The sequence below is a fragment of the Melospiza melodia genome, chromosome 3 (genome assembly GCF_035770615.1).
Source record: "Melospiza melodia melodia isolate bMelMel2 chromosome 3, bMelMel2.pri, whole genome shotgun sequence".
Lineage (NCBI taxonomy): Eukaryota > Metazoa > Chordata > Aves > Passeriformes > Passerellidae > Melospiza > Melospiza melodia.
The window spans coordinates 340,264-462,159 of record NC_086196.1 but is presented as its reverse complement, the minus strand read 5'-3'; the positions used below and the strand labels follow the sequence as shown (position 1 = coordinate 462,159).

The following is a 121,896-nucleotide window of genomic DNA, read 5'->3' as shown; positions in this document are numbered from 1 at the left end:
TAAGTGGACACTGAAGGAATTGGGTAGGGATGTCCCCACAGGGGAAGTACCTGGAAACAACCACACTACGGAACTCTTCCTTATTAGTACCTTATTTTACTGATGTTGGAGTCAAAATACTGGGCTGGGTGCAGCACTGATGTTAGATGCACTTGCTCTGTAGGAAATTTACCTTCCTTTCTCTGTAATTTTTTTCACAGCAGAAATGGTGAGAAACCTATAATAGACAATTTTGAATTAGTGAGGCTCACACCCTGTGAACATTTAGGATTATTCATAACTTCGTAATTTCGGGTAAGCCTTTGTAACATCAAAGGCCCTTTTACTAATACTAGGAGTCAAGTTTCCTATAATTACATGGAGTTTATGTTTGATGTATGACCTACTTGTCCACAACAATTTAGTTCACAATATAAATTTGTTTGTGAAGTAATTGGAAATGAAACCCACAATTTGGACTAATTATTTTTCTTCCTTAAAAAAAAGGAAACAAACAACAACAGAACCCCACACCACCACACTCAGAACAGCATGTAGACAGTACAGTCCCATGTTAGAATACTTCAGTAAATTCATGCTTTGTAAAAAACAACAAAATAACTCAGTTGAAACTGTCTATTGCCTGCTGTATTTTTTCCCCACAAAATCTAACCCTACTCCATTTTCTTCTTTGGGACTCTCCTACTTGGTTTTGATAACTCCAAGGACTAAGGATTATTTCACTATAATCCTCTATTTGATCATACATTTCTATAAAAGTAACCTGTGCAAATTTGCCTCTTTGTTTGAAGCTTTGCAGATTATGTTTTCAAATAACTCTCTGCAACCACAGAGGGTCTTGTGACTTCTTAAAAAATAACCACTTCTAATATTGCAGAAAGACTCATTTTTTCAAGTGGAAGTTTCTTTCTGTGGTGTTCTTGAATACTGAGCATCAACTTCTTACGTACTGTGAGGGTGGCATCCTGGATGAAGTGTGCAGTGGTGACAGTGTTCATAGGGTAAGGGAAAGTCACACAGCTGTGTCAGGGTGCACTTACAGTCCAGATAAAAGATCTCATGAGAGCAGTAGAAAACCTCACCCTTGAGCAGCAGCTGCCTGAGTTTGCTACGAGTTCAATGTGACAGCATTCAAGAGCTGGTGCACATGGATCAGGAGGAATTCAGAAAGACTTGTAAAGCTGCAAGAAAGGGTGGAAAGGGTTTTTTTTTCACCAGGCAGGGGGTGAGTAGTGGTGACACAATCCCTAGTACTGGGGAGCCTGCCAGCAGTCTCAGCAGTCTCAGCAGAGGCCTCTGCACAAACTGAACTTTGTGGTCATGATGGGGTGACCCCAGCCAGCTGCCAGCTCAGGGTTAGAACCAGAAGAGAAAAAGCATGAAAAGCTGTGGGTTAAGACAGTGATGTTTTAGAGGATGAGGGAAAGAGGAACAAAAAATCCCCCCAAACATACAGACAATCATTCACCACCTCTGACAACAAGACTGCTGATGTTCAGTCAGTATCTGAGCAATGGTCACTTTGGAAATACTATGCCCTGAGTTTTTATGGGCATAGTCTTTAGTTTTTATACATCACTGTGCCACGAGTGATGTAATGTGCCATGGAACATCACTTTGGTCGATTCAAGTCAGCTGTACAACCTCTTCCCCTGCCCCGGGCTCTTCCCCACCTCCAGCTTATTTGCTGGGTGGTGTGGAGTGAGACCCTGAGGAGGCCTTAACAGTGTGCAGACACCATTCAGCAGCAGCTAAAACAGTTTACGATCAACCCTGTTTGGCTCCGAACGCGGAGCACACACCCGCAGGCACAGCCCACAGCTCCTGTGGGGAGGTCTCCGCTAGAACAGACCCAGGCTCCTCCCGGCCGTGGTGTGGCACGAAAGCAGGAGGCGACAGCCCGGTGTTGACACAGAAGAGATTGGGCATAAGAAAGGCCCGTGAAACCGGCCGGTTGTGCAGACCTGGACCTTGGGGCTCGGGACCCGAAGGGACCCATGCCTGGGCTCCCAGGCCCGACTGTACGGCCGGCAGCGGCCAAGACGGGGGCGCAGCGGACCCCGGGACACCCTCCCGCCATTGCCACCGTCGGGACCGAGCGGCTGGATCCTGCGCTTGGATCGCACCCACGCCATGCAGTGCTACGGGCTTGGGGAGCAGTGACCTGGGAGCTGTTCGGCGGAGGATCGGGGGGGATGGCTGACGCCGTAGGAACGAGCGGTGCCCAGGTGGCAAAGAGTGCCAGTGGCACCTTGGCCTGTATCAGGAACAGTGTGGACAGCACGACCAGGGCAGTGGTGCTCCCTCTGTGCAATGGTGAGGCCGCACGTCCAGTGCTGTGATCAGTTTCTGGACCCCTCAGTTTAAAAAGAATATTGATGTGCTGGAGCGTGTCCAGAGAAGGGGAACAGGGCTCTAGAAAACTTGTCTTAGCCTCAGTCTTAGGAACGGCTGAGGAGTTGGGGTTGTTTAGTCTCGAGGAGGGTCGGGGGGACCTCACTGCTCTCTACAGCTGCCTGAAAGGTTTTGGGGGTCGGTCTCTTCTGCCTTGCCTACTGTTGACAGGACTAGCGGGAATGCCCCTAAAGTGATAGAGAAGACGTTCAGATTAGACATTAGAAAAATCTTTCCCACCGCGAGGGCTGTCAAGGGCTGGAATGGATTTGCCAGGGCGGTGGTGGAGTCACCATGCCTGGAAGCGTTCAGGAGGCCCCCGAATGCAGCGCTGGGCGATCCCACGCAGGCGGCGCTGTGACGGGCGGGCGGCGGTAGCGCGCCTGCGCCGGCGGGAGCGCGGCCGCTTCCTGCGCGGGCCGGCATGGCGGCAGCGTTCCTCATGGAGATCAGGCGGGCGACACAGAGCGCGCTGCTGGTTGTCCGGTAGTGCGGGGCGCTGCCGCCCGCCGCCGCTCGGGCCGTGCGGGGCAGCCGGGGGGCGCGGCGGGTCTGGCTTTCGGCGTCCTTAGCCTTCAGCGCGGGGACCGGCTTGCCTGCGGGCGCCTCCCCCTGCTTGTTCGGCTCGGCACTACTGTGCAAATAAATTTTTCCTGAGAACGGTGCATTGTTTCTCTCGGCCGCTCCTCGTTCACCACGTGGATCTCGGGGCGCGACTCGGGCTGCGGGGGAGCTGCGGGCCGGCCTGTGTAAAGCAGCAGCGCACCTCGACAGCTCCTTCCCGAGGCATACCCGTTGCTTTTCCTCCGCAGCGCGGCGGCGGAGATCCCCAGCGCGCCGGTGGAGGTGTCGGTGTGCGCGGATTCCCTGGAAGTGAGGAGCGGCGGGAGCTGCGATGCGGCGGCGCTGCCGGCAGGGGTCAGCCTGGCGCCGTCCTCGTGCCGCGGGCTCCGGCGCCTGCGCGGGGACGGGCTGCACCTGCGCGTGCGCCTGCGCGGCCCGCCGCCCGCCGCCGGTGAGGGCGGGCAGGGGCCGTGGCGGGCCGGGCAGGGCCGGGCCGGGGCAGGCGATGCGAAACGGAGGGAGGGCGACCCGGGACATGGGAGGTTTAACTGAGAGAGGCTGGGAAGTGTGGATTCTGTAGGGCAGACACCTTCTGGAATTGTCAGCTTTAGAAATTGAAAGTGCAGAAATGACGCAATGAAAGGGAACCGCGGTGTGTTTGGGATCTGCTCTCAGTTCTCCCCTCCTGTGCTTCCCCATAGTACTTCAAAGTGATTTTCTTTCTCTCCTATTCCGCATTTGGTAGCGGAAAATCGTAGAATCATAAAATGCTAAGGGGTTGGAACGGCATTTAAAAATCATCTAGTCGTAAGTCCCCGCTGCCATTGTCAGGGATATATCCCACTATATCAGACTGCTCAAGGACTTCCCCAAGCAGGCTTTGAACACTGCCACGGTTGGGGCATCCTCAGCCTCCCTGGGCAGCATGTGCCAGTGTCTCACCACTCTCACTGTAAAGAATTTCTTCCTAATATCTAACCGAAATTCTCTTTCTTTAAATTTGTACCCTCCCCATCCTGTCGGTAGTGGAGTAATCTGATCCATCCGGGCAACCACTACGCTTGTCCATCCTTAACCCCTTAATCATAAAGGGTTTGTGTTGGGACTCATTATTCTCACAGCTGAGGTCAGAGGTTAATGTCACAGGTAACATCTGCAAAGTTACCTTTACTTCCATGATGCTAATTCAGGTCTAGGATGTGTTTGCAATAAATAGAACGCATGAGAGTACAGCTGTTGCTTTCTTTCATCCTGGCATCCAAGCTCAATATGTTTAGATTTATTTCATACGATGTGACACAGAAAGATATATTAAATAACACAAAATTGCCATTCTGAGCTTTTAAAGTAGAAAAGGATGATAAAATACGTAATATACAGTAGTGCAGCACCAGAAACACATTGGAATACTCTGTTGGTATGCTGAGATGGCATCTGTACATTAATCTGTAATTATGCCTGTGCTTTGACAACTCAGTTGGACTAAAATTACTTAATGTGTCCTATTAGCAAGACATGTTTCAAAAGACCAATGATGCACTTTTAAAAATCAACCTTGGAAAGTCATGCTAGTGCAAAATTAGTATGTGAATGAGGTAATCAACATGTATATTGGATAATCTTAGTTACCCTTTGATGTTTTATATTATTATGCAAAATAGTTGAAATTCTGGAACATTTTAAAGTACTTTTCTCTTTGGTTGTATCCTAAATTTCAAATACTGAATGTCAGTGCTGAGAGTGAACTTTGATTCTTAATTTTGAGAAAGTAGCTGATGCAAAGCATATTCATACCTACAGCTAGACTTAAAGTTTTACTTTTCTTCCACTTAATGTTGCCAGATAATTTAGGGAGACTTTTATAACTTTTTTTTTTTACTTTGGAGAAGTTGTTTGAGCTGCCTTTTGTGAGACTCTTTTTGCTTTCCTGGCCTGCAGAGGCCGTTGCTCACTATCTTTTCCTGGAGTGGCTCCACAGTGGTTGGTTTCTTACCTGCCTGCAAATGTAAAAACTAGTGTCTGACCCTGCTCCCCATCCTGACTATTTGTGTAACATATCCCCTCATATTGCAGATACACTGATTGTCAGAAATATCATTACAAAAGAGTGGCATTGAATTTTGATTTTTATAATCTCTGCAATTATATCAATATTTCAGTTTCCCTTCTAAAGAAGATTTGCACCTTGAAAATAATTATTCACATATACAGTTCCTACTTAGTAATACGGGGCATGAGGTGGAGATGACAAGTTTTTCCTAAATCTAAATACTTGCTTTTAAAAAAATTAGGGTTGTGTTTAAAATGTCAGCCTTTGTCTGTTAGATTTATCCTTTTTGGTTTGAGGTATTTGGCAAGATTTTTTTGTACGAGTTACTGAAAATTTTACATTATTTTGAAGATTAATATATTTCCTTCCATCTATAGATGCGGTTTTTTCTTTGAGGGAAAGCCTGAAACCCAACAAGAATTACATCTTTTACTGTCAGTCCTGTGGTGACATCATTGTGAGCGACCGGTGAGTACTGCAGTGTCTTGTATTTATAGCAATAAATGCCACTGTGATTGGTATTCATGTTATTTTGTGTACTTTGAGACAGCTAAAAGTTATTTATTTTGAAACTGGTAGACAAGAACACATTTGAAGCACTGCAGATGACAAAAAGCAAAATTACCTGAAGCAGTTTTTAGCTGTTTATTCATTTGCTCCTTGATTTTTTTCTTTCTCTGTATTTCAGGTATCCTTTTCAGTTCTTTTCAGTCTTTTATGCATTTCCTTCAGTCATCATGCTGTAATTATAAAGTGGTTGCTCAGAATGGGGATATTGACCACAGCTTCCTATTATCTTTTAAGCAAAGCCTGCCTCCACATAGTTCAGGGATGCTAAATTTGGGAAACAGGAGCTGTGTCTTAGCTCTGTGACTCGTCCTTATCTCTGTTCCTTAAAAAGTCTGCAGAGTGAATGAGAATTTTAATAAAACGGTGCTGCATTGTCTAGCTCTTCTGATGAACAATTTTGAGGGCTTCAGCTGAATATATGAGAATTGTTAGAGGTGTATTTACAGCCTTCTATGATCTGTGTGGCTCCTAATACTCAAAACAGTAATACAACTATGTCCCATTCTCTAAATTTGTTACTTTCTTGTCATAGGTATAGATTTATGGCTAGCTGAATGTAACTGAATGATGATTTCTTAACTTTCTCTTCTGAAATGTCTCATCAGAAAGTCTAGTAATAACTCTTATTTTGATACATTTGTAAAGTAGTGAAACTTCTAATTTGTATTCAGTAACATTTTCTTTCAAAACATGTTGCCCGTTTATATTTGCATCTCTGAGTGGGAATTTTCCTGAATTTCAGCACATCAAATTCATATCCATGTAGTTTAAATCTTTTGGTTCTGCATCCTGTAATGTGACACGAGCAGAATTTTTGAGAAAGGAAAAAGAATGCATGTTCACACCTTCTTACTTGGCATTTCTCCTTAGAGGAAGCCTCTGAATCCCTTGAATGTTGCTACTAAAAACCCTAAGACACGAGTAGAAAAGTGGAGCTGCCAGTGTATCCAACACATTCTGTTCCAGCATTTCCAAAAGGAAGAGAGTAGCATAGTCAGAACTTCTAGCTGCAGAATTCACGTGTTCCTCTCTGCAGGAAGAATTAAGTGTGACAGTGACTGCAAAGGTGGAAGGATTGAAGGGAAATTGCAGAACTGTGTGAAAGAGAGCATATTAAAGTCTGAATTACTAGGCAGGGGTCTGTAATAAGAAACACCTGACATCTAGAAAATCATACCTTTAAGAAGAAATAAATGGGGTAGTGTAGATAAGGCTGTGGAGAAGACATAAGATTGTTCCAATATCTAGAAAGTTGCTGCAAAGAGGGTGGCGGTAATCTTCAGTTGAAGCACGAGGAATCTAGGTTAAAATGAAAGGAAAAAACACAAACCAACAAACCACCCCAAACCTATTCTAAAGCTTTTTTTTTTTTTTTGCTGTTAGAGACTGCATAGGAAGTCTTCCTTTTAAAGGTTAAATTAAGAAATGTACTAGGAATGGGTTAAATGTAAGTAATCCTTTCTTGGTGCACAAAAATTTACTCTGTGTATTTTCTGAAATCCTCTGCCTCAGTCTGTTTCCTTCCATAAATCTGATAGCTCTTCAGAGGGTTATGCTCTTTCATTCTTTTCCATTGCCCTCACATTACACACATTAGAGAAAATTATTAGATTTTTTTTCTTCCATCATGCAAGAGCTGCAAAGATTTAGGGATACTTTCGTTTTTCTTTCTCTCCTTCTAGTTGGGCTAAGTGTACCTCATATATAAAATAAGTCTTTTAGATTTTATTTCTGTCATGAAGAAATTCTTAAAGGCTTGTGGTGTGTGGATGCCAGGTGCCCACCAAAGCTGCTCTATCCCTTCCCTCATCAGCTGGACAGGAGAGACTGAATGTAACAAATAATAATTGGTACTGCACAAATATTCCATGGAAAAACTCATGGCAGGGGGAATCTAATTTCACTTTTCCCACATAAATAGTGTTAAGCCTGACAGTTAACTGACAAGTTGGGCTGTCCCAAGATTTTTTAGCAGGTAAATAATGGAAACTGCAGTTGAAGAAATGCAGTTGTTTTTCTCTGATAAAACTGAACAGTTATTATATGTTTAAAAGTCTGAAGTCCATTTTACTTCCAGTTTTCACTATTTTCAGTAGACAGAATGGTATTACTGGGTATTAGTTAATAATGGCATTTGGGTTTACTTTTCTTCATCCAGTCTTACAGGGGTCTCTATGGTCAAATATTTACCTTAGACTGGAAGATCATCTAAGAGTTATATCCTTATGGCAGGGCTCTTATAGACTGGTTCTCAACTTCAAACTTTTTAAAAATAAGTTAATTAACTACTTTTCTGGTTGGAATCTGGGAACTGTCTACAGCAGGAGATTCAGCCTGGCTAGATTACACTTTCAGGAGAAAGCTACTCCTAAAGGTACCAATCTAAGAATTGTTTGTTACTCTCTGACTGTGAATGCAGCCTGGGTGGGTATTTTCAAGTACAAACTCAGCTGTTATTAGGAGCAAGTTTGGAGAGATAAGTCACCCTGTTTTCTAGGATTTATCATCTTTGTTAGTAGCCTCAAGTTGTTTCGTTTGTTTTTTTTTAGGAAGGCTCTGTTTTTATGAGTTTTACATTTTTCCAGTTCTGGTAACCCAGGATATGGCTTCCCACCCATGAGTGGCAAAAGCCTAAAATACAGTGGAAATGGTTTATTTTCTGTGTAGCTCAGAGTTAGGAGGAGTTTGTTTAGGAAATTCCTACTGGTTGGAAAAACTGCTTTTGTTGGAAAAGAAGTGAAAATCTTTATGCTGTAGACTGTGAGAGTAAAGAAACATTGATTTAATGAAAGAGGAGAGCATGAGTCTGCAGCTTAAGGTAATGTCTTTTTTTTCCCCTGTAAGAACATCACTGAGCTTTTTGTTACTTTTGTATAAAAAGCAATACAAAGACTTTTTTTTGCAGTGTGAGTCCAGGCACCGGAACTAATTGTAAAGGCTGATGAAGAATCAATCAGACCAACATCAGAACTAAACTGTCACTTTGGCAGGACTGAGTAGTCTCTCAAACAATATATAAGACCACAGAAAATGAAGACAAACATGGGCAGTGCTGAGAGGTGATCTTACTTAGTTTTGGTAAAGCTGCATCAGAGGATCAGTTATTCCAACTTTCATCTGCAGGTGGAGCAGGCAGAGTTTAAAATTTATTGTGTATCTAGATAAAAAGGATTTTTAAAAATAAAACATTTTTCTTTCACCCACAGAACAATTTAAAAGGGCCAAGAAGCTACAGTGGGAAGAAATGACATCTTCAGAAAATGTTAGTCTGGGAACTGCAGGAAAGGGAGGATGTCTAACTTTTGGCTTAGCAGCTGTGTTTTTATTTGCAAATTAGCACCATAAGCAAAGTTGTATTTGCAAGTTTTAAGTAAGGAGTAGAATCAAGAAACTCTGGTGAAGATTTCGAGCGACAGCTTAAGAAATAGGGTAACCATTCAAGGAGAGCAGAAAATGCAAATCCAATACAACTGATAATGAAATCAAAGTATTTTTCCAGAGACAGTATCCTTGGTCCTTACAGCTACCCAGTAGAAAGGGATTTGCCTTTTTTGTATATGACTTCTGAAAGTCAGATCTGACTATCTGAACCTAAATTAAGATTGAATTATCCTTTGTTTGTTGTTTAGTTTGTTTGGGTTTTTTTATTGAAGATGCACTGTGGTATTTTTTTCAGGTTTTAGCTTTTTCAAGTCTGGTATATGAGACAATATGCTGAATCTTGCTGTGGCATGAGTCTTTTTCTATTGGTTTTACAGCAACATTTGATGCAAGGGAACTGTACAAGAAGTAATAATAAATGTAGTTGCAAATGCTCATTGTCATATTTTTCATGACTGGGTAGAACTGCTTTATTTTTGCATGTGATTCATTTCAAGAGAGGACTGTGTCAAATTCTGCCTTTAAATCATTGAAGATTCACCCTTGGGAAATGCTTCATCACAGATTTGGCAGGAAAATCAGCCTTTGCTTTCTCAGAATTCACCCAAAGAAAGTGCCTTTGTCTGGAAGAAGAGCCAAGCACTTCCTTTTGAGAAAATGCCATACTTCCCCCACTGTTTGTTGGAAGCCTAAACTCTCTTTAAGTGTCTTAGAAGTGAAATATAATATAACTATTTGTCTTCTCTTCCCTCTAAGGAAATTTCTCAGAGTTCTTCCTCTACCAAGTGAAAACTGGAGTGATTTAGTTGAAGATTGGTGTTGTCACCCTGACCCCTTTGCCAAAAGAACTTTGCACCCTCAGCATGGTGACTGTTTTGTTGGAGACACTTTTCTTCTGTTGAATTCAAGAAATGAATCACATGTGCCTGAATCTCCCGTGTGCTGCTCAGATGTTGCACACTGTGTTTCACAGAGTGACTCCGACTTGGTAAAGTGTTTTCTTCAAATAGTTCTTAGGTGAAGTTATTTGGACTTTTTCACTGTAAAGTACTTTTTAAAACTAGTTTATTTAATTTGTATGTATTACAGAACTGTTCTGAAGGTCATAGGGAGTTCTTGACGTTCAACTCTACAGAAGCCAGAAAATATTCCAGGCTATGTTTTACATTTTCTAAAGCTCACACCACACTCTTGATACTGACCTCATTATGCAAGTAGAACTTAGTACTAGAAACAGAAGCTACTTAATTATGTAGTTCTAAACCCAAATATTTTCCCCCAAAATTATCATCAGAATTCAGTAAATTAATAACTGTGATGGGTTAGGTGTTTGTTAAAGGGTAGTGGAGCAAAGAATGAGGTGGAAATTGAATTGGAATTGTTTTGTTTTTTTCTTACACTGTGAGTTGAGGCATAATCCTGACTATGATTAAAGAGAAGTGGTATTTTTTTTCTCTCTTTTTTTTTATCTTTAGAAAGAGTTGGAAATATCAGAATGTGTGCTTTGCATTTAGATGTGGCTGACTTAGGTTCTTAAAGGACAATAAGGAAATTGAGTTTGTTTGCTCTGTCTAGTGAAAGGAACCTGCCATCCTATATTATAGCTCTTCATGTTGATGTTTCTGAGGTGTTCCAGGGTAAGATAGATTCATCAACCAAGTCTGTAGGAAGAAGGCTGTCATTTGGCTTAGACACATCAAAATTTGATGTTGCCCATCACCATTTGTTGGTGTTTATGTTTCAGTGGTGGGATTAAACCCATGAAGAAAGACAGTTCAGTGCTTTACTTTTGGACATCTAGCACCTGTATGAAAGTTCAAGCAATGATCTTTTTTCTTCTGCCAGAAGAATGTCCAGAAACTCAGGTTCACCAAAACCTACATTTCCATAAAGCCTTTTCTGTTAATCTACTGCTTTTCTGCATTTGTCCTGACAAAGGTTGGGCCTACACATGCTGTATTTTCTCACAATTTGAAGTATTAAACTGTCTACACTGCTGGCTTGGCAATTTATGTCTGTAAAAATTGATGGCTTATTCTGTAGAGATTTCCAGCATAAAACATTTAATCTCTTAAGAACCAGACTCCCTGATTTCTACCTGCTGCTTATAGTGATATGTATTATCCCCAGAAAGAGTCACCAGGATTCTTGCAGTTCAGTAGCTGCTGTTGGGGTGCTCCAAGCAACCCCTCTACATGGGGAGCAGTTCTGTCCTGTGGTTCTATCTGCAAGGCTTGCAGCTTGCTCCCTTTGGTTTCTTGTTCCATTGTTCTTTGAAGAACAGAATATGCAGAGAGGAAAATAAGGACTGATATGCTGGAAAGGTATCAGCATGGCAGATGCAGATTAATTTGGCTCAACTCTGTGACAATGGAGTTATTTCTTCTAAGTTTCCTTAAGAAGGAGGTGGAGCAGATGATACCAAATTTCCAAGAGGACACGCTTTCTGCCAGTGCTTGCCAAAATGAATTCTCACATTTCAGTAGTCTTAAAAGTAATCTTAGAACACCAGGAATAAATATGGGAAGAGGCAGTGCTCATGGAGTTCATATTGCACACTTCTTGATCAAAGAGAATGTTTGTGAGTAAAGGATTGATTTAGAAGCAGAAACATAATAAAAGGATGTGGAACAAAGATTTTATTGAAATGTTGGTTGAACCAGGATAACAGCAGAACTTTTGAGTGAGGGAGGAGGCTGTTTTATGTCAGGGGCATACAGTAGCAGTTTAGTGTGATGAATTTTCGTGTTTGCTTCCTTATACTTGCATCGAAGTTGAGAATTTGTTCCTTGTTTGTATCCAATCCCTTTTTCTACATCTTTCACACTTGCAATGAATTCTCATTTCTGTGTTTGCTTATTTCCAGCATCACTCAGTTGCCAAGCAAATGAGCACAACTGTTAGATCCAGCAGAAGCTAGACTAATAAGGAAAAAAACCCTCATACTGGAGAAGAAAATTCTTCCATAATATGAGTAATAGAAAGTTACAGGCAAGACAGATTGCTATTGGCATAAATGTTCTCATTTTAGAGAATATTGTTGCAGTCTGCCCCAGTATGAAAGTTCGTTTTTAATTGCATTGCAGTTCTTTGGAAAGTGTTTGCCTATGACCAAAATAGTAGCAGGAATGTACCAGAGATGCTTAAACAATCTTTTCCAGACTCCAGTGGGACCAAGACAGCATCCATCCATTGCAAACATATTTTTCACATCTATTAGTCTTCCAGTGTAACATAGTTCTTAAATGTCACATGGTTTTGCAGCATCTTAATAGTATCTCTCGGGGAAAATATCTTTCCTGACACCATATCAGGGATCCTTAGGAATAGGAACAGAAGCTATTAGGCTTGTGATCCACCTGCATCTGCAGATTGCCAGCAGCTGCAAGTTGTCAAACAGATAAATTGTTTTAATTAGTTGAGCTAAAACTATCCCTTTTTCCATTGAAGCATGATACACGGAGTTAGTGGCTTTTAGGCACAGTTCTCAGTCAGCACCTGTAACTACAGTCACAAAAAAAATACTCAAATTGTAGCTTTCAAGGAAGTAGTGTGTATTCTGTGCTTGTACTGTGCAGTATTTGTACCAGTCTGAAACACTGGCTTACACAAAACCATGTCTGTTTGTCCTTGCTTTTCACACTGAGCAAATGATTTCACTGCATATGTTTGAGAGGACTAGCAAGGTAGGAATTGGGAAAGGGAATAACTGCATATATATGAGTCAGATTCTTTTCCTGATCTCCATAACAAGGAGACTGCACTTCCAACATAGTCAGCTCTCAGGTTGTTAGTTTGATTCTCTGTTTTTGACCATCATTAAGGTTATATATATGTGTACTGCTTTCAGATCAGAGCTCTAGTTACTACACCCAGGTTAATAAGCCCACACTGGGTTTATAAGCCCACACTGGAACCAGTTCTGAAGTTTAGACTTTGGATTAAAGTAAGAATTGTGCTTGCTTGTTTGATGTATTGAATTTCAATATTAACACTGTAATTAGTAGGAGTCTAATAGGGTAGATTTCATCTGGAGCTGAGATCTTCTCCACAGGGCCTTAATAGATGCATAAAGCTAAGGCAAATATTCAGTGATGTTCTGGAGAGTGTAGAGACTCCTAGATATTTTTATCCACATTTTTTGTTTTTAATAGACCCTTGATGACATTGCTTGCTCTGAATTTGTGAAGACCTTTTGAACTTGTTTATACTTTTAATATGAAAAATGCTTTCCTATAGTTAGTACTAAACTGTATTATGCATCGTGTGACAAATGCCTTCCTGTTTTTTTGATACAAACAGGGTTGGAATTTCATAGCATGAGCTATGAGGGAATATGTTTCGGGTTTTTTTCTGTTCAGCTTTTCCTAAACATTTTTGATTTTAGGTATCTCAATGGTACCCCTCAGTTTTCTGTCTTCCATATGTTTTCCTGCTACATGTATTTTCATGTTACATATGGAAACCGTTTTGCACTTCTGACAGTTATTCTTTGTCAATACCTTTTCTGTATTAGTTTGAATAGAGGGAGAAGGGTTGTTCAAGAACAGAATCCACTGCACCTTTCTGGCATATCATGCTGTCTTGTGTATTTCTCCTGTTTCCTAGTAACTCAAAATAATCTGCAGACATTTTCTGCTCTCTGCTGAACATTGAGTTGGTATTCAACTCCTATAAAACTGTCCACAGTGAACTGTTAGTAGAACTTGTTACTGAATAATGGTAGTCACATTGCAGCATACTATTTTATGTATATATTAGGGAGTACTTAATTTCTGGTGCATTATTTTGCCCTTAGCACAATCAAATTTAGCTTATCATTTTATCATCAAGTCACTCAATATTACAAGATTCTCCTGTTAGCCATTACAGATTGTGCTGTGTGGATATATTGCTAGATTTTAAAATTAGTATGAAACATGCAAGCAAGTCCAAGTGTAGAAAGCTGAAGTTGTTAAGGCAAATATGTGTGCATGTAAACATAAAGAGGACAGAAACAAGTAAAGAGTTTCCTGTCTGCTCTGTAAATTATGCTAAACTGCGCATTCCGTTTTCAGAATATCTGAGTGATGTTTAAATGATTATTATTTTTTGTCCTACAGAAGTCAAAAGAAAATACCAGAGTAATTTGTAAGCGCTGCAAGACAATGCTGGGAGAAACAGTTTCATCAGGTATGAGATGTCCAAACAGAACTAGACTTGACTGCATCAACCATTGAGCACTGGAGGTTAGAAACACTGAAGGAAAATAGTTTGTCAGTAAGGTGCTATGTTAATTCCTGTGTGTTTGTCTCATTCCTTTCTGGAACAGATGAAGTTGTTGCTTCCAGTGTTAGACCTTGAAAATTACTTTCAGCAGGAATTTTGGTTATCCTTGTTTCTGTGGCATATTTGGCTAATTCCAAATCTTTGGAAGGCTCAATGAATGATTCCAGTTTACTAGGAATCCCAGTGAAAGTGGAGATTTGAGAAATTACAGGTTGCTTGTTTTCCTGTCAGTTCTACAGAATGAGTGAAAGGTAATTCAGAACTTGACCAACACAGCTAGAAGCTGAAGATTGCTAAAAGTCAGCCTGGTTTTGTCGGGAGGAAGTCTATTCAAAGAAGCAGGTTATGCCTCACCCTCATCCGATGATGAGCTGATGAGATTATCGGTTTAAAAGATGTAATTATATTGGATCAGCAGGGTTTACTTAAAGTGTTGTAAAGAAGAGTGTCTGGTTGTTTTTAAAATTCAGCTATTCTTGGCAGAGAAGCAATGATAAGACTGTTATTAGCAGGATTCATTCTTTCATCCTCGCTCTCTTCCACTGCATCAGTCAGTGTGAGCCTGCCTCAGTTCAGAGATCTGGTGAATATAAAAATGTCTCAGAAAATCCAAAGTCTGTTTAAGAAATGCCATAAGGTGAGACAGGACCGAAGATCTTCTATGTCTTCTGTTACAGAATGTTCTGATTGTCCTGTACAGGGATCTGAACAATACAGGCTTTAATGAAACCAAATTTAAGGTACAATGTTTGAAAGCCCTCAAAGCAAGATGTGACTTTGGGAAAGGAGTGCTGGGAAAAGAGCATGAATAACAAGGTCATGAGTAATAGATCAGTGGGAGTGGGGAAAGGCAAACACTATCAATGTGCAGGGATTTGGTATGCACTCTGCACATGGCTGAAGTTAGATAGGATTTCCATTGTTTTGGCCATGTTTCTTCAGTAGTACAGGAGATTTTGGTAGAGTTCAGAGCACAAAAGAGATGGATGATGTAAGTCTAGGCAGAACCATCTCTGTGAAAGGAGACTAGAGAGCAAACTTAGACTGGCATGCTTTGGTGCTTCCTCATGAGCAGGTATCAGTGTTTTGAAGATAAAGCAGGATTAGAGTGCTGTAGCTGTGGAGACCAGGTTCAGCCTTGAGATTCCCCCATGGGCTATTCCTTCCCCCAACTCTCCACATTTTTTCTTGGGAAATCACAGCTTCTATCCCTCTGCAAGCAAACATCTGAATTCCCAATCCCCTTGTAGCAGTAGCACAAATTCCTTACTCAGGGTAATGGCTGAGGAGCTAGAGAGACTGAACTGTCTTTTCCTGTCTCCAAGAACTCACACAGCATGGAGCAGACTTAATTGAATTTTGAGGTAAAATACAACTTCCTAACACTGAAGATAATTTAGAAAGTGTAGTATTTACCTGGAGAAGGGGTTACCAAGCCTTTGGAGGGTTTAAAACAGATTAAAGTGTCCTTCTGAAATATTTGCTTTCATCAAGTTTTAATGATATGTGTGGACAGAGATCAGATAAAACCCTTCCATCTTTAAAACTTGTGGACCAAATTAATCTTCCAGTTGTTCACATCTTGAGACTTAGTAGAATGAATTTATGACTCAACCTGTTTTGCTGGCCCTCTGGTTAGGCTGTATTTGCAGCACAGACCCAGATCTTCGATGTGATCATCTTTGACCTGCTTTCATGGATGGAGGTTAAATTATCTCCTCAAACACTTCCATTTAGTGTGAAAAGCTGTCTTAGTGGAGCTTTTGGTGGACAGTTACATTGAAATTCAGAATGTATGCAGTGTTAACATTGAGTGAATATGATTTTCGGAAAGAAGTTCCATTCTGCTCTTTGAGCAAAGAAGGAAATTATTCCCCTGTGTGAGCTGTTATTAAAACTGTCTCTAGTGATTCACTGCAGCATTACTAAGCAGCAGAGGGTACTAAAATACTTATGTAAGCTATGCTGATCTCAGTGCTTTAGGAAAGTTCTTTCAATTCATCTTTTGGGTTTGGCTTGAGCTCTTGCTTGCTTGGTTTCAAGATGATTGTTCCCAGCATTAAACAAAGATCAATATGAATGAGAAATAGCTGATCTTGTAATTAGCTTGGAGCAGTTTTCTTCAGGCAATGTAGGTTTTTTTGTTATGGTTGCTTACATACTCCTACAAACCCAAGCAAAATATAATTGTCTGCTGCACCTCTTAATTGACTACTAAACAAATACTTGACTAGTGTAGTGATATGGTGACGTACAGTCTAATCTTACTAAGTTGGTTATTCTGTTATAGTTGAAAAATACTTTTTTCATTTTAGGTACTATTAAATATTATGTCACTGAGGTGGTTATTCAATCAGCTGAGGGAGGTTTCAGTCCAACACCAAGGTAACAAAATAATCACATAATTTGCTCAAGTATATGTTTTAGAAGGGATTCCAGAAATGCTCTGATGTTGTCGTTTCTTGAATAATTGCATATAATAACAGAGTGCAATTTTATATAATCATCACAGAATTAAGTATTGTAAAGGCAAAGTAGACTGGACTCACTCATGTGCAGTTTTGTTTGCTCATCTTTGAGTGTGATGCAGGAGATTGTGTGTAATTTGTCACAGTGTCTCACTATTGAGGTGATATGCCAAAATAAAATACTTTTTTATTTTGAACTCTTTAAGTTTGCACAATGTCTGGTGACTTATTATGGAAACAGAAGTCTATTTCATGTAAAGGTAAATTAAGTAAAGTTTGAAATGTTTAATTTGAAGCAAGACTTTTGAATTTTCAAGTAATTCAGTTTGAATTTAAGACTAAGATGAAACAGAACTTGATCTAGCTACCTGGTATCATGTACAATGGTTTAATCACAGTTCTTTCTTTTTGGGAATTGTATTTGAAACATATGCATAATTCTGAATTTTGTGTTCATATGTGTAAAATGTAATGGGGAAAATCTTCAAATCTTCTATTCAACCTTTGACAGTTGGTGTCAGCCAAAATAAAGGGTGTAAAGCAATTTAGAATCCTGATCTATTAAAAAAAATTCCTGTTGTAGGAAATAAAAAGTTCTCTGGTTTTGAGTGAGAGGAAGATAAAAAAGCCCCATCTTTCAGTAAAATGTGATTGTAAGATGTAGTGGGATTGAAGTATGAGTTACTGCTCATTTACCTGGAGTGCATAAGTATGAATGACTGTGGTTGCTATGAAAGCATATAATAATGTGGTTAATTCTTAAACAGGTCTCAGTTTGTACAGAGCATTGTTGCTCAGTGTCTTTTGGAATTATCCTCTGCAAAAAGCACATTTAGATTCACCATAAAAGGAGATAATGGAAAAACCTATATTCTGGTAAGTTTTTAAATCTTCATCTTGGTAAAGAAGATTAACCTATGTATCCCAGTTCCTAAAATGTATTATTTATGGTGTTCATTATTGTATGTTTAAAAAATTACTAAATTCCAGTTCTTGAAGTGGTTCTGAGGTACATCTGTTCAAGTAAGAATATCCACAAGTTTTTTCTCTAATTAGATGTGCACATATAAATTTTATTGATACAGTAATGAAAGTACTACAGATGCACCATAAGTAACACAGAAATAATACTATTTTGTATCCAGAAAATATGGAAAGCTTAAGTTTTAATTTTTTAATCTATATTTCACCTTCTTGCTCCAGCACTACTTCTCTTTAATCACCAGAAGAGAATCAAATTGTATAGCATCTTTCACAAGCTTTGTCTCAAGTCAGCAGGGACCATTAGTGTAGTCAGTACATTGCATTGCAAAGTGAAGTGAAGACAAAAATAAAATTGCTTATTATGCTTAATGTTCTAATGCTGTTAAACTTGGTTAAGCTTGATATTTAGATAGTGACAGCTAGATTCCTCAAACTTTTAAGATGGATAAGAGTTAACTTAATACTGTATACTTGTTATAACCAGAGATGTTTCCTTTTATGTCCAAACTAAATATGGGTATAGAATTGGTATTTTTGCAGTTTATAGAAATAATTCATAGACACAAAGAAATACATGATTAGAGATTCCTGCCCTGGATAAACTTATAAATGCACTTTCTTGAGGCGATGTAATTATATAAACTGTTGTATATATGCATTGTCCAAGTTCTATGATCTTGGATCATCCAGATGCTGAGGCAAGTGTATATCTGTTGCCTTTAAATAAATTTTAATGCCAAGACAACATTTGTACAACCACTGAGAAATATCTGTCCTGTGATGATAAAATGAAGGTTTCATAAGCATACCTATAATTATATATATTCTAATTGAGGAGTCATCAAAAATCATTGGGATTTTTCCCTTGTAGCTTATCTGTTCCCAAGTTGTGTAAAATTCTGGTGCTTAAGTCTAGTCGTTTATATACAGCAGACTGATTATTTTTTAACAGAAAAATCACTTTATTTAGTAGATTGCCATTACTTTTAGCTCTGAGCTGCATTTTTGCCAATGTATTGACTAGAGGAGTAGGCTGAATTAGATAGGGACTGGCTTCTGATTGGCATATTTTCCTTTATATTGGTGAGTTTTTAGTTTTTTGCAGGTGTTTTTAGTATTTAACATCAGAAAGTCCTTACTCCTGTCCAGGGTGAGGTTCTCACTCCTGTATACACACCAACAGCTGTTCTGGAGTCATGGGTTAAGTCTTAGGACTCAGAGGCCTTGTGGACACAAGTATAATGTAAGCTCTGTTTATATTAATGATTGTCAATAGCTCAACAGTGAAACCTGGGTGCTTGAGGCTGTGAGCACACAGCCAAGTTACACAAGTAGTCTCAGCACTGATGCATCATGAACCAGCTGTCCCACTTGTTTATTTTGAGTATGAGCCAAAGATTCTAGTTCACAGTGTTTGTGCTTACCTACATGAATACACACAGCTGAAACTGTGTGTGTGATAATTATGGTTAAGGTTTCTCACAAGTATTTTTAATTTTTTTAAACCACAAATAGTATGTATACTTATTTTCCTCATTTCCTCTGGATGTATCACTTAACACTACCAATTATGTTATTCACACATACCATAATATGGGTTTCCATTTTTTAAGTTAAACATATTCTGTTGTTTAAGCTATACACTACTTAGGATGTTGGGTTTTCTTTTTTTCATTTTTAAAGGATGTCAATTAAAGTTTCTTTGTTTCAGGGAAAAAAAGTGGTACATACAGGTATCCTTATTTGTCCTGTATCTCTGCTGTCTTCACATTTGTGAATCACTTGTCTCCTCTTTTTGCTCCACTGTTGAAGGGTTCCCTGCCTTGTAGTTGCATGATTTAGAAGCTGAGAATAAGAGGAAGACAGCAAGCAGATAGTGAGATAGGAGGACACAAGAAAAAATGGGACATTATTGGTCAGCATAGCAGCATCTCAATAGATACCTATTTTTTCTCTACTGCAAAAAGTGTAGCTTTGAAAGCAGTAAATAAGTAGTTTTATGGATAGATACAGGGAATTCATCTCATGGATGGGATCAACCTCATAAGACTGAAAAAGATTACATCTGGGAAAATCAAAAAGTGTGCAGTGGTTTGGTCTCTTTGAACACTATCTCTAGTCTTTAAGGATGGAAGGAAAGGTGTTTTTTTGGAGTGGGATTAGGCTATAAAGTCTTTTGAAAATAAGGCAGCTTGTATTTCAGGAGTGAGCTGAGAGGAGTGGAAAGAAATCCCAAGAAAATTAGTATGTAACAAAATGGGAGAGACCTGTCAGTCTGATAATTGTCCCTGTCTTGAGGGGCATGAGCAGAACCAATTTGCATTTGTTAAGACTGGAGGTGGGGTGAACATTGCAGTAGTCAAGGAGTGAGGTAATGAGAACCTTGCTGAGACTTGGCTGCCCAGCTCTCTCGGGGAGCTTTATTTTTGTGAAATACAAGGAAATGGCATCTTTCCCTGAGCACTCTGAGTGTGACAATGAAATAGCTGTAATGAAAGATGTTTGCATTAGTGACCTGTGTGATGATGAAAGTCATGGTAATGTCTGCAATAACTAGGAAAGAACTAGCAAGGAAAAATAAAAGATTTAGTCATTTTTTTACCCATGTTAAATTCAAATTGATGCCTAATTGTCCACAATTTGATGCTGGAAACTCAGAATGAGATATAGGGAAAGTGATCACAGAATCTAAATCATGGTATTTCAGCTGTTTGGTTCAAGTCCCATGAAGTATAACTGGGGTAGCTTTGTTGCCACTTGTCCCCAAAGAACATCTTTTTAAGTCTCTTGACAAAGTGATTTGAAACCAAAAGAATACAATGAAAGGAAGATCAACAACAACCCCCATCCCCCTACTTTTTTCTGCTTCTGTCATTTCAGAAAAGGTACTCAATGGCATTGTGAATGAATTCTATTCTTTATGTATATATATTTTCTGCAAAGTTTCTTTTCTTACTTGAGTTAATATGGAAGGAATTTGCTTGTGCCAGCTCTGCTGTACAAAGAAGTAGAAAGAAAGGAGAGATTGCACATTGTGAATAACATAGTTGAAAGCACAGCTGAAAATATGAAACTGTTAGCCAGAAATACACGTATAAAATTCTTAGAGTCAACACACTGAGTCTGGGTGAGCAATTGTTCACTCAGATCGAAAGCAATATAAAAAAATAATTCATACATAAGGAAAAGAATGAAAATGCTGCCTAAAGAAGTAAGTGTAGTTCAGAAGTTGATTTTGCTCATGGCTGGGAATCCTTCCACCCCCAGAGATTCATTTACTTTCTCTATATTGTGTGCTGAGTTATTAATGCAGATCTGTTGTGTTGCTGCTGAGACAAAGACATACATACAAGTTCTAGAACATGATTGTGAGATGTGATACTTGTGTGGAAAGAGGTGCATTTCCAATGGACTGTGTTGCAAATGAAATGCTTTGGCTGCTTTCTCTGCAGCAGATTGCAGGAGGATTCTGAAAGGAGCCGACAGCTATCTACATCAGCAATCTACATTGTTCCCTTGTCTTGTTTGAAGGATATTTCCCTGCTGAAAAACATCCCAGGAAGCTCCTTCCACACAGCTTTGTTAGAAATTTCAAAAGGAAGAAACTCTGTTCAGTTTGTGTTGGCAGTGGCCTGTGTTTCTGTGTTTCATTTGCTTCCAACACCTCTCCAGCACTTGGCTTTAAGCACCTTGTGTAATGGTCCTAGCTAATGAGGTATATTTTGCAGTTTAGGCTGTAAATGTGTACAGTGAGTTACTAGAGCAAAACTGATGAACAGCGTCTTGCAAAGCCAAATGTGCTTGCTTGTCATCATTCATGTGCATATGCTGAAGTGATTCTCCTCCTCCTATTCCCTCCCAAGATATCTTTATCAATATATCTCCTTTCTCTTTATGAAGCTTCCACTGTAATGTCCTGAGCCCTGGGCTCTGATAAATTGTGACTGTCGCATTCAATTACAACATATACTATGTGTCCTGTTAATGACTGCTTTCTCCCTCCACAGGGGATATCATGTGTCTGCTACATAACATCATGTAACTTGTTTTACTTGAAGCTGATTAGATCATGAGAAGCAGAAGATTGCTCTCTAGTGAGCAACACTGTGTAAATCCCATTTTCTATGATAAATATTTCATATATAAACATTTCATACAGGTGCCACATTTGTAAAAATTGATTTCCATTGTTAACTTGGATCACTTCACTACTGCAGGCTGTGAATTAAGGAAAAGCCTGACTTACTTGTATGGTGTTTAGCAGGAAAGCCCTGGATCCAAGTCAGAACACTGATACCAAATCAAACAAAGATTAAATAAGATCCATAATGGGATGCAAAAAGTTCAAATTTCTCAAAACTCTCCCCAGTAAATATCTTTTGAATTGCTGTGAGCAAATAGGGCTGAAGAGTGCTAGTCCCATTGTGAAACTTGATATTTGTTTTCCAAGTGAAGGTCTGCTCCAGCTGTTTGTAAATTTCAGCATGCCTTTTAGACCATATTCATTGTTGTCTTTTTTTCTTTCATGTATTAGGTCCATAGAGTCATAACCATCATGCATCTTCTAAAAATCCTCAGTTTTTGGCACTTCAGTGGGCAGTCTTTCAGTTTCCTGTCTTTAGCCCTCAGTTGCTCAACACCATATGCTTGACTAATGCCTAAAAATTACGAAATTGGAGAAATAATACATCTGGTACTAAAAGAGATGACTTGGGACTATTGCTTTTGTTCCTACCAAAGGGAATGTGCTACAGCCACAAAAAGAGGCAGCTTCAATACTGGTAAATCAGTATTGTATTACCCTTTTTTCTCCACTAGAAGCTGTGCAGACTCTCTAAACAATAAAATATCAATTCATGTCTGTTAATACTTTGTTGGAAACTTTGTAAAAATGTGGCTTTAGTATCAGCTGCATTAGGGTCACAGTAAAGTAACAAATTGAAGTGTATCTAATGTACAGTAAACAAAATTATTTTTCATTTATAGATCTGGCTTTTAAATTCTGACACATTGCTGGTAGAGTCTTTAGGAAGTTCCTCCTCCCACAGTGATTTTACACTGTTTGGAGATATCCTTACACCTGGCTCTGGACCAGTGGGATCCTGGAATGCTCTCAAAGTCCTTTACCAGCCATGCATTCAATGCAGAAATAAGGAGTAAGTACAACCTTTTTTAAACTCAGATTCTGGTATTCATTTGCTTTGGGTTAGTATTTCTTTCATGTTTTTTGGACAGTCTGTTAATCTCAGATATAAACCTCTTTGAATTTGCATATTTCTTAAAATGTTTTTTTAAGCAAAATGCCAGGGGAGTAGTATTTGGTTTCTATTACAGAGAACAACCAGATTGTTGTTAGATTTTTGCTTTTTAATATTAAAATATAGACCAAAGAGTTTTGTTGTTTCTAAGGGCACATGTTGATATTTTTGCTTATGCTGTGTTTACATTCCTGTTCCATATAGAAAGATTTCAGTCTGATTGCACAGATTCAGGTGGTACTTGAGGCCAGCTGATAAATGAGTTAGTGGAAACAGGTTGAAGTGCATTGGTTGACTTATTTAATGTGATTCATTTGCATTTAGAATCAAGTGTCATGTTGTCATATATACATGATTTTTTGATTAGTGCAAGTTCCAAAATTTTCAGATGCCCACATTCTGATAAAAATTATAGCTTTTAACCTTGCTGTCTTCTGCACATACACCTGCCTTTGGAGTAAAGGAAAGGTTTCAGAGCCCAGGACCTGCTTCCCATGAGAGAGGAATAAGCAAGAACACCTCCAGAATAGAAAGGGATGAAGAGGAGGCCTGCATGTGACCTAGACCCCAGCAGACCCCAGTAGCTGCAAGGGATCAGTGTGCACTCTGGCATCCTGTTTTAGGTCAGAGGGCCTCTTCAGTTGCTGTGAGTCCCTGGGTACGCTTGGGGGGTGTACAATTGGGTCTGTCCAATTCTGGCAGGGCCAGACTCTGAGCTGTGTGATGGCAGGGGAAGCTCCTTTCTTACTTGTGGACACTGCAGAGTCTGTGCTGGTTTGCTGTACCATAGGTTAAAACAGATTAAGGTTAACTAGAAGTATTGTTTTTAATATCTAAATGTAGTAGTACAATCACATATTTGTAAAACATGGCTAAAGAAACAAAACAAAATCTGTACTTAGTTTATGAACACAAGCATAAATCTACTTATTGTGAGATAAATACACAGTTCCATTGTAGCAATTGACATCTTGGGCCTTATGAAATTCTTCCTTGGCAAATGCTGCTGCTAAAGAGAGTCTGACTGATATTGCCTAATAATTCACATTCAGGCACCCTTTCCTGGGGATGCACTTGAATATTTTTCTTGAGGGGAATGTTGAGGCTTGTGAATGTGATCTTTGTTTCAAGACTTCCAGGGTGTCAGAAGAAATGCATTTTCTCGCTCGAAAACTCATTTTATCCCTCCTTTATTCAGAGCTCAGTTTTGCAATTCTTTGTAATTAACTTAATGCTTAATGCTCTTCCTTGGATACAGAAGTGGTTTTCCCCTTAAATTAGGAATTATGTCCTGTGTACAACACTACAACAGAACTCTCTTTCCTCCGGTAAATCACTGGCATATCTATCACTGTACCTTACATTCACTATTGCTCGTAATGTTAACAATGCAAAGGAAACAAACATTCAAGTAGGATAAATGTCCGTGGTTCATTACTGGCTGCTGACTGGTAATTACCCATTTGGAGTTGTTGCTGTTTAGGGTGGCTGATCCTGAAGCCTTTTCTAACAAAGCTGTGGTCTGAGTTAGGCTGAACATTGCTGTGAAGTTAATTACCTGTTGTGTGGCATCAACAATACTCTGATTTCATGTCAAATTTGTTGATCTGTGTTGACCATCAGCTCATTTCCAGGTGGATTGCAGTCTAATGAGCAGCCTTCCTCTTTTTTTTGTGCATGTTTGTGCCTTTATCAAATGACATCCTAGTTTTGTTCAGAATTTTTTTCCTTCTTGGTCATGGCCATTTTTGTTCCCATCATGTGTCCTGCTGATGGCTCTTCCCAGCTCCATGTTGTCTGTGGAAGGAAGAAGCATCTGTCTTCTTCCAGTCTCAGGGAGAGCAACTGACCTATGGGATAGGAACAAACTGTGAACATGTCACATGGAGCCTCTCTCCATATACCTTTATTTTGGCAAGGAATCTTAACAGCTGTGCTCTGGGTATTCTCTGTATATTAGGCTGCTTTGTTTGAGGACTTTCAGTAATTTTCAAGGCATTGTGAAGTTAAAATAGGGTTAAGTGTATTCAGACATGCTACTTATAGTAGTTCTTGTAATTTCTCCTTAGAGCTGTATTTCTCTATCTTCCTGAGGGTAGCCTTTAAGTGTTGTAGTGATTTGTATCTTACTCCTTCAGCAGTGAAGCAGGGCTAGAAACACTTAGGTGTGTGTTATGTGTGATAAGACAAGTTCTGACTAAGTCTGTCTGTAGTTAGGCTTTTAGCCCCTGGGGGAGCTTTATGAAAATTCTTCTACAGCAAATTAATTGAAACAGCATGAAAAAAGTATCTTATAAATGTGTTTGAGTTCCATTAGAGAAGGACACCTCATGTATTTTCTGCTCTGAGCTTTATGGATCATGTGCATGTGATTATGTTGGTTCCCTCTGCTTTTCTCTCAACAAGGCTATTTTCTCCACCTACAAATCTGCTGTGCAGACAGAAGAGGTCTTCCTTTCAAGTAGCAGGTTCTTGGCAAATAACACCTTATGTAAACAGCCTTAGCTGCTGGGAGTGATAATAGTAAATACTGTTGAAGTGAGAATGTTGTAAAAATGTATGAAGAAAATTGAAAATGTGGTTACATGGCAATTTGACCATAACTTGATCTCACAAAATATATGTGAAGGTACAGTGAGAGGAAAATTGCACTTTTCCCTTTAGAGTAGAGTGCTAGGCAAAGCTTTGTCAAAAGATTGTTGATAGATTTTTGTATCTCATGTGCATCTCTGAATGGTTTACAGCTTTTGCAGAAACCTTTTCCTATATAACAATTTGCTGCTTATAATTTGGGAGTTGAAAAATTACTTCCAGAAATTGTTCATTTTATTAGCTTTAGAGGGACAAGAATAAGCTGGAAAATTGAGTTTGTGGCTGAAAACCTGGAGGGTTTGAGTCCTAGTTTTTTATTAGTCCTAGCTTTTATTACAGTCCATATATAGTTAGCTGTTTATGAAGCTGTTATTGATGTATTCCAGAATGTTGTTTATTGCTCCCAAGAATGGCTTTCATTCTATATATGACCCTAGAGTAATTCACTTCTCATAAAAACATCAAACTGTGTCCTTTTCCACTGATTTTTGAATGTCTGAGATTTTCAGTTTTTCAGTGACTCTTGCCTGTAGAAAACACATGGGACCACATAGATCAATATTTGATTGACTGAGGAGTGACCAGTGTTTCTCTGGTTTGTGCTATCTGTAAGCTGATTTCTCTATCTGGAATGATTAAAAGAGTAGATGTGATTGTAAACAGAACATGAAAGGTCTGGTTTGTTTCAGATTTATTTTTTTTTCTGTTCCCTTCTTGAATTATTTCATGGTATCAAGTTAAGAGAACTGACACCGTGGGTGGAATGAGTTACCTTAGAAGAGATGGCTAAACAGTCAGGCAGAAATTTTTAAAAGACAGAGTCTGATGCCAGTCAGGGTTTTGGGACAGGAAGGAAAAGAATACCTCTCAGAGTTTGATAGACATGTGGAAGCTATAAGCCTCATGAAATTTGAGACAGCAGACTGCTCTTCAGTAGCATCCTTCCTCACCTCTGAGAAAAAGTGTACACAACTTTTAAGTATAACTTTTGGTAGAAATATCCTGACTTTCCTGTTTATTGAAACTACACCTGCCAGGTGCAGCATCCCTTTGTGGTAGTTACTTAGGAACTTAGTTCTTGCTCTTAAACACAGACCTGATATATCTTTCTGCTCTTTGGAGCTGTTGTATTTTTGGTATCTAATCTTTGCTATTTAAAATTAGAAGTACTAATTGAAGTAGATAAAACTGTTGGAATAAACTTTTTGTCTACTGAACAAATTCTCCTATTTTTTCTCAAAAATTTGACTCATTTTATCATTCCTGCTGAGCTTTTTACTTAGGTTGCTTTTTTTTGTTCATCTTTTGAAATTTCACATTGAAGTCAGAGGATGAAGGATTCTTACTGCTTTTTAAAATGGGATTTGTAATCCCAAATTGCTTATCCATTTGTTGATTATCTGACTGGTAGCCTGTCTGTCTTCTTGTGTATTGTGAAAAATGCTGTTGTATTAGTAGTTGTCTAGCAGGGTACAGCTTTTGTTCTCTGCATTAAAAGTGTTAAATGCTATCTACAGAATAATTGCCAATGTAAAAATATGAAATTGACTAAGGGCTATTGCTTAACTACTTCTTATGGTCTAATTTTTTTAAAGAAAAGACAGATAAATATTTCTTTATGATCTCTGATCCCAAATATACTTTTGAATCAGGATTTGTGATTCTGTAATGTGGTAAAACAAAAAATAAATTTTAGGCTTTTACCTTTTTTCCATATTCTTCATATTTATTTGTGAAACACTGCAATTCAGGTAAGCACAATTTTGGTACTTTTCATGTGTCTTTGACTTATCTTGCTGTAGTTCAGCTCTTTGAGGAATATTAGGATTGGTAATAAGAGAAATGCCAAGTTGAGTGGCAAAAAATTGTAAATTAAAAGCAGCAAGACTACCTGAAACCAATTTAAAATGTGTGTCAGAAACAACTGCCTTGCCAGGTAGTTCACACTTATAGGATGATAAGAATGTAAGAAATGCCATGCAGGGTCAGAACACTTTAGCATGTTCTGCTTAGTTCTGTATCATCCCTCCAACACCCAGAAATGTTCTTCAGAGTAGTGTGTGAGCACTTTCCTGTAGTGCTCAGCTCTGTGCTTGTGTTAAAGATGTCAGAGGATACAGCCCTGCCTATTTCCTTTATTGTCTGTTCATTCACCTTTTGGTCATGTGTTTGTGTAAATACTTTTTCGCCTTCTGGTGCTGTCTGCCCCCACAATCAAGTGACAAGTTCCAGAAGTTCACTGCTGATGTGTAGTACTCTTTTAACCTCCCATGAAATTACATCCTGCTAGATTTTGGGTGGGGATTAGCAAACCACAATTCAGAATTCCCACCTGCTAAATGGACATGGGGATCCTAAACTACAGCATGTAGTGTTCTTGCTGATTACAGTTAGGGGCTAGACTTACTTGCTGGAAGGAAATCAATGTCACATCTACTCAAATCTTACTATATATATGTATAGCGCTCATTTTGCTTTCCTTGTAACACTGCTTTTTTTAAAACCGGGTAGCCTAAATATGATAGTGCTGATCTGGTGAGGGTAATTTTATACCCATACATCAAACATAGCAGATTTCCACTTGAATGCTTGCAGTTTGTTTCTCATAGACTTATAAAGACTGTTGGGTTTGCTTGGGAGCTGTAAGTACTCAACTCCTGTAATGCCTTTAAAATGACGGGATCTATTTGAGCAGGCAGGAATCAAATAAGGAGCCAAGAGTGAAAAAGCAAATCTTATAAAAGCTTATTGGACAGATGGTTGACATTAACTACTTAAACTTCAAACCTTGATTTATTTATTGGATTTTAGTATCTTGGCTTTAAATTAATTAGCATTTGTTGTTTCTATTGTATTTCTCCATGACAGGCTGTGTAAACTAACAATACTTTACGATTTAAGCTGCCACTTTTACTTGAAATATTTTTGAATTGGTAAGGCTAAAGCAAATTGGGAGTGTATGACTTGAGACCATAGAAAAAAGGCTTATTTATAAAATTGGTCAGGATACTTCCATCTTTGTGTGTGCAGCAGCAATAGGATATTACTGCTGGTTGCCTGTTTTGAATACTGTGGCATCAAAACATTGCAAGTAATTCTTTTGATGGCTCCTCTGCATACTGGCCTTAAGCTATAAATTAAATTATTTGTATAATTGATAAGCATAATAAGTGATACCTATCACAAAATCACAGAGTGGGTAAGGTTGGAAGTCACCACTGTGGGGCCATCTGGTCCAACCACCCTGCTCTAGCAGGGTCATCCTAGAGCATATGGCATAGAATTGAATCCAGATGGTTCTTTAATATATCCAGTGAGGAGAACTCCACAACCTCTCTGGGCAATGTGTTCCAATACTCAGTCACCTGCACAGTAAAAATAATTCTTGCTCATATGTGGGTGGAACTTGCTGTGCATCAGTTTCTACCCATTGCTTCTTGCCCTATTGCTCAGCACCACTGAGAAGGGCCTGGTTCCAACCCCTGACATCTCCCTTTCAATACTGATAGACATTCATGAGGTCCCCTCTCAGCTGTCTCTTCTCCAGACATGCTCCAGTCACCTCAGCAACTTTGCTGTCCTCCACTGGACCTGCTCCAGGAGCTCCGTGTCTCCTTGTAATAAGAAGCCCAGAACTGGACTCCAGATGTGGCATCACTAAAGCTGAGTAGAGGGGTGGGATCACCTCCCTTCACGTGCTGGCAATGCGCTTCCTAATGCACCCCAGGATACTATTGGCCTTCTTGGCCCCATGCTGGTTCATGGACAGCTTGTTCCACTAGGACCCCCAGGTCCATCTCCCAGCGAGTCAGTCTCCAGCCTGTAGTAGAGCCAGGGCACTCTTCCCCAGGTGCAGGAAGAGTAACCCTTGGCAAGTACCCAAGGTACTTGCCTTTGTTGAATTTCAGAAAGTTCCTCTCTGCCCCTCTCTCCACTCTGTCGAGGCCCTCCTGAAGGGCTGCAGAGCTCTCTGGGGTAGCAGCCACTCCTCCAGCTTTGTGTCATCAGTGAACTTGCTGAGGAGGCCTCTGCCCCTCCATCTAAGACACGGAGGAATAGGTTAAGCAACACTGGGCCCACTACTGAACCTTGGGGGACGTCACTCGTCCAGGCCTCCAGCTAGACCCTGTGCCACGGATCAGGGCCTTGTGGGATCAGTCCTTCGTTCAGTTCTCAATCCACTTCACCATCTGTGGGCATGAATGTTGGAGGGGAATGTGGAGGAGATCTGACTGGAAAGATGGGAAGGATTGTTTCAGGGAATAAAATTGTGTGGAATTTTAGAGCTTCAGCCTAGTGATTTCCAAAAGACTGGACTATGAGATCTACTCAGAAGTGAGATGTTGGATTGACCATGCCTGTTTTCCCACTGTCTATGGCCATGAGAGTAACAGCTCAGTAGCTGTTCTTGCAGGGAGGTGAGTATTTTAGCTTTATATGTCTAGTTTAGTTTCTACCTCTGCCAAAAGACTTTCAAATGCACCTTCAACCTGATTCTTTTGCTCTCTGGAAGCAATTTGGGGTGACATCTGTAAGACCCCAAAAACATGCTTGAAAAGAGTCTTAAAAGGGCTTATGGTTTTTTATGTACTCTGCCTTAGATGCATGGGAAGAATAGTAGTAAGATATTCTGAAGAGGTCAAGACAATAAAAAAATTTACTGGCAACTTTGGAAAATCAGAGAATTTTGATGTAAGTCTAGAGCACCATTCAATCAACATAAAAGCATCTTCTCAAAGCGTTGACTTAGCAAGCTCCAATCCCGTCCATTTTTAAGGTACTCAAAACTGTAAGAAGAAGGAATGAGTAGAAGAAAGAGAAAGACAGGAGGGTACAGGAGAGAACAAGTATAGCCACCACTCCTGGTTCCAGCGGAGTTCAGCTGATAGAAGTTCCAAGGAGAGATAGGGTCAAGATGTGCTCACTGCATGTCCTGGCTTAGATGCCCTTTGGCTTTCCTGGGCCCCTCCCCTCATGGGACTTCTGGTCCTCTGGTCACTCTGGGGCTAGAGTGGGGCTCCAGAGGTGAGTGTGGAGCATTGCCTGCGCTGTGCCAGGGATTGGCAGCCTCTGCAGGGCTGGGATACAGGCCTGGGGGTGTGTGGGGCACATCATTGCCTCTTGGAAGCCAAGGCCCAACCTGCCCCTTCCCACATGCACCTGAAATGTTTTGAGCCAAAAATCCTTTTAGTCTGTGAACATCTTTGCATAGAGAGCCACACTGGTACTGTCTTGATTGGACTGTTATTCAACCATTTGTTAATTATCAAGTGTGGTTTTATTTCTTTACCTATGGTGTGTTCTCCTACATCTGAACTCCATTCTAATTAACTTAATATACATAAGATTTGTAGCTGTCTTGTTTTCAGCTGTTGCATCTCCTGTTTGAACAAGGTCATATACTAAAAGACTTCTTATTGAGCTGGTATCTGTGACACAGTTTTTCCATGGCTACTTCACTTTCTTTTATCAAAAATCTGTTTTAGTCTGTCTGTAACATGAATTCTTGCATCAGCATTGGTTTAAACATAGATTTAAGTCTTCCATCTAAATCCCTTTTCTGTTCCTTTTTTCTTCTTTTGCTCTTGCTCATGTCCAGAACTCGGCAGCCAGGCTGCATGCCTCCTTTATCCCGTATCTTGTGTTTCTAAGCTGAGACTAACTTTCCCTTTTTCTTGACCCATAAAATTTTAAGAAAGCTGATAAAACTAAAGAGCCCAAACAATCTGCCTTCACTAATCTGACTGTGTCAAGGTGTGTGTGTGGGCTGCAGCTCCCAGGGCTCTCACAGGATTGGTGTGTGGCTCTGTGTGATCCTTCCTGCTGCGCCTCGTGGCTGCAGCCAGGCAGCAGGAGCGGACAGCCCTGCTGAGAGCTGCCGAGGGCTCCATCAGCATCAGCCAGGGTTAAACAGGCACTGCTAAATCTCTGCTGTAGCACAAAAGGGGAAGCTTCAGAATAGTTGAAAGGGAAAACTTGGGAAATAGCTCTGAGGAGAGGAGGTGTTAAAACTAGGGACAGTTTGGGGAAGGGTGGAGGGGTTATTTATGGAAGAGTATTTCCCTGCACAGAGGAAAACTGACAGACATGTGAGGACACATACTGGCAGAGGACATGGAAAAGGGGCAAGTGGAAAGTTGAGTCTTTCCAGATATGCAGTTAGTCTGCTGTGAATTTCCAAAGTGAGCTGTGGGATGTAGTAAAAGATGTAAAAAAATCTATACTGGTTTAGCATTTTGACTTGAAGTTTACGTTTAGGAGAAGAAGCAGTGCTCTTGACTGCTGGTTTTATTTATTTAGGATTTAATTGCTTGTTAAATTTGACTTCTAGCCACATCTGATACTTCAGTTTTGTTCTACCTGCACAGAGTGAGCTTCTGTACAATTTTTGTAAGAGGTATAATTTTTTGTGGAGTGGGAAAATGATGATAAAAATAAACTCATCTATTAAAATTGTGGTTTCAGTGTGAAAGGGAAAATATGGCATATATGAAATTCTAACTTCAGTCATTAGGCTTTTGTTTGGCAATGGTTTAGATTGAATGACTAGAAAGAATAAATCTTGCTGTCAGCAAATTTGGGATCTACCACTTCTATTATTTGTGGTGTTTCTTTCTTTGCTGCAGGTAATTGCATCTTAAAATACTGAATTTCCTTTTCTTCTGAAGTCAGTACATCAGGAAAAAACTTCAAAGCATCAAGCTGAGAGATTTTTGTGAACAGTGATTACAGCATTTTTTCTGTACAGCAGGATAACTTCTCCCTTTGGATTCAGACATAATGTTCTGGAGTGCCTGGTATTTGTGAATATACCTATATGGAATATCAACAGTGCTGTGGAAGAGATTTAATTTTACCCAGAGGTTTAAAAATCAGAGGCCAGAAAACATTTTTGTCTTTATATTGTTCTGAAAATCCATTTCAACTTCAGAAATGGCCCCCTGCTTGGTATAATAGGACTTTAAAAGGGAATTAAAGTTTATGGAGCGTGTATAAATCTTCATGTGGCACAGCTGGTAGGAATAACCTCTGTAAGAACACCCAGCCAAGTGCATTGTACTGTGGCTAGGCAACTTAGAGCTTTATGTACAGGGTAACAGCAGTGCCATCTCCTCATACAGACCTTTGGTTCATTCAACTTTGATTTAATTTGATTTTTTTCTTCATAGATAATTCTTCTCTGCTGCTTGCTTGGTTTGCTTTGCTGAGAAAACCAATGTTACTATTTGTGGCTATTGCACAGCCCTGAATGCACACCTGTTTCAGTACTGTTAGGGCAGGGTGTCACAGACTCCATCCCTCTGGTACCAGTGACAGTGTTGAGACTGCTGCCTGCTGTGACAGTGGCAGTGAGCTCATATTAGGGCTGTTTTCTACACAGTGCCTAATTCCCATGGTTTGTGGTTAGAGCCTTTCCTGGGGACAGTGGTGGGACCATTAGTAACAAGGCAAGGGGATAGATACACATTGCTAGCTGGGTTTGCTGGTGCCTCTGCCACTCTCCCTGCACAGCCTAGATGGGAAACTCAGATTGTCTTGCAGAAGCCAACCCTGCTTTTCAGTCATGGTCTTAGGTGAGGTTACTGCACCTTGCCTTGCGTTTGCAGCACAGACATCGGAGCCACTGGACAGTCAAGTCCTCAAGTGCTGCAGTGTAGAGCATGTGGGTGAAAGTAAATTGTTGCCAATTTTGGATTGCTTAAAGACACTGCACATTGAACCATGGAAGTATAGGAGATGAGTGATGAGCAGTTCAGGTGTCCAGGCAGGGTCAGCTGTTGAAACCAGTAGCTTCATCAGCCCTGCTCATCCATCAGGTCACTGAGTACCATGACTGAGTGATGCAAATACCTCCCAGTGTGCTCACAGTGCACAGAAATTGCAGGTTACACCAGCTTTACAGCATTTATGCATTGGGTCTGAATGTCTTCTTTTTTTCACCTGTAACTATTAATTAAAAAAAAAATCTTACTTAATAAAGCTATGCTTATTTATCATAATTGCATCTATCAATCCATTTCTAGTGGCTAGATGCATGAATTTCAACAATCCCTTCCCTAAGGCCATATTAGTCAGTATAAGCTCTGACTGAGACGTAGAACAATTTTTTTTTTCCAAACTCATAAGGATGTGTAAAAATTTTATGATGTTGCTTTAACAAGGCCCACTGAGATTTGGGATTAGATATCTAAGGCCTTATTGAAGACAAAACCTTTCCTATGTTCAGCCATGCAGAGCAAAGCTGCTCTTCAGACAGCACTTTAAAAATTAAGATAATTTGATAAACATAGAATTGAAATATTAGAGAAAGGTACGAGGGATCTTTTCTCTGAATTCCTTTACTGCAAAGCCTCAGTTACTATTAACAAATATAAAATGTAAGTTGGAGTGGCAGCATTGAACTTTAAGGCTATTTCACTATACTAGGAACCAGCAGTGAAAATCTTTAGCATTGATAGAAGAAAAATAGTTGCAATACTGAAGAAAAGCAAAGGCTGGAAGATAGACTTCATTCCCTAGCAGGAGAATTCATTCTCCTATACAGTTAATGAGATTTCTTAGTCTCACTCTTCAGCACCCAAATCTCTGTTCTTTCTCTAAGAGGTAATTTTTACTCAGGTATGCCACTGTTGGGGCCTCAGTTTAGCATCCCTCTACTTCCTACTCCTGGGAAACTCTAGAAGGAAAATTAAGTGGAATGTATTTCATGAGATATTTCATGTTCAACTCCCTCTTGTTTTCTTTGAGGAATTAAGAAATGAAACTGTTTCCACAGGCTTGGAAATTAAAAATCCAATTTAACATTAGGCCATTTAACTAAATTATAAAAATTGAACCTAATATTTTTAGGAAGGGTATTTTGCAGGAGGCCACAGTGCGGTTGCCACAAAGTTTTAAGTTCCACATTTTCAAAGCACCAGACTTGCTTTATACATTTTCACTCCTTTGCTTAAACCTGAGCAATCTGTCTATCCAGAAACTTAAGTGCATTCTTTTTCTCTCTCAAGATACCAGGTGTTCTCCTTTTGTGAGGGTTATAGATTGATAAATACGTACACTATTCCATTCAGCTTCCTTTGGGTAAATTTCTACTGTTTTAATTTTCAATGTTTGCTGTGAGAGTATTTAGATTCACTGAGAGTTCATACAGGGCAGTCTACAGGTAACTGAGCTGCACAGTCCCAGAAAACCTTGAAGAAAAAATGGAAGCCTGAATGTGGCTGGGGATGGTATTGCTGTGTTTTCAAGCAGTGACACTGAGTATTGAATGACTTTATGCAGACACATAGGTGTTCTAGATTAGTGATTAAGCTACAGGTACTGGTCTTTAAGCAGCATCTGCATGAATTTTTACACTGTGAATATCCAACAGGAATATGTAATCCCTCCTATGCCCCAATGATGTTTTGTTTTCATAAGTGATGGGAGCATTGTGTTGGAATGTCCTTTTTACCTACCTTGCTTAATGTAGAATGATTTAGTCTGGATACAAAGTTCTGCTTTTAAGGATGAAGAGTTAGTAAATCGTTAAATCTGATGAAACACCAAACAATTATTGTTCATCTCTGGAATTGTTTTGCTATTGTGGGGCCTTCTTTTGTTTTTTCTGCAGCATCTCTGAGATTTTAGATTTTGTTAATAATGATTATTGCAGTTGGGCACACATGACATAGTTGCTGCTGCTCTGTAGATATTTCAGTCAGAGTTACCAATTTGGAAATCAGCTGGTAGCTGTTTTGGGCAAGCAAACCAGGTATTTTTGGACTGACTTCAGTAATGTCTCACTGAATCAAGGAGGACTTCAAACAAATTAAACTGGAAAACAAATCAGTCACGGATGAAACTAGGAGCTTAATAACTCGAAATAATTCTTGACATTGCATTTGTGATGCTTAGAATTATTATAAGAGATCACGAATAGTAGGTATTTTTTAAAAAAAATCTTGCACATTGTATACTACTTTATTTTGAAATAGATATACTGGTAAAAGACCTTGCTAAGGTACTGCAGCTTGGTTCACTGCCCTGTTTTCATTATGAGAACTTCTACTTCTCTTTGAAAACTAAATTATCTTTACAGCCTCCAGCTTTTTTTTTATCCCCTTGCTCTTAGAATAATTTGCTCACCTGAGAAGTGATTGGCTGAACTGAAGTGAATTGAATGCCATTTCAAATTACATAGGTCTTCTCTTTCTTAGGCATCTGACCCTCAGTGGATCTGGACATACTGCTTATAAGGTTTTTGGAACCTTTTGTACTGAATTAAAAGAATACACAAAAGAATAGAAAACTAGAATTCTTGTGTTTGATCTGCCTTGCCACTGTTTAGAATGATGGTTTTGGATTTTTTGATTGCCTCTTTATCAACCTTTCACATTTCACATGGTGAAAAATAATTCTCACTGGATGTAGCATTTGTACAGAGGGAAACTTTCTCTGAAGGGCCCTTGTATTGATAATAGGATACCTGACACCATATTTTTTATGTTCACTACTATAACACCTCATTTTGATGATTTTTAAATAAATATTATAGTTTCATGGAGAGATGTAAAGGCACCTTCAGGAGAGTAGTGTTATTGATAACATCTGGGCATTCAAAAATTTAGACATGCCAATATTTTTGGAAATGACATTTATGTCTTCCTCCTGAGTCTCCTATTTTATGATTGGAGTTTCCAGCCTTGAGAGGGGAAAGCATGAGGAAAGAGCCTGTAAAATTATTCTTGTGTGAGAGTTTGGTGGTAGTGGAGCCCAGGAGACAGCAGAGATATTTTGAGTTTTCTCTGGTCCTTCTACCTAGTGTCAGCCCCTGGAGGGGCTGAGAGACAGCCTGTTGTCTCTGCCTTCAGGTGAGAGGCTCAGCTACATGCAGGAGATGCTGCTAATGTGCAGACAGTGAGGAGAAGGTGCTCTACATGTATGACCCATCTCTAGACTTCCTTGATAAGATTCTGTAAGTTCTTGAGGTTGGTTTACAGAAAAAATACACCAAGGTAAATAGCTTTTTTTTTCTGGGATAATGGAGTGTTGGTGGCAGTACTTGGACTTGATAGTGTTAGGGTAACAGCTGTACTGTATGATCTTAAAGGTCTATCCCAATCAAAGTGATTCTGTGATTTTATATTTTCTGTCTGTCTTGCCAGTTACCTCCACATTCCTTCTCCTGCCCTGGCTTTTAAGCACATTTGCTTTATTTGCACAATTTTGGAGATAAACCTTTTGTGTTATACTTTTCCCACAATATCTGTAAAGCAAGTGTTCATCTAGAGGAATACATTGTTAATGATGAAAAAAAACCTATGGGTTGACAACAACAGTTGCAAGAAGAGTCTGCTGAGGAAAGCAGCCAGTCCAGCAGACATCACTAGTCCCATAAGCAGGCTTCCCTAAAATTAAATGAACCTTTTAAGGGTGAGCTGTCTGGAATTGCTTTACATTTACTAGAGTAACTATATTGATGTCAGCAGGTGCCCTGAAGGAGCTTTTACACAGTACTTTGTTTTTCTACAGCTCTACTATGCACTTGCACCCTTCAGGAAATAAATGCTATTAGAAGAGGCATATTCACATTTGCTGGGGCAAGTGGCCTTTATATACCCTTAAATACATATCCAAAGTCTTAAGAGTTTAGAAAAAATCAAATAAAGAGATGTAACCTGAGAATTCAAGTATTTGGTTCAGACATACTGGGAAGAGAGGCTTTTTAGTTTGATGGTGTCGCTGCTCACATTGGGTATTCCTTGCAGGTAAGATGGCACCAGTCAGGCTGCTGGCACAGGTCAGTAGCCCACTGCTGTGTCCTCTGCCTCCAGCCCAAGCACAGTAGTCTGCAGTTATTGTCATACATTGGGGATATAATGAGCAATCTCTTCTAATTTAGAGCAAGATGTATCCAAGGAATCAAGAGGTGCTTAAGGTGAAGAAAAGTATTTTAGAAAGCATTCAAATCTATCTGATCATTCTGAGTTGCACAGCTATATTCAAGAAAACTGCATTGTAGACTCATAGTACTACTTTTGCTATTGCCATCCTCCACTATGGTGAATTCTCAGCAGTGATCTGGCTGCAGGAATCTGATCTTTATTGTTTTCAGAAAAGTTACTTTAATTCTTTCTACCTGGGATGCAGTAAGACACGAAAAAAAATGCAGCTTAAAGCCTTAACACAACCATGAAGGAGAAGAAGCTTATTCTAAAGCTTTGGCCATGCAGTTTTTATGAGAGTAATTTGCCTCTCCTTTTAGTGGGACCTCATTGCTTTGCTGCTGAGAAGTCAGCAATTGCATTGTACTTTGGAGCTGCACCAGCAATTCTGCATAGTGTGGATGTTAAAGAGCAGTCACAGCAGACTTTAGGCAGTGCTCAGCAAGAGCTAAACTCCAGTGCTTTTCTTGGTTTTGTAGGAAAATTAAATGAATGTGATTCTACTCTTGCACCCAGGTAGGCAAAAATTATGTAGGATTTTTTTAAAAGTAGTTTAAAAAATATATATTGTCACAGAATTCACTGTCTGCCATGTTTTCTTCCTGTTATATCTAGATGTTTGACATCACAAGCCCAGCAGGAGCTTTTTCTCTGTGAGCTTCTATTCCTCAGTTAGTTGCTCTAAAAAGACCTTCTCTGTAACTGATGAACATTTGCAGCAGTTTTCTGCTTTTACAGGTTCAGTTTTTGCAGTAAGCTGTTGATCTTGTAGATGAATGAAGAAAGACTGTCTCTATCCATAGACAGTTGTTGCTATGGGTTGACTCTGTGGCTAGATCTGCTGCTGCTATGCCTTTATGAACTGTGGTTTTTCTGGTAGAGCATATTCAGGTTTGGGATTTTATATCCAAGACCAGTTCCCATGAAATTAAAATAACTTTTTCACTTCATTCTTTGATGAGCCTATTTCTGCTTACCTGGTGCTGAAACTAAATAAAGACTAAATATGTCTTGGTTGTACTCACAGACCATCTGTACAGTTTGAGTACTGTTGAGAATTTTAAATTTAGTACATTTGTGAGTGTTTGTGGTCCCACATATCTAGGTGTCCCATTGAACATGTCTGCTTTAGACATTGTTGCTTGATTTAGGTTTTCGTACATCCATTTTATATCCTATGAATCTTCAACCTACAGATTTCAGAATAGACGAACACCTGCTAATCCTTCTGTGATGTTTAAGCTTTATTTCAGGTATTCTTGCAGCTGAAATTGTGTTTTGTCTTCCACAGAGACTGTACAGTTGGTGCTGTTTTGCAATGGAATGAAAATATTTTATGGGTGATAAGAGTTTGCAGCTTAAAATTAATGCTTTTGAAATTGCATAGCAGCCAGATGGAGGAGAGAAGGCAATGTAGAAAAGAAGTTGGTGAACACCCAAGAATATTTAGTCTGGAGAAGTATGCTGAGCATTACTTTGAAATTACATACTCCAAGGCAAAGTTACTCCTGGACAGAATTAAAATGTCAAGATTTATTGCCATGCAAGAAGTTGCAGTATGTTGAGATAGCTTTCTGTGCTTCAGAGGAATAATCTGATTGTAAACAACCTTGTCTGTCTTGGACCAGTATATTAACACAATTGTTTGGTTTTCTGCTTTTGCCCTTTACCCTTTGAGAAAAAAAGAATTTAATTCTGTGGACTATGCAGAGGCTTTGTTCTGCAAATAGCATTTCCTAATAAATATCCCAAAACCAATGTAGTTACATTTAAGTTAATATAGGGCAGTTGAGTCTACTAAAAATGTTGGTTGGTGTGAAGTGATTTGGGCTTTGCTTTACAGTTTGAAATAGGCAGCTTTACTTCTCTTTCTGACTTCCCTTAAATAGCTTGCAATGATCAAAAAATGTCAAGAAGTTATAAAATAATTTCAAGTGCATTAATAGAATTAATGCCATTGAGATTAATATGTAGTTGTTTAATGCAAACAAAATTATTTAATCCAATGGCTTTTAATGTACCTTTTAGCATGAGTTATTTAATCTATGCTATATACTGGAGTTAGAAATGAGGAAACTGCATGTGGAGTATATATTTTAAATCATAAAAGCATTCATCAGAGCAAATAGCATGATTTTAATTAAAAGGTGCTTTGAAATACTACAAGACCAGTTGATACCTCTTATGTCAGCCCATCTGAAAAATATTATGACACTAGTACTCTGGTGAAGTTAAATCTGAATTTTCATTATAAGGCTTTCTTGTTAGTATTAAATAACTTGCCCTTTTCAAATGGTGACACATTGAAAGTTCAAGAAGGGCTTACATTTTGCAGGACAGGGTATTTTAAACCTGGTGAATTGTTTTTGCAGTGGATTTCTAGCTAACTTCTTTTTTCCTAGACTCTAGATTTGCATATTTTTTCCAATCAAAGTATTCATTACTCAGGGAAAAAAAGCTAGAAGACTGTTAATAGTGAGCATGTCCTTCAGTATGTACCTCTTATAGTAATTTATAGAAATATGCATCATTATATTTTAATAGGATTGTTGTATATATAACTAATATAATTAAATGTACTACATTAATGTATATGTACAATATGCTATATATATGATGCACTTTAGTGTAAGGATTATATATCAGTAATTTTATAATGAGATTGCTTTTCAAGTGATAATATTTAAGGCCATGTGAAAATACAGAAATTCAGTTAAATGAAGTCTTGTCTCTGTAGTACTACACTGAAAAAGAAAATTTTAAAACTTCAAGATGGAGCTTCTGTATCGACCACTGTAGTCCATTCCAAAAAATACAAAGGAATGCTCACGGCCTTCTTACTTCCCTAAATATTTTGCTCTTCTCTTGCTCATTTCCTTGCAGGGACACCAGTGGGTTAAATTTCTGTTCTTATGTTTTTGTTTCTTATGAGAGATTTAATACCTATTGGTTTGGGATACCATGCAACTGGTAAAGATCCCAGGGAAAATTTGCTCCAAACCCGCACTTGACACTCCCAGCTGCTCAGGATAAATAATGAATGGTAGAACATGACCACAGATGTTAGTTTCAGGACAGAAGCAGTGGTTCTACAAAGCAAGTTTTTTTCCAAAGGAAAGAAGTACTTTCACTGTAGGCTGTGAAATACTGCACTTCTGAGTCGTCCATATTATTTAAACCTTGGTAAGAGTTCAGTAGCTAATGAGCAGGCATTGATTTTTATGTTGTTTTTAGATCGCTGGAAGGATAATTAAAAGTATAAATAACTTAGCCTCCTGGTACATTAAGTATATAGACACATCATCAACCATAATTAAGAATTGTTTTTAGATTAAATCACTTTTACAAATAGTTATTTAATTTAACAGGTTTGTCCTTTGGTTCAGTAAAGTCATCTGTCATTTCTCTCAGAGCTGTAGCTTGTGGAAAAGGCAGCTTTAACAACATTCAGTGAGCTCTGAGATTCAGGGCTGAGCTTCTGTCAGCTTTTATATTGGATTCTTCAGCACAGGCTTGATTCATCAAAGCACTGAAGCTACAGTTAACATCTCCTTCAAGAGTTTCACAGCATTTGGAGCCCTAAATGCTGAGCACATTTACCTAGATCATAATTAATAAAATCTAGTTGGTACATTGCCTCAGCAACACTGAGTAAGAGCTTTTGCATTTTCCAGTTTTGACCTGTGTAGACTATCCTCAGTTAGTGTATTTATAGAAGTAGCTTGCTAAATTAGAGGTGATGATGGGGATGTTCTGGAAAGGAAAAAAGGGCTTATCTGTTCCTCTTCAGAGCCTTACTTTGTCTGTTGCTGAGACAGCTCAGTTGCATTTAAAAGTGAATCTCATGTACAATGAAGGATTATTATTGATAAATGACTTTAGCACTGATGGAAGAGGCTTCTTTTGAAATAAATGCAATCTGATCAGAAGCCTGGTCCAGTTTTTAAAAATCTTGTGAGAATCTTCATCAGTTTTTCTCAAGTTTGAGATACAAAGTTTTCTTTTGCTTCCCTGATTTGCCATGTATATTGCATTTTTCCATGAAGACTTAGGATGTTGTGGGTGGGTTCCATGACCTGATGGATGACTGTGTTAGTTTACTACTTATATCAAGAAATTATGAAATGAATGCAATTCATTATTTTGGTGTTTTAAAACTTGCTTTTAGGAACAAAGTTTTGAAACGTTATTCTAACTTATATAGACAATTCATTGGGATGAATTCCACAGGGAGCAGTAGACAAATACCATTCCCTGATGCATGGTGATTCAAAAGTCAAACATTTTCTAAAACTGTTGTGATCAATTGTTTCTGTTAGAGAAGTGACTGTCTTTCATCTTATGTAATTTTCAAGTTTTACTCCTCTCTGCTTTCAGAATTAATTGCTTGAATTGTTGATTTCTTTTAATTTTTTAAAGAAATCAAAATTTTCCTGGATTTCGCATTATTATCAACTAAACAACTTTCAAAATACCACTTCATTTTTAAAAACATTTTATACATGTGACTATGGGAACTTTGCTTTTCTAGCTGTATTTCTTTGACTGGTTATGGGAATGTGAGAATCATATAAAAAATTATAAATTTCTCCTTCAAATGATCAGTTCCTTAGAGAAGGTATTGAAAAGGACAAGGAGGAAGATAGTCTCAGTTTGTCATTTTTATTTCTTACTTGTTTGGAGTGCTCTGTTCTGACAGTTTAGCACAAAGCACATTGTTGTTTCACATCAGCATCTAGCCAAGTATTGCCCTCCTTGAGCAGAGTTTTACTTCTTCATTTCTGTACTACTTCAGTTCAGTTCTGAATTGTGTGCCAGAAATATATGGAAGTTTTATTAGCATTCATTGTATGTGGTTCTGTCCTTTTCAGAATGAAAGTTATGTGAAGGTTCTAGTTGCATCTTTCAATCTAATGTCTGTTAATTGTGTTTTCATGGGTGAGACTAATAGATATCTCTTAAATTGAACAGAAGAAGTTCTGAGTTTGAGGTTTCACTCTGATCTGCAGAGCTTGCACCTCAAGTTTGATTAACACTGGGGAAGCCTCTGACTGTTGTTCTTACTAGGGATCGATTCAATTATCACCAACTCTTCTTCCTGCCTCAAAATTTAAGATTTTTTTGTCCAGTTCTCCTGAACCCACAACATAGAGTGCACTTAAGTAAAAGCACCAAGTCTCTCAGTTTGTTTCACTCATTAGGGAGTGTGGTGGGCTCTGAAGAACATGTTTACTTTGTTTATAATAGTTGATTTTGCTAGATAGAAATACCATATTAATAAATTCATGCTCATATTCTCCCTAGCAAACACCACTTCATTAGCTGGTATGTATGTTGCTGTGTTCCATTAGCAGCTTTTCTCTGTGGAGCAACTGATGTGCATTTGTTCTCTGTACTCTCCTGAAAATCAGGAAAACGTGAAACTTCCCCAAATCTAATTTTTTTGAGATCTTTCTTAAGAAAATTTGGTTGAAATAAGCTAAAAGGATTAATACAAGTTTTGGGGAAGAGTGGGATAAGGAAAAGAGAGAGAAAATGGAAAGAATGGAGTCACAGAAAAAATGCTTAGGATTATTTGTGTTTTCCTGTTGGTGAGATCACTGACAGACAAAACTGCATGATAATGGTGATTTGCAGAGGTGGATTTAACATCCTGTGAAAAAAAATCACTCTGGCATGCTCTTTTCTTGATTCAGAGCATGGTCAGAGTTTGTAAAATTTTCCTGAGTATGTTTTCCTACATCTTAATCTTTTAAAGCCTGGTATCTAAAACATTTCCCTCAAATACTGGCAAGACCAATAGGTAGCGGTAAGATTTTACTTGTCACAAAATTGGTTCAAAATAGGTGCAGTCTTGCACCCCTCAATGACTTAGGGAATTTGTTTAGAATTTATAAATTTTGTTTGATACTGAGAATCATATTTTCTTATGTCAGACTGTGACGTCCAGAATCTGAAGATTTCTTTGTGGTGTAGAAAAGTTGAATATTTCCTGAAGAAGTACAGCATAATTTCTATTGTCAGCCTCACTTTCTTCAAGCTTATGTCTTATCTCCCCCTTATTCCTTTCAGCCAGCGTAGAAGCTGTGCTGGGATGTCTGGGAGTGATCAGCTGAGCTGTCCTCTGTGGATGCTCACTCTCCTGAGGAGCATTATCTGCCCATCTACCTCTTCCAGTAAAAAGCAAAGTCTTCTGTACTGGAAGTGAGACAACTCCCTTTATATAGAGAGACTAAGGTGAAAAACAGTGGATTCTTTGTGCTTTGTTTTGCTTTTTTTTAGGCATAGGTGCTTATCTCTTTCCTCTACAATAGAGATTATGCAAAAGTGCTTCCTACAGAAACAGGGATAAAGAGGAACAAAGAGAAATGATCTAATAAAGCAGTGACTTTTCCACAACCATTTGTGTTAAATGCTGTGAAAGGGCAAGTCAGAAGGACTAATTCCTAACGTGTGTTCCTGGAGCAGTAAATGCTGGGATATGTTTTGTTTGTAATAAGGGAATGCACTGGAATAATTTCAGGAAATATTAATAATTGAGCAATTAATAAACAAGAACTCCAATATAATTAGGCTAAATGTCTTTATGCAAACCTTCTTTCTCTCAGATAAACCAACAGCCACAAAAGAAAAATCCCCAGTTTGGTGTCAGGGCTGTAGTAGTTGGACTTTAAAATGAGGAGGCATCTCCAAAAAATCCTTGTATCAAAACACAAGAACAGAATCAGGGTACTGATGTAAGTTGTGATGTTTTGAATATTGCTTGGAGTTCTGAAAAGTTTCTTTGAAAAAAGGGTGTTGATCTGTGGAAACACCTTCCCAAGGCCCAGAACCTTAGCATAGCACCTCCAGTCTCCAAACTCTCTAGATGTGTTTGTAGGTGCCTGAACAGTGCTTTGTTTAGACTTGCTGATTTCTGAAAAAGAGAGCCCCTATTTTGCTAACTTCACCTAAATTTTCCTGCATCACCAGATTGTAGAACATGTAGAGAAAAGAATGAGTAAGGAGCATATAAAGGTAAGTTTCTAATTACGTGGGGAAATGAAATTACCAAGGGATAAGGAAATGTAAAACTCCGTTCTGGATTACAGTTAACAAGACTCCTTGGTTACTGAGTACTTAGGGCTCATCATCTAGCTTTGTCTTTCTCCTGGAACATTTATAGAATCGCAGAATGGTTTGGGTTGGAAGGGACCTAAGGGTCTTCTAGTTGTTATCCTCCTGCTGTGGGGAGGGATGCCTTCCAGTAGACCAGGTTGCTCAGAGAGAGCCCCATCCAACCTGGAGCTCTGAACCAGTCAGGGCTGCCTTTTCTGGGCTTGGCCACTTGTGTAGTCTGTAGTCTTATAAAAGAATCCGGTTTCCATTCAACACTGACCTAGTATTGTGACTTAACTGGAGGTTTGTACCTTCTAATAATGAGAATACTCCAGAGTCTCTTCTAAACATCTTACCTTCCTGTCCTAGTGGTCAGTTGGGGTTTTTTGTAGTAGCTTTAACAACTTTTCCAGATCCATGTGTCACAGTATAAATGTCCAATGAGATAGTACATATTATAAAACGTGTTAATGTGTGGGAGGTTTTGGCCTCTGCCCTTTGGTATGGTCTCAGATAAGTTGGAAATCTTAAATGATGCACTGCCATTAGAAGAGCCAGGGGGTGCCTTCCTCCGTCTCCTTACCATGTAAAACTTAGATCTTCTTTTGTCAAGATGACTCATTCTGGTGAGGTTTGAGAAAAGAAATTATATATCTGGTAATCTAGATGTGATGTGATTCTCTTTGTCTTTTATTGTGGAGGCAAAAAAAAAAAGAGAGAATACACTTCTTTTAGGGAGATGAAAGCCCCTCTAGCATTCTTTGCATTATAGGTCTTGCTTCTGTGTATCAAAGCAGAGTTGGATTCTTATATATGCATAGATAAATTACGAAAAAGATGTAAATATTAGAAAAAAAGGCAAAGAGGTGAAATTTAAGTGGCCGATTTCAGACAAATGGAGGTAAGAAAGTGAAAGTACACCCACTCTGAAGAAAGATGTGTAAATAATGCTAAGTAGGACATCTTCTAGAAGAACTAAGAAGGTGCTGTGTATAAAAAGTGTATATGCAGGCCTATGTGTAAGAAGCAAGACTTTACAGTGAATCATTGGGTTTGGGAGGCCTGGGAGAATGAGAACCATCCAGGGTGACACAGATACTGTGAAGAGAGTATTTGCTCAGTTTTCACCATGCTGAATGCTGGGGCCCCAAGTGTCTAAAAAATGCAGCTATTTCTAGAAAGTACATTTAAATAAGCTGTTTATGTTCACAGGCAGTGGTTCAGTCAGAAGAGCTGGAGGAATTCAAAAGTGAAAGCTGATGCTAAGATTGTTTAGTGAAATCTTGAAGTCTTGGACAGGGAAGGGTAGCAAGCATTGTCTTCTGAAGCAGTGCACTCAGATGTGCTGAGAATAAATGGCATTCATCTTACCCAGGAGTATCTGATATTACCTACCCAAAGTTATTAAAGTAGCTGGATCACTGATCAGTCTGTCAGTTTGTGTATTATGGAAGAAATAATCCTGAACTATAGGAAGCAGAATGATCTTGTATTTTGAGTAAATCTTGTTGAACTAATCTTGTTCTTCAGCATGTGATAGTGGGAGCAGTTTACAGGAATATGCTTCTGAAATGTTGTTTTTATGAGTAACTCTAGAAATAACTTTTACTACATCCAAATAAAAAATCTGTAGAAGATGAACTGGGATTGATTTTTGCTTTGTGTAGACTGTTAGTAAGTTCCCAGTGAGCATTATGAACATCAGTTTTGAAAATCACGTCTGACCTCCTATCTTCAAAATTGAAGGGAATCTTTCTAGAAACAAAATAAAAGGTGGAGGCATAATATAATTATATATTAATATATATATTAAAGTACTGCAAAGAATACTCTCTGTGTAAAATCATTGTATAATGGGAAATTACAAGTGACAGATGAAATTTTGTTCACAAGTAATGAAACTGAATTAGAAACACGAGTGAATTTTTCTAAAATAGGCTAAGTTTTCCTTTCACATTATGTATATTTTTGAAAGATATTGGTGGTATGGGTAAGGCACTTTATCTAAATGCACAGTGTTTTTCTGGTAAAACACACTGATCTTTGACTTTTACAGGGAAAACATGAAGGGAATTTTTTATCACAGTAATATGACATTTTAATACTTAATTGAAACTTATGGTTTAGATTTATTTTAAGAAAATGAAGAAGCTTTTTTTAACTCTATAGGCTTGCTGATGCATGGGAAGATGATATGGGAGTTCATCCTTTAAAGTTTCCATCAGAAACATGTTTGGAATTATTGTTGATACTGGGTCTGAGTACCACATCTCTGCCACCTTCACTTCGATGCATGAACTCTTTTCAGGTAAGGAACAGCTTCTGTTTCATTAGAAACGTGTTACTTTTGGAAGAAGAGAGATACCTGGGGGCCATAAACCCTTTCAGAGGTCTTGTCTTCTGTAGTTGTATGACTCTCCGTTATTTTAAAATGTAGACCAAGGTGGAAAATGCCATTGGATTTTTAATCAGTTCGTTACAGTTTAAAGTGATGAAATTTAAAGAAATTTCATCAAATTTAGGCTACAGTAGCTAGAATAATTACAAAAAGTCTTTCAGGCTTAAAAAAAATCCTCAGCAACAACATAAAGATTTCCAGTGGTGAAAACATTCTTCTGTGTGTTACTTTGGAAGTTCTCAGCAATCCTAGAAATTTTCCAAAGCAAACATTGTTGCAGGCATGGTAAATTGTGATTTTTATTTCTTTTGTAATGTGGTTGGAGGGTATGATTTTTACAAATGCAACAGAGACAACTGAATTCATGATGATATGACATAGCAGCTCAGCCTTTTAATGATGCTTCTGTCTTCCCCCCTGTAGTTACATAGTCTGTAGGTTGAGTATTGATGCAAATCTTAAATAACCAGCTGTTGAGCAGGAAGTGTGCTGAGTCTGTGTTTGTTCTGGCAGCTATGAAAGAATCATCATCTTAGTGGGACTGAATGTTCTTAACAGTTTGTAACATGAAACCAGGTAGCCTCTATTCGTCTGTATTTCCTGTTTATACTTAAGGCACCTCTAATTAGTGTTCCTGAGCTATGTTTACTGAAAAGTAGTCTTTTGGTAGATTTTGAAGCAAAAAAGTGGTTGTAAAACAAAATCAAGTCATTGACTTTAAGAGAGTTACACTGATGTACAGCTGCTGAAAACTCCTGTTTTAGGAAATAGGTGCCTGCATTGTTTCTCTCTTGTATGCTTGGAAACAGGGAATCTGTACATGGTGGTCACTTGGGTACAGCAGCAGCCACTGATTGCTTCAGTGTTATTTTAATACACAAAGTCAGAATTGTTACTGGGTTGTACATTCAGAGGCCATAAAATGGAAGAATCTCCTGGATGCCAATAGGTTGCAATAATTATAAATTTCAAGGATTGTCCAGCAGTAGTAATCCATGCAGCTGAGTAGTTCATGTTTCCTATTAAGAAGTGAACATTTTTGTTGTCTAATCCAAGAGGATGTATTCCTTGTCTCTTACATTACCAGTAATCTGTGGTAAAGTCTTCCCTGCTTTACCCATGACAGGTTAAGTGGGAGTCTCTTCCTGTGTGCTGAGGCTGTGTGTCCTGTATTGTTTCTGTGCGTGCTCAGTCCCATGTTGTGTATTTGGAATTCCCTTTGATTTGTGCATGGGGTAGAGACAGGAAGTGATAGATGTCTGTCAGCTGGTGTTTTTACCTCAGAGTACACAAAACATCAGACTTTTCTTTTTTTCCTTGGCTGACTCTGGATGGTTGTGCTCAGTTGCTCCTGGGTAATTTTAGCTTTGTGAGGCTGCGTCTGTAAAGAAACCATTGCCCTTGAGGTGCACGATACAGGTCCTGGAAGCATAGGGTTATGTCAGCCATGGGGTGGGACATCATCATCCCCTGGAGACCCTGTGACCATGGCCTTTCAACCCCAGATTTCTGTGCAACAGATGAAAGCAAACAGTACTGGGCTAAGCTCATTTACTGAGCACTGGCCTGCACAGATCGTGGTTTTCCTAGCTGTGTGCCAGAGTTGGCAATGTGACCGTGTCCTGTCTTTCACAGCAACACACTTTGCAGTTTTTGAAAAGCCCAAGTTAGAAACCTGCTCTGCTAAGATAATGTTCTATTTTGCCAAGTGGGAGGAAAGGAAAATGGCTTTTTTGATAAAATTCTGTGACTCCAACTGTCACTCTCCTTGGCAGACAGTCAATATCACCAAGTGTTTGCCCTAGAGGCCAAACACTGTCCAGTAAAATATTGTTTTATTTATTTTTATCTTTATAAACCTTGTTTGGATCTCAGTTAGTGAATCCATGAAGCAGAAACAAAGCTTGCCCAGGCGTTTCCCTGATGCTTTATAATGGTTTGCCAGCCTTATAATTTTGGGGATTTTTTTCTGGCTTGCTTCTTCATGTTCAGCGAATACTATAATTACAGATCCTAGTTTTTTGTATTTTTCTTGGAAAAAGCTGGCAAGATCTGAAGAGAGCTTGAATAATGATACTGAATTGTGCTGTTGCCTGAGTATAAGATCATGTTGCATCCAAAATAGTGAAGATTGTGAGCCAAAAAGGGAATAATAAAAGGGCACTAATTGAAAACTGATATTTCATGTATCTTAATGGAGTAATGGCAAAATGAAAAAGCTAGCTATGCTTTATTTTGTGGTAGACCTTAATCTGGCAGTTGTCTAGAAAAATTTAAAACATTTTAATTCCATATTACAATGAAACTTGTATTTTAACTGAAAATAATTGCAGAGTTCCCTGTTATCTACACAGTGGAACAGTGGCTGTCTTGTTCAACAGGGGCCAGGTTCCTGCAACTGAATGCTGGAGGAATTAGAAGGGAAAAACAACCCCAGAAAGTGCCAGAGTTTTCTCCTTTCATTTATATGTGTTTCCACAGTCGGACACATGGTGAGGAGTTAAATGGACCACTGCTTTCCACTGGTGCTTTTCTTGATGTTTTCATACAGTATTTCGAAATGTATCTAACAGACAGCTCTAATGTAATGATCTAAAAGTTACAGTTTAACTCCCGATACCCTGTCGCAGGAGCTTTTAAAAATCCAGGTTTTTTCATTAGGTAACCAAAAATGATCTAATTGACACCCATGCTTTTTGAGAAGGTATTTACCCTCTCTCCCAATTATATTACAGTACTGCATTGTTGACAAGCCAAAATTTTAGTTGGTATGCATCTGCATTGGGTGATGCTTAGGCTGTAAAAAGCACACAAAGGAAATCTGCTTAGTTGCTAATAATCTGTAATAAACTCTGTTCTGCCTTGTGCTCTGGAAGTACTCTCTGGGACTAGCTTAGCAGACTCTGTATCAGTGCTGAGACATAAATTACATTTTATTTTCCATTGGTGTGCTACTGCTTAGTAACATAATATTTGAAATCACTTTTCAATTTGGTTTTGACCCTGTAAAGATCTTTCAGTGTGATTTATGTTGCTGGAGGAGCCTGGGAGAGAAGAGCAGCAGCAGACTGTGCTACATAGCTCTGCTGAGTTTGAGGTGCTCACTACAGCCAGCTCATAAGTTTCCCAGGGTGTTGAGCCTAGATACTAGGTTGTCTTTGGCTCATCTCTCATTTCACCTCAACAATTGCAGTGACATTTTTTTGGTGGGCTATAGAGAGTTAAATCTTAGGAAGCCTGAGCCTGTGAACTCTGAAGGACTCTGTTTCTTGCTGGTTGATGGCAGCTCCTGGGTTTACTGGAGAACACGGTTTTTCAGCCCTGACTTGTACCTTCCCAGTCTTGTAATCCCTCACCCATACTAAGGATGTCTCAGCTCAAGGTAATAGGATTGACTGAGGCACTTGATACCCTGGAGCAATGAGAAAAGCAGTAAGAAGGGAGAGAGGAGTTTGCTACTAGAAAAGATTAATTTTTTTCGTTTGCTTTTGCTCTGAGCGCTCTTTTTGCCGCTTTCTCTTCAGCTCCATGACTCTGCACAGAAAGCTGAGTTACCCTGTTACACACTCAATCTATATGGCTGTCCACCCACCTGAGCTGCCAGCCCTTTGCTTTAGGAATGGCTGGGCTTTACTCTGTGTATTATTCTTAATCCTTGCAAACCCTTGTAGCTAGCACCCACTTGAGTTATCATGTGCTTTATCACAGTGCTGCTTTTGAGCAGTCTCGGAGGCTGTGTTGGTGTTTCAGAGCCTACAGCACAGAACAGTTAACACAGGGAGATGCTTTAAAGTGACAAGTAATCTCTGCTGTGTTTTTCTAACCTTATCTTGTCTTTCTCTGAATTCAAGCACAGTGAACAGAAAATGTCCTGGATATTGAATTCTTATGATGATATATGGGGCTGTTGAGCACATTTTCTCTCACTGCTGTTGTTGTGAGGAACCAGACATTTTACTTGCCCTATCAAGGCACTATTCATAAGGCCACAGACTGTAAACAACAGTTTTCAGAGTTAAACAGATCATGGTTTTATTTTTACTTTTACGGTTGTGTGAAATTGAAGGAAGATTGTGATTAAGAACTGCTGAGCTGCTTCAAAATTTTGTTTCAAATAGCTCTTGATAGTTTTTGGAGGTGCATCCAGTGCCCCTGATAGCTTTCAGCACAGTGTCTGCTTTGGTTAAGAGAAGTGAAGCCACTGTTTAAGAAAAAACAAAAACTGTTTATTCTACCATTGCAGTAAGAATCCCTGGTGGCTCTCTGAAGGAAAAACTCATTTGCAGTTACTTTGCTTTCAGAAAAGAAGGAAAACCCAGGGTTTCTCATAGAACAGCCTGTCAATTCTCTGTCATTTAGTCTCCTAATACAGTGCAGAAAACTTACTAAAGACAAGATGGTTTAGAAATACAGAATATCAGTTTCTCAGAAAATATAAGAATGAATAAATACAGTATTCATTATCGTTTAGTAGCTGTAGTGTATGAGTATCAAAAGGGTCATGGAAAACAAAATATAAAATTACTGCTGTCTCTCAGGTCTATGCTTGGTCCAAACTAAAGTGTCCCTTGATATTTGGTGGTTTTTAATATCAATACTTTTATGTTTTGTGTGTCACTATATATATGAAAAGCAATTTCAAAATCATTTCTTGCAAGAAGTTAGCTGAAGATAACAGATGCATCTGTGTCTTTTGACAGTCCTTTTTGAAGCTAACAGCTGAGTAAAATTTACAAAAATCTGTTCAGCTTTTCCATTTGTTCTGGGCATTTGGAGCTAGGGAAGATGCACGTATTCTTTTAAGCTGGATTCCACTCCTTTGGAGCACTGTCAAACAGCAGCAAAGGAGGATAAAAATACAATAAAAGAAAATATTAGGAGTGAAGAAATGGCTTTCAAAATATTGTGTCTTTTATTAAACTTTGCCAGAAAGGAGAAATAAATAAGTGAATTTATGCAGTAAAATGGCTTATTACCCCTTTAAACATTTTTTTAAATCACAGGCTATTGCCTGCTTAGTGAAGATCTCCTACAAAATGAATTAGAGGCCTGAATATGTATATTCTAGTATTTCACAGACAAATGATGAGTTCCTAGACACAGTACAAAGTTTTTAAAAATTTTTCTCTCAAGTTTGCAACTGCCTATGTCTCTGAAATTTTTGCATTAACATTGACAATATTATGAAGCAACCACTGCAAATACATTGTAATCTGTTCAAATTCAGTCATGTTTGTTTTCCTTAGCAGACTGATTCTATATAATGTAAACTACAGTGAACAAACTCAGAATATTTAGTGCCAGCCTCTTTTGGCTACTCGGATTTTACCCAAAATAATGATGTTTTGATTTTTGCAGGTTACTATAAAAGTACCTGCTATGTGCTTTTTGTAGTTTTGACTAACTCGGATAGGTTTCCAGGAAGACACAGAATGGATTTTTTTTCTGTTTTATTTGTGATGATTATGTGTAAGTTTTAAAGTTTAATTTCAAATTATTTATTTTAAATGGGAAAGAAGTACCTAAACCTTATATTTGAAAGCAGATGTAGTTTTGTAAAACATGCGTACAAACATTTCAGCAGCTTTTAAAGAAAAGAACTTATAATGTATATATTTAGGAGTTTTTTCATGTTTTTGCATTTAATAAGAGCCATAATAAATCTATTGAAACACTGCAGAGTAATTAAGAAAAAAAATCTAAAACTCTATTAACAAATTAAAATATAAAATTATGAATAAATGCTGCCAAGAGCAAATGATATTAAGAGAGTTAGTGTTTCAATGACAAGTCTGAATACTGCTTTGCAGAATTATAGAAATTTCTGTGTTCAATTAAGAAATTATTATTTTGTCTGCTGCTTAATTATTCCATATTGAGTTGATTTATATTATGTCACTCAGGTTATCTTACTTGGTGTTCACTGTAAGCTATCTTTTAAAAGTGTCTCTGGAGCATTCAGGTGTATATGTTGAGACTATCCTTTTTGTTTGTTGTTAACCACAGTCTCAAAGGGAACAATTTTTTAGTTGAACTATAATTAGTATTTTTACCTTCTTGTTGAAACTGTACCAAAAATGTTTCATACTATTCTACATGCAGTTTATTAAGGCATAATGTCTCCTGACTGAGAACTGTTCAGTTCTGTATATGCAGGACCTTACTGAAAAATGTCCATGTGTCCTTGTGTGTCCCTATATGACTCTTCCATATCTGCAGCACAGGCTCACATTTCTAGGCTGTGGTTTTGTGATATCTGTAGCTGCTTTGGTCATGCTAATGGGAAGGTATTATTTCCCTTATCTAATATGTGGCATGGCTACATCTCCTCTAATGGGAAGGACCTGCCCATTTATATTGGCCTGAAACAGAATGAAATCAATCATGTGCAAATCTAAACTGAAGCTATGAATAGGAAAAATGCAAGCCAAGCTTACTTGTGGAAGCACAAGATTTTGTGATCCTTTCAGTGCTCAGTGGTGGAAAATCAGAACCTTGACAGCAGTGGCTCTAAACCAAGATTCAGAATTTGTCATCAGTTTTTCGGAAAGGGTAAGTTGTTCTTTTCTTCCAAGGCAGTTCTCCAATAAAGAGGAAATTAAGAGAGAGTGAACCTGCACTTATCATAAACAGAAGGAGATTAAATTACAAAAAACCCCATGTGCTCCAAGTAAGAAGCAGTGAACATGTAGATGCAGGCAAGTGCCTGCTCTGGAAGTATGGTTTCCTGCTGCTTGAGAGGGAAGATCTTTTGAAAGAACAATTCATTTCTGCAATTCCCTTTGCCTAGAATATGGCAAAAACCACCTGCTGCATAAGCGTGTAGTAACACAGTTCAAAGCAGTTTTCTTAGAAAAGATGCTCTTTTCTAAGGAAAGATATGTCATCGTGGGGGTTTGACCCTGGTTGCCCACCAAAGCTGCTTTATCACTCCCCTCCTTAGCTGGACAGGAAACTGCAATGAACAGCTCCTGAGTCAATGAAAGGATGGGAGGAAATCACTCACCAGCTACTGTCATGGCCAAAACAGATTTGACTTGGGGAAATTAACTGAATTTACTAACAATCTAATCAGAGTAGGATAAGTACAGAGAGATAAAACAAAATCTTGAAAATGTTTACCCCTGAGTCCCCCCTTTTCAGGTTGAATATATTCTCAGTTCTTTGACAGCTCCTCCTAGCAGTGCAAGGATGTGGAGAATGGGGGCCATGGTGAGTTCATCCCACATGGTCTTTGCTGCTCCTTCCTTCTCAGGCAGAGGACTCTCACACATTTCCCCTGCTCCAGTGTGGATCCCTTCCATGAGGTGACAAGCCCTGCCAGCAAACCTGCTCCCGTGTGGGCTCCTCTGTCCACAAGTCCTTCCAGGAGCCTGCTCCAGCACAGGCTTCCCACAGGGTCACTGCACCCTGAAAGCATCCACCTGCTCTGGCACAGGTTCCTCCACAGGCTGCAGGGGAACCTCTGCTCCAGTACCTGGAATGCCTCCTCTCCTCCTCCTTCACTGACCTTGGTGTCTGCAGAGCTGCTCCTCCCACACAGGCTCACTCCTCTTTCCCAGATTGTTGAACAGGGTTTTTCCCCCTTCTCAGGGCTGTTATCCCAGAGGCACAGCCACCACCACTGATGGGCTCTGCCTTGACCAGCTGTGGGTCCATCCTCGAGCCCCCTGGCACTGGCTGTGTCAGACATGGGGAGGTTCTGGCAGCTCCTCACAGAAGCCACCCCTGCAGCCTCCTGCTACCAAAACCTTGCCATGCAAAACCAATACAGGCATTTACCATTTAGATGTGAATGTAAAATTAATTGCAGGGATCCTGCTTAGATGGCCTGGTATAGCCTGTGAGTAAACTGCTTGAAAGGGGTGAAGACAGAACTAATTTTTCCAGTTTTCATCTATTGTGAACCTTCTGATTTTTCCAAGTCTGAAATCTAAAAGTGTAGTTGATATGTCCTAATGATTGAGCAGTTGTGTAGGTAATGCACAATTAAGCAGAAATTGAGAGTTTGTCTTTATCAATAGGCACCACACTGTGGAAAAGACAAATACCCGTGTTTTATGTACCTGAATATATACATAAAGAAGTCTTATGGGAGGTCTGATATACTGCTAGACCATCCATTCCTATTTATTAATTGAGGCTGTTTGTGACTGAGAAACAAGCTCTGCTGAAAAGATATATTTAGACCTGTGCGCAACCAAATACTGCAATACATGTTCAACGTGGTTTGTATAAGGCTGCTTCCCTCCAAAACCTTGGCATCTCTGAGAAAATCTTAGCTCTACCCAGATTGCAATTAATAGCTTGATTTATGTGAGGTGCAAGTGTCAATATTGTAGCTAAAAATGCACAGAAATCACATTATCAGCTACAAAGAGCTCTTTTGCTTTAAAAATGATCCTGAGTCATTGGATAACAATGGTTCTATAATGGAGATTTTCCTTAGGAGTTCATGTTGTTATGCTGTGTGTTTTGTGAATGTGTGTTGTTATGGAAAGCTACAACATTGTTCATTTCCATTAAGAGTCTGGATAGAGGCTTTGAAGCTACTTGAGGAGTCCAGAAAGCTCTGCAGAATAAAAGATGTATTTATAAGGATGATTCTTAGTAGTTTTTAAAGTGCTTTAAAAACAGATGGATACAACTCTCTTAGATTTCAGCTATAGACTGGAGCACATATGATGTTTTCACAAATTATAAGATTTTGAGGAATCCTGAGGGAGGTTGTCAATAAATCCTAGCGTTTTATTAACAGACAGGTCAGCTTGCCAAGGCACTTAGAGCAGCTCAGGAGTGTTACACGTTCAAGAGCTGGAAACAGTAATAATGTCTTCAAGGAGACAAATGGAGAAATAAACAAAGGCTGTAAACCCAGAGCATAATAATTGAATCGATGACTTGACTATGATAAACTACATGGTGGACAAAAAGGAAGAGGGCTGTTAAGTTCTCCTCTTTTTATTGTCAGTTGAAAATGAGTCTGGAATGGATCTTTTGGTGAAGAAGTCAGTAATGCCTCCAGTGAGAAACATACAATTTGCCTTCCCTCAGAAGCAGAAGCCCATCATTCTGTTGCAATGTCAACAGAGAGTAGTGTGCTCTAAATCTTTGTGCTTAAATCATAGGTCTGTTCCGGGGGTGGTGGCTGATGACAAATGATCCTGCTTGAAAGCTTCTGCTTCTTAAAGAAGAAAACTCTGTTTGGATTTAGAAAAGCTAGAATGGACGTGGCATGGGGAACAGGACAGAGCGCTGTGTGTCCAGGGGTAGGGAGAAACCTGAAGTGTAAGAGATGAGATAGACCAACTACCCTTTTACTAGGCTGGTGATGTTCTCATTGACATACACCAACACAACTGTGAGTGGCCAAGAAAAGGACAAGATTATTTCCTTCTCTAAGTTGTTTGCTGCTTTGATCTGTAGAAAAGATCAAAGTTTTGTGAATATTTCTTTGTAATAGCTCCACTGCTTTTGATACAAAGGAAGCTGGTTTACACATGGGAGTGTGTGGAGGTATCTCAGCCAATGCATTTTATAGAGCTGCTAAAATAAGATTTGGAATATTCCCGTGGGAGGAAAGAGAAGGGCAAAAGGGTGTGTAAGCTTTAACACAACTTACTGAAATAAGGAGACTGTTTAGCATCCAATAGAAAGCTGTCATGCCTTGAGGTGAAATGTGGCAACCATTTAGCAATATGTAGAAAAACTTGCAGAAATCTGAAGATGCCGTAGCAGAGTGAGATCACAGGCAATGTTGGGTGGGCAGAATGTGATTGCTGTTTGGACTTTTGCCAGGCATTTTTGGTCAAGGTTTCTTCATCTGTCTCCCAGAAGCCTGACAAGTAAAATAGGAAGTGATTCTGCCTTATGGAAGGAAAGAAAGAAAAAAATATTATTCCTAAAGAAAAAAAACCTGTATTCCTATATAGCTAATGTAAACTATAAAAGCATGGTGTATAGAGAAAGAGACTATTTTAAAACACAAGTTCCCAGTCTCCATTATTTTTGTGAGCTATGGCACTGTAGATAAATGAAACCAGATCAGGGAGCTATATTTCTTCTGTTGCTTTTAGTGAGCTTGAGTTTTATATGGAAAATAGAAGAAAAAAAAGTATTAAGCACCTTGCATGGAAAAGAATCTTGCCTGAAAATTTGTGCAAATGAAGATGTTATTTTAATTGTACTGACTGTTTTGGTTACTCAGGCCACTTCTAAGTTCTTCCAGAATGCATGGCATTTCTAAATATTATCCTGAAAATGACTGAACGTTTTACTGTTCAGATGTTCTCACTTCCTGTGACTGGTACTGCTGACCCTTGTTCTGCTTCTTATCAATAACTGCATAATTCAGCTTTAAATAAAAAGGTTTTCTTGCTGTTGATGCTCCAGTCTTTGTCATATTTCCTATTTTCATATGTCCCACCAAATTAAAAAAAGGCTATTATTGTGTAATGGGGGGTGACTAGCTAGCAGATTTCTATCTTTACTCACCAGAGAGCTTGCTGCTGACTTTATATTTCTTGTTTTCATACAAAGTCTATTTCATTCATCATTTGCTAGATTTACAGAAGTTAAATTCTGTCTTGTTTCCCAATTTGTTAACCATTTTGAGTTTTATGCGCTGATGAGTATTCATGTTACTTTCTCATTTTTATTAGATAGAAATTTGCTTTGTTTCCATGCCATTTATGAGCAGACAGCTCTTTAATTCTTGCACTTTTTCCCTGTTTAGACACTAACTTTTAATGCTTACCGTTACCTAATTGTATTTTCTTTCTTTCAGGTGTGGGAGGGGGGAACAACCGGGCTTTATATCCTTCTTTGTAGCAAAGTAGAATCAATTGTGCTTCTTTAACTTTAAAAAAAAGGTCTGCTGAACACACAGAAGCCTTCCTATCATATTTCAGTTTGCCTTCTCTGCTTGCACAGAAAGGAAATGCATTTTCAGCTGTATTTTTGTGGAGCAGTAGCTAATGACTAGTCAAATTAATCAGAAGTGTCTATTCTGCATGATTGTCCTGAGGATATATTCCTTTACGTGACTACTTTTCCTATTTTAAGGTAGGATGTATAATGTGAATAAATAATGTCTGTGAAACTTACTGTATTCTGTTCTGTATGCTTTTATGTGTCAGAGCTGTATTGCTCAATGCTAAGATTGATTTAGACCTACTGAGTCTTATTCTACATTTTTCGGCCACTGCGGTGTGAGGAGTTTGGGGAGAGACCGTTCTCCCATTTGCCTGGTAATTACATTATCTTCTGAGGACTCTGCTCAACCAGGTTGTATCTACAACACTAGATTTAGATGAAGCAGAGCTCTGATTCCCCCTGGAAATGATTGTGCTCCTGTAACTTAGTTAAAATGAGCTGTCAGAAGTGAGACAGTGTTTATGTATTTTTTAGGTGTAGCTCAGAAGCTGGAGAAAACCCTGGTGACACTTCATAGCTAATCATTTTATGTAAGCCTTTCCTGCAAAGGCAGGGCATGCATTCCTAATACAAAACAATGAAGAAGTCAAGAGGGACTCTTTTACAACAATACTGATACTGGTTAAAGTGCTAATACTTGCTAAAGTGCAGTGTCACTGTTGGATTATACTCCTTTCCCAGCCTACATTCTGATAATTTACAAAGCAACTGACTGCCTGATTAAATATTGCATATTTAATGTGATTAAATATTCAATATGATTCCAGTATGATTCTCAAAACAACCCCATACTATTTTTTTACAACAAGGTAATCATCTTGAAGAAGATGCAAGCCACAGAAAAAGAATTTCATGTAAAGAAATTATCTTAATCTCACATGATACTCTGTTTATGCAGAAGTGACTTGTCAGTCCAGTTTTCACAATTCCAATAAAAATTGCCGGGAAAATTTGAATGAACAAAAAAAATTTGTTCATTCAAATGAACAAATACTGAGCGGATTTAAAGTTAGGCAATCATTTGGGGTATCCAATTGAAGACTTAGGAGCCTTTTCCTCATCTTGTAAGCTTAAAAATTCTAGTGGTGGTCCTTTAGTGGTGGCAGCTTTGCTTTAATTAGTTTGTGTGGTATTACAGAAATTCACCTGAAGCGTTTGTGGTGATAGCTCCACATTGTAGGCAAGGACCTGAACCTTTTGAAGTTAATATCAAAACTCTCTTCGGCTTCAGTGGTGCAGAACTGGCCTGCAAATGAATAAACCAGCCAGCTGGATATATTGTAGGGAAATAATTATTGCAGACTCTGAAAGTTCCTCATTAACACTATTGCATGTGAACTTTGCAAGGAAATGCTTGAAGCTAATCTCCAATAGCTGTTTGTTAGACAACTGAATTAATAGCTGTGGCTGCTGGTTCATGCAGAGGGTTCTCTGTTGGGTTTTTTTGTCCTTTACTGGAAGACTTCAATCAGTATAAATGATTTAAAGGCCTCACTTCACTAGATGGGGAAAAGATGCTTGTAATGTAGTACTTGCTTACATTCTGCAGTTATTGATATGATATAATATTTTTACACTTGGGTAAGTATAGATTTTGAATAAAAGAATTTAATTAACACTGAATAAATGTTCCTCATAAGGGAAAAATTCTCTATTTCTATTTCATTAATGCTTCATGCTTCTAGCAGTTAACTAATTTAATTTTACTCCTGGTGTTCAAGGTCTATGCTTTTCTTTCCTTCTGTTTTTCAGTCTTTCTGTTTTTTAAACAGGCTTTATTTGTGCTTTATAGTTGGGAAAAAGAAGATCAGCCAGAGATAGAAGATAGGGAAAAGTGCAAAACATTTTTTCCTATAGCTGGACTTCGTGTAATGCACAGTGGACATGTATCTGTGACTGTGCATAAAAAATCTGTAATGTGAAAAAAATTACATTTTTGGAAAGATCTCTGAGATTTAAAGATTACAAGCCTCTATTTTAAAGAGCAAGCTAAGGGGCAGTCAATTCTTTTAAATCAGTAAAGGTAGGGAGGATCAGTCACATTATATAAGTAACCCTTGCACATGGAAGCAACCATGCTCTTTTAATTTGGCTTAGTAAGGCAATTTAAGGTTTTTGGGATCAAAATCCCTTTTGAGAGTTGTTTTTAGTTGTATATGCAGCACAATAGAATTTTGTATGAGATGCCTAAATTCAGGATACAAAGTGAGTGAAATGAGGTGGCAGATGTTCAAAGTGAATAAAAAATTTCTGTTCATGTTGTATATCAAGCAGCAAGAGGTTTAGTGAGAAGTCTAGGAGAATGATTGTTTTAGAAGTTTGAGGCAAACAATTTTTCATTTTTATTATTTCCACTCAGTACAGGTTTATTAAAGGTTTTCATGCAGAAATGTTAAGTGCCTGGTGTTGATCTTTGGTAGTTCTTAGTGTTTATCTTATAAAGCTGGTAAAATTTTTAAGAACTTCAGGTTATTTCTTTCAAACCTTAAGGTCATGCTGTGATCCTCAGCTTTGGAACATTTCTAACATGTTCTTGATAATCATCTTTCTACATTTCTACTCATTTATACTATTTTTCATTCACTGAACTTGGGGAAATGCTAATTTATTTTTTTTTTTTTATAATGCAGGCAATTGCAGTTCAACAGCATATTTTTTAGTGGCCTTGCCCTAAGGAAGATATTTTAAACAGTATTTTAGAAGTCTTAGAGCAGACCAATGTGCTGTAATAATTATACTTCAGTAATCCAAAGTGATGCCTCCAGGGAGATATCTCTCCAGTGTATACTTTGTTCATATATATTTATCCTTGATGGTAAAATTGAATTTAAAAAATAGGAAAAAGAATGGGAAGAAAGAATCTGAAAAATTGATTCTTCTTGAAGGTCATTAATGTTTTCTAAAAAAAAGTTCAAAATTAACATGAAAATGTCATTGTTAAAGAAAATGTTCTAGGTTTGTTTTGCATAATAAGATTTTTATCAGTACAAGAAAAGGTCTCATAATAATAAAAGCTAATTGTTATTTTCCTCTGAAACTGGAAAGTATTCAGTGTCTGGGAAACAGACAAAGAAAAAGAATGGGGGAGGAAAAGAAGCTTGAAGAGAATATGATGTACTACATGGAGCCATAAGCTGAAGGACAGATTCATACTATATTGTAGTATAAAGAGGTTGCAAAGGAGAAGGGGAGAAGAGAAGGCAACCAAAACTGCAAGATAAGGTTTAATTCAGAAGCATTTTCTGTCCATATTTGACTAAAGTATCTTTCAAATGAATGAAGGAGATTGATTTCTAAAGGAAGCTTAGGCAGCAAAATTAAGAGGGAATGTGAAATTTGCACTGTCTAAACCCCCCAAAAAGAGCAGAGTAGACAAAATCCAGTTTGTAAGTTTTACTAAACATTTGAACCATTTGTGTTCAAGGATGCCTTAGAACTACTGAACTTTGTTAGTTAGCTGGTTCACTTAAAAAATGCATGCAGCAGAAATACATTTAGAGTCACAGAGTCATTGAGGTTGGACATGACCTCTTGATATCCCTGTGTTAAAGCACAGACAACTAGAGCAGGTTACCCAGGACCACACTCAGTTGGGTTTTAAATACCTTCAAGGATGAAGATTGCACAGCCTCCCTGGGCAGCCTGTGCCAGTGTTGTACCCTCTTGCAGTCAAAAGTGTTCAGAAGGAATGTCATGCTCTTTTATTTGTGCCCATTGCCTCTTGTCCTATCAGTAGGCACTACTGGGAAGAGTCTGACTCTCTCATCTTCACTCTCTCCCATCAGGTATTTTTACACATTGATATGATCCCCCTGGACCTTCTCTTGTCCAGGCGGAACAGTCCCAGCTCTCAGCCTCTCCTCATGGGAAAGGCACTCCAGTATCTTAGTCATCCTCATGGTCTCTTCTTAGCCTGTTTTAGCCTTTTCCTCACTTCATTAAGTCCATATCTTTCTTGTAGTGGGGAGCCCAGACCTGGACTCACCAGTCCAGATGTGACCTTACCAGTGCTGATTTGGGTGAAGGATGAGTTCCCTCAGCTTGCTAGCAGCACTTTTCCTGATGCAGAAGTGTGTCCACTATGTTCTGTTACCTGGTCCTCCTTCATGAAGGGCGAGTCTTCCCTGCTGGTCTCCGGGGCCTGGGATTCTTGCAGGCTGATGATCAGCAAAGATTGAGGCAAAAAGGACATTGAGTACCTCAGCCTTTTAGTGTCTTTTGTCAGCAGGGCCTCGGGCACCGTGCAGGCTAATGCTGTGCTGCTCAGTGCTCGTGTGTCTCTGAGAGCCTGCAAGGAGCTGCCTCCTGCCGCACTGGCTTCTCACCCTCTGCTGACATGGTTTGCTGTCCATGGTGGTGGCTGTTGTTGCAGTCAGCTGTTTAACTGGGAACCCAAAGAAGCCATTCAATTTCTGAGGTGTAGGGTTGATTGTACCTCTTAGATGTTGCTCTGGGTCTCTGCTGTGATGGATAGGTCAGGAGTGAATATTGGTTTGATGGTAGTCTCTAAATAACTGCCTTATCCCAGCCCAATGAGACAAGCAGTCCCTACGTATCCCATACACTTGTGCAGTTAATGGCTTTGTCTGACACCAGTGTTTTAACAGATACTTCATTGTTGAAATGGGTTTTATTTCAGCCAGTTATCCAGGGTGCTGTCAAAGAAGCCCATGTGTGAGCTGTGCTTTGCAGTGATAAATGAGTACAACTTGTATCATAATCTGGTTTTTTTTTGCTTGGATCCCTTTTCAGAATGTGATGGGTGGCCTACTTTTATGGGGATGAAATATTATTTTCCTGTTCTTTTGTGACATAATGGGTCTTGTAAACAGTTGCATAGTGTTTTGTAGTAGGTGGCATTATTAGGATGGTTATTAGTTATTTTGGGGATGCTGATACATCAACTCTTTATTTGTCTCTTGAATCTTCCTCATCTTTTGCTAATTATAGTTGGTCTTGAGGGGAATCAGCTTCCTAAGAGTAACACACAGTGTTTCTGGAGTGTGTTCAGGTGAGAACTGGTTTATGTCACCTATTTCCATGTTCACAACCCCCAGATTATTTCACAGTTCTCTGGTGGGCATATGCTAATGTTGCTACCTACACTCCGATTTGGGAGCAAGCTTCCAAATCCCTTTGCCCTGAAAGGAAGTAAGTTCCTTTCTCTTCTGTTTCCAGGCTTATTGAGCAAACTTGTTCTTTTCTTTCTGCTTTAAGAATTTTTTGGTGTCTTTTTCCTGCTGATTGATGTATTTCCTCTGTTCTATCAATTGCATTTTTTTTTTTAATCAAATATAAGCTCTTCAGCAGATTCTGTGATTACTCATACATCACTTATCTGGAACTGAGAAGATCTTGTGCAGATTTTTTTCTGGTTGACTATTTTGCTTACCTGAGAAAGACTCCCTCCCATCTTTTTTTTCTTTTGTCTTCTCTTCTCCCTACCTGCTGGCTCCTGAAAATTGGAAACATGAGAGGCCTTGTCTGAGCATTGGATTAAGAGCCAGGAAGTCCTTACTCTTTCCATGACTCATTGTGTGTGTCCTTGGGCAATCTGTTACTATTACAGCTAAAAGCTGTGCATAGCACTTGGCTGAAAAATTAAAAGCATGATCCAAGGAGATTATTTCAAATTTCAGTCAAAGTGTGGCAAATTTCAATCAAAAGTGACAAAAAAGGGAGGCTGCAGGAAGTGAGTATGGGGGGAAACAGTTGGTTTATGAGCTCCATAAAATGGTTATGAAGGGAGATAGGTAATGCTCACAGGAATTTCTATCTTGTTAATACTTTGCTTCTGTCACAGTGCAAGCATATGCTGTGGTAGTAGATGCATACACATTCCTCAGTTTCAGAGCTGATATGTTTTTATTAGAAATGAAATGGGTAAATAAGAGTGATGGAAGAGGAGAGGGTGCACTGTTCAATAGATGCACCTGCACTCTACTTTTTAAATCCAGCACTCTGAAGGTTTTCTTGGGAGATTGGTTTGGTGGTTGTGTTTAAATGTGTGCAAATGCCTGAGGTTTTCCTGAGTGTTTGCCTAATTTTTGTCACATTTCACATCTTTAAGGATATGAAAACTTCCTCACAATTCAGAAGTAACAGAGATCTGTGGGGAGTGCAAGGGTCTGGGGCTTCTAAGCAGGATCACCTGGAGGTCAGAGAAGACATATGGAATCATTTACCTGTATTTTCCATGATAAATCAGACATGAAAATAACTTCAGGAAGTAACAGAATATGATATGATGGTATGATATGATGTTATGGAAAGCTGCCTTCTGTATCCTGTTTCCTTATGTGACTTCTCTGTATAAAGCTGAATATGGTGAAAAGCTGCCTATGGAACCTGCTGCTTCCAGAGTGTATTTGCAGATGTTTTAATACCATGTCCATTCAGTGTTCATTCACATGACTCTGCCTATACCTTTATTTTGACTGTTTTAATGATCTGAACATCAGCTCCCATTGCTGTGGTATTGAGGGTGGAATTTTCTATTCAGCAGCAACCTATCTAATCTAATCTAAGCCTTTCCATCTCCCCCAGCCTCTTGTGCACGTAACCTTGTCTCTTCCTTCTGCCTCTTTGGCATTATCCAGTGACTATGCAGATGTGCCAACACAGTGGGGAGGAAGTTTGCAAGAGCATTTGGTTATTGCTTAACCTTCCACCAAAGAAATGTATATGAAATACATTAGTGAAGGCTGCTGGGGTCCATGTATAATCTTTGATATTGGTGAAAGTGAATGCTTTATATATTTTTTTTCCTTCATCTTCTTGGTTTGTACTTTTGTTGCAGCCATATCATCTTCCAAAAAAGGCTGTGCTTGGGATAAGTGTTTGGCTTTGAGTAATTAAATGCCTGTATGAGGGGTTTATTCCTGTTTTTGAATAGTCATGGTTAATTGAGAAGAACAGTATCAGGGCTCTGAGATTCAGAACTTCCAGTGATGCTGCAGTATGCAACAGGTCATTGTTGCAAAAGGTCAGTCCTGTCCCTGCAGTGGAAGTTGCTGTGCCAGTGAGTGGGGTCAGTCTGACCTCTGCTTTAGGGTGTTAACTTGCATTTCCCACTCTTGCTGCTCTTCTGACGTGCTGGGATAGGAATCTGATGAAGAGACTGGTTCAGAAAGGGTTTTGGTCTGGATTCTGTGCTATCACATGTTTATCCTAGCTTCTGTGAGCAGTTTTTACTTCACAGACTCACAGTAATTGGTCTGGTTTATATCTGGGACCTCATGGAGTTCTTGTATTTCATCAAATTTAGTCCTGTTGTTGCAGATAACATTATGGATCATCAGTGGGGCAACCTCTGTCTTAAGATGCCCCTGGTTCCTTGTACAGCCCTTCCTTTTTTGAAAGCAAATTAACTTTCAATTGTCATTAATTGATGCATTCATCAAAATTTTCCAAATCTGTCCTGATAGAGAGTAAGTATTTAAAATTGTCTGGTGCCTATCAGAGGCAGGAATCCAAAAGCTATTTATGAGTCTAGGTTTGACTCCTATAAGCACTTCACCACATGAATTGCCTCCCCTGGACAATAGAGGTGTTCCAATGTGTGTACAGAATCAAAGATCCACTTTGATTCAAAGTTCAACTTTGGAATAACCATGTTATTGTTGAGGATATCATTAGAATCAAAAGGACGAGGAAGTTTGTCTCTGGCCAAAATTGTTTTCTTGGTATTTTTTTCAAAGAGAATTCTCTGTCATAACTTGTTTTAAAATCTTTCTTACTCTCTTGCTAATTTAATAAACTTCTCTCTCATGGGTGACTACTGACAAGAAATACTTAGAAAGGATGCAATTTAAATGTACTGAAGTCAAAGTTAATTGCATTAAACCTTCTTAAAATGCAAGAATCATATAATACCAGGAAAATAAACATCTAGCATGCAGAAATTACATTACTACATTCCTTCTCTCAGTTGTTCTACAGACACGCTTTTTCATAATGAAATACATAAGGGACTTGAATATAGTTTAGACAACCATTTTAATATCTTACAATGTTCTCAGTCAAACTTTTGACATTTAAGGTTCAATCATGCTGAGAGTTACCAGAGCCGAGGGCTCATGCTGCCCATGGAGAGCCTTCCTGGTATCTCCATAGTTAAATTTTATTTATTTTATACACCATGTCCTACTCTCACAAGAATGTGGCAATAAACATAGTAGTAACAAACCTCATACATCTTTCAACAGCTACTTCCCCACAGATCTTTGCTTTTAAAATCTTCACTTTATTTACTTTTACTTTAGTATGAATTAATAGTAAACCTTGATGAAAAGAGATTTAACTTGCAGGATTGATGTTTGAGCACAGTCTGCTTTCAAAAAAACAAACTACTTGAAAGCTTTTATCTTCAATTATCTTATTGCTACAGGAAAAATATTCTGAAAATGGTAAATACCGTATTTTCTTATGAAGCTTCAAGGTCAGTTTTCTTTTTACCAAGAAAACATGTTTTCATGAGTTTGAGCCTTAAAATGGGTGGTTTCAGCTCTTTTTCTGGTTGCAGCTGGCAAAAGAATGTGCTCAATCCCTAGAAATAAAAATCAGTTTGACCTAGTAACGGCTATAGGGATCTTAGAGACCAGAAATGCACACTGTAAAAATACCTGATATAATTTAGGAGCTCAAATCTCACTGAGAGTGGCCTTAAAATCCTACATCCTTTAGAAGCTTTGAAAATGTTTTATTACCCAGCCAGTAATAAGCAGTATTTGCTGAATGCTTGGCCATTTAATAGGCATCATGAGATTTTACAGGAACGGGGTGACCTGGGACCAAAGGACAGCCCTGCTCAGACTCTGTTCCCCTGGGAATGAATCATAATAGGAGAAGATGTTTTCTGAAATATCCCTTCATTATTGTGGTTTTGTTTTCTTCTGTGTGTCTCTCTGTTTCACAGGATAGAAATGAATGCCTTATATATTTTTTTTCCCTTCATCTTCTTGGTTTGTGCTCTTATTGTAGCCATATCATCTTCCAAACACCTGTTCCTGTTTTAACTCAGTCCTAATCTCTTGCCAAAAGCTGAACTCTGGTAGGAACGCAGTAGTCCCAATAAGGTGTTAAAAATAAAATAGTAGTTGATACTTAAATGCCCATTTATATACACAAACAAATTAGTCCTCATACCTCATGCAGGGAGGTATTTATTCTCACTCCAGTTTTAATTGCCAGGAAGCAAAGAGAGAATTTAAGCAGCTAATTTTCCCGAACTTGCTTTTTTTTCCATGAAGTTTTCAAAAGATAATCTAATGAAGAGATGTGTTCAACCTCTCTAGTTTCAAAGTGTTACATAACCATGCCACATTCTCCTTTAATCTCCTATACTGTTTTCTTTAGAGTTATGGTTCAGATGGCATGTAAAAATAAAGATTGTGTGTAAATGTGAGCATATAACCAATCTCTCAATAAAATATATAATTTATTTCTATTCTCTAATGCACCCATTTTATGTCATGTTCCCTCTGCCCCACATCTTACTGGTATTTCAAATCATATGTCTGGTAACATTTGGGTTTGGTATGTTGAGAAATGGGTGTGCACACAAGAGATGGCCATGTCTGACACTGTGGCAACATTGAGTATGTGACAAGATATCCCAGAAGTTTCAGCATGGCATCACAGTGTGCTCTGCTCCTGTAGCATTTGCTGAGGGAGACTCTTAGAAAGCCAGTTTACATCTATGTACTGGTCTCTATGACATAACTAACTATAAACATTGCAGGATATGAAGAGGGTAGACTATTTCTTGGCTTTCAGGGTTTGGTAGATTTTCTTTTTAGATAAGAAATGTAACAGTTTAGAGACAAAAGCAAAATTAAACTGCAATTATACCCTCCAGGCCATCAGGAAGTAGAGTATTAACCAAAGTAGTTGGCTTGTTTCCTTGTGGCCTCTTTGTTGTAAAGCACCTTACCACAGTAGTATTTAATAAATCTTTTCCTAACAATCTGTTTGAAGGCAGAGCATGAGACCTCTGGTGCTGCTCTATAATTTTCTGTGTCAGTTTTACCTGTCTATTGGGTTTTCTAAGGCATTTCAGTGTAAGAGATGAGAAGGTTGTCTTATGATTGGCCTCAAACAGACTCTGAACAGGGACCTAAATTTGGACAAAAAGAGAAAGACCGATTTTTATTAAATTAAAGTTCAAAGATGCATTGACCTACAACATTAATATCTAATATCTCTGGCATCTTGCCATCATTAGAATCCAGGAGATAACTGTATTGCTTTTACACTGGGAGTTAAGGAGAGTGGGAGGGAAGCCCAAATAATTTCTTTGGTTGATGCCTGCATGATAGCCTTGTTAATGCACCCCAATTGTATCTCTCTTATTCAGTGCAAATGCTTGCCTACACTTCAGTTCGTAGCAAGATATACTGCTTTCTCCTCCTTTCTTCTTAGGTTTCCTGTTCAGTTCCTCTTTATCTTTGCACCATGCTTCTTCTAGACCTGAAATAATCTTAGCCTGCTGTTTTACTCCTATAAAGGGCAAGGAAGTTGAGGGGAGAAAAAAGACAAGAAACATAAGCAAGGAAAGGCATCTCCAGCCAGGCCCTGAAGGGGATTCTGACTTCTAGATTTTACCTGCTGCTGCAGCTGGGAAACAAATAACTATTTTTGTAGTAATCTTTTCCTGGAGAAACTGTGAGCAAGACTTTATCTTCAACTGCAGTATATCTGACATTGTGCAGGTTGGAGGTAAATCCTGATGAAAGGTGTGTTGTGTGTGTTTAAAGGAGAAGGATTGATTAGGAGTAGTGGTTAAAAATAGGAGAAAGACAATTTGAGTTACTGTGAGGAATGATTCAATAAGAGGGAGTAATAGAGAAAATGTTAGTTTATGGTGAGGGGATCATTTGAGCTTGAAAATGAAGCTGGTAATAGAAAAATATATTATTCATTTTTCTGGTTTGTATGATGCAGCCCTTGAAAGTCACCTTTATGTTTTAGAGTGTGCTACAGTATTTCATGTCTAAAAGGAGAGGAAAAGACACATTTTCCAGCTTTGAATCCAGCTGTGTTACAGTGTAATAAAGACCTGAAACCAGTTCTTCTCTTTCACATATGTTAGCACTTCCCTCTCTTTAAGACATAGTAGCATTGAAATAGAGTACAAGGGTATTTTGGTGAGATAGGATGCTTCATAAATTTTGTTGCAGAGAATACCACCTATGAGCATCTAATTGAGAGCAACAGCCATGCAAATGACCAGAACATCCCACATCTGGGTAAGCCAGCATCTAATCAAAGATGTAAGTGCATTGTGTGCTGTGAAACACACCTGACGTGCACCATACTTTATCAGCTTAATTTTGAGACAGGAGATTCACTGTTTAAGAGAGGTTATGTGGCCACTTAGCTCACCCTATTTATTCTCTCTGGATTAGGTACAATTCACTTGCTTCATGGTCAACAAAATAAATCCATATATTTCTCTTTTTAGCCCTTTGTTTTATAAGACAGCAGACTGTTCATAGTGCCTTGTTCAGGGCTTTTTTCATCCTCATCTTCAATGCAGAAATACTATAAAAAGATGCAGCTGCTGGATGCCACAGCAGCATCAGTGTGTCAGTTCTTTCCCTTTCTGGGGAAGATACGGCAGGGTATTATTGATTGTGATCAGTTGAAGCAGATTCCCAAGAGTACAGAGAAATCTAGTGGCATGAGAGCTGCAGAAAGAGAGCCAAGGCTCAGAGTGCCATGGCTTCCAGGGAGTCAAGCAGGAGCCAGTCCTGCCTGACAGCAGCCTGTGGGTGTGGGACGGCCACTGGAGAGCAGGGCTGGCAGACCCTCCCTCCTCCAATTCAGCCTCATGACACACCTTTCAGCAAGGCTCAGAAGTTTTTAGAAACTGCATCATATGTTTCAATTTGGGCTGTCAGGCATTAATTTCTTCACGTCTCTGGCTTTAGGATGCAGCTAGCATGCAGTTAATTGACACAGCAGCTTGCAGTGCCTTGTTTCTTTTAGGTTAACCTGTGTTTCACAACTGCCATGAATACATGTGCTTAAACAAATGTTTTTCTGCAGCAGTTTAAAACCACTTGATGCAGAAACATGTGCTGCTCTGACTGCATGATTAGTTTTAAGTTTGGAGTCTGGTGACTACTGCAGTAAAAACCAAACTTCATCTGGTGTTGACTAAGAAAATCCCAAATTCCATGAGGTTTTTTAGCTCAGTTTGCTTTGTATCAGTAATTGCAATGTAACATTAGTACCCCAGTTACACACTCTGTTATGGTTTACATTCAAGAAAGTGTGTGTAAGACTAGCAAAGGTAAATAATACTGCTATTTCTGTGCCTGTCTTAATGGCACAGAATGATGGGTACCTCAAGAAATAACATCTGCCATGGAAATAAAAATAGTACAGGCTAATGAGGAAGAGTTGGCAGGAAACAAAATAAAGCCATGAAGTTTTGTGGCTCCTAGATGTAAAGAAACAAAAAGATTAATAGCCATCTCATCCTGAAATAAAACAAACTCAAAAAAACTTTTCCTTTTTTCACACGAAGAACTACTTGATCTAAAATGTTAAAGAATTGCTTGTATCAGGCTAAAAACATGCAGAGATTTATTTTCTACTGTTTTTGCAACTGCCAGTGGTTTTCTCTCTAAAGCTTTGGCAAGTTTCATCATGCAACTGTTAACAATAGCAAAGTGATAGCTTGCAGCAGACATGCACAGCCTGGTAATTCTAAGAGGAATCTCTTGCTTTTTCTAATTTATCTCTGTCACATTTCAAATCTAGCTTCATTATTATAAGAAATGAATACTTCAGGAAGGATTAGGTTGAAAGAATGCATGCTGATTTATAGATGGGTTTATTTCTTAAATCCTGGAGGCACATTATCAGATTGAGAAATCATATTTAAAGAAGGAAACCCTTGCTTTTGTTGAAATGAATTCCACTAGAAATTGAATGAAAGTAATCTAATTCTCTTTCTGCTTGGTTGTTTTGGGTGTATTTCACATTTTCTCCAGCTTGGACAGAAGTGATTTATCTGAGTGGTGTTCTAATCAGTGTCTTCCTGCAATGAAGACTGGAAAGCCCAGAGATGTACAGTGCCTTTCACATTGTACAGTGGAGGACTTACCTTTCCCCAGCGTTCTGGGAGTTGTGGGGAATTTCACTCTTCATATGATAGGTCTGCTGAAGCCAGGCCCTTCCCAGCTTTCATTGCCACCTCTGTTCCTCTGCTTCTGTGGTAGCATTGCACTCACCAAAATTATGCTTCTTGTAAGACCTTGAAGCTCTTTGAAGCACATACTCAATGAGAGGTGAAATTCCCTGCAGATGTCTGCTAAAGAATGACCTTGACGTCCTGTGGAGTGAGTGAGGTAAAGAGTCCTTCAGAGAATGCCCCCTCCTCCCTACCCAAACCTGAGCCCTGTAGGGCTTAGTGGGTCGGACTGCAAAGCCACCATTCCACATCCCTTTGTTCTTCAATCCAGTTTGCAGGGTTTTAGTTTTCTGGGATAGCATGGTTCCACAGTCTGTGCTTCCTTGTTGCCTTCATGACGTGGTCCTGCAGCACAGTGCTGCTGTGTTTGTCTGAGAGGGTATGCCAGATGTACTTAGTTTCTTTGAAACTTGAGCATGATAGTGATAGTCTTGAACACTTTTTAGATTGACCCTACACATTAGTTTTGTTATTTCATTAAATATTTTAAGCTTGGCTTGTACAACTGTATCTGTTCTGTCAATCTGTAGTATTGTTTTAGTGACCTTTTCAAGGGACTGGTATACTTCTAGAGGCTTTTTTTTTCAAAAATTTTTGTTTCTATAGTAAAATATTAAGACATACCAACCTAGTGATATGAAGTTATGGTGCTTTGAACATAGGCTGATGTTCCCTTGGTTTTCTTAGGAAGGATAAGGAAGGGTAATTAGATGAAACACTTTTTCATGTTCTGGTGATTACTCAAAACCAGACTTCTCACTGCATGGCATTTAAAGCATGTTGGGAAACTTTGCCTGTGTGACAGAACATAAAACAATTATTGTTGATGTGCTGTGTGAAGTGGCTGCCGTTGATGGGCTGTGGAGGGGATATTAGAGCAGCCAAGCCTGCTTACATGACCTCCCTGCCATAGGAGAAACAGGCACTGAGTGACCCAAGGTTCAGCTGTTATCACAGGAGCCTGGAGTACAGAAGGAAAAGAGCCAACCATCAGTGTAACAGAGACACATTTGCTGTGGAGCATAGCCAGTGAGTTTGCAGGCTACCAGGAGGCCCTGTGGGGCAAGTACATAGTGTGCTGTCAAGGTGGGATCATCTCAATGATTGATGGGTTCCATCTTCTTGGAGGTCTTTTCCAACCACAATGATTCTGTCTCTGACTCCTCTTATTCTTCTAGTAGTGAACATGCTGCTTTACTCTCAAATTTCCTCTAAAAATGCCTTTGCTCTCCCCAAAAGCTACCCCAGAGATCTTGGGGTAATATGCAACAGCTTGGTAACATTCAAGGCTGGAAAAGACAGCTGCTTTTTTATGGGTCTCTGGATTCAGTGGGAGCAAGTGTAAATATAGCAGTTAATGTTCTCTCACGTCTCTGCTCATCTAATGCCATCTGCTTTGTGTCCATTCACTCACACTGGTGCCAAATGTATTTCTGGAACAGAGTATTTGTGCATCTGCAGGCTTGATCCCAGATTGTTAGGTGAGAACAAATATATAAACGGTATGGTGTGGGTAGGCAGGTGAACTCTTAAGATTTAATGTGGCTGTTTATAACCAGCTATTGCCAGTAGTTGCTAATCCACAGGGTAATGGTAACAGTTATAAGTTGTCACTGCTTCTGGTGGTGGTGCAGGAATGGAAGGATCACTGTTTCCCCTCTGGGAAAGACCTTATCCCTTTGTCTGCTCTGTCCCTTTTCAGCACCTGTGGCCACGCCAAACTTCTCACAGAGTTTATCAGAAATCAGATATTTATAGAGCTGGGACCTAGGCATGGTGCAGATGCTTTAATCCTCCCACTCGTTGATCTGTCATTATTTTACAGGAGTGAGAAATGTGTCAGGCAGGGTTATGGCCTTCTCTGTCTGTTTATGCACATTGTCCCTGTAGTGGCATTAGTGCATTATTAAATATGGGGATAAGGGATATGTAGGTTCAGTTATACTCACACAAATAACTTTCTATATCGCTCACTATACAAACATGTTTATATCACTTTCTCTGAGTCTTTTTCCAAGGTATAAGTGTACTCTATGTGCAGGGCATCTTGACTGCAATATAATTGCAACCACACAAGCAGTTGTACTGGCTGTAGTTATTAAGGCTTAAGCCATAACACTTAGCACTAGCTGTAACATTTGTAGCAATACAAATCTGGATGAATTAGACTTGTCTGAGGCTTTGAGTATATGTTATCTTTCAAATCCAGCTGTACATGTGGAAAATACCACTATCCTCAGCTTTTCACTCTCATTTCCACCAGAGATTTGTTTCTCCCCTGTGATCTTCCAGCGGAATTTGTGCAAGCCCTCCCTTTCTTGTTTCTAGGATAAACCCATCCATTTAATACAGACCAGAGGGCAGAGTTTGGTGTAACAGTCTGATTTCACCAGACAGTAGGAGAAACTCTGAAGTAGTCTTTTGTGGGAAGAAAGGAATGGTAACTTGCAGCAGAGAGACACCATGAGCCTGTGAGATTAGTATCATCCAGCACAGCTGGATCTAGGAGCAGAGGTCTGCCCACAGCTGTCCTTGTCTTTTTGGGAAGGTTATTCTTTTCCTGTGCACATGGATAGTATGGCATTGCTTGATTACCTGTCAACCTTGAGTGGAAATAAATACAGCATTTGATGTTGATTGTAGCTGTAGCCTTGCTGGTGTGTAATCAGCGTTTCCTCTGCAGTCGTTTCATCACGCCTGATTTCACACTAGCGCATGGGCAGGATTAAAGCATGGGTATCTGTCTATGTACAGACTGTCTCTTGCAGTAGGAATGATTTAAGATAGCCATGTAAGTTGTGTTCTTCTAAAACACGATGTAGCATTATGAATTGGGCATTGTAGTGTTTAAAAGTTGGCCTAATGTTCAAAGAAGACAACAGTAAAGTGTCTTTTATACATTTTAACTTGAAGTTTGAGCTGGTGGTGGTTTTTTATTATTTGTTGTGCAGTGGAAAAAGCCACAGCAGTCATATTTTAGGAAGCATTCAGAGATTTAATTTCTTCTGCTGAAACTGAAGCATACATAACTACTTCCAACCCACTATTTTCCTTTATAATTATGCAGAAGTAAACTGAAGTACAATTCCCTCTCTAAAACTAAAGAGAAATTCTGTATCTTCTACATACTTTTATTTAGCTCTTAGAAGAGATATAGGTATTTAAAATCCTTCATTGTCAGCTTCGAGAGACATACATAGGGATTTTTATGCACCATTCACTTGGACTCCTTAAAAGAGAGCAACATAAGAACAGTTTTAAAACTTGTGTTACAACATGGGAATGCAACTTTTGTCCTATTATTTCTTACTTTGTGGAAGTAAGAATCTGGCTCCTTGGATGGTTCTTGGAGCTGATTCAAAGATTGAACTTCTTTTTCCTTGCTTAGATGATTTGCAGATTGCATTTCTTTAAAATATGTTGTTTAGCTGCTTCTCTCACGCTCCTGCTTCTCTTACAGCAGTCATCCACTCTGCCTGCTCACCTAGTGTTAGCACTTGATAGAAGAGATTTCTTTTCACCAGCTTCAGCCGTCTGGAACCACCTTCTTTTATCTCTAAATTCGTTAGGTCTCCATAGTTTAAAAAATATTTTAAGAAGTTGCAACTGTTTTCTTTCACCTTTTATTCCTCGGTGTTTGGACGTATTTCACTTGACCAGGTTGCTCATGGCAAGTGGAGTTTGAATTAGATAATCTTTATGGGTGTCTTCCACCCCAAACCATTCTATGATTTTTCTGAGAAAGCCAAGAGAGCACATCTTCTAAAACTGAGCATCAGTACCTGGATTTCTTAACTTGTCCTGACTCCGAGAGATTTTTAACAAAGCTGATGCTGCTTTATTGTTTACTGAAGGAGTAATCTGAGCACTTTAAGAAGGGGACAATGTGCTGAGGTAAGGTCAGTAAAAAAATGATTAGAACTGACTTTTATTCTGAATTTAGTAATAAACCTTTGTAGATGAGATAAGTGTTCAACACATTGTTTTTCTTTCAAAATCCTCTCATAGCAGTGAAATACTGGATGTGCAGATTGCTGAAAGCATTGCTACTAAAGCTGGAAGAAGCAAGTAGTTGTCTGTCTTGTAGAGAATGTATCCTAATAGATGGAAAACTGGGGGAAAACCACATAGTCCCATTTTCCCAACCTATAGTAATTCATTTATTATGTAGAACATATAATGTACTGCTGTTTAGATATCCAACTGCATCTACAGTAACAGTATAATAAAGGAATATTTTATAAGCTTTATATTGAACTTTGGATGGATAAGGTGAAACTTCCTAAGTGGTTTCATTTCAGTTGATTTTGTTTGGAAGTACTTTGGTGGGTTGCAGTTGGTTTTTAAACAGCTTGATTTGCATTTTTTTTTTGCTGGTATGTCAGCTGTAGGAATGATCTAATATGCTCTTTTCATTCACATTGGTAGTAAATATAAACACAGACAGTAATAATTTATTACTTTCGTTGCTTTTCAGTTTATTGGGCAATAGGAGAACCTAGCAGTCCAGGGAAGCATTATGTTGCAAATAACTGTCTCAAAGGAGAAGAAAAGTGTATTTCATGCATTATAAAATATAGCAAGCAGTCAAATTAAACAAATATATCCACTCTAATGGCACTTCAAAACTGTGTAGCAAAGGAGTCTGCAATCTCAGGTAGAAAAATCTGCTTAAAATTTTGAGTCTTGTGTATTGAGATGGTTATTGCTTTTCTTGATTCTTCTATTTTTTTTCCTTGCAATGCAAGGACAAATCTCTTGCACTGTTAACGTCACTGTGAATTTTGTCTTTGATTTGACTGGTGCCAGGGTTTCATCTGTAGCCTGTATAACTTATGACTCTTCCACAGAGCTAAAATTTTACATTTGCTCATAATTATGTCTCTATTCATCTGAGCAACTAAGTCATGAGAAAGGTGACAAGCATATTGATTTTGCTTTCAGTTTTTGTCTTTGAGGATGGGAATCTTTGGCATAGTGGATAAATTTCCCTATATGTTGAGTAGTCTCTAACTTTTGCAACACCCCTTGGTTGAGCTGACAGAAATTATTTTGATGTAGCAGCTTACTGCTAGAAAATGCTGATGAAGCTGGAAAAAAACACTTTATGGGCATATGTCAGTGTGGTGAGATTTGCATGGGAAAGGCAGGCCAATTTCCACCCTTGGTGAGCCAGCTGATTGTTGGCATGGTTTTCCTGTAGACATTTCTGAAAATGTATGTTCTTTAAATCATAGAATGGTTTGGGTTGGAAGGGACCTCAGAGATCATCTCGTTCCAGCCTCCCACCACAGGCAGGTTCACCTCCCACTCAGATGGTTGCTCAAAGCCCCATCCAGCCTAGCCTAGAGTACTTCCAGGGATGGGGCATCCACAGTTTCTCTGGGCAACCTGTTCCAATGCCTCACCATCCTTATAATAAAGAATTCCTTCCTTCTGTTTAATATAAGACATGAAAATTTTTGTTTCTCAATTTTAGTTCCAGTTCAGAAGAAGAATGATTTGGAAATGTGGGAGATTTCAGGGGTCTCAGTTGTGTTGCCTGTACAAACTCTTCCATGCAGTAACTGCAGTGTTCTACTGGGTTATTGCTGTTAGTCTTGGAGTAGCAAAAGAGTGTTCAGGAAGTGAGTTTGCATGGGGTTTTTTTTCTATTCGTAACCAAGAATTGTTGTCATGTCCCATTTATGCCTTGTAGATGTGTTATTTAGACATGAATCCTTTGTGTGACTGATTCTCTGAGAACCATCTTAGATTTGTTAAAAATGTTTTGTTTTGTTTTGGTTTTTTTTTACATCCTTTATAGCAGACATATAACTCTCTTAAACATACTTTGGGCACAGTATCCAAAAGGAGTGTTTGAGCTCTGTTTTATCCTCTGTTCTGAATACTCAGTGATACTTTATGCTTGCATTTAATTCCTTCTGGTTGATCATGCTTCATGACTTCTTTTGTCACAGCATCAAGTAGAGTGGTGGTTGAGGGTCATCTCTGAAAATCCAGAGTTGTAATTGATGGTAATTTTAATCTTCACTTAAGTGACTGTTGAAAGCTCTTGCAGAGAACAAAGAGGAAGTGTCTGTCTCAGAAGTTCTTTTCTTGTATGTTTTTCATCAGACAGGAGGAATAGGTTGTATCTTTTCAGAAGACAGTTGTGTAACCTGGTGGTCATTTTTCTTTCTTCTTGCATTTTTGCGAAGGCATCTGTACATCTGTTTTTTCTGTTTTTGTGATCAACAAGAAATATGTGAAGCAATCTCCTTATCAGATATTAATCTGGATGTGTCATTTCCAGTCAGCTAACTTAACTTTCTGCATTAGTATACTGCATATCCTGAAGAAAGCTCAACAAAACCAAAACCATACAGGAGAAACTGCTGCATGCTTGTGACCAAGAAAAATGAGTTTGGGACAGCAGAAATCCTATAGATCACTTGTATTTGCTAGATCACCTTCCCTCTAAATCGCTGTTAGGCAGTGCACTTAGGGCAGTAAAGAGAAGAGGTACATCATTTGCTATCTTCTGATCATATACAAGTATTTGTCTTCTCCCCTCTGGTAAGATTTTGGTTATTTCAAAATGTAAGACATTTTTCTTTATGACTTTGGACTTCTCATTGTGACTTTGGAATCAGGATTTGACTTAGAGTAACAGCACTGTTCAAATAAACTAATATTCAGACAAAACTGGGAATGTATCAAAGATTTAATCTAAGCAAGTTTCAAAATACTGTCAAATAGCCTTTGAAGTTAGATGAGATAAACATTCTTTGTTATTCTGGGGGAAGAAAACATTTTAGTTCTACATTGCAGGCAGTGCTTCAGCAAAAAAAGAAAGTTTGGGAATTTTTGGGGACATGTTAGGTAGAGAAGAGGTGGAGGCAGTACATCCTCTGTTTTCTGATTGCACTAGTGTGTCATTAAATAAAAAGATTATTATAATATTTCTATTGATACAAAGAAGCATCTTTGTTTTACCTGCAGTGTTGAAATTAATCACAGTATTTTTTTGCTTCCTTTTATAGGTTGCCTTTTTGAAGATGTGAAGAACGAAGATACCTGTGTTGAAAACTGTTGTTAGATTTATTTTCAGGAGAAAAGTGTACAGATAACTTCCAATAGTGGGACTTTTAGAAGAAAATCCCCTGGCAATACAAAAGAAAATGAGGTGGGGTGGGTGGGTGTATTTTTCATATCTGAGTTTCAAAACCAAAGACTTGACTTTTGAATCCAGTGCATTCTTAGATGTCATTGGAAGAGTGACTTACCTGTCACTCCTGTGACATCCAGCTGGGGTGACTCTTGTCATGTCTTCATTGCTAAAAGGAAATTCCCTGTGTATCTTGTACTACCTTTACCAGTGTTTGATAGCAATGTTTATATCCTTAGGAAAGTTCACAACTGGTAGTGAATGTTTTAAAATGTCATGGATACTAATGTGAGTTCTTCACCTTCTTTGTTCTGGTGAAGTTAGAGGTGCAACTTTAAAATATAAAATCTGGTTTTTGTAAAACTTACATGTTTATCATGTCTATTGTTTCTGCATTAAGGTTTGCCTCTCTGCTTGAGAGTGAAGGAAGACAGTTTCTGCATACATCATATGATGTATGTTTTGAAGAATCAAGGTTTTATGGTTATTTGGAATAATAATTATTATTATTTCAAGGAAAGTTAACATGCCCTTTACTCATTAAATGATCCTAACATAGGAAGTGATCCTACAAAGTGTTGGACACCTTGATTTTATACATCCAAAGACAAGGAGCTGAGGCCTCACAGCACCACTCTGGATATAATTTCTCTGTTATTATTTTCATTTTCAGTATTGAAGGAAGAACAAAATTATTCTGACTTTTGTATTCAGGGACTAAATTATCTAGCTCCAAGATATTTTGTCTGTGCACCAATGTTGAGTCATTTTATGAACAAAATATTTTTTCTAAATTAGTTTGCCATTTGTTCTGCTTAATTTCTGTGACAGCTTCAGCTTCCCATGATGCCTTGAGAAGGCTGACCTAGAACAGAGGCTAGACAGAGTTAAAGAATAAAGTAGACATTTATTAAAAGGCTTTGATGGATACACCTTGGGCAGTACAAGAGCCTGGCCAGGGCTGCACCCAGGATGAACCCAAAATGGTCACCGGTCCAAAAAAATGGATGACCTGTCATGAGGTCTCACACTTTCATAAGTTTTTGTTCATTTGCATATTGGGGTTAATTGTCCAATTACACCTTCAGATTATGAAGTCCCATCCTTCTTGTTTGCTCTCTGCAGTCCACAATTGTTGATGCTCTTGGGCCTGAAACTTGTGTAGGTTGTCCTTGGTCTCAAGCTAGAAAAGGAGTTGTTTTGTCCACCTACTCTGTGAAGAGAGCTTACTCACACTTAATATGAAGCTCAGAACTACACCCCTTGGCAGCACAGAGTCTGGGAAAAATGAATGCTAAAACTTAAGGCATCATTTCTCTTCTTTAGAGGCTTGACAAGGCCTTTACCTTGTCGAGTCTCTATTTTAAGTATCTGCTAATAATAGGTACGTAGTAACAGATAAGTAACTATAGTAAACAACTAAAAATAACAAACATCTAAAAATAATTTATGTCTAACAACAGGTAAATACTTGAGTATCTAAGTATGACTGAGCAATTTGCAGAAGGAAATCATTCATACCACACCAAAATATTCCATCTTTAAAATATTTTTCAGCCTATGGTGCTGTGATTTGTGGCTCCAATGGTGGCTCCAACATCCACACTTTCACAATAGCTGAACTTTCTGTTATTTCACACTCTGCACCCACTTTCCCCAGTAAAGAGGGGCAAGAACTTAGCGGGGGGGACACAAAGCAGGGACAGCTGATCTGAATTGGCCAGGGGGGTATCCTGTACCATACAGCATCAAACACAGCAGTGAAAGTGGTGGTGGAGGAAGAAAGGGGGCGAGGGGTGTCTTCCAAGTTTGTGGCTGCTCAGAGAATACATGAGCATTGGTCTGTTTGTGGGAGGTGATGAGTTACTGCCTTTGCATTGCTTGATTCCATTTCTGTTTGATGTTTTTTCCCCTCTTCCTTTATTAAACTGTTTTTCAATTCTCATATTTTCTTGCTTTTTTCTTCCTGTTCTCTTCCTGTTCCTGGGAAAGGAACGTGGGCATGAGTGATGTTGGCTTGCTTACCTGCTGGCCAGAGTTGACCCACCACAATTGCAAGTAAAGTTGTGAAATTCCCAAAATAAAAAGAATTAATCTCTCTGTTCAAGCTGGCCTCCCATTTGGGGACATTTTCCTTCCCAGTGTTCTCAGTGATCACAGTTGCCTGTCTGTGTCAGCAAGGCAGGGCAATTTGACACATTTAGTGTCATTTTTCCCTTTCTTTGATTCTAGCTCTGAGACCTCTACTGACGTTTAACTAGTGAAATTACTGGAAAATATCAGACCACATATGATAATATATAATTGTCTCTGATGTCTTTCCATTTGAAAATAGATTAATTTGGCCATGTTCAGAAAATAAATGCTTGTGTGCTCTCCAGGTACCAGGCAATACATTATTTAGAACTCCTGTTTCTGAAGACAACTTTATTGGACCTTTTTTCTCCCCTCCTATTTTTTATGTCACATTTCCTACTGAGCCAGTAGTGCATTTGAGGTTTGACAGGTTAATTTGACGCTTTTTTGAAATCTCTCTGCTTTATAAAAGCAAAACTTGGCCTTTGTTATCTTTGCAGTGAACCATGGGCCCTTATAAAAAATGGGCTTTTGTTCAGAAAGACTGTTGAGCTCCCCTCACACTTCTTCTTTGACCCTTGCCTACTGCTGCTCTTGCCTCCATTTCTCCCTCTGTTAAATAGCAGAGTATTTTAATTTTTTTTGTTTGCTTATTAACATCAGCATTTGGAGAAGTAGTGTAATTGCAAAGTACAATCAGTTACTGTGTTTGCTTTGCATCCAGAGTTAGTGGTACATCTTAGTCTAGCTTAAATACCATGTTGGGATACAACCATAACAGAAAGTTTGTTTAGTTTTGAAGTGTGCAGACAGTAGCTCCATGAAGATGGAGAAGCAAGAACCAAGATAGGGGCTAGCCTAGAAGCGGGGCCCTTACAAAACATTTGGTCCTTATTGCTTGCCCTCTCTCTCCTCCAGCATTTTTATCTCCTTGGGTCTGCATTTCTCACTGCAGAAGCTGTCTTAGTTTTTGCATTCTGTAGTTCCACACATGATGTTAGTCTTGAAGTAATAATAACTAATGCATGATCATCACCTGCATTAACTGAGATGCGCTTCCTTTCCTAATGCAGGTACCAAATACTGTGGGGCACCAAGAAGCTATTAAAAATGTTAGCTTTAATTCTTGTATGTTATTAGTGTATAAAGCTGGCTATTGCTGTGGTGCAGAAAACATGCCTGTCTGTCAGACCAGTGCTGTGCTTGCCATTAGCAACAGCAGACAGCAATATTGTTGCTGTCGTTAATGGGTCATGAGGCAATTGCATTTGTGTAGGGCTTGCTATTACTTGTTAAAAAGAGTGGCCATTTAACTGGAATAGTAAATTGGCATACCAGATTGAGTCCCAGTGGGGCTCTTTTAATTCCAAAATTAGGGTGGCTTTCTTGCTTCATTTAAACCCCTGCTAGAGTAGGTTAGGATAAACTGAATAATAATAACAAATAATAATCAGAGAGCTGTACTGGCCTTACCCTGTGAGTTGGAGGGCAAGTTCTAGTTTGCCTCCATCTTACTTTTCTATTTAGAGAAACTTTTGTATATAAGGAACAGCTTTAATTGAAATTTACAATAGATGATTCTGCTCTCAAACATACTGGGTTTAAATGCAAATGCTTCCCAGTAATTTTGTTTTGCTGCCTTCATCTTCGTTCCTCTCAAACATCACTTTGTGGTTTCAATTTTAGACCTTATGTGCTATCATTCCTCTCCTAGCTGACTGCTCTCCATTATAAATGACAGATGACTTGTTTGAGGTACTGCTTTAGCTCATCAACCTCATTCCTTTTGGTTTTCCTCCATGGGATTTTGCTACCATTGAATCGCTGTCAAAGAAGCACTGCAAAATCTGCAGATGAGCAAATTATAGAGACATTGAGCAACTCTTGTCTTTTGAAACAACTTCAGTTTATTCATTCAGAGCAGGCTGAGTTGCCTCTTAGCAGTGCCAGGGAGCATTTTGCAATGAATATCAGGAATTCTGCAAGTCCCCATGAAAATGGCTCAGTAGCAACATCTGTGCCTTCGAATACCTGAGTGGGACTATGGGTGTTGAATAGCATGACATTTTTCTTGCTGTGGATAGCAATGGTTGGGTCCAGGTCCCACAGTTCTGTGGTTCTGTGTGTTTGGCTGGTGTTCTCTAAACACGGCAGTAGTGCTATTGTCTCACTGCCACAGGCTTTATTCCCAGCTAGGTGACTTACACATGGATTGTGCAGGTCAGTTCTGTGTTCTTAGTGATAGATACTACTTCTACCCTCTTATATTCAGTGATAATATAAATATCTATCAATTTGCCCATGTAAATAGTAGAAAACTTTTTATTTCAAAATATTAAACATCTATAAGTCTATATTATGTGCTTTTAATCATTTCCTCAAGACTGCAAAGCATTTAATTATTCACGTTCTGTTGTGGTAAGTGGGTTTTCTGCAGCACAGGCAGGATGGCAGAGCTGCAGATGGGCTCTACCATGTCCCTGTGGCAGCACCACCAGTGAGGGGCTTGTGAAACAGACTTTACAGCTTCATTACTGACACTGGGTTATTACAACCCTAGTGGGCTGGGCATCTTGTCTTTTACTACGTGTGTGTCCTCACTTCTGAATCTCTGACTGTATCATAAGACTCACGACTTTCCCATTAGCAACAAGGTCATTTTCTCAGCAGTGCAGCTGGGAAAAAAGTCCCTGTGTGGCCATCAGCTGAGTTGCAGAGATCATCAGATGGCAGACCATCAAACAAAATAAAGCTGATGTAGCTGTCCCGAATTTAGTGGAGTTGTTGCCAATTTATATCAGCCAACGATGTTCAGTGTAACAGGAGGGAGATGGAGTCTCTTGTCTTCCCCTGTCAGTCCTGTTTCAGAATATAAAATTGGGTTGGCACATAGATAGGAACAGGGCTGACTATATCTGAGAAAAGCATGAAAACACATCTGGACAGATGGAGTCAGTTCCATCACCGAACCATCATAATTAGAGGGCGCTGCACAGCTCACAAGTGTTGTTCCTTCAAGAGGGGGCACTGGCTGTAAAAAAAGCAGAGGAAAGAAATTCAGACAGTGCTCTGTCAGCTCTGCGTGATGGAGTCCTAGGTTAACAGGCTTATTGAGTACATCCATGATGCAATGGCTCTACTCTCAGCTTCTTTGTCAACCTCGTCAGAAGTTTCTAGTTTCTATCTGTGACTAATGGGAAGCATGACATGCAACAATCCAGTCATATATTTAGTGTAGGCTGTTTGCTCAGATTACTTGACTTGTCCTTTACTGGGCTTTGATTTATGTGGGCATAATATGAAAAGGGCAAGAACAATCCTTTGTCTGAGCTTTGAAAGAAAACTGAGGTATAGGACAATTAACAGCTTGTGCTTTGTTGCTGGAAGGAGGTTTTGTGAGTTTGTTGGAAGAAATATTCTCAAATACGTGAAGCAAGATAAAAAAGCACTAAATTAAAAGCACCTTTTAAATGTATGGCTATTGGGAAGAAGATATGAGTTGCTATTTTAGTTGATTCACAGTAATTATTAAGATCATATTTTGTAGTTGAGATGCACAAAACCAGCTTGACTGTTGCAACCCCTTATCTCGGGAGCACAAAGAGCAGTGTCTGTTCCAATCCAGCAAGCACAGCTCTGGCACTCGGGCAGCTCTCTGTGCAGGTAAACAAGGCGTGAGCGAGCCCCACAGAGGAAGGACATCACGCAGCAGAGGGCTCTCAGATGCTGAGGAGGAAAATAAATTAACAGTCTGCCTGAAAGAGACATTTATTATGTCCTTTAAAGTTCTCTTTAGATTGCAACAGGCATGTGAAGAAACATCTCTGTAAGCTGGGAGTTTTGGAATTGGCATTGTAATTTGTAAATAAAAACATATTTCCTAGGCTGTTTTTTTTCAATGATGTCATGAATGCAAAAGAACATCTTGTTGTACAGTAACACTGATTTATTTTGCAAATATTTCTAGTTACCTGTGGATTTATTAGTGAATGCATTACAATCTATACCTTCCTTGGCTTCTAGATTTTGACACTTGCTTAGCAGTAGTCATCATTTACACAAATGCATATTAGGTAGAAACTAATTGCAAGTTGTTATTACAGTTACCAGAAGACTAGTAAATTAAGAAGACCTCAAACAAGCTGTTTGTTTTTTAGTGCATACATTTTAAAGTGGATTTTTGTGTCCTACCTTACTAGGCAGATGTTACATTATTAGAATTAATAATTTTTATTTTCTCTGTAGAATATAATTTTAAAGCATTTTTGTAAGACTGGAATTCAGAACTCATGAGAGTTTTCCAACCCTTAAACCCAATCTCCTCTTATAGATGTCACTCTTCCATATAGCTCTCTCTCATATGACTACTTTCATATCCTGATCCACCCTAAAACTGATCAGTTCATTTGATTTTGGTATTTTCTGTCCTGCTACCCTTACTGAAAACCTGGCCAGCCCTCCGAGCCGTCAGTGCGTGCTGCGGGTTTGTCAGCGCTGCCGTGTCGGAGCAGCTTTGTGCCTTCTGCAGCTCCAGCAGCACTCACAAGTGTGACCCACACAGTCCCTGGCTCTGCAGAAAGGAGCTGCAAAGTGTCTGATTCCGTGATCTCGTGGGGCTGAGCATGGAGCTGTCGCTTGCTTGACTCAAACCTACAGCCTTCTTGGTGCCTCTGTTAGAAGAGGTGAGTGACAGAAATGTGCCTAGGAGCGGAAGGGGTTTGGATTTGCCAGGGTCCAGAGCTCCTGTGTGCGGTCCTTCCATAAGTGAAGAGGCCGCTGTGGAAAGTTTTTCTCTTGTGGGAAGTGCAATAGCTATCCTCAGCCCAGGCTTTCAGGTGTCTCGAAGAGAGGACTTTGAGATCATGGACTTGATTCAAAGCTCCATGAGACAGCAGCACAGACAGCAGCTGTTAGGTCACTGGCAAGTTTTATTCAAGTCTAGTTGGAAGGAACTTTTTTAATCTACAAGCTGTGTTTTAAAACATCTAGTACACACCACACAATTCTTGCCCTGTCACTTAGTAGTGCTTCTCAAATGCAGGCTACACTGATCAGCCAAGGGCTGGTTGCTCTGTCCTCAGGATGTTCTGCATTCCTCTGCCTCCATCCCCAGCTAGAAATGTTTTCTCTTGCTTAAGTCCATTTCAGGTGGCAACCCATGTGAAGTGAGCCTTGTTCAAACAAAAGCCTGCTAGGGCTAGTGGCATGGTTTTATGAGGGGAAGGAGAGATGGATGAGCAGAGTTCCTGAAGATTAGTAACATGGTTTATATATTATACCATGTTCTTTATTGCTCTAATACATACACAACAACTGCCATATGTACAGCTGCAGAAGGTAAGCCAAGCTATTAAAAGTTATTAATTTAAAAATTATCCTTTAATCAAATATGATACAGTGATGGACAAGGGGATATGATACAGTGATGGACAAGGGGACACATGCACACTAACATTTGATATTTTCTGCCTTGAAGTTTTAGTCACAAAATCTCAGCATGGGTGTTGGTATATATGAAAATGTTTTTGATTATTTAGAGGAAAGCAATAAGGAATTCTGAGATTGTCATGTGTTTAGACACAGCCTCTGAAACAACTTCAGAGACCAGTCTCTCTAGGTCACTGACTGCACCTTGTGCATCTGATTTCATGAAGAACTCAAGATCAAAGGTCACATTCAAGCAGTCTTAATACTGACATAATTTCTTGATAATAAAGCACAATTTTGGCTTCTTTTCCTTGTAATGAAATGATGTTGCACACATTGCAAAATTATGGTAATTTTATTTTCTTGTAATTCATAAAGAGAATAATAGGCAAGCAACAATACACTAGGGCATTTTATTAGGAAATTAAGGGTCGTATTCTCTAGTTTTTCAGAATAGCTTTTCTTCCTCCCTCTGTGTTTTTGTTTTTCAGAATTGCATTGCTTTGGTACCATCTCACTTCTGCAAAAGGCAATTTTGTTAAATGTATCCCCAAATGCACTGATGAAGTTATAACTGTTTGGCAAGGGCTTGGAGACAAAGATACTGCTGTGAAAAATGAGTCTTGTCAAAAGAAAACTGATTTGTGAGCACAGAATGTGGACAACGTGGTCAATGTTATATTATCCATTTGTTTCTCACTTTCAGGTATATCCACAATTCTGAGGTATTTTTTTATGTATCAGGAGCATCTATATGGACTCTGTCCACCCTTCTTCACTGTCAAATTATATCAGAATAGAGATTTTTTTCCATTTCTTCCCACTCTGGCTTTTGACCAGTGTAACTGGATATCCTGGGTCTTTGTGGCTGGCACTCTGGGATTTGGACACTTTGTTCCTCTTTGAGCATCTGCACCTGTCTATAGCTCTGTCTTTAATCTATGCCTACAAAATGTGAGAAAAGCACAGTCTAGCCTTGAAAGAGATATTCTGAGGAGAAACATATTAAAAGACTGTGACTTTTAGGCTAAGCAGTCAAGGATTTAGTAGATGAAATATGGATTTGCTACAGACTGTTTCTAAAAGAAGGCGTATCTTGTTCCAGACTGAGAGTCGTGTGGCATTTTGGCACAAAAGTGGAAAGCTGTTGCTCCCAGTGTCTGCTAGGAGATCATATTATTTCCTTCTCTTAACTCCTAATGTGTTTAGCCTGCCTTTGATTTATGTAGCCAAGAACAAGAAGTGAAGCCCTTACACAGGGGAGATAGGTAAATACTTATATTAGTTCCTTGTGTGCCAGAGCTGTTAAAAGATAAATTTTCACATCTTTAACTCATGGGATAGTGTTTCTAAAGAGGACACCTTAAACCTGTTTATATGTATTTATTAGTTTCACTAGTGTTTTATTTCTGTGCTGTTTAACAGCAGCTGATATCTTCCCAAGTTTTTCAAGATCCCAGAGTGTTTATTCTAGTTGCAGTTGTTCCTTCATAGAGATCAGAGGAGTACCTGGGCTTCTCCAGCAAACAGACTGCAGGTTTATGTTAGCCAATGAGCCAATAGCTCATGCAAGTCTAGGGAATTTTGCTTTTTGTTAAACTGCAGCAGCACAGTAATACTCTCACAGAGTTTTTAATAATGTAATATCCAGTCTTCTTAAAACATGTGCTGCTTGTTTTGTCCTAATCCATCTGTTTGAAAAACAAACATTAAAAGGGTTACACAGTATGTGCGTTGCTTTGATCACAGATTTGGAATTTCCTGCCTCATCTAAAGGAGCATGGATGAAGTGTAACTCCAGTCTGACACCCAGACCTAACATTTGCATGCAAAAGTGGGGACAGTCCTGTCTGTGCAAGGTATTCTGGGAGACCCCTTTTCCAAAGTGGAAAATCTGTGCTTCAGACACTCAGATAAGTTGTCAGAGGTGTGCCTTCTTTTACAGGCAGCTGCTAAGACCGAGGAGGGATGCTGCCTCCCCTTGCTGCCACCGACAGAAGCATAAAGAGGGGACTTCTCAAGTATGTGCTATTTTTGTATAATCTGAGTTTCATCATATTAGCTGGGCTGAGCATCCTACAGGTCATTAGGAAGGGTATGCAATATAGGAAGGTTTAACAGAGGTGCAGGCAGAGAAATGTCCTGTCCCTCCTAATAGGTGGTATCAGACAAAATTTCACTTATTTGCTGATGTTGCCTTCCTACTTGGTAGCCCACAAGAGAAATAGCACCTGAAGAATAAGGCAGGGTCCAACAGCAAATACTGCATGAAACGGGGTAGAAAGCCAAAAGCTGAACTCTTTCAGTGAGCCCTGATGACTGCCTGCATTCTCACTAAATCCCTGCTCTCCAGGCTTTTTCCTTTCATGCTGTCCATGCACCGTGCAAATGCTCTGATGTCTGTGCAACCTGTATCTCTTTTGTCAGCAGGAACACAGCCTCTGACCTCTGAAAGCGACACCAGCTTCTCTGGGCAATTACTTTGCCCATTTTGTGCTAGAAATGGTCCTTTGGTACTGTGCTAAATTTAAAAATAATATGTTTTTAAATTACTCCGAAGGAAACTTTAAAAGGTAACAAGCAAGAGGTGAAGGAGATGAAGGGAGAAGAATTAGAGCTAGATGTCAGGAGATGTTCTGCACATGACAGAGCCACAACAATCTAACACCACTTTCTCTCTGGAACAGAAAAAGTCCTTCAGTCTGGCTCTGCTGTGTGACCAATGCAAAGGCAGTTTACATACAGCAGGAACAGACTCACCGACAAAGTTGGGAGGGGGTTCTAATTTCCAACATCCTTGTTCAACTCAGGCATCCAAAAGATGCACCAGCAGAAGTCCCTGCAGCCAAATCCTGCCCCCCAGATTGTCACTTGTGTAGTCTCAGTGCTGAACACTTTCCCACCCCATGAAATGCAGGAGGGATTTTGCTTTGCAAAGTTTTGAGTTGTTGCGCTCTACCTGAAATTGCCCTGCTCGAGGGTTCACGTGGTCAGGGGTGAAGCTGAGCTTCCAGGCCAGCACATAGAAGGTGTGGAAGGCACGTGCTTCTGGGATACCTTTCCTGGTTTTTTTGGTAGGAAGGTGGATGAGGAAGTTAATCAACATGGATCCTATTATGCCTTCTTAAAAACAGGAGTTTCAGTTAAAGAAACACATGCTTAGGACAGGTTAACAGACCCATGTGCTGCTTAAAAACTGAAACAAATATGAACACTTGCAAAACACTTTTTAAATGTTTATAAAATGCTTTGTAAGACAGAAAATGAAAAAGAAAATGGCATTGAAAACTTAATTAAAATATTGACAATTTCCTTACTAATGTAAGGAAATTCCAATTGGAAAACTATTCAGTGTCAGAGGGGCAGCGCTGAATGCTGTTGGATATCTGAGCTCCCAGCTGACAAATGGTTTCTAATTTAGGGCCAAATTAAGCCCCCATTTGTAGGAAGCAGAGCAACACAGAGTCCCCAGGCAGGTGCAAAGGAGAGCAGCTTTTTTGCAAAACCCAGGCCGTTTTATGCAGTGAGGCCTGTTATAAATGGAACTCCGCAACGAGTTAAGTTGCCCAATTGGAATTTATTAATTACAGCAAGCATAGGTAATAAGCAAAGCAGCGCTGGGCGACTGGGGAGTTGTGGGGAGTCCAGCTCCACCAACTGCCGCACCCAGTATCTCACAAGTTCCCTTTTTATACTGGTCCATTTCCGCAGACGTGTTTTTCCCTTGGCTCATGCTCCAGTTGTTGCTAGGGGGTCGTCTTCTACCCTCTGGTGGTCGCTGGATGAAGGCTTGAAGTCTTCCTCAGGCCTGTACTCTTGACCTCAGAGCTCTTGCCTTCCTTATATAGGGTGGTGTTTGGCTGGTTTCTGTTTCTCGGCTAGCTCTTCTTAGTTCCCAAAACCTTAGCCTTTCGCATGGTTAGTATTTGCGCAATACATGATCGAATTTAGCAAACAATAGTAACTTGATATATATTATTTTTAGGTTATGCGGTTATGTATTTCTTAATCATATGGTTGACCATGTATCTCTTAATCACAGTCATACGGGGCTGACCATGTATTTCTCAATCACACAATTGTCTATATCGGGGTTTAGTGAACAGGGCTGTCCGTTACAAGGCCTTTATCAATTACACAGTTTTAAATCATAACATAGTTCAACCAATCAGCATACACCGCGATGTGAACACATAATGGTTATATAACTTGTTTTTCTATCTCTAATTCAGCTGTGTCACTCTCCCATAGTCCTCTTCTACTTAGCCAAATATCAGGCCTGAGCAGGATTCTACAAGGGTAACAAGGCCCTTATTTAATAAAGCTTAGCTTATATGCAACACCCATTTATGCCAGCATGTGTCCCCAGGAACTCTTTTCACTTCATCAGTGCACTTGAGTCTTATCCCTAGGTAGCTGAGACCATAAATGAGCCCTTATGAAGCTTTTTGCTACTGAGAATTCTTTCAGAGCCTCATCATTATTTAAGTTCTTTCCTGAATAATGAACAGGCAAGACACAGTAGGCAGAAAAGACTGACAGGCATGGATGTGCTGTTATAAAACCATGAAATGTCCTAAAACTTGATGATTCTGACTCTATTACAGATAGCACTCTTAAAATTAGTCCTTACTGTTTACTTCCCACGTTTAAGTCCCATAAACACTGAGAATCCAGAAACTTCACGTTATTAAGGCGCTGAATGGACCTGATGACAGTACATATCGCTCTGTTACTCATGTGGAAGCTTTTCAAAATTATCTTTCAGTGATATCTTTCCAAGCCTGGGCAGAACAGGTCCTTACAGCTGACATTTGTGTGGCTTAGGAGAGATGCTACCTGTGAGTGTGACCTGCAGGCAGTCCCTGTTATGGGCACGTCTCTCGTGGTTGCCATGATAAATGATGTTACGCTGGCTAATTAAATCAATGCACCTCATTAATGCCTTGCAGCTTCTGAATTCCTTGTCACTCTCTAGTCCCATGGAACACTTTCCATATCTGTTCTTCTCAGGCTGACATGCAATTTTTTGGCACTTCTTTCTCTGCAGAGATACAGCAATTCCAGTAGTCTCTATCTGAAAGTGAGTTTGAGAAGTGTCTTTAGTACATTCACTAAGAGAATAGTTGAAAGGGAACCGGTAGCACCTCCTGCTTCCCCATTAAATTTGTTTTCACCATTTCACAAATGCAGACCCTTCTGCATCTTTTGGACTTAAGTTATAAGCTAAACAATGGGAATAACTTTTTTATTATTATTTAATGTGTTGGGATTTGTGTTAATGCGGGGAGAGAGCAGCTGCTGAAAGATGTTACAGGAAAGAATGTAAAGAATCCTACAGGGATTTTAACTCTCTTGCAGCACTGACAAGGATCTGAGTTAGGAATATGGCAGACAATATTGTCCCCATGTCTGTTGTGTGTCTGTCTCTATGCTTGCACATAATAGGGAGCCTTTTTCTGATCCCTTCTTGACTTTTGCCATCTATTAAATACATAATTAAAAGAGGTTAAAAACCTTCACCCCAAAACCTTCCTGTTTAATCACAAAACTAGTAGTCTAAGTGTCTATGGGAATATGTTAATTCTCTTCGCAATTTTAATTTTCCTCCCCTTTTTTTCCCCCTCCCAGTAAATCATGGCCATCATCACCTCAGGATGAAAACAAAAATAATTTGGTGTTTTGTTACTTTAAAATAAATTTCCCCTGTTTCTTCAATCTTTATTTACAATTTTTTTCTTCACAGGCAAAAAAAAAAAAAAAAAAAGGAAGAAGAGTTAAGCATTTCTCTGGAAGAAATTGGATGAAGCACATTTGTACAACAGCTAACTGAGCAAGAAGAAACAAAAAAGAGAAACTGCCCATGTTTTAGCCAAACCTAGCCGCAACCCTTGTCTGAACTGGTTGCTGTAATTCAAGTGCATGTTTTAACAGGGGTAAAGGCACATTGGTTTGAATGCACTGAATGTCAGTAATTCCCAAACAGAGGGCTGGCTTCCTGGCTGTGGGCAAACACCAGTCCCTTACACACTGGGACTCTGTGTAACTGCATTTGACCATCACACTCCAATGCCTTTATGAATGAGCTTGCCCCACCCATGCCAGGGTGTAGGAACAGAGCCTGGCTCCTCCCTAGGGCTCCTGTGTTGTCCTGCTTGATTGGAAAGGGACAAAGGAAGGTTTCTGGAGTAGAACCTGGGACAAAATCTCTCCCCTGCACCTTTAGAGCCACTGACTCCAGACTCAACAGTTGTGCTGCAAGAGGGAAGGGTGAGAAATAACCAACCTGACCTGCAGAGTAGACTGGAGGGTGACCAGAGAAAACACTGGGATGGCTACACCCACAGCATCTTGCTTAAAGGTTTGCCCAGGAAGCCTTTTTCAGGTCACTGAAATCTGCTTTCTCCTGACCCTGCAGCTCTTCTGCAGGACTTGTCCTGCCTTTCTTGCACTATCTATAGTAGGTATGTTAGTAAAGGCCCTGGATGTAAAAGAAGTCCTCAGGTTGTGTTGCTTCATCTACCACTAATCTGTCACATCATGGTTTGTCCTGCAAGAATCTGGGCTGCATTCTGAAATCCAGCTCATTATTCAGAGGTGATACAAGAGCTTTCACCTGTCCTACTTCTGCAGCTAATAGAGCTGTCAGCTCCTCTCATTCCCTGTCATCCTATCCAGAAACACATAGAATGCCTTAAAGGAAACAGGTCATCCTGAGAATGACTCTTGAAATAATTGACCCTTATTCAAGTGTACATACAAAACAGCTTGGACTTTCCCCTTCAATTGCAATTTGTATTTGCCTCTTGTTCCATAGAGAGTTAATGTGGATTGGAAATATGACATTTGTCAGGAAAATATCTGTTACAGGTGCCAAAGGCTGTTCTTTTGTCTGTGGTTTGAGATATTTTCATGCCTGTTTGGAAGAAAGGCTTTCCTCTCTGTCTCCTTCATTTGCCTTAAGCCCAGCATTACCATCTCATTCAAGAGATGATAATGACTGTGTTCACTTGTTGCACTGGATGTTTGTGCCAAGGATATTTATGAATGTTCTAGCTCATTTTATATTCAAACTTCAGTGCCTGGAGACACTTTTGTATGAAAAGCAATTGAGTCACCATAGCAGGGAAGGAAGGTTCAGCAGGTAAAGTGGCACTCAGTCAAGAAGGTGCTTGTTGGCTAGTAAAGTACAGGGGATGACAGCTGCTCTGACAAAGTGACATTTGCATCTCCAGAGAAGTGAGACTTCTTAATTTAACTGGAGAAGTGTCAAGATCATCTGCTGAGTAAGTTAAAAGGAAGTAAGTTTCAGATAGAAAGACAGAAAGTTTCTAAAGGAAAAAATAAATCTGCTCAGAGCCCCTGGAAAGAAGATTAGTTAGAGATGGTGGTGTGGAGGAAAGGTTTTTCTCTAACAAGTGCAGCCTGTGACACATGGCATGCAGGGAGACAGTGTCCCTGACATGTCTGAAGACTGCCTGCAGCAAATAAGAAGGAGATGGAGTAAAAAGGGCCTTTTATATTTTCTCTTGTAAGTAGGCTGATTATAGCCTTCTTTATTATGCCTTAAAACCCTTGCTGCTGCAGTGTCTATTTTGGATGCTGTAAATAAATGTTCCCACTTGGATTTTGCTTTAACTCAGATGGAGTTGAAGCATTTGGTTAAACAAGATGTTCCTTGCTGAAGGCTGCCACAGCCCTAATAGGCAACTGGGGAAGTGGTCACCTAGAGGTGAGGAGGTGACATCCCCTCTTCCCACAATGAGGGCTCTTAGCAGGACACTGATGAGCATTCCTCAATCTTGGTGATCTTGTGGGAATTTGTCACCCGTGCACTTGAGTCATGCTGTGTTTTTAGTCCTCTTTGAAACAGTGAACCCCCCTGATAAGAGTGAGCTTATCTTTCTCCATTTCTTTCTGCATTCATGAGCAGCTCCTGGTGTGCTGGGGGTACAAGCAGTTTACCAGCAATTATGTCAGAACATTTGCTAGCATCTTACTCTGACTTCTAAATCCTAAAGGGAATTCTTGCTGCCATCTCCAAAGCAAAACCACAAAGGCATAGATGTAATAACGCATGCACCTAAGTATTTACCCAGCTTTTTTCACATTCCTGTTTTTGTTTTCCCAAGCAAAAAGCAGCACTCCCTAGCAACCATTTTAAGGCTGAGGGCACACTGAAAGCAAGCTTGACAAATGAAAGTGAAATGCTGGGGCATGTGGGGCTGGTGGAGCAGCCCTGTGGAATTACTAAGCCCAATTGTGCATAGCCCCACTGGGCTGCATCCCTGCGGGTCCCAGGGATGGGAAAACGCAAGCAGCCACCTAATCTGGTGAGCAGGAGGTGCTTCAGAGACAGGCTCCTGTGTCTTAGCAACTCGGAATCCTTTCCCAGAGTCAAGTGCTGCACTTTCTTCTTCTTCTTCTTCTTCTTTTTTTTTTTTTTTTTAATAAGAAAGTTGTAGGAACATTAAGCTTACTTCTTAACAGGAATGAAGACATGAAAGTCCCAGTTTTAAAAGCTGACCAGGTGGGCAGGGCACTTACCTGGGCTGCAGGAAGCAAGGATTCAGATCCTACTTTTGCCTGAGGAGATCTGACCATCAGTATGTCAAGAATAGACTCATCACCAGGATGGGATATCTAACACAAGGCTGCCTAGTGGTGCAATCTCAAGACTCAGTGCCAGTTGTTTAGTTCTGCCCTCTTCTCCATGCCCCTGTGATGGCTTTCTGGCCACACAGCACACTGCTACCATTCACAAAGCAGGAGACATTCACCTTGGTTTATTTGCTTTAGCTTCTCCTGGGAGAAAACTGGAGTACAAAGGTACTGAAAAGCAGGACTTTGTTCCTTGAGTATCAATTGGACTGATCCAGTTGCACCTTTTATGATCTCACCTGTCAAAGCTGCTCACTCGACATCTCACAGAACTGTAAAATGTACCCTGAACTTGATAAAGACTCTCTAGCTCTCTAAGTCTCTATTTGTCTATAGTTGAAATGCTTATCTATAAAAGGTGAGATATGGGCTTTCTTCTCTTGCCATGTGTTTCCCACTGTGTTGTTTTTTTCCACTTGAAATCGTACTGAGCACATTTCAGTTGCATACCTGTCATGTACAGTAAAACTGAGATTCTGCAGCCTTAAATAACTGACCAGGGCTCTCAAGCAGAGAAATGTAGGACTGACTGTGTTTTGATTCCCCCTGTGAAATCTTCAGTTAGTGGGGCAGCTGAGCACTCCCTGCCAAACTCAATGACATGTATAATTTTGAGGGACTTTGGCAAATGTCCTGGTTGCCTGCCCGTGGTGTGGCTTCCCACATCACTCCTGAGTACTGGGCTTGATAACAGATAGCTAGAAGTCTTCATATTCTCATCTGTCATTCTGTGCTCCAGTGGCTTCTCCTAGCAATAAATGTTATTGAAAATGTATCAGCCCTTGGAGCAGATGCATAGGAAAATAATAAGGTGAAGTAGGAGTCAAATGTCTAGCCAAGATGATATTAATACCAACCCCCACTAAATAAAGTGTCAAACTAGTCAGTGTGACCATCAGGCAGGGAAGTTAAAAGGTTAAAAAGCAATCAGTGTAGCTAACTTCTAAGTACATCTTCCAGTTCTTATCAAAAATGGTTGTCATTATTCTTGGGGATCTTTATAGCTAAAAATTAAGAGGCTATATAAATACCAGATTTTTTTTCTCCAGATTTTTTTAGTGCCAGTGAAAAATTCCAGTTATCCAGATGCATTAGTTTTGGTAGAGGCTGAGCATTAGAGAGCCACGTTCTATCCCCCCCTCTATGCACTATTTAGAAGTTTGAGTGATTCAGAACATCCACATCTGGTGTCCATGGCTGAGGCATATTAGACAGGCAATGGCTAAAATAATTTCAGTGTCCATGACAGGCATCCATAGCAGGATGTTTGAATTCAGCCCTAAGTATTTTTTATGATTTTGGAATCCTTACAGGACACCCAATTTGTTACTATTTTTGGTTGGAAAAAATTTTGGAGTTTTATTTGAAGTAATATATGGTAGAACTATGAAGGACTAACTTGTCTAGTCACTGAGACTGGAAATATTAATATGCACAAGGGTAATAAATCCTATTGGGTTACTTTACTTTGGAAATGGTAATTGAGCACATTAAAAGCTTAGTCCTCTTGATTTCTGCTCCCTTGTTTCTTATACTTACTCAACTTAGTCTTACCAAACTTGCCCAAAATTGCATGGTTACACTCAGCTACTCCACAACTGACTGTTCTCCATCAAGGCACAGTTCTGATTTGTTATTAAACCAATGCTTATTTTATTTCCTCAGTTTGTTCTGTTTTTTTAAAGGTTGTGCAGCTGAAATAATAATACTTCATTAGTACTGGCATTAAAGGGAAATTGCCAGATTTTAAATAATCAGTTACTGAAGCAGTATAAACTCTGTTTCAGGACACATGTCTTGTATATAAGCAAATAAGTTGCACTATAGCAGCCAAATTAAGGATTTTAGGAACTTTCTTTTGAATGTTCTGACTTCTGTTGAAAACAAGACAGATGACAGCTCTTACACAGCATAGGAAAGCTTGTGTTCCTTAACAAAGAGTTTACTCTTGACAAAACCCCATTATCCAAGGTAACTTAGGGACTCCATGCATTTCTGCCCTTGATTCCCTACAGCATATACATATTTTATATGCTATAAATCTTATCTCTGCCATATATATGTGTGTATATATGTGTGCTATATAAGCCATATGTGCTATATGTTATATTTGCTATCTTAGTATACATAAAACTATGCAAGAGTTGGTAGATTCCACTCAGATACTGAAACACCAGGTAATAATATCTGTATATTTAGGCTCAAAGGACTTGTCAGAAATAAAGATAGTCTGGAGCATAATATAGTCAAGTTCAATTTGTTCTTGGTAAGGTGACTCCAAATTATATTAGAGCCTGGGTGGCAGCTCCTGAGGCAGTCGCAATAACAACAGTTTTATCAGCACTCATTCACCATTTTCAAGAACAAAGGTTAATAAACAGGAGATAGAATATTTATTCTAATATAGGTCCCTGGGGTACTAAGTCATCTTTAATGAGAAATGAGGTAATTACCAGTTCTGTCACCTTTCGTCTCTCAAATACACTTGAAACTGTTTAATATGAGGCCCATGTTGTTCAGCACAAAATAAAGACTTAGGAATTATTGTAAAGTGTTTCAATATTAGTATATTAATCTAAAGACAGTGAAGCGGGAATATCAAAGTAAATATGTCAAGGCAATTTGAATGCCTTTCTTAAATCAGAATGGAGTGAGATGTCAGGACAAAAAAAACTCCAAAACCATCAGTTGTTCTGGTCTGTCATCACCACAATCATCACAGACTCAGCTCCTCAAATTAAAGGTATTTTGGGCTTAAAATGGAAAGCATAGGGAAAGAATTGGACAGTGACAAATTTTGGAAGGAAGCATTTCTAAATTTGCATCACCTGCCTTGTATGCAGAAAGCTTGTGGAAGATAAGATTGGCTAGGATGCAAATAAGTCACAAAATAATGTTTGAGAAGAAAGAACAAGGAACAACTACAGATAAAGGAAATACAGACTTCTGGAAGGCTGTAAGAGTAATTTTCACTTGCTTTACGACATTTTCTGGATCAAAGGTTCTTGAAGTGGATTTAAGTGTCTTTTTGCAATGTCAGAGCAGTGGAAAGGAGATACAGATGTAGATTAGAACCACGTTCTGCAGAATTAGGTTATGGAAAGATAATTGCACAAACAGCCTTCATCCATATGCTGTGCAGGGCAGGCAGGATTAAAATGGCCCAAGTTACACAAGGCGAGATAAGCAGCGGCTCTCGGGTCCCTGGTGGGGCAGGGACAGGGCCTTGTGGAGCTCAGTGTCCTGCCCCAGCTCTGCGCTGGAGAGCCTGAGCAGCAGAGGCACGGGCTGCTGGAGCCTGGCTGCTGCCCAGGGCAGGGCTGGGAGCGGGGCTCTGGGCTGGAGCCCAGCTGTGGCTTCCCCTCAGCTGAGCTGGGTCAGGGGGGTGAAGATGGCACAAAAATGGGTGCAGTGGGTGGGATGCCAGATGTTGGTGCCACTAACATTCACATTTGGAAGGAGCTGGACAGGCTGTGGAAATGGGCTGGAAGGAACAGCATGAGGTTCAACACAGAGAAGGGAAATTCTTGGGTGGAGAGGCAAGGGTGCTGGTGGGATGGCCAGAGGACACAGAGGGCTGAAGAGGAGGGAGAAACAGCACATGCAACATCCAGCTGAGAAAGGGCACCTGGCTGAAGATCTGGGGAAACGGCATCTAGCAGGCTCCTGCCTTTGGAAGAGAAACAAACATGACTGTGAGAAGAAGATATGAAAATGTCTTGGTGGCAACAGCAAGAGAAGGGCCTGGATGGTGCCCTGTGCAGCCTGTCCGTGGTCACCCCTGCATCTTTGCAAAGGCATTTGGGGGTCAGTGACTTTCACAGCCCCCCTGCCCCTGGGAAGGAGAGTGGCAAAGGGAGCAGTGGGGACAGAGCAGCACCCTTTGAAAATTCAGGTGCATATCCACAAATAAGTTTTGTAGTGTACTTTTTCCCCGACCCCCCCAACGACCCCTCTCCCTCCTTCTCTGTGCCCCCCACCACTGCTCCCACTTTTCTTCATGTAAACATTTATTTAGCTTTAAAAAGTTACTGGCAGATGGCTGATGAGGTTGTTCCCAGGTTATAGTTGCTAAGCCAGCTCCAGGCTTGGTTCATTACTGAGTAATTATGGCTTTGCATCTTCTTGTTTGCTATTCAATAATTGTCCTCTTCAGTGAAAGTGCCTATTGACCTGAATAAAATATAATTGTGTCTCCCATCGACTTTCAACTTTTTAAAAGCATTTCTCCACTGAATTGGCTTTCTCCAATAATGGTTGTGTTTGTTATGGATTTCCCTGAAAACATAACAGTATGGAAATAAGCATTTGTACTAATCCTTTCTGCTTCAGTTCGAATATGCAATAGTCATTTTTACATCTACAGTCACAGTCCTGCATTCCCTTCAGTGTGGAGGTGAAACTGCTCCTCAGCATCACTAGTGCATCTCAGCTTTGTGTCTCACAGCTTCTCAGAGCTCCCTGTCCCATAAGGGGAAGGTGCTGAGGCATCTGCAGTAGGTTGGCACCTGCTTTAGGCCTCCTCCATAAATAAAGCTTCCAGAAGTGCTAGCACTAGTAAATCCACTTAAAAACTGGGACTACAGGCTGTGATCAATCCACTTTCCTTTCTTATTTGAAAGTTTGGGAAGCTCCCAAACCATGAAAATCTTGGGAGTGTATTGTTCCTTCTCTCGTCGTGGGGCAGCAGCTTGGGAGCAATTGGGGAATTCACTGCTGGGGAAGTGGTACAGCAAACTCCCAGTTAACCTCTTGAATTAGTACCTTCTCCATACGGAAAAATCAGCAGGTTTGTTCAAAACTGCACTGTACAGTCCTGCACAACTAACTACTGCTGTCAGTGACCCCCTTTATACCTTAAGAAAACTGCACACAGCACTTCTGAATGTCATTTGACGTGGTAGGCTTATTACTGATACACAGGAGAAAACTTTCAAGAGTACTCCATGCAAGTTTAGCTGTTTTGTTACAATTAATGAATTAATTGATGTTCTTTCAGGCTCATGAGATTTTAGTGCAGCACAATCATTTACATGTTGAGAAGTGGAGAACATAAAAATAAAAAGGAAATAACTTTTTTTCCTCCAAACCTTATGATTTTAGTTTTTGTTTAAAAGACTAGAAATAGTTTCTGCTAAGAACAAGTTACTAAAAAACCCAACACAGTAGGTCAAAATATTTTTAAACTTTGCAGGATAGTCACTTGGCGCAGGGACTTAAATATTTTAGTTTTAAATTCCAACATATGCTTGTTCCACTTGGAAGGCCTCTGTAAACAGTTCCAATTACTGCTAATTGATTTAAATCTCACAACTCAGTAGGAAATCACAGATGTTAACTTCTAAGCAATGCACGAAAACTTCCTGAGTTTCTCACAAAAAGATTTTGGAGTAATTGCAAAATATCTTTCTGAGGTACAGGGATTATATGAATTTGTTCCGGTGAGAGCTGTTACACAGAAAGCATTGATGTTAAGCTTGTAAGACTGCTAAGGAAAATAACTTTATATTTGTTTTGAGACCTTCACCCTCTAGAAGACTGAAAAAACCTCTAATGCTTTTGTACTGCAAAGAAGAGAGAAACTCATTCTTTTTTGGATGCCCATGAAAGATTTCAGGATCCTTTAAAAAGAAAGGTGACCATTTTCTTGAAAAGCTGAAAAAAGATGTGGCAGAAAGACCTGAAAAAAATCGAGTCAGCAGAAAATAAGTCTCCTGAACTGGTGTGCAATGCTGAAACTTAAGTTGTAGGACAGAGAACAGAGGGAAAATGTTCAAGATGTATTTGATTAAAAAAACGAAAAGTTGTCTATGAACTTACACAATAGACATAAGTACATAAGCAGGATGCAATAACCACTTAAATGTAAATGGAGACAAGCTTCAGCAACCAAATTGCTTCTAGAATTAAAATGACCCTGCTCCCTTCCTCGTCCTCAGATACGACCTACAGATGCTATCTGCTGGCTAATCCTCATTTTCATTTCCCTCCCTGTGGCCGTTATGATGAAGTTCTCTGTAGCAGAAGTGATTTTTCTGCAAGTAAAAGAAAAATTACAAACCTTTAGTGCTGGTCACATAAATTCTTTAAGATCGTTAAGAATTTGGTAATATCCCAAGCTGACAGGGATATCATCTTGCAGCAAGATGAAGTGCTGCAGACCAATTACTGGCAGGCTGCCCAGCAGGTGAATCAGGAGTTCAGCTGATATGGCTTAAAGCTCTGGGACATCTCTGGGCTGCAGATTATTTTTTTGTTGGGGATACGAGACCTTAAGGCTTGGTGGCTCTGGCACAGCGCAGACTGAAAGCAACAGCTTCCTGAAGATAGTGAGTTGGATAAAGCTGTAAATTAGAAATCAGGAGAACTGGGGACTTCTATGTGACTGCCATTTGCCCAGGCCTTTGCGTCCTGTTTGTAAAACAAAAGCACTTCTGTGTCCATTAGAATGTGCTGAATGTCCCAAACTGACATGGTGGTGCTCACAGAGCCTCTGAGTGCTCCAGGCATGGCTCCCAGCTCACAAGTTGACAGATGGTGAATCCTTTTCCTCTGGTGTGACAATAGCATGAAGGAAATTACAGTGGCCTCCCCTCTGCAGATCAGGTCGGGATGTGTCCATACAAGTCCGTCTGTCTGGCAGTGGCGTCTGTCCCCATGTGCGCTGGCCAGAAATGAGCGGCCCAGTGGGCAGCCCACCCTTTGAGAAACGTGCTCTGCCCTCCAGTCAAAAGGACACTGCCTGGCTCTGCTGGCAGGGGCAGGGGATGCTCTCCCCACAACTGCTGCCACCATTCCAAGGCACAGAGCTCGCTCTGCCTCTCATCCCCACCCATTCTCTCAGAAACCCAACAAGACAGTGACAAAGCATCAGTCAGCAATCATCTTCCAAGACATACAGGGTCACTAAGTTGTGGAGCACTATGTGAGTCATCCAGATCCAAGAACCCACCTCAAGACTGGGCCAGCATCCCCTAGTTCCCTCAGCCTGGCAGGGACACGGCCTTTGTAAAGCAGGAACACGGGTTAGGGCTATAATTAATGCCATCATACACTTCCAGCTTGCTCCTCAGCATTAGCTCCTCAGTTTTTCTCCTTCTTGGCAAGTCTGACAATCTTATGGGCAAGGCCCCAGTTTACTCTGCAGCCTCTTCCAAAGGTGTTGCCTGGACTGGAAGAATCCCTCAGGCTCCATCTGTACTGTGCTCCAGTACTGACATTTGTTTTATATTGTGACTTTCTTAGATTATAGTTTTAGTTTTGCAAGCTGAAAGGGATCCATTGTATATGTTGTCTTCCTATCCGTGCTCTTAAAAATACAGATGAGAAAGCAAAGATGGACAATACTTACTCTAAGAAAATCAGCCTGAGAATCCAAAGTAACCTATTTGCCTGTGTTGTTATGTGAACATGTCAGAAGGGTTATCCTGCTGTTCTTTTAATGAGATTGTACTGGGAGAAAAAGGAGCGGGATGCAGGCATGGTGAATGTGTCTAGCAAATCTCTAAATGCTTGAGCAGTGATGATAATGTGAGCATGGGTTTATTGCTCTGCATTTTAGAAATACATTTTAAAAACTTCCAATTTTACGGCATCAATTTGCATACAGGCTCTTCTGCCTCCGCTTTCTTTAATTTTATTGCCACTGTAATAGAGATTTGGAAATCGAAAACTTCACTATTTTTCAAGGCTCTTCCTATGCTACTGGGTTATATCCAATTTATGAAAAGAAGGCAATATTTGCCTTACCCTCTCTGTATCTGATGGAAAAAATACAGTAAATTGAGATTAATATATCCATTCCTTATCATATCCTTGGATGGATATAAGGGAGATACAGGTTTCAGTCTCATAGAGGTTTTTACTCTTGCCTTATGTAAGGTTGAAGCATATTATTTGGTTTCTTTAGTCTTTACTCCTCCAGTCTCATGCTGGGTGCTGATAATGGCAAGGTAGGTTTATTTGCCATAGAGTCTTCCCTGAGATTGTTTCAATTGCACCTTAGTCCTTTGAACTTGTCTGTCATTCCTGACTTCAAATTAAAAAGAGCGTGGGAAGCGAGGAGCTGGCCTCCCTTTCTCTGCTAACTGGCTACTGTCATTATGCAGCTTCCTTTCAGACTCCCTGACACTCCTAGCTTCTGGTTTTTTAGACAATTTCTTTCCAGCCAGTAAGTTTTCACTAATTGGAGGCATTATTCCTAGAAACAACTCAGTCTAATTATTTCTGCAAGTTATATGTCCATTTTAACTTGAAATTGGCACTTGAGGTCAAATCCTCTCCCTCACCACTTCCCCAGAAGCCAACTGTAGGAGGTATTGATGTGGTCTCTGTGGAAAAACCTTGGCATTCTGGGATTAAATTGGTGTATGAGAAGGGAAAGATTCTGCTTTCCATCCCAAACAGCCTCCTCTGGGAGCAGCAATACCTGGTGCTGAGCCACAGCCGACAAGAGGACTCTCTTCTCAATTTATTTTTGGTTACTGCACAATACTGGATATAATTTCATTACCCATTTGCCTTAAGTCAAACTCTGATTACCTGACTTGAAATGTTTTTGTGTGGCTTCTGAAAGAGTTATTTTTGAAATCATATTTAAGCATTGGAAAGAGAGCTGAACAAGCTGCAAAGAGAATATTATGTTGCTAAAAAGTTAAGAAGGGTTCTGATGGAAAATAATGTCTTATAGAAAACTGGATAGACTAAAAAATAACCCTGCTGCATCTGGATACTGCTTTTTTTTCATAGCATTAGACAGCTATTAGAGAACTCTGTGCTGTCTTTCCTGCTGGGAAACAAGAGCTAAAAGAAGCCAATTTTTTAGCTATTTTTGCATTTCATTAACAAATGGTCTTACTTGAAAATGCAGTTCTCTAGATCTTGGCAGAAGTGAGATGCTTGTAGGCAGGAGCATAAGTCTCCTCTGGAAGATCTGTGTGGGTGGATATTAAACCCATGAAATTCCAAGCATACCTGGCCATGTAGTGCAGGATGAGGATGCTGGTAGTGATGCTGCTCTGTGAGAACCATACAATTCCAGGGCTGTGTAGCAAACTGCAGTCTCCCGTTGACAGACTTGCAAACTCTCTGCCAGTTGAGCCCAGTACTGAAGAAAAAGCAATATCCAGCCTATTTTCAAACTCCTGCAGCTCCTTAGGCCTTGCAACAATATTATTCTCAACTCTGAGAATAATTTTAATCTTCCCTTCAGATACCAGTGGCTGAAAATAATCATTTAGACATTATTCTACACCTTTCCTTCTTCCAATTACTTGCAGGGGATGCAGTTATTGCAATCAGGGAGTGGGCTGGGGTGCTCACATCCCCTGATGTGTGCCTGGCGTGGGCCAGGGTCACGTCCTGGTGCTGGGGGACACAGCATGCCAGGAGCACACCCGTGGATCCTGCTCTTCTGCAGATGTTTCTAATATTAGATTGGTGTTATTGATCTCTGCTCTCCCTGGAGCCAGGAAAAAGCCTCCTGCAAGAAGGCAATGAGAAAAGTAAGGCAAAATCTAAAGAAGTGAGTTATGCTTGCTGTTAAAGAGCCCTGCAAAATGCTTGCTGTGCAGCTTGGATCATCTGCAGGGGTGATGAAAATCACACTGGCATGGGTGTTATGTAACAGTTATGTCTTTGTTTTTCCTCTTAAAATGAACAAATTTGGATTATAGAGAAAAACAAGATTCTGAGGCACTGTGCTAACTGAATTTCTCCCCAGATATGTACAAGTTTAAGGAAATACATCCCTCAAGCAAACTTGCATCATCCAGGGATGAAAAGGTTTAAGGTCTACACTACTAATCTAAAAGCAGAAGTATATGAAAGGCCACTGAAAGCAAGAATGGTGTTCATCCACAACATTGTAATTAAATACTAAAGGTCATCTTCTAGCGGAGTCACACCACTTGAGTGGCTCCAGCATGTTCCTTTTTTGCCACCAGTCCTGCAAAATGAGCACAGTGCCACATGTGCACAAGCAAGCATGCGAGGACACCACAGTGGAGACTTGCAAGATGTCAGCCTGAGCTGTGCAGTTCAGTGCTGCAGCCTGCAGTCACAGTGGGAGGATGCAGAGCACTTTATGGCTCACATTTCTGTCCAGGCTGAGGATGCAGAGCACTTTATGGCTCACATTTCTGTCCAGGCTATTGAGTCCTTGCTGTTGCTGCTGCAGCAGTACTCATACTGCATAGAGCACATCAGAAATCTTGGTTGCACATCAGAAAACTTAGTTATTTTCAGTGCTAAAATATCAGGAACTTCTTTAACTTTTGACTAAGACTTGGTTGGTGTTAGTATAACTGTCCTGGTGTCAACAGAAAACACTCTCTCTCTCTAAAGAGTTCAGGTGAATTCAGAAGTGAATTAACCTTTCTGGTACTGTGAAGAGACTTGCTTGGACCTTGGGTCATGGCATGTCTGGCTCTGAGCTCCTAATACTGGACTCACCAAGATACAGTGGGTTGACAAGACATGAAATCACCCTGTGGGTTCAGATTTTGCTCCAGAAAAGTTGGATGGGCTAACTTAATACTGAGAAGCTTTACACAAGATCAGGTTTCAGCTGTCCTCTGCAGCCACTGCTCCTGATTGCATAAAACTGGAATAAATCCCTTGCTGTTTGTGGGGGTTATTCAACAGAAATGACCACCTGCTTGTGTCTGCTCTGGATCTTCTTTGTACTGCTGAGAAACCTGATAGCACATTGTAAGCGCTACTGATCTCAGAGGTATGAGCCTGAGATTAAAAAAGTCTTGAAATAGTTAAATATTTCCCTCAGCACTGGCTTGACTCCTATTGTTTCAGAAATCCACTTGAAAAGGGTGGGGGAGCATTAAAAAGCAAAGAGAAGAGTCAGTGCAGCTTTCTTCTGTGTGATTATCTTGCATGTTTGTGAGAAAATGATGCTCTGTACCTTCCTTTTGTCTCCTTGATACATGAATGAATCATTAAGACTCTGCTAATAAAGGCCATCTAGGTTGTCTGCACAATTTCCTATGAATTTAACAAAGGAATAAATTCAATCAAGCATCTGTGGGTTTGCTGACCAACATCAACTGCAAGCCAAAGGCAGCAAAAATGTTCTGCCCAAAAGCAACCATTGATTTTAGCCCACTGTTGAAAGTGCAGTATTTTACAGTGTTATTTCATCTGTCCTCTGCCAAAGCTGTCTCTAATAGACACATTCTACAGTCCTGCTGTCTGTTACCTACCTCTAATTCTTACAGAGCACTGAATTTAGAATGCTGCATTAAGCTTGATTCATTACCACTCTCCTTAGCTCACTCACAGCAGTCCTCTTTGTGTCAACAAAACTTCATGAGAAGCATTGCCTGTTACCCTGATGGCTCTGTTCCTTGTACCATGGCCCTGCTTTTCTAAATAAGATCTTATCTACAGCTATTTCAGCTTTCTCTTGACTCCTTTGTACTGATATAAGTTCAAAATTGTAATAAGAATTTTCCAGTAGCTTTCTCTTTTAGGGTTATTACTGGGACAAAGATAAAATATTCCTGGGTCTTTTTCTAATGAACATTCCAAGTTTGCATTTCGTATAATGTGATTTACCTAATCCTAATGGGAGGAAAAGGATGCTGCAAAGCTGAGCCTAATTTAGCAGAGCAAGCAGGAGACCAGCTCTGAGAGAAGCAGCTTTTCACACACTCAGGCACGCCCATTACCTGAGCCCCGCCCCTCTCACCTGCTCCATGGCTTTGTGATGCTCCTTCCAGCTGGTCACAGTGCTGACCACTGGGCACTGCCTGGCCTCCAGCCCATGACGGGGCCAGCTCAGACGCTGCAGACATCCAGCACTGCCCTGGCCACCAAGCCCGAGGGCCATTGTAGCCTTGGGCCAGCACTGGCCACCAGCCCCTCTGGCCGTGCTCATGTCCTGCTGTCCCTCTGTGGTTATTCCACATGGGCTGTTCTATCAGGCCTTGGTCCACAGCCCACTTAAGGCTCCTGCCAATGTCTGTCATCTGTAGGCCACCACACTCAGCCTGTTTGTGTCAGCTCTTGGCCCAGGTGAGAGCACAACACTTCAATGTCACCTAAAATTGTGGAGAGGAGCTTCCTGCAGTTAAGCTTTGCACCTTTTGGGACCCTGGGCATTAGTCTCTCCTTTTTGATTAAGTACAGAACTGATGAAACACACACACACACACACACATGTATATCTACATGCATGGTATTACTGGCAGTTGTATTTCAACAGAACAGACCAGAAGACTGACAAAAAAAAACCCAAAAACAAAGACAAGTGAACAGCTCCTTCTTACTCTCTCTGACTTTTTGCCATTTCATTTAATTCTTGCTCACGTTTCCCTCCCTGCAGTTGCAGGGACCCTTCTGCTTGACTGGATGAGTGCAAGGCTCTCTCACATTGTGGGGCAGGGACCCATTGCAGCTGCCATCCTTGGCACACTGTGACTCTGGTACAGACAGGGGCCAGGGCATGGGGGCCACCCTGTCCTCATGGGCATGTTCCTGGCACCCACTGAAAACCCTTCTGAAGTCAGAAACTTGTGGTGGCCAGTTAGGGAGTCTGTAAGACTGGCCTGTCTGTTGGCCAAAAAGAGAAAGCACATGAAATGTGCTTGTGTAAAAAAATATAAAGGGAGGAACGACTGAGAAAGAGCCTCAGAAACAAATCCCATTTCTCGAGTGTGTTTAAGGAGCAGCTGGTTGCAAATGATAATTATCCTCTTTTTAGGAACAATAAATTAAAGCAGATGGAGATGAAGGCAAAGACTCAGCTGATAATTTATAAAGGCTTGTAATCACTGTAATTAAAGATATATTAGAATCCTATAACTAAAGTATGAAGCTAATTTGAAGTAGCAGTTACTTTCTTTCTAATAATGACTGGTATTTTACAAAGTTCAATAAACAATATTTGTATTAAAGTGTACTCAGTGCATGCTTGCTGCATGAACTTGTCAGGTTGGGTAATGACATCCTTTGCAAAAATATTTGCAGATCTTAGAAGGACACTGGGACTTCTGAGCTGGGAGAATACTGAGCAAATTCAGATACCCCATTGTGAATATCTGTGGGTGCAGAACTGACCACAGCAATAACAGATAAAAAAATACAGATTTTAGCTCTCCCTGTATGCCTGCAATGTTAAAGAGTTTCAGAACAAGGGTGAATGTGTTCACTTTAAGAGGTCACTGACTATCACAATGCCCATTCCCTTCAAAATGATAGGACATAGCAAAGCCTTTTCCGCCTTAGTGAGATTTGTAATTAATTGCAGAGCAGAGTATCAAACTAAAAGTTGCATTTTTTTAGAGCTAAAGGCCCCAAACTGGAGATCTGGGAACCCAGACCCCGTATCCCCAGGAACAGCAGCAATCCCTGCAAGTGCAGCAGAAACATTTCTTACTCAAGAAAAGCAGTATTAGATCTTCCAACAAATGGTGCTGTTAGCAGCCGTTCAATGGTTAATTCTGCCTCACTGCAGATTTCTCCTGTTTCTCTGTGTGTGTTCACCTTCCTCCTCTCTTGGGAGACACCCAGAGAAGGTCTGCTAAACTATGCCTGAGCTGAAATACAGGCCAGTTCAGTGCTCTGAGAAAGCAAGCTAAGTAAGAATAATGTGGCACACTTCTGGAGGCCTCCAGGAACCGGCAGAAAGAGAACTGAACCAGTATTTCAGCTGTGAAAATGAAGAAGGTTTCGAATCATTAATGCCTAAATTCCACTCAAATGCTTTGCTTAGCTGTTGCATCTAAATGCATTGTTGAAATGTTGGAACAGGAATAGGAGGAGAGCAGAGCCCAGGTAGGACTTGAGTCTTGTTTCTGAAGTTCTGGGCTTGATGGAAATTCTTTTAGGTCTGTGATTTAGAGCACAAACATCCAAACAAAATCTTTTTGCTGAGGCTTAGCTACGGCTAACAGCCAAGCTACCAACCAGCTGCTCACTTCACTCCCTGCAGTGGGATGGGGACAGAAAATAGGACCTGACTAGGGGAAAATCACTTTTAATTTGTTGCCAATTAAATACATGAGAGTAGGGATAAACAACATTAAAAACATTAAACCAGCACCTTTTTCCTTCCCCATTTTCCTTGCTCAGCTTCATCGCTTCTCTGCTGATCTTTCACCTGGAGGAAGTGCGGGGAGCAGGGAATGGGGGTTTGCTCCTCTCTGCTACTCCTCCCTTTGCCTGGAAATGTCTGTGCGTGGCACAGGATAGCCCATGGCCATCTCTCACATCTTCCAGCCTCCCAATGTCCTGATACCTGCACCCAGTGTGGTGTCTTTGCAGCGAAAGGGCGGTTTTGGCGCTTGAAGTCAGAAGTCACTGCTGGTTTTGGTCTCTTTTCTCATGCTGAATGGTCACCCAGAAAATGAATGGAAACCCTTGGAAAATGAAAGGCTCACTGTGTATGGTTAGATAAGATCAGAAGGGTCAGCAATGTTTTACTTCTTTGGTAGAGGAAAATAGTGAAACACATATGAAGAAGCCAGTGGATATGAAAGAAATGTAAACACGGATGTGAGCAAGGCAGCAAGGCAAGGGTGACTGCAGTGCAGTGAGCAAGTGGGAATTCCTGTAAGAACAGAGAGGAGCTTTTCTGGTTGCCTTATTTCAGCCAGCATGTGCTGGCATTTCTCAATAGCATCTTCCCAGATAGTTCCACAGTGCAAGTACTAAGGATATTTACCCGAATTACATAATTATGCACCATTATACAAGTCAAGTAACTGCATTAGAATTAACAAAATTCTATATATATGCTCTCATTTTAATGTAATTTCTATCAGAATAACCTAAACACCCACTGAAATACAGAAATAGGCACATTTGGGAATATTTCCCCCCATGTATCCATATGTTTCTATATTTAAATTGCATCTAATTATGTATATGTACGCAATTTCTTTATTGCTGTGAACAAACAGGAAGAGTTCTGTTAATTTTTCAGGGAAAAAAAGAAATAAGCTTTCAGACTGAAGTGTTTGTTACATTTTCATAGAGATAAATAAAGAAAACATTAGTAAGCATCTGTCAAGATTTATATTTGATGTTTCTCATTTAAACTTGTAATTTAAGCATGAATAAAATAAGAATAGTACAGTATGACCTAATGCCCTTTTCACTCTTTTCACCATTTTAGTGCAAATGTTGAATGTATTGAGGGCACAGATGACTCTGAAGACAGACAGCCCTTCTCCCTCCTTTTTGGGGAGAAGCTTTAATAAAATCAGATAATAAAAGAGAACTGTTTTCCTTCTCTTTCCTAAGACTTGTTTGTGAAACGAATCTGTGCTCTTGCTCTTCAGGAAGAGGACAAAGATTGTGTCCAAAGGGATCCATTCCTGCTCTGCACAATGCAGGTCTGAGCTGCGCTGAGTTTGCTGCAGTCACTTCTCTTGACCTCAGTGGGCAGGGCTCTTCTGAAAATTGGAAGCAGAATCAAAGATGAGATTAGCTGGGGAGTCTGAGAACAAGTAGGATAGTCAGAGGTAATGTGAACACAGCAGAGGAGCTGGGCCATTTTCTCACTTCCATTTTCACCAGAAGATGAAAAAAAGTTGGGTTTTTTTGCCCAGTCTTTCTCCTTATGGAAAGGAGAACTGACTCACTGTTGGAGGTTAAAGATATCAAGGGAAGATACTTGTCAAACTGTTGAACACGACATACACTTTCTGTTCATTTCCTAAACTGTGCTAATCTGCTCTAAGAGTTTTTCTGTCAACTTGGTAAAGACTTTAATATTACATCCCAGAGGACTGGCAAATGCCAAACACTTATTCATAGAAAAAGAAAGCCCAAACGAAAAATCCCTACAGTAATGGCCTTGGCAATTATGGACCAGTAATTCTTTCTTAAGAAATTATAGAAGACCACTTGAAACAATGAGAAAATGCATGGACTGCTCATATCTCACTCTTTAAACCAATATTTTCCTATATAAAATAGGAGAGTGACAGCTCTTAAAAAAGAAGTACTTTCATAAAGCTGGAGACGGAGACACATACCAAGCAGCCACATAAGAGCAGTGTGCAGACTTGCATACCTCTACCTGCCAAATTCCCTTTAAACACAGAATTAGTGGAATAATTTTCTGAGGAGTGCAATATAGAGGGGGTGACACTGCCCTGCCACCCTCCCTGTGTCCAGGCCATACCCACGGGCCAGCACCTTTTCTCCTTTATGCATTGCAGCCAGAGAATGATAAAAGCAGGCACCAGCAGTGCAAATTCATCAGCATTTCGGCATGGGGGGAGATGAAGGCATCTCTGAGGAGTCATCCAAAGAGACTGAACAAGTGCTGAGTCAGCACCTTGATCTGGATATTTTACTCTCTCCTTGATACTAGCTGCAGAAATGATCTGAGTTACCTTCAGTAAATGGGTCTGGAGAACTTTTCAAAGAACAGAAAAATCTAATAGATGATATCTTGTCTCTTTCAAGAAAATACAGCTGGCTATCTTTGGTCTTATCTTTTGTTTTAAATGCTGTTTGTCCTAAATTCACTCTCACGTGTGTGATCAAAGTCGTGTAAATAATGACAATTTTAATAGTGGATCAAAGGAAGAATAGATTAACTAATTCACAACCTTTTATTATCTGCATAATTAAATCAAGGGTTGAACAGAGGTTTGTTGAAAAAAACTTTTTCAGATGTGAAGTTAGAAAGGAATGTAAAATTACCCCAAACCTAAGGAAAACTCTGTCTCGTGTTTAGTAGATAGCTAATTAAATCTTGCTCTAAAATCTTGCTTTTTCCTCAGCCAGTGTGATGAGTAAGACTAAATGCATTTCAAGCTTTTAAAGGTTGTTGGGGAAGAAACCAATGGAAAATTAAAACTTAGGTTGTCTTTGCTAATGTCCAAAACATGAGTTGTTCTGTTTGCCGCCGTCACCTCTGCACTCATGATCTAAACTCCTACTTATAAGTATCTACTATTGCAATAATGTGTGATGGAGGAAACCAGGTTCAATTGAACCATCACTATTATAGAACATATACAAAATCCATCCAAAAAACCCCCCAAAAACCCCAAACAAACAAAAAAATGCCCAACCCACCCCCCAAAAAATACAGGCACACACACACACACACACACACACACACACACACACACACCCCAAACCAAAAACAAAGAAAAAAAGAGATAACCCTAGCAAAAAAAAGAAAAAAAAATACTATCTAGCAAATCTGATGGACTGCCCACATTTAAAATTATTCTACTTGAAGAATTGCATTTTAACAGCCAAATTTCAATTACCAGCACTTGTTCACTTTCTGTTTAGAGGAGTGGTTCATGTTGGTGCCTGCAATCAAGCCCTTGCCATGCTTTAATCCATTAGTGCATGTGAGCCCTCACAGCTACAGGATGCTTGCTTTGGTTTCTGTGCCATCAAAACATGGATCAAAAGGGAGAGAGACTTTCCTGATCTGCATGGGGAGCATCAGGATGCCTGGATGCAGCAGGTGGGGAGAAAAAGCCCCAACCACACCAGCTTTTGCTTTGATCCAAAATCCGAGGAGGACGTTGATTTTATTGGCTCTGGAGCAGTGACTCAGCCCTTGTTGCAGAAGGATTTCAAACGTGCCTTCCTGCATGCCTTGTTGAATTGATGAGCCAGAGCAGCTTTCTGAATGCGCGTTTAAATTATTGCGGCAGGCAAGAAAGTGGAGGTGCTGAATGAGAGCAGCCTTGCCTTTGGTGCCTCACAGCTGCCCTGCAGAGCCACTCTCCAGGAAAGGCAGCAAAGGCAGCCCTGCTCCGTGCAGGCTGTGCGTGGATACCAGGGCACAGAGATGCTGACCCACAGGATCTTTACAGGCTGTCATGTTATGGGGATGGCAGCCAAGAGCGCATTTCAGTGTTTTCATCTTGAAGAAAACTTCCCTTTTAGCACAAATGTAACAGAATATACATCTGTTATATTAGGTCTATTTCTCACATCTGTGTTGGGTTATGATTTCTGTCATTAGCATGATTACTCTTATTACGTGTACAGAAATAAGCAGTGTTTGTTTTCTCATCTATCTAAAACATCAGAATGATGGTTATATGCTGCATCCTAAATATCAAGTTACTTAAACCTCAAGTTCTTACAGAAACTTATTACTTTCTTGGTCTAATAAATACCTAACATTTTTACAAGCTTGAAAAATCACAGTGCATAATGTTAGATTTACCAGCATGGGTAGATGATATTTAAAGCAGAAAAATTTATAAAACAAGAACACATGGGAAGCAGGAAGTAACAGCCATTTCACTTGGTGGAGTTTCCTTATTTTGCAACACTTTCTAGTCCAGTCCCCTTCCTGAGCAATCCCAAGGTCATCACCTCACAGCTTTGAGCAGCAAGTGATTCAACCTGCTTACAGCTATGAGAGGTGTAAAGTGATTTTTTTAAAGTTTACTTTGAATTTACGTTTCTTTAACTTCCAGTTGTGTTCTCCTTATTCAGTCTTCTGCACTAAAGCTAAAAAAAGAAGCTTCTGTTATCTCAGTCATTTATGATTTTGGTCACTTCTATTAAAACTCTATTTATGAACAGTTTGCTAACTTATTTTCATAACTTATATTTTTTTAGTCTTAGGATTGCTGCTGTCCATTTTGATTTTCTTTTCTCTTATAAAACACATGTAAGAAAGAAAAGGAAGCCGTTGATTTGATCAAAAGTAATGCCCAGCACACTGTCCATTCATTTTTTTTTCTATTAACCAAACAGAAATGTCTTAGGTGAGGAAATTTCTTTAGAACATGTCGTTTAAACTATTATTTATTTTTTTATCAAGTACCACTTGTGTTATAGTTGTCTCTTTTTAGGAAAGTCAGTAGCAACCCTATATTTAGGGTATTATGTGCTATTATAGGAATCCTTGGAGCCCTTTTATAAGAAAGTCTAACAGCATTGCTTGTATCAGGCTTTTGAGATTTTCAGCTGAAGACAAGTGCTTGGGGTAGATAATGCTTTTTCCTCGGCACTCCTGCCTATGAAAATTCATTTATACTTATCAGAGATCCAGGCTGTTAATTGCTGTTCCTTTCCTTCTCTGGTGCTCTGCTGGAAGGCCTTGGCATCGCATCAGATTGAGACGGGCAGTCCAGAGCGCCTCTGCCCCTCGGCGTCACCAGAGCGGGGAGCCCAGCGGGGCAGCCCAAAGCAAAGCCGTGGCTTTGGCTTCTGCCCGTCCGACCCGGGTCTCCCCCAAGACATCCCCTCCTCGTGAAGGAGAGAGAAGCCAGCCTGATTTGCTGTGAGAAGCTTCCCAGAGCCTCTCACCCACGGTGAGGTTGCCTGGATGGCCAGCTGCTGCCTTACAAAGGAAAAGCCATGGGCTCCTGTGGCGGTGACAGATCAAAAGCCTTCGCTGCAATCAAGTAATTTGGATTGCCAAAGTGCCAGCTGTGTGCCTCCCAGCCAGCTCCATGGGGCAGCTGTGCCCCTTTTCTCTTCTTGTGATGTAGTGCCTGTGCTGGCCATGCCCACTGCCCACTTCTCACCTCTGCGAGGTAAAAGAGGTAAAACTCTGCTCACCTCTTCCTGCAAGGCTGAGCAAGGACAACACGAACCCACTGTTCCGCTCCTGGACACTGGAAAAAGATCTCCTAGTTTAATGGATGTTATTTTCACTAAAGGAGCTCCAGTTTCCTGCTGTGGGAAATTTGCTTTTTTCCATCTCACTACAACTTTTGGTCTTTTCCTCAGCCACTGTTAGTTGTAGGGTGTTTAGGTCTCACCCCCTAATATCCCTCAACCTTCAGTCTTCACACCCTTCACTTTTTCCTGCCCAGGGGCTGTAGGAGAACCTGCCTGAAAATGAACCACTTTGTGCTGCATAGCCATGAAAAATTGCCAGCTTTTTAGTCCCAAGGAGGGACATATCATATGAATATTGTCAAGGAAATCAGCAAATAGCTTCACCTTTTTTTTCTCTTTCTCATGAGCACTGAGCTAAAGGGAGTGTGAGTAGTATTTGAATTTATGTTCCTCAGCAACAGATGGCTTTTAAGGGCTTGGTTGTTTTAAATATATTTATTCTTAAATACATGCTTGATCTCATCTGCTTTTAAAGTGCTGCCAGGAAGGCTCCTTGACAGTGCCCTCTGGAGAGAGGGGGGAGAGGGAAGGAGGCTGTTGACAACATCTGTGGCATCTGGGTGTGCTCGATGTGCCAGAGGAGTAACGTGGGGCTGGCAGGCTGCAGCCCTTCACCCTGGGCTGAGACACTGCCAACCTGCCCTGTGTAGAGCAGCCCCCAGGGTCCAGCCAACAGCCTCCATTCATCTTCCTTGCACACAATATTTCTAAGTGTTTATGGAGCTGATGTACAGCATAAACCTCATGTCTGGCTTAGACTTTGGCTCCCATGGAGCTGCTTTTGCCAGTGTCAGTTTGGCCTCAGGGTGGTGTTGAGCAGGGCATAAATCACACCCTAAGACAGTGAGACGCAAGTTTCTTCATTTGTCTTGTGGCTGGAGATAAGAAGTCTAAAACCAGAGGTTTTCCAGCCTGTGTGGTTCTGCAGGTTTGTTTCTTTTCCAAGAAACAAACTCTTTCAGAGGAGACGAATATTAGGATGATGGGCATAAGGCACTGTAACAGGGGAAAATCCTAAAAGCTCATGTCCCATACTGGACCCCCCTCCCATAACCTCTTCCTATGCCATGGTTGTCTCACTGGGAAGGAGACCTCACCATACAACCAGTGTTGCTGATGAGAACATGACTCTGATTGACCAGGATGACCTTTCATTTCAGTTGGGTGCTCAGAATCTTGGTGCTTTGGGCAGGAATGGAGCTGCCTGAAATAAATGAACTGAAATAATTTTCTCACTATATGAAAAAAAAAAAAAGTCTTGATTTCTGAACTTTATTTATATTTATTCTTCAAACAGACATTTTCGTACAGCTTAGGCTATCTCCTTTTCTTCACCTTTTTTGCATTCAGACAGCAACATTTCCTTTAATAATATTTTCCTAAAACCTTCAGCTTTTCAAAGGAAGGTCTGCTTCATCAAGCCTGTTGCCAAGAAAAAATGCTTAAGAAGTCCCTTGTAATAAGCTCTATTCCCTTTCTTTTAACACATCAGTGGGTCTAGAGCATGAATTCTCCAGGGACCAGTGCTCTATAAATACCTTTGAAGGATAAATTACAAACTGCCACACACTAGAGCAGGTTTTACTTGTGTTGTGAAGTGAAGGGCAAGGGAGCTAACCAAAATAAGCACAGGGTTGCTGGTGGAATGGAATTTATCATGAGGACTAGGTTTGCCAACTGTTGTCACAGCTATTTTCTTTACCTAAGAACAGGGACAGAAATACAGTAATTACTGTTGGTAAATGCCATTTCACACTGCTGACTACTGCACTTTCCAAGGACTCTTGTTACTCCACAATCATCCCCAGTTTTGACAAATTACATCTGATTAATGAAAACAATATTTCTAAATCAACCATACCTCCTGAGAAGTCACCTCCTTGGTAGGGAAGAAGTATGAAGGAGAATTTCAGAGGGGTTTCTCAGAACTGTGGAGATCCCAGGAGTGCTGCCTGTGGTATCAGCAGTCATCAAATATCCCAAAAAGGGGCACTGATTGAAACGAGCAGAATGGTGTGAGACAGATGTAGGAAAGGCTGCTGTGAAGACAGGTCGTGAGATTCTGGAGCTTGACACCACTGGACATGAATGAGGACATGTCATCAGGTTGAAAAAGGGATTAAACACATCTATGTCCAACAAGCACATAAAGAGAAGCTGGCAGGAATATGCAGTTAATCTAGTAAAAACAAAGTATGAGAAAGTGTTGAGGCTCCTGTGCTCCCATAGATAGCCCCTTTACTGCACCACTGAGATCAGTGTTGGGTGGGACTCTCTGTTGTCCAACCCAGCAACACATTATTGTCCTTAAAAACTGGAAAACACAAAACTGCTGCTTCTGCCATAGATGCCAGCACAGAAACTTTGGTATGTTCCCCTGGAGTGGAGGATGGAGGAAATGGGACAACCAGGATTAGGGCTGACCTTAGTCAGAAAATGCGCAAGGTAGAAAAAATCCCTTCCAAAAATGTAGGGGATTACTCTGAAATTCAGCTGTTTGCCTGTATGCACTATTGTTACATGTATGTTTCTACAGCTTAGAGTTATTTTATTAAATTTTTGCTGTTGCTGTTTTCATTTTGCTTATATCTTTGGATGTTTAGGGAATATGGCTGGTGAAGAAACCCAGTGAGGCAGTTTGAATTTAGGTGTCCAAATTTGCCTGGAATACTTTTCAGTTGCCTTCATCTATATCAGGATCTGTTTCTTTCTCTTCCCTTTCTTAGAAGTCTTTGGGGATCCAACAATGGCCAGAAGACACAAATATAATTGTAAGAAATCTTTTGTTTACAGCTCCCTTCACTCTGCTTAGACCTGTTCTCAGTGAGAGGTTTAATCTAGTTAACACTTTTTGCTGAGAAAAGCACATTTTTAGGTTTTTCTTTAATTTTAAAGTAAGTTTACATCCTCTTCTTGCTGAATTGAAAGCACAGTCTTTGTTCCTTCCATGTCATTCATCACAGCCCTAACAGGGAGAGACTGAAGACAGGTTCCACTGGGAGACATCTGTGCAAACATCAATGCTGCCTTTCTATCCATCAGGTTTTAATCTGGACCACTGCATTTTTCATTTTTCCTTCATTCCTGTGCTTCTCAGAGCCTGTGCAACAAGCTCTGGTTTCCTCATTTATGCTCATTATAAACTTCCCAGAAGCTGCTGTCCTTGACTGAGACCCCACTGTGGGAGAGGAAGGAGACAGCTGCCATCTCCAAAGCTATTTGGGGGGGACTTGAAAGCATCTGTGCCTTCAAAACCCCAAGAATAAAACCAATGTGTCATATACAGCTGTCCAAGTCATAAAAAGCACTTCAGGGTAAGTTAGGGCTTGTCCCATAGAGTGGTTACTGAAGGGAAAATGCAGCAGTCCCTTGTTGTGGGAAAAGGGGTTAAGTCCAACTGTCTGACTTAAGCTCCATTTATAAAGTGTTTTCAGTATTTTATTTATTCATCTATCGAACAGTTTAATACTAATAATAGAGCTTAGAGGCAGAAGTGAAGAGTAGGTCCTACTGTGTTAGTTTCTCTGTCAAAACCCAATAATCTGCAGAGACAGAGCTTTCCTCAGAAATATGCAGTTTTCTTGTGGCAGTGTCCAAGCACTGAATTTTATGGAATTCAAATTGAAAGCTCTATTCATGAGTTCTTGAATTATCAGAAATGTTGATGCTCTCAATTTGCATTAACTTCAAGAACTTCAACATCTTTCAAGAAAAAAACCAAGAATGCTACTTAGATTTCTAACTTGTCATCTGAACTCATGCACCAAATTCTCAGAAACTCCCAAAATGACGCCTTCAGCACACAGAGATGAGAACTTTTTCTCTCCTCTTGCTGACAGTGGTTTTACAATTCTGATTTATTCTGAGCTTTATTCTCTGTACTTTCTAGTCTTTAATAGAGTCTCATATTGTAATCACAGCTGAAATCTGCAGATTATGCTGTGACAATAAATTATTCAGATGGGCTACTTAGACTTCATTTTACCAAAATGGTTCCATCTCTATCAATGATTGACAGTTATTTCTGAGCATTATTTAGCCTTTCACATCACAAATCAGGACCCCTGCTTATTGCCAGCTCCAGCTTCTAGTGCCAGATTCCCATCTGGCATTGTAACAGGGAGTATTTGAGTAGGACATGCTGCCTTTTTTTAGTATCAAATCCATAAGGCTCACAATGAAAAAACAGCTTCTTTTATCTACTGAGCTCAAGCTTATGTATTCCATAAATCATTTTAACTTCTTAAATGTCAAGATGACTTTAATAGCCCTAATTGAATGGAAAACGGAGCTGAAACTCAGATGTTGAGTTGGAACTCTCAATGAGGTGAAAAGCATCTTTTTCAATAGCCCCTCTATTAAGAAAAGAGAGTTAAGCGCTATGTTGTGTAGACATTTCCATCATGTTCCTCCCTGCACAGTAATTAGCTCTGCTCCTGCTGTGCACCCAGCTGGGGCTCTGGGGATGACAGGGCTCTCTGACAAGGTGTGAGGACCCACACCAGCCCCAGCAGCTGAGATGCCCTTTGGGCAGACGCAGGCTCTGGTCACCTCTCACACCTCTGATGAGGAGCGCAGTGTCCCCCTGCTCTTCCTCCCGTGCAGGGAGCTCTGCTGGGCTGCCCAGCTGCTGGTCGGCGTTTCTCTGTGGTCTGACAGGGATGTCCCTCCGTGAGAGCCTCCCGTGCCCGTGGCTGGTGGCTGGTCAGCAGCACGGGCACAGCCAGTGTGGCCAGGGCAGCGGCTCCTGGAGACACCAGCCTGCACGAGCATCTCCAGTCCCAGCTTCGTGCGCCAAGCCCCGGCTCCCCCAGCCTTTGTTGGTGCCACATGCATGTAACAACAGGCAAAGAAAACAGGCAATCTCAAGAGGTATTAGAGGATCAGAAATTTCAAAGCTAATTTAGGAGTGATTGCCCAACAAACAAACAGACAAATCTCTAAGATGATTCCTCTGTGCCCTGTCTTTTATTAAACCAGATTTTATTTTTCATGATTGAGAGAAGTCACTAAATCTTATCAATGGCATTTTTTGGTCTGCTGTCACAAAATTATCTCCCAGAATACCTTCCTCTCTCCTGATGCTGAAGCATTTTACAAGCTTTTCTTCCTTTGAGGGATTTTTTTTGTACTTATTTTCCTTAGGAAATACATGAATGCGTATGTATCATCTTCTGCTGTCAGAAATTCATCTGTCATGTTTCAAGAGTAAATGAAACATGACATGAGGCTTTTAAAATGCATTGTATTATTGTATCTCCTCTTTTTCTTTGGAATTGCCTCTAAAATTCAGTGTCACAAATTCTTCTCTGAGAAATCAAAGCAAGTAATTTCAGTGTTGCTGTCAAGACTTGTCTCTGCTCCTAATATTTAAATAAGATACAGGAGAAAAAGTATTGAAACCAGCTGATTTTTCAGACAAACTTTATGTGAGTTATCAGAAAATTTTAGTTTCCCTGTCTCCATTTCCCATTCTTTTTCCTACTCACACCAAAGAAAACACCTTTGTTTTAGAGCTAGCACCTTTCTCTCCATGTGTCTGTCTTACTGGAGGATTTCTCATTGCTTCACCCAGTTGGGTAGGGAGATCTGGATTTCTACCACCTTAGCTAAACTATTCAGTGCATAGTTGTTGTCCCTGTCACATCCATTTCATGGCTTCTTCCAAACTCAGTAGTTTGCATGATGAGCGACATGCTCTCTTTCAACAAGTGACTGATTTAATACATGTACAGGATTAAACTTGAACATGAAGTGTGTGGTATCATGATTACATGCATTTAATATGTCATGTATTTAGAAGTACTAGTAAGAGCCAGAAGTTGTGAATATTTGATATTAATGATACTGAGAGAACAATGGCCTTGAACGTCATGAATTTCTTTGTATTTAGCAGTAGAAACAGCAATTGACAGAGAGATGGAATCCTAAGTATTGAGGCATTTAAATATATTTGTACACAAAGCACAGATCACATGCCTAAATAAGTGGGATAGAAGCGGATTTGACAGAAAGTTGGAATGATGAGCAAGGAGCAGGAGTGGAAGTACAGCTTCTATACAGAAAGGTGGCTTCCCAACTATTGCTGACTGCTTCATCCATGAAGTATAAATGTATACATGAGCATGCATGTATATATGTGTGTGAGTGCGTAGTGCTACTACTGGCTATTCTTGGGCATTAAAAGAACATGAGTTAGCTCACTTGAAGAAATCCTGACTTGTTCTAAACAAATCAAAAGTCTAAAGTAATGCAATTTATTAAAATGACCTATACTGCCAACTCCACCATTGCAAGCTCTGCAGTAACTTCATTGTCTGGTTCTTGCCAAGTGAGAAAAGCATAGTTGTTTTGTCATACTGTATTCCATTCATTCTGCAACCTGACATAAACAAGCTCATGTTCAGCATTATCTCAAGCAGACCACAGATTTGCCCTTTGTTTGACCATCTGTTATGCTTGCAGTTCCTAGAGAACAAATTCTAATTATAGCATGTAAGTCTTTGTGGATTGTGACGGTGTTCACAGGGGTTTTCAGGTGAGGCAAGAGACGAGAATGTTGACTCTGTGTTCAGAAGGCTTGATTTACTATTTTATGATATACATTACATTAAAACTATATTAAAAAGAATAGAAAGAAAAGTTTCATCTCAGAAGGCTGGCTAAGCTAAGAATAGAATAGAAAGGAATGATAACAAAGGCAGCTGCCTCAGACTCTCTGTCCCAGTCAGCTCTGCTGTGGTTGACCATTAATTGCAAACAACCACATGAGACCAATCCCAGATGCACCTGTTGCATTCCACAGCAGCAGATAACCATTGTTTGCATTTTGTTCCTGAAGCCTCTCAGCTTCTCAGAAGGAAAAATCCTAAGAAAGGATTTTTAATGAAAAGATGTCTGTGACAGTGGATATAGCCTTAGATGGCTGGAATAGGAGGCCTTACTCTATTAAAAGAGGTTTTCAGTTTTCAGATTAAAAGCTGTATCAGGTCTCTGACCTAAAACTGTGTCATTATTAGAGTCACTGAATGACTAATTGCTGTGCCCCAGGGCTTTGATAAGTGGTATGTTTTACCCAGTTCTGAAGAGGGATATTGGGGGTGCTGAACAGAAAAAGGGCAAACAAAGGTCTGATTCTGGCTCATATTAGGCCCCATTAGTCTGTGGAGGAGCATATGGATAAAAAGAGCAGGAAATGTACATTATTTATACTATAAGGTTAGTATTAGTATTAGTATTAGTATTAGTATTAGTATTAGTATTAGTATTAGTATTAGTATTAGTATTATTATATTAGAAGTTTCCAGATAAATAAGATGTGTCATGATGGACCCATTTTTTTCACAAGCACAAGTTAAAATCTTCACCTATCATACAGCCTATTTCAGAGTTAAGGAAAAACAAGTCAACTGGGATGCTTTCCCTTACTATTTGACAGTGTAGCCTTATTGTCATCTTGAATTTTTGCAAATTCACTGTGAAAATTTCAGTGGCCTTGTTCTGCTGATCAGATGTTGGCATTTAATTTCCTGAACTACCTGCAGTCTGCTTCTGGTTGTTGTGAGTAGGGTCCTTAGAGTGCAAACGAGTCCTTTCTAATGAAAGCTGCGCAGGGAGCACTGCCACAGGGATGATTTCCACATCTGGGAACAGCTCCAGAACCTGCACACACACAGCCGGCCAGCACTGCCCTGCCTTCTCCCTGTAGCTCCCATCTGGCACAGAAAATGATTTGGGATCAGTTTAGCCAATAAATATTCTCAGGTGAGTGAGCTGAGTCAGCTGTGCAGGCGACTGCAGAGACCTCTTGTACCCTCACTTTCTTGGCTCTTGCTCGTTATTGGCAGTATCAACGAGCCACCTTCCTCCCTCCTCATTTGTTCCCTGGCAATGGGACTTAACGAGGA

At 39.8% G+C, this 121,896-nt stretch overlaps 1 protein-coding gene across 2 annotated transcripts; it reads left to right on the top strand.

The window, feature by feature from the left end:
- The first annotated feature begins 2,815 nt into the window (after positions 1 to 2,815).
- On the top strand, positions 2,816 to 80,186 carry UBE3D (ubiquitin protein ligase E3D). Of its 2 annotated transcripts, XM_063150566.1 has the most exons (10): positions 2,816 to 2,880; positions 3,207 to 3,409; positions 5,386 to 5,476; positions 9,716 to 9,947; positions 14,062 to 14,131; positions 16,543 to 16,612; positions 17,463 to 17,571; positions 22,666 to 22,835; positions 46,724 to 46,862; positions 78,117 to 80,186. In XM_063150566.1, exons 1-10 carry the CDS (start codon positions 2,819 to 2,821, stop codon positions 78,135 to 78,137), a joined length of 1,167 nt encoding a protein of 388 aa, XP_063006636.1. In that variant the 5' UTR covers positions 2,816 to 2,818; the 3' UTR covers positions 78,138 to 80,186. The 2 variants fall into 2 exon arrangements, with proteins under 2 accessions (XP_063006636.1, XP_063006637.1); XM_063150567.1 differs by lacking the exons at positions 22,666 to 22,835; positions 78,117 to 80,186 and having other exon boundaries at positions 46,724 to 46,863.
- Positions 80,187 to 121,896: the final 41,710 nt, after the last annotated feature.

What these genes read in the sequence shown, in the direction of transcription:
- UBE3D (XM_063150566.1), top strand. Translation starts at nt 2,819, where the DNA reads ATGGCGGCAGCGTTCCTCATGGAGATCAGGCGGGCGACACAGAGCGCG. An exon ending in GGTTTCAGTCCAACACCAAG is followed by an intron (nt 16,613 to 17,462) that starts GTAACAAAATAA and finishes ATTCTTAAACAG; the next exon opens with GTCTCAGTTTGTACAGAGCA. An exon ending in GATGCATGAACTCTTTTCAG is followed by an intron (nt 46,863 to 78,116) that starts GTAAGGAACAGC and finishes TTCCTTTTATAG; the next exon opens with GTTGCCTTTTTGAAGATGTG.